The sequence below is a fragment of the Chroicocephalus ridibundus genome, chromosome 3, assembly GCF_963924245.1.
Source record: "Chroicocephalus ridibundus chromosome 3, bChrRid1.1, whole genome shotgun sequence".
Lineage (NCBI taxonomy): Eukaryota > Metazoa > Chordata > Aves > Charadriiformes > Laridae > Chroicocephalus > Chroicocephalus ridibundus.
The window spans coordinates 14,927,203-15,071,381 of NC_086286.1; the positions used below are offsets into that span (position 1 = coordinate 14,927,203).

The following is a 144,179-nucleotide window of genomic DNA, read 5'->3' on the forward strand; positions in this document are numbered from 1 at the left end:
GAAATGATGCCGCCTTCATGCAAGATGGATGTGCAGTATCAGCAGCGCGCACTCCCACACTGTTTAGGTGTCAAATGGTCTGTAGGCTTGTAAAACTAAACGGGTTGTTTGTGAAGAAATCTGTTTGTAAAGGTGCCACAACTGTGGTAAGTCAGCCTAGGAACGGCTCTGATGCCTTTCCTGGTGCCTCCAGGAAACTCTTCTGCAGCGAACAGTTGTAACACTCTCCTTACTGTGCTACGTCTTTTTTTTCTCCATAGAAAGCTTTGTAAATTTTGGGGGAGTTGTTCCCTGCCTTTTCTAATTGCTGGCGTGGAGATAACTAGTTCCTAGCCTGCAGTATAAACACAGCCTTTTTTGGCACACCACTGCAACCTATTATCTCTTAAGCCTGTATGGCAGTAGGCACTTCCATGCAGTAAGTGGGTAGGGACGCTGTCTAGTCCTTTGGCAGCATCTTGTTGGACCTCTAAGTTGTTCACATCCTTTTGTAGTAATTCCTATATCCAAGCTAAAGTTCTTCCATGTTTTCTTGCCACCGGTAACATTCGCTTAAATATTTAGCTAAGGGAGACTAGAGTCCTAAAGCCTCCGCTGCTGCCCAGAGTCTATAGCTGCCTCAGATAGACCAGTCCCATTGGGGTTTGCCATTGTTTCCAGCAGCTATTTGCACCAGACCCAACCCCTGTGCGCAGCGTCTGCTGGTCATTGACACCTCTGTAGCAAACTGCTTGCTTTACACGGTACTTCTGTAAGCTAATGTAAACTCTAAACAAGATCGTATTTTATTTTGTGCAGCTTTCGGCCACAGCCTGCTCCTGCCAGCTGGCCTCAGAAGACTTGTTTTCCATCACCTGCAGTTGGTCACACTTGCCCAGTCTAAGATTGCTGCTTATCACTGTTGTTCTAATGATATTGCATCTGGTGCCACAATCCAGCTGGAAGAAAAACAGTCGTTCATTTAATAGTATAGCTGCAAATATGGCAGCTGAATGATAGGTGACTGACTTTGGCTGTGCACAGGCTTTGAGAGTCCTTGCTTTTACTGAAACTGCACTGCCGACACCATCCTCTGAACTAAAGCCTTCTGCGTCCTTGGTCTGTGTGTGCACTGCTCGCTCCTTTCTTCCTGAAATAGCTGCGGCACTGGGGGTTGCACGTCTCTATTTCGCATCTATTTCACATCCTCCTTGCATCTCTCCCTCTCTCATTCTTCATGGCTGCCTTTAATCACAGAATCACAGAATCTTAGTGGTTGGAAGGGACCTCTGAGATCATCGAGTCCAACCACAAAAAAAAAAAAAAAAAAAAAGAGCACCCACCTACTAAACTCCACACCCACAACCCCACACACAACACCCCACCACAAACAATAATCTTGGTCACTAGAGCATGCCCTGGAGAGCCATGTCTACACGTTTCTTGAATACCTCCAGGGATGGTGACTCCACCACCTCCCTGGGCAGGCTGTTCCAGTGCCTGACCACTCTTTCAGTAAAGTAATTCTTCCTAATATCTAATCTAAATCTCCCTTGCCGCAGCTTCATACCATTTCCTCTGGTCCTGTCGTTATTCCCTTGGGAGAAGAGGCCAACCCCTGCCTCTCTACAGTTTCCTTTCAGGTAGTTGTAGAGGGCTTAAATCTATTTTTTTTTGTGGGTTTTTTTCCCCCCTAAACTATGCTTTTGCTGTATTCTCTAATCACTTGGGTCGCCCAAGTTGGGCGGCAGTATTTGGAGTTGCCTCTCTGGAGGGAAAGCATTGGTCTCTCAGCAAACTCTCCTGTAGCTGGGATCCTAGCTTCGTGTAGGGAGTCATCTCCAAAATGACAGATAAATCAGAAAGTTGTCACGTCTGAAGTTTAAAATTCTTGCTACTTATTTTCATGTAAGTACGCGGTAGGTCTCTTCTGGCTTAATTTTTTTGGGATCACATGCTTATTCAACGCTTCTATTGGACATCTGGTGTTTCAGTTATTGTTCTTGGCAATGGTGTTTATCTTACTTTTCCTTTTCTTCTTCCCAATGTGATGGCTATGCGCGCCCCCCCACCCCCCCACCCCTTTCAGTTCTTTATCTTTTAGCAGCATCGCTAGTTCTGTATGCAGACTTTGTTTTCGCCGAATTTATGTTTGTGACAGATTCTTTGTTAGAAATTCAGTATGGCCAATGGTCTGAGTCACTCTATGCTAATCACCTTCCCTGCCTTGCTGTGTATCTCACTAGACTGCCTCCACCACGTTTCACATACCACATGTTGGCTCATAAAACAAGAGGGTTTCATGCTGGTAAATCTAAGTTGCTCTTTATTTAGCAGCTTACTTCAGAGGTGCTGCAAATGCAGCATAGACTCCACCTACGGCATATGGGTTGATGTCATGGTTCTTCCCTCAGATTCTTCCTCCTTTTTTCAGTTTATGCACTTTAAGTCTTAACAGGGAGAATATCTCTAGGGCAGAGACAGTAGTTTAAGCTCTATTTGCCGTGATTATTTAGTACTTTTGCAAACAGCACGCTTAGTTTTTCTAGTAAAGGCTGTTCACTATGCACCCGGACAACAGTCTGGGTCTGTGCCAGACAGGGAGTCATCCTGATGAATATCACATCAGCGTAAGTGTGCTCCTAGAGTTGTATGACTGCCGTGTATCATTTTTCTGGTCTGGGAAAATGTTACCTCTCTTTTCTCACCCACTGAAGAAAAAAACCTACCCTTTTTAACAGGAATAGACTTTTAAAATCTGTTTGGGGAGAGAGGGAGTCCAGATGCTGGACTGGGACATAGGAAGCCTGGGTTTGGTCCCTAGAGCTGTTGCAGAACTTGAGCGACCTCGTCCAAGTCATGTACACTCACCGCTTGCTAGATCTCCTCTGTGAGGTGATTCCTAGATGTCATTGTCTGCCAAGTCTGTTGTAAGTGGTTTGGATTAGGTGGTGGTATTCTCCAGCCAGGAGAGCAGTGAAGTCTCAATACTGGCCTGTCCAGCTTTGTATCAAATGTGCCCAGACTGAAAAAAAGTTGACCCAGACTGAGGGGTTTTTGTTCTTCAGAAGTTTTTCAGAAGAGGTTGGAGCTTAATAGAACTCAGGGGAGTGAGCTTGCCCCATGGAGAAATTTTTCTGTACACATCGGTTGTGCAAAAAATGATGGCTGCTCGTTTGACTTTGTTTCTGTTGTGCACATCAGTACTCTCCTCAGCTTCAAAGGTGAACGCTGAAAGTCTAAAACAGTACTTGTAAAATGCACTTTTGCTATACCAGAGAACATAACAAAGCTTGTGAGATCCACAAGCCAAAAAATGTTTGAAGAACTTTGACGTATTGAACTTTTAAACCACAAGTTTCAAGGAAGCGGTTACTACACAACTATAATTTTTATGTTACGTACGCAATGCAACCGTTCACTGGTCTCAGGGCCACACAAACAAAAAATGTTTTTTGCGCTAATCCTGTAAATGAGAAGTACTTTTCTCCTCATTTTAAGGTATGGATATTAAGATGTACATGGGTATGGAGGATATGCAGAAGGTCTGCAACAGATTTACTATTCTGTGTCTTACTCAGAAACCTAAGCCAAACAGGAGGGAAAGGGAGAAACAAAAACACGGTATGATGGCTCGAGCACTGTTAATAGAAACCAAATATTTAAGAATTTCAAAGGCTTTTTTTTAAGCAATGGTGAATTTGGTTATACTCCATGTTCAATTTTTTTTTAGTTGTCATTGTAGAGACTATGTATATCTTAAAATGAGAACTTTAAAACAGGGTCAACAGAAATGGTGGAGCTCATGTTGACTTTTTGACTATATTTATACATATTTGGTGTTCAGTTAGGTTGCCTGTGTTTTAGTTATTTGCAACTTTTCTTTGATTGGAGAATTCTCATGGCTTATTCAACATTTTACTCTGTTCTTTTCAGGTTTGACTAATAAAAAAAATTTGATACTGCTATCACAGAAATAGAAGTAATATAGCAATCTATTAAAATGTAAGTTGTTGTGCCAAAGTAGCGCAAACGGTCAGACCTGAGAACGGGTCTGGCAAAAAACAGCAGGGGGGGGTGGGTGTAGCCATACATAGAGAACTGCTTGGGATTCATCATCTTCAACAATTCAAATCATTATTCCTCATTGTGGATAATCAACGGGGGGAAAAAATTAAATATGCAGTTTTATTTAACAGAAATATTTTGAAGATGTATGGAATTCTTTGTGAATAATTCATGCTCTTTAAGATCAGAAGCATTGAAACAAAAAAAAGGTGGGGAATTCTGCTGGGAGGTGCCAGTTTAGAAACAAAGCTGCGCTTTTGCTACATGTAAATGCAGCTGAAACAGGATGGCTGTAACATCAGGGGGAAAAAAAAAAATCTTTGCTAAAAAAGTCTGTAGCAATATGGATGATCTCTTCTTCAGAAAGTAAATTATTCATTTTGTCCTTGATCAATTCCAGTTAACATGTATTTGTGGCTCACAACTGTTTCTCTAAAACATAAAAGTGACTCACGGGGGAAAAGTCACGCTCGGGGAAAAGAGCATCAAGAAAACCCTGCCAAAATGTAGCCTTCTCCATCTTATGCCCCTACCAGGCATCTCTGATTAAATAACCCTTTCAATGACTTTGGCACTAACAAGTTATTTAAATTTTCTTTGCCTCTCTCAGTACCTTGCTCTACTTATTTTTCTACCAGATTAGACATAAAATTGAAATGAAAAAGGAAAAGAAATATTGGAACGAGCTTTCGATTTGGGTCAGTTGAACAGCAGTGGGTGTAGTGTGGACTGCAGGGTGAAGCCTGGGAGGGACGGGTGACAGCTCTGTCACCTCATGCAAACTTTTGTACGCTCTCTTCTGTGAGCCTACACCAGCAAAGTAAAGTAGGTATCGATTAATATTTTTTTGCTATATCTGCAGGTAGAGTCCCTAGTCTGGCAGTCCAGACTGAAGTCAATGGGAATCTGCTGGTGCTTAAAAATCAGTTCTTGTTTGAAGAAGTGTGACTTTGTGCCTAATGCAAATCTTCCTCCGGCTGCTTATTGTAGGGTATGGTGAGCAGCTTGTCGCTATTGGGGAGCCCCCAGTCAGTCGACAGCCTTACAGCTTTCTTCCACGTGTCGCGTTCTACCTGTACTTTCTGTTCTACGCATTACAGGGAATGCATGAAGGAAAGCATTCTCCAGAACTGATATTTCTCTCTCTCTTTTTCATGGTGACTTCTGGATCATCTGAAGATCCCTTTCATCTAACATTTTTAACTTCTCTGAAAACTGGACGCAAACTGTTTATGTTCCACATCCAGAAGCTGAAATACTTCTGTAAATGTTCCTGTACACAAGCAGAGTCCTTCTTCCCATATGTGAGATGGCTGCTAGCATATCTCCACTTGTTCTCAGGGATGAACACCTTTGAAAACCCAGGACAGGACACCTTTGGCTGCATAGGTGACTCGTAGACATGGAGTAGAAGCATGATGTGTCCAGTTACACCCTAATGCCAGGACATTTTTACTATCTAGGTTATAAAACGATACTTGGCAGAGAAGCTAAACGGAACAGAAATGTGTCAGTCTTTTAAAATACCGCTTTACCACCTGTTTGTTACTTTTTTTCCAAATGTATATAAATAAAACTAAGTTTGGTGCTGAAGTTCATCCAAATCAAACTGTCTGAACACTAAGCCAATTTTGGAACCGCCACAGTGTGCCCTGCACCACTTCTTTTCCATTTTACATGCATGCAGAGAAGGTCAAGCAGCGAATTAGCAGACAGCTTTGATGGTGCCAAAGACAACAACCTGCTTCAATACATTATCGAATAATAGACTATAAATTATGTAAGCACTGAAATGCCAAGCAGCAAACAGCATTTCCACTGCTAAATAGAACCACCGAATTCATTAGAAACTGCTAACCCTGATGATGTATTTTATTTTGAGGAGTCTGAACATTAACTCTTTGCCACCATCCTTCCTTTCCTTTCTGCCTCTCTATCAAATGTGTTCATTTTCTGATCATGTTCCCTCATTGCATGATTGTCCATCAAGCCCTGCCTCCAGCTTGCAGAAACTGTGTTTGAATTCACGTTCAGACCATCTCCGTATGCTGGCAGGTGTCTAAGGCAGCTCTGGAGGAGCAGCACATAAGGAGCAGAAAAGTCGAGTGTGCGAAGCTCAGGAGCAAAATGCCCCAAAACGGAGCTGGCAAAATAGAGCTTTGATCCTGTTTGTGCTGCTTAGCTCCAGATTTTACATAAGCAGATGACAGAGAGGTGACAAAGCCAGAGGCTGTGCACGCATCAGTGCACAGAGAACCCGCAGCCTCTGGAAGAAGGGAACCCCAGCTGGCCAGGGCTTTGAGCATCTGTGGTAGTGAGAAGGTCTCAAAGGAGATGGAAACGAAAAAAATTAAAGATGTAAGAGGCAAATTTCATTAGAAATTAAACTATGACTTGTTTTTTTTTAATAGAGAAACATCAAAGTAAATAGGATAGACAGAAAAGAAGTTTTAAAAGTTTTTTACACGTAGTTCTTCCATGCCCTATGCCCTTACAAATTGATATGTATTTCTAGGCTTGGTTTCTGCTACTTTATAAACAGCAGCAAACTCTCTCCAGCCTCTTCTGTTTCCTGAGGGTCTTTCTGTCCCCTCTGGAGCTGGACTGGTGGCTTCCCATCTCCTGCTGCAGCCCCTGCATGTGCTGCAGGTGTCCAGCCCTGGGCTGTGCTGCTTCTCTGCTGCTCCTGCCATACCTTGCGTGGTCACCAGCCTTCTCTCCTGGAGCATGCCCAGATCTTCCCCAGGCAAGACATCATCTCTCCTCCCTTCAGAGGTCTCTTCAAGTCCTGTCTCCTTAAAAGATCATAAAACATAATTGAAAACAACACCACAGATGCTCAACAACCAATGTACCTTGTGGCCTGCACCAGCTTTTTGCTCATATCTCCCACCAGCAGTGGCGTTGCTTGCAGTATCTGGCATGCTTTAATTTAAGCGATCCAGCTTGTGTCAGTGGGCATTTACAGTCCTAGGAAAAAAAAGTGTAATCCTATGCAAAATAATTTAATGTGGTACCCTGAGGAGGATGTACAGCTATACTCAACTGGAACATCTTATTCCCAATGGCAAGTTTTGGGCACCTTGGTTTTAGGGAGCAAAAGCACCTCATTAGTAAGAGCTTGGTGCACCCAAGTCAGAGATGGCTTCTTCTAGAAGCTGAAGCACCCTTAGCAACTGCAGGATTTGTTTTCTATAGAATTTGTAATTGCTCTAGAAAATAGTAATTGCAATTACTGAGATGTGGTGGGACAGCTCGCATGACTGGAATGCTGTCATGGATGGCTACGTCCTTTTCAGGAAAGACAGACCAGTGAGGCGTGGTGGTGGAATTGCACTCTATGTGAGAGAGCATTTGGAATGCATTGAACTCTTACTAGGGGCGAATGAAGAGAGGGTTGAGAGCTTATGGGTAAGGATTAAGGGACATGCAAATATGAGGGACAGTGTTGTGGGTGTTTATTACAGGCCACCTGATCAGGATGGGGAGACTGATGAGGCTTTCTACAGACAGCTGAAGGTAGCCTCACACTCGCAGGCCTTGGTTCTCATGGGGGACTTCAATCACCCCGATATCTGCTGGGAAGACCACACAGCCAGGCGTGCACAGTCCAGGAGGCTCCTCCAGTGCATTGATGACAACTTCTTGACACAGGTGGTACAGGAGCCAACAAGGAGAGGAGCACTCCTGGACCTGGTACTGACAAACACAGAGGGACTGGTGGAGGACATTAAGGTTGGGGGCACCCTAGGTTGTAGTGATCATGAAATGATAGAGTTCAGGATCATGGGTACCATGCACAAAACATCAAATTACAACCCTGGATCTCAGGAGGGCTAACTTCGACCTCTTCAAGAAGCTGCTTGGAGAGATCCCATGGGCTAGGGCTCTGGAAGGCAAAGGGGCTCAAGAAAGCTGGTTGATATTCAAAGACCACTTCCTCCAAGCTCAGGATCGGTGCATCCCTAAGAGAAAGAAATCGGCCAAGGGACACAGGAGACCTGCATGGTTGAGCAGGGAGCTTCTGAAGAAGCTCAAGTGGAAGAAGGAAGTTTACAGTAAGTGGAAGAATGGACTGACCCCTTGGGAGGATTACAAGAATGCTGCCAGAGCGTGCAGGGATGAAACAAGGAAAGCCAAGGCTGCCTTTGAATTAAACCTGGCTAGGAATGTCAAGCTCAACAGGAAGGGCTTCTACAAGTATATTGGAAGCAAAAGGAAGACCAGAGAAGTTGTGCGCCCACCGTTGAATGAGAGAGGAGCCATGGTGACGGAGGATGCGGAGAAAGCGGGGTTACTGAATGCCTTCTTTGCTTCGGTCTTTACTGCTCAGCCCAGCCCTCAGGAGTCCCAGGCATTGGGGGAGTTAATGGGGAAAGACGAAGACTTCGCTTGGGTTGAGGAAAATCAAGTGAGGGATCAATTAGATCAATTAGATATTCACAAGTCCATGGGCCCCGATGGGATGCACCCGAGAGTGCTGAGGGAGCTAGCGGAAGTCATTGCTGGGCTGCTCTCCATCATCTTTGAAAGGTTCTGGAGAACAGGCAAGGTGCCTGAGGACTGGAGGAAAGCCAATGTCACTCCAGTCTTCAAAAAAGGCAAGAAGGAGGAGCCGGGGAACTACAGGCCGGTCAGCCTCACCTCCATCCCTGGAAAGATGATGGAACAGCTTGTTCTGGGTGGCATCTCAAGGCATGTGGAGGAAAAGAAAGCTATCGGAAGTACTCAACGTGAATTCACCAAGGGGAAATCATGTCTGACTAATCTGATAGCCTTCTACGATGGCATGACTGGATGGATAGATGAGGGGAGGGCCGTAGGTGTGGTCTACCTTGACTTAAGCAAGGCGTTCGACACAGTCTCCCACAGCATCCTCATAGGGAAGCTTAAGAAAAGTGGGCTTGATGAATGGACAGTAAGGTGGACAGATAACTGGTTGAAAGACAGAGCTCAGAGGGTCGTGATTAGGGGTACAGAGTCTAGTTGGAGGTCAGTGACGAGTGGTGTTCCCCAGGGGTCAGTACTGGGTCCAGTCCTCTTCAGTGTATTCATCAATGACCTGGATGAAGGGATAGAGGGCACCCTCAGCAAGTTTGACGATGACACAAAGCTGGGGGTGTGGCTGACACACCGGAAGGCTATGCCACCATACAGAGAGACCTGGACAGGTTGGAGATCTGGGCAAAGAGGAACCTTATGAAATTCAACAAGGGCAAGTGTAGGGTGCTGCACCTGGGGAGGAATAACCCCATGCACCAGAACAGGTTGGGGGCTGACCTGCTGGAGAGCAGCTCAGTGGAAAGAGACCTGGGAGTCCTGGTGGGCAACAGGATGACCATGAGCCAGCAATGTGCCCTTGTGGCCAAGGCGGCCAATGGCATCCTGGGCTGCATCAAGAGGAGTGTGGCCAGCAGGTCAGGGGAGGTCATCCTCCCCCTCTACTCTGCCCTGGTGAGGCCACACCTGGAGTGCTGTGTCCAGTTCTGGGCTCCCCGGTTCAAGAGGGACAGGGAACTGCTGGAAAGGGTGCAGCAAAGGGCTACCAAGATGATGAGGGGACTGGGACACCTCTCTTATGAAGAAAGGCTGAGGGATTTGGGTCTCTTCAGTCTGGAAAAGAGACAACTGAGGAGGGATCTTGTCAACACTTATAAATACTTAAAGGGTGGGTGTCAGGAGGATGGGGCCAGGCTCTTTTCAGTGGTGCCCAGTGACAGGACAAGGGGTACCGGGCACAAACTTGAGCATAGGAAGTTCCACCTAAACATGAGGAGGAACTTCTTTACCCTGAGGGTGGCAGAGCACTGGCACAGGCTGCCCAGAGAGGTGGTGGAGTCTCCAACTCTGGAGACATTCCAAACCCGCCTGGACGTGTTCCTGTGCCACCTGCTCTAGGTGACCCTGCTCTGGCAGGGGGGTTGGACTAGGTGATCTCCAGAGGTCCCTTCCAACTCCGATTCTATGAATTTCCCAGAGACTGTGGCCAGATAATTCAGTTGCTAGACACACAAGGGCAAGGAGTGCCACATATGCAAAATACTGTCATCGTTTTTTGACAAAATGCCCCATAGACTCAATGGACTAAGTATCAATTAGGCTAAAACAAAATTAAAAAAAATCAGGGTAAACATTAACGACCAAAAATCCATAGTCTAGCACAGTAGTTGGTCCCTGTTTAGACTTGGCAAATGGCATGAACATTAGGTACATATCAGGACTCAGAGGCAACTGCAGAGCTCTATAGGGAAACGTAGTAGTTCATATACTGTTTCTATACAGACTGCTATCAGTGCGTTATTTTGTAGAACCACTAAAATTCCATGAATCATTATCAAAGGATAAAAAGCATAACGTTAAAATACATCAGAAGTATTGGATTGAGGTATTTGCCTCTGAACGTTTTACTTGCTAAGCCTGTTTCTTTCAGGGAACTCTGCAGTTTCTAAAAATATCTCTCTCCTTTTCATGACCGCATACAGTTTTTAGGAAAAAGTAGTTTTGAAAAAAACAAACAAACAAAAGCATCATTTTTGCATTTTATCTCACTATTTCACTGAACAGAGAAATTTTGTTAAAGCCTCCAAAAGCAAGGACAATTGGCAAATTAATTTCTCTACTAGCTTGAAAACATAAACCATCAAAAAAGCATGCCATGTCTTGCGTCATTGTGTTTCTGGAAGAGAACCTAGGGTAGGGGATACATAGAAGGATGTGTTTTATAGCTGAAGTTTGCACTGATGATTTCTATGCTTGCAATAATTTGCTAGTAATATCGCTTAAGGCAGGGCTGTCGTTGTTCCACATCTTAGTTCAGGTGGCCTTGCTTCCTTCTTTTGCAAGCACGCTTGGAGTGAATGATCAGAGAAACATCTTTCTTCCCTTGTTTTCTTCATGCAGCAAGACACCAGAGGTGGTCTTTTGGTTATAGGTTCTCAGAAGTAGGTTAGCTTAACAAAGGATAAGGAGAAAGGAAATACTTTGATGCATTTCTTCAAAATGAGGGAAGCCGTCCCTTGCCAGTGCAAGCCCCTAACTGAGGAACGTTCTCAAGCAAGTATACAAGTTTAAGCATGAGTTGTCATTTTGATATGCACGAAACAATTCAAATGCATAAAATTTGACATGTACTTGGCAAGTGATGACTTCAACTCTTAGTAATGAACCGCTGTCCTTACATGAATCTGGAGGCAGTAGGGATATATGACTCAAGAGCTAACTACTAGAAAGTTTCTCTCATTTCTAGAATTATCAGTATCGGCATATTTCAGTGCTACAGATTCTACACAAGGCAGTGGATATGTCAGGGAGAAAATTTAGGAGATTAATATAAATAAAGTATTCCAATTAACATAGTAGAAGGTCCTTGGCTATTGTAGAAAGCTAATTCCCTTTAAGCCAGGATTGACCATTGCAGGGTCTCACGTGCCTAAAACTGGTGACAGTGTTCACATTGAGGATCTGCGATTCTGTCTTCAGGAGTGATCATAAATGAACACCTAACGAAGAGGAAGAGAAGGCAAACTTATGTGATACTTTCCCCTAATATTCTCTCAGCTTCCAGCTTCATACGGCTCTGGGGATCTCCAAAGTCTCTTGTTGCTTGTCCATTTAGCAACCTTAAATCATCTCTCTTCCAAGTAGTCACCCAATCTTTCCGTGAATCAATGTTCGCTCTTGCACCCACAATATACTTTAAGAAGGAATTACACAGATCTGCTATCTGTTGTGCTAAAAACCAGCTCTTCTGGTTTAGCTCCTTCTGGCTTCATTTGATGTCCCTTAGTTCTTGGAATGAAAGAGATGGTAATAAAGTTGATTACCATCTATCAACTGCATGACGCTCCTTATTTTGTAGATTTGTCCCAAATTCTTCCAAATCAGCTTTTTTTCCCCCAAGCCTCTTCACTTTGATTCCTGTGTCCTAGCTAGTTTTTTTATCAGGTCAGAGTTGTCCCATTTTTCCCACAGCTATTTGGCTTCCTTAGATGCCTTTGATGAAGGACTTTATCAAGATCCTTTTGGAAATACAAATAGACTATGTCAACTAGATCTTTCTACAAGAATCTGTAAGGCAGGATTTCCCTTTGTAGTTCCTCACAAGTCTTGCATTTTCTCATGCTCTGCAGCTGCATCCTTTATTACAGTTTCTGTTAATTTACCCGGTGTTGCCACCATGATTACAGGCTGTGATTCCCCAGGTCTCCCTGGGATCTTTTCTTAAGGACTGACTTGACCCACATTCTTTAGATTGGGGGATGTTTTAAATGGTTAATATGCTTACATATTGCCATTAGTAACTCAGCTACTTGAACCTTGAGTTCTCTCAGGCCTCCTGGATGACAGCCATTTGGCTTTTGTAATAAGTTACCTCTCACCTGGAGCCGAGGTTAACCAGTGCAATTGTATTTTCTACCCTCACTGCCTCTCTGATTCCTCTCAGCAGAGGGCAGTCGCTGTTACCAGGCTCGTAGGACAGTCGGTAACAGAGATGCTTCCTAAGGGATGGCCTTATCGCTGCAGGGTCCGTGGATGTAGCCCAGTGTGATCATTTCACCCTCTGCCTTTTCCAATTATGTTTCTGGAGCTAATCGTCCTCTAAAAGCCTCTCCCCATTCGCTTCCTGGGAAAAAGCATTTAAAAATAAATGGAAGAAAAGCTGGATGATGGACCTTTCTCTGCATCTGGCCTGACCCTGCCCCATATTGTTATTGTCCTTTGTTATAGGTAACAAAGATGTTACCTTTGAAGGTAACATCTGGCTTCAGAATTAGGTTGAGCTGAGAAGCCAAACACAGTTGGGACTGTGGGATCTATTGTTTCAAGCTTTTTGCAGAATGGGGTGGATTCAGAGTTTTGTATCTTAGAAATGCTTGATTTTTATATTTTTTTTTTTTAATGAATCTGGCACTCTGATCTCATCATGGGATCTGAAGACTAAGCAGGAGCAAACCGTGTTTACTCTTCTGCCTTGTCTGACTGCCAGAAATGTGCCACATTGCCCTCTAACAGATCAGTTGGAGACAAAGGAGAAGAAAAGGGATGAAAGAGAAGCTATTTACAGATGCGAGGCTTAACTTCGCTGCTGTCACCTTCATACGTGGCAGAAATGTCACCTTCTCCTACACACATTGGAGAATGCTCCCTACAACAGCTGTGGTCTGTCAGCGATGAAACCCAGAGTTTGTAGTAGGATGTGAAAGTGTGAATATTGGCCACGATCAGCCTTGGGAACTTTTTCCTGCTGGAGCTGGCGTGCTTTCTGCCCAGAAGCTGGATGACTTTCTGGTGCTCTGTCAGCTGATGCTAGCTTCAGATTTGGCCAAGTGTCCTATCTGAAGGGTATATTTGGTCTGGGTTTCCGTTTCCCCCAAAACTTTATACACCTTTATAGCAGTTCATGTACTTTGATTGTTATTCATCTTTTTTCTTTAGGCATAGGTGTGCCTCCTGTTATGCCAGTATGGCAGCGTTGCATAACAACCGTGCAGAGGCTAAAGATTTTAATTTCTTAAAGTGTTCTTTCTCCCCAGAGAGTCTTTTTTAGTCATTTTCTTCCTCATTCAAAATTCAGTCCTCTTCCCACAGCTCAGTGTCACTGCTAGCATTTGGTAAAATCACTCCTATAATGAATTTGAATTGAGATATATTAGGGTGACCAGTGGCTTAATGGCTCAACGGTAACTACTCCTTGAATCAGCTCCTGGGTAATAAGCGAAGTAAGAATAGCTCCTCATCTTGTGTGCCGAGGTTCCTGCGGGCAGTCATTATTACGTGCTACTTCCATACACTGTTTGGCCAGATAATGCCTTGCAATTAGGCCTTCAGAGCAAGCAATGGAAAGCTGTCCATAAAAGCTGATTATATTAGAGCCCAGCAGCACATTTGTAGCACCGTTCTGTGAGATTTGCTGCCTTCTTGATATCTCATTATTGCTTCTCTGATCCCGAGGCAAGCTGTTTATCCAGACTGCTGCAGGCCAAATCTTCAGCAGTGGTGCTCTGGCGTAGCTGCACTGAAGTCAAGGGAAATATGGCCTGGCTCCTTCTCACTTACATCCCTTCGTATTCCGTAATGTTAGTTGTATCCTCTTGGTACTTTTCCATTTCTTTTATTTTCACATTCATCTTTGAGGCCCCACCTCGAGTACTGTGTTCAGTTTTGGGTCCCTCACAGCAAGAAAGACATCAAGGTGCTGGAGTGAGTCCGGAGAAGGGCAATGAAGCTGGTGAGGGGTCTGGAGAACGTGTCTTATGAGGAGCAGCTGAGGGAGCTGGGGTTGTTCAGCCTGGAGAAAAGAAGGCTGAGGGGAGACCTTATCACTCTCTACAACTCCCTGAAAGGTTTACCAGGTTATGCTGGGCTGGGGAATCTATAAGGAAACTTTCAGCCTTCCTGCATTCTGTAAGAGGGCATCCCTATGTGGCCAGGAGCCTTCTTTCCACTTCCCAAAGCTGCTGTGGTTTGCGGGGGTGCAAAGCAATGTTCTTTCGCTTTGGATTTAGACAAGCAACAGTAATCTCCCTGAGGCTGGCAGCGCGATGCTCTCTCTCCAAGGGCACACCACGCATTATTTTGCAAGCAGAGCCAAGGTCACTTTACCCACGTGCCAGGCCAATCAGGAGCTATGTGAGTAAGATTGGTTAGCAGTGAGCGTGAACTAATGAGTCCTAATGAGATTTCTGCTCAGCTTGGAGCACATGCAGAACAGGCTTGTAAAATACCATGAAGATACTTTTTAAGAGACACAGTACAAAACCTCACCTGTGAGCTCTTTGGTCTCCAGGCATTTTGAACTTGACCTGGGCTCGCAATAATTAGCCAAGGTGTGGTCTTCAGCATTTGGTTTGGCAGCGTTTAGCAGATTGTGCTTTGCCTTTGCGGTCCATCTTAAAAACAGCAAAGAAAGGTGATCGTGAAAGGTAAAATAATCTCGCAGCCTTCCACCGGCAGTTCGGGTTTGGGTCGTTGTGCCCAAACAGTTGTCGGCTTAGTCCAAAAGGTACTTGTTTTTTTTCATCTCGGACAGATGTAACACAATAGGATGTGTCATTTGGTGATAAATTATATCGTGCTAAACCATGTCACGTGAGTCAAAAGATAAGGAAAATCGTAGTAGAGGTAAGAAAACTGAAATATGTTGGTGGAGTGTGGCTTTTCTTTCTGCTTTCAGTTTACAGCATTCAATAGATGTAAATCTTTTTTGGATATGTGACACTTTTCTCCTCTAACCCATCAGTGAACCATATCCCAGCATCATGACAAGGGTGGCGCCAGCCAGAAGAGCCCTTCTGACTGGAAGGTATGTAATCTGTCAGGCTGTGCAGGTGGGCAGGCTAACACAAATCTGTTAGCGCTTTTTTTTCCTACACAGGTCAGGATCTTCTGGTACACCGGCTGGGTTTCAATGTGGGTAGCTATACATCTGTTGGGACTTCAACTGTGGCTTGTAAAGTTTGTTTGAATCCTTCGAATAGCAAGTAAGTCCTATGTAAATGTCAGGTGTGATGGAGTTTTAGAGACAAGGGGAAGTTGAGGTGTTGACTGGGATGTGAGGGGGAACCTCAGTGCGATTCTGTCCTTCCCCAGGCTTCTCCCGATGGATGCCAGTGAGTTCCCCAGGATGCAGGCAGCAGCGCTGCTTCTCCAGTGCCAGGTCAGAGCTGGATGTGCAGAGAAGCACAATGCAGATGCCAAAAGTGGCTGCAGGTAGCCCAGGGGGAGGTCAGGAGTCCTACGTGTGTGTTTGCATTGTGGGTCCCTGGCGCCCAGCTTCCAGGCTTGGGCACATCACTGTGGGGATACACCTGTGCACAGACCCAAGCCTCCCTGGGATCTGCCTCTGGAGATCTCTGCTCTGCACCCTGGTGGATCCACCAGGCTGTGGATGTGCCCTTAGTCTCCCTGACGCTTAACCAGCATCATCTGTAAAATGATGCTAGAGGTCTTTCTATGCCATAGAAGTGGGGACAAAAACGGGCATTAGAATTGCGAGGTGCTTTGATAACACGGTAATGAGGACTATAAGGTACCTAAGAGAGATGGAGAAGTTTCCTTTTCATCATCTGCAGAGTCTCATTAGTCTACCTGCCATTTCTTTCTTTGCCTTAGGAGCAATGGCAGGACCTTATTCTTCTCCTGCTTTTGCAGAGGGCTGTGACTGACCTGCTCCCTCTGCACTGCCAGCACTTGCAGGCAGATCAACAATCGGAGGCTCCTCTCTGTCACCTTCCATGCAACAACCTGCTTCCTGGCAGAAAAAGTGTCAAGTGAAAACTATTCCGAAGAGGAATATATCACTGGACAGCCTTATAGCACCAATTCAAGCTTGCTGAAACAACTGGGAGCTGCTCCTTTTTTATTTTGCCAGGGCTGCAGTTGCATAAAGACTTAGACATGCCCAGCTTTCCTTTCAATGCTCATTTGCTTACATTTAAGTGCACGTGTCATTTTTCATTATTTTATACGCTAAGGGGCAGATTCTGAATTTTTTAGTCATGTTTGGCAGAACCTTGTTCCATAAATAATCTTATTAACTTCACTGGATCTGTTTGTGGAAAACAGTACTGTTCGGCAGCAGCTGAGGAGTCCCAGCGGGAAGAGCAGGGAGGAGTGGAAGAAGAAAATGGCTGCCAGAGATCAGATCAATATTTAGGTTTTAATGTAGCTCCGCGTCAGTCACCGAATGCAGTAAAATTATTTTTTTAATTTTCTGTAAAAGCTTCAGCAAGAGTAGGAAAAACCTTGGATGCCCTTCTAGGGATGCTTTAGCACAAAGGTGCAATACTCGTTCTCACTCTATAGTGTTAAAAAAAGACTTGGTGGCTCTTTGGCTCCTAATTATCACCTCAGGCACCTTGTTTAGCCTACCTGTCATGAAGGTAAAAAGTATACAACACACTGTAACTCTTGCAAAGTAATTGAGCCACTTTTTTAGCCTTTCTCTATCAATATTAATAACCTACACTAATTGCACAATGCTTTCATTTTTTTTTTCTCCTTTTTCTTCAATCTGCTACAGGGATTAGTTAGTCATTTGCATCTTCTTTAGAGGCCTTAACAAATGTTAATTTGTCATTCTTACCTCTCCTTTTTTTTTTTTTTTTTAAAGTGTCAGAATGAAATGAATTTCCCGGAAGGATATTTAGTGTCTTTCATGTATCAATCAGGGCTGAGCTCTTCCTTTTCTCATGCAGAGGTGGTTTTTCCTAAGCTGTATGAGGTCAAGAAAAGAGAAGATATAGTTTTACGCATTGCAGAGTACCTTGAAAATAAAGACATAAGAAGTAGAAAGTTAAGTGACCTAAGGTATGCTGTAAAGATACTTCCATTTCAGACCTCTTTAATGTATTTCAATGCCTGAAATGCTCATCTAATCTGAATGAATTTCAGCAAACTTCGTTGCTCTGGCCAAACAACAGCTTGTTTGCACTGTCTGTGGGCAGGTTGTAAGTACTAGAACAGTTAAGCAAGTTTTCTCCTTACAGATATCTCCATACTTCAATCCTTGAAATTCCTCATGTATGCTCTGCCAGCCTTCTCTCTTTCTTTAACAGGAGATGCTAATTACATGACAGGTTGCGGAGGCATCATTAGGGTAAAGTTTCTTTAATTCATTTTATTTCATAATAAATTGTACTTGAAAGTATTAATGGCCTCTTGAATTTCAATGAGTAAGAAGTTTAGGTTTGCTGCTAAACTGCATATCTTCCTGGATGGCAGGCTCATGAACTTGCAAATGGCGGAGAGGAAGCATTGCCAGCCTATTTTTTCATGCTGATGAACATTTCTCCTTTATTTATGGATTAAAGACTAATAGCTGAGTAGTACAGTGTAACTGTGCTCAAGAGCAAGTGACAGTGTAGGTCTGAGGAAAGGCGTGAATAGTCAGTCTCTATTTTAAACATCCCAGGGAGATTTTTTTTCTGAGCCATAAGTAGAATCACAAAAGAATTCAGGTGAAAAAGGGACCTCAGGAGGCTCTGGTCCCACCTCCTGCTCCAGGTGAGGTCAGCTGTGAGGTCAGACTGGGTTGCTCAGGGGCTTACTCAGTCTGGTCTTTTACACCTCCATAGAAGGAAACCGCACAACCTCTCTAGCAACCTCTGCCACTGCTTGACTGTCCTCAAAGTGAAAAATTATCTCCTTGTAGCCAGGCTGAACATCTTTTATTTCTACTCATGCCCATTGTGTCTTGTTCTCCCACCCTGCACCTCTGCAATGAGCCTGGGTCCACCTCTTGATCACGTCCTCGCAGGCCCTGGGGACTGCTTTTAGGTCCCCACAGGCCATCCCTTCCCCAGGCTCAACAAGCCCTGGTCTTGCAGCTTCAGCTTGTGGGGCAAGAGCTCCTGCCCTGACCATCTTGCTGGCCCTCCCTGAACTTCCCCCCCGTTAGATGATGTCTTTCTTCTACTGGGCATCCCAGACTGGATGCAGTACTGTCCATGTGACCTAACAAGTGCTGAGTAAAGGGGAATAATCTCTTCTCTTAATCTACTGGCAGAGCTGCTCCCCAGCCAGGCAGTGCCCAGTCTATGTCACCTCAGGGCGTTCGTCCTCCCCCGGTTTGAGTCTTCGCATTTGTCCCTGTTGGATTTCATGAGGTTCTACTGGTGCTAACGTGAACAGCGAGTGTATGGTTATCGTTGTCCCTAGCAGGTCTACTTGACACTGCAGTTAGGTAAGTTTTCTCTTGCCTCGCATCTCTGGCCTTCAGATAGGCTTTGCTGGCTGGGAAAGGCATCGGGGGAGAATATATGATGCAAAGTGCGATTCTAGGCAGGCTTCGGTGTCTCTTGTGCATTATTTTGGTCTAGTCAAACCCACTCATGGACAGTGCAAAGAAAAAGTACTTCTATAATTGTGCTTCTACAGACATGTGACAGAAACCTAGCAGATGGGCTGTGTCTTTTATTAGCGACTGGGGATGAACAGACCCGAACCTGGGGAGCAGTACTAGATGGGGTAGCAAAGACCGTTCTCTGACTTCACTGTTGTCTCTTGCATATGTCTCCCATGGTCTGAAAATACACGAGGTGCTTATATCCTCAGATTGCCTCTGAAAAAACATATAGATAAAGGGCTGGGTGGGAGCTTGTCAGCCATCAAAGACACAGAAGTATCGGGGCGGAGTGAAAAAAAGAGCCACAATTCCCCTGCTCCCCTCCGTCGTAACGCAAGCACACGCTCACTGCTGAGAAGCGTCGCCTCAGGCGTCAGAAGTGTCCGAGGCCCTTCCACGCTGGGCAGTGTCCTTCCCCCGTCAAACAGAGAGACAGGGCCATTTCCATCAGATGCTAATTGGGTTTTAAGGAGCGGGGTGGGGGCTGGATAACAGGAGGGAAGCAAGAGACAGCGCGGTCGGTTATTGCTGCATTAGACACGATGACGAGCGGCGTGCTGCTCTGCGGTCTGCAGAGGTGCCGTTTAATAAGGGAACTAAACATGGCCAAGTTATGAAGTCAAAAGCCAGTCAGTCACAGGAAATCTGCGTGAGCATAATTCCATACAATTTCTAATTCTTTCCTTATACTAGCGCGTTTTCTCTTCTCGAGTGAATGCGCTCCCTCTGGTGGCTAATTTGCTATCTCCATTTCACTCTCTTTTTTCGAGTTAAGGTTGCATGCGAGCCGTTGGCTAAAAGAACTGCGAGAGCAATGAGCTACTGCTTTCTTTAGGCTAGTTTAATGTTTTACGTTCTCAATACTGAGGGTACAGATAAAGTCTGGCCATTCAGATGTATTTAAAAATAATCCCCATTCATGGGAAAAGATGAAGCTAAAAAAAAAAATCTGTTCAGAAAGACTATTTCTGGAAAGAAGCCTAAACCACTATATTTCTATCGGGTAAACGTTCTGTTGGCCTCAGTGCTATGCTTTTTTAAAACCCAAGTTGGTCATTCACAAAAGGTAAATCAATGATGTGTCAGAGTCCCTCTTACTAATTTCCTCATAGGTGTCTATCTGTTATGTCTCACATTGCAAGCTTTTCTGGACAGAAAAAAACTTTTTCTGATCATAGCATGCTAGTCGGGACAATAGATGCTATTGCTGCCTGTAAAGCCATAGGAAGAAACCTGTGTCCTGGAAATCACCAACGGAGTGAGAAATCTCCACTCTTTGAAGGATAAACTTCTTTTGGATGTGGTCTGTATGTCATCTGTGCATACAGTCAATTTCTTTGCCTATGCATTTTTATAGAATCCTTATGGTTAAGCAGTGTTACAGTGGCATTCAGTAATTAAACACTATTCTGAGGCTGAGAAACATTAGCAGAAAGAGTATTTACTTAATTAGCTGTCATGTTTTGCTTCAAAAGAGAGAAACACCTGCAAACTTGCTTGCCTGCAGGTTGATACACTCCAACACGTGGTAAGCTTCCTGCCTTACGAAAAAGAGCTGTTCCCACAGCTCCGACAGCTGGGTTTCGATGCTGAGCCAACCCCGTCTGCGTTGCGGTGGAAGGACCTAGAGTCGTTTCAGTATTCGGAGCGAGTTTAGTGAGGGCAAGAGGGAGAGAGCTGGGGGTGGTTCGTTTTACTTCCCGCTGTATCCCCAGCAATCCAAGCGGCGGTGTGGCCTGGGACAGGCAGCGCCGCTTGGTCAAAGAATGAGGTCTGCAAAACATCTCAGTGCTTCTAGCTCAGTGCTTGAAGAATTAGACCAATGCTAAATTTAGGGGCAGATGCTAACTTTAGAGGCCAACCAGACCCCTTTACTACTGTCTTAAAAAAAAATCCCTCGGTGACCATTTAACCTTGAATTAACTGCCTATGCCAGAAGCCATCTAATTACATAATCTGTAATATCATCTTTGAGTTGCTGTCATAATTCGCTTAATTGTATGTCTGTTGCTGCAGTGCTTCAATTTGGGGAAATTTCTGTTTCCTTACTCAGGAAAAACAGTTTGCGCTCTCAAGACTAATTTGCCAGCTGGAGCGTAGTTCTTTTGCAAAGGGGTGCAAAGATAAGGCTCATAAGCATGTGAAAGCACCGTCATCTCTGCATTTATACTTTCAACTGTATGTATGCCAATGACATCACAGTCAGCCATCTCCTCAAGACAGGCCCTTGCTCGTAGCACATGGTGCTCTGAAGGCGGCAGAGTGCGTAGCTGGGGCAGGTCTATGGAGCCACGGGTTTACCCCCTGTGTTGCCTGGAACAAGCTACTGAGGAAAGAGTATTAAACCCCGTTACGGCACAAAGATGTGGGGCATATTTATGATGAGCTTTAAGTAGCTCTCACGGATCCCCTGCGACAGATCCTCTGGGTTTTCAGGCACGGTGGTAGCTCCAACCTGGTGCTCAAGAAAGGCTTGTGAGTGCAACCTCCCAGAAAGCCACCAGGGAGGTATCTTGGTAATTTACATAGAATCCTCCTTTACATAGAATTTCTTCCTGAGACAAGACAGTTGTGTTCCTGAACTGGTAACGCAGCTGTTAAGAGAGGATCATCAGCTGATTAATCCATCCAGGGGACTGTAGTGATGTGGCTGTGTGTCTTTTGGCAGTCGTGAACAGAAATTGGGAGAGATTCCCAGTTCACAAAATCAATAGACACTAGAGTCTATTCTTCAAGACTGTAGATCGCATATATAAAACTACTTGGAAACCCTTTTGAATCTCAGATAGATAGTTTTAGCATGGTCTTGAATTAGTTCTTCCTCTAATATGAATGAAATGTCAATTGAATTTGGCATACTAGTCTGATTTTATTGAATTTAATGGATTTAACTGGGTATGTCCCTAAAAGTCTTATCTCTGTAGTATTTCAAGAGAATCTTGGGGTTTTTTTATGACTTACTGTTTTTTATTATTTAGTAATTCGCATCTCACTCTTAACTGTTTTAAGTGAAAGCAAAGCAGTGTATACTGTATGGATAAAATGGCCTCACCAAACAAAAACAAGGAGGAGTTAGCCTCCCTCCAATTTTTCTTCATTGTCCTAATGGTTTGCTGCTGGTCCTCATCTGATATTTTTAAAATATCCATGTTTTATCAGTTGTGTTAAAATAAAGCACATTTGGTATAGTTTCGAAAGTCACTAATAATTGGAAAGATCTCTTGTAGCCCTAGTGATATTTTTTGATCTCCTGACTTTTGCATACAGAAGAATTGTTATTATCATCTGAAACAAATTTTGTAGTTTGATATATGCAACTCAGAGTTAATCAAATTGCAGTGTCTTCATATCAATGCAAATTATTTTGACATTCAGAAAATGTTATCACTTTTTAAATTGTCGTAAATATTACTATCCATTTCATCAGTATAACACGACCATTTATATTGATGTATTTCAGGATGAAGAGATATGGCTTTTACATTCATTTGTACCCAAATGTTCTTGTGCCCTGCATATTCCTCAGGCTTCACCTTTTGGTTTGGCGTTTTTTTCAGTCTACAGCTGTAGAAAGTAGAGACTTGCTATTGAAAAGAAAAAAAAAAAACAGAAAAACCTCAAGTTAGTTGTCTTCCTGGCATTTGTTTAATCCTGAAGTGTATAGTTAGTCCAACTTGCAGTGGACTTCAGCAACTTCTTACTATACGGGAATTTCTTCGACCATAGGACATAGTTCTGCAGTTTTCATCCCATTGAGTACGAAGGAGAGTAAAGGTGACACTCATTTCAGAAGATCTTGTAGGTCTAATACCTTTCAAAGCAAGGAATATATACACATAGGAGGAAAAAGTCACTAATATTTTAGAAAATCTTTTTTCTGGCAGTCAGTATCATTCTCATGAAACTTATTTAACACCTCAGCAAAATAGACTCTGTTTTACACATGAGCACTCCTACAATTTATTCCAAGCCTACTATTGTTAGAAAGAAGAGATGGTCGTGATTTTTTTTAACCTTTTTTATCTAAGTAATCACTTTTTTCATCTTGAGTGGGTTTAAACGAGTGGGGGGAAAGTAACAAATATTTGGTGAGATTTGGTAAAATCAGGGTAACCTAAAGAATCAGTTGAATTGGTTTTGAAAATCATAATTAGCTCCTTTCAGAAACACCTGCATTTTGGTGCTTATTTTAAAGGTGAGAATGGTGGAGTCTTTCGGTCAGCACACTTCAGAGAAAAGACGCCGTCTTGTGCCTCCTAACATTTGCGTTTGCTTTTCTATTATGGCAGAACAAATAAAAAAAACAATTTACCCCGCCCAAAAAAACCAACATCTGCTTTTAACAAGATTTAAATCCTTCTGAGCAATGTGAAGGACTGAATGTGGGTCAAGTTCAGTAGAATTACCCCTGGCAATCCAGCTCCAGCGCTCATTTAAAACGCACGTGACTTAAAAGCTCTGTGGAACTGAAACACCTATTTATGGTTTAAAAGAAGAAATGAACAAAGAAACAACCCAAACAATAAAATACACACAAAAAAAAAAAACCCAACACTAACAAAAAAACCCACCTTTGTATCTCAAAATTCTCATTTCAGGTGTCTTGTAGACAAATCCTGGTTCCAGATGCTAGCCTGGTACAGTGTGACTGAGTGGCAGCAAAGAGTTGGCAAGGTCCCTTCCCCAAGGATTAGTATTTGTAAGAAGAAAGATATTTTAGCTCAGTCAAAAAGTGAACAAAACAAATAAGGACTCCAAGATGGGGATTCAACGTCCAGGCCTTCTGATGATATAATTGAAGCGGTTTTCCTCCTGTTGTGTCACAAATAGCCGTTCTGTGTATTTCTGGGTGTTTTTCCAGATGATGAAATCAGTTTACCAACCCCCAGGGACCATTGGGATTGTGGCATTTTCTCCTGTTTAGGTTCCTATAGAGGTGCCAGGGAAAAGAGGAGTAGAATCAGTAAGTGCATGAAGAATAATTACAGTTGAAAATAAAGGCGTGTTATTTAGCTCTGGCTTTAGGACTGTATAGCTTTTAACCTATCAGATAGTTTATATACCCAATAAAAAAAATAACACATTTCTTTTGCCTGTGAGCAATACAAAAGCAGGGGCTCTTGGATCCATGAAAGGGAGCATAAATAGTGTCTCTCCTTTAGGGACAAAAGCGCCTGGGCTGTAGAAAGTAAAAATGCTTTGCTGTCCCTTGGTCTTACCAAGCAAAGCATGCAAAATAGCGTAGCTGAGAAGGAAGGAACTTTTCCCAGCGCAGAAACCCAGTGTTGTCAAAAGCACCCTGGTTAGTTTGGCTGGGGCCCGTGATTTCAACACCACTTTAAATATGAAATATTTTTGTCATGGAAAATCAGGATTGCTCATCTCCATCCCTGCTCTAAGGTCATAAAGGATCTGGGGCCATGAACCGAAACTTGATGAGAAGTCATCCCCCAAGAGCCACGTGGTTCATCCCAGCTTTTGGGGCGGATCTTCCATTCAGGGAGTTGGGCTGGGAGGTCTCTGCGTTCCTCCCTTTGAGATGAAGGAGACAGGCACAGATGTGAAGACAGAGATGTCTCGGGTCCTCGCCTGTTTGCTGGTTTTCCTGGCAGGCTGCTGGGGATGCCAGCACCACGCCTGCCGCTGCGCCGGCAGGGTCTTCATTTGTCAGGAGAGCAAGGTGGTCCAGGTTCCCCGGGACATCCCCGCCAACACCACCGAACTGTAAGTAGGGAGATGGGAACAGTTGCAAGCTGCAGCCTTGCTGCTAGCTCTCAAAACAAACTGCTGCTTGGCAAGCCAAGGGTCGGGCTCGCAGGGAGTCGCTCGGGAGACTTACGCCAGCTGTTTGGAGAGCACAGCCCTTCCTCTGACACTTGCTTAATTACATCTCAAAGCTCCTCTCCATTACTCTGATCGTGCTCATTTTAAGATCTCTGTTAAGAAAAGATGTGGTACGTTATAATGCAAAACGCAGACTAAATTTTAAACAAGCTTCCTTGGTGCTGTGACAGTAAATTGAAGCATAAAGCCTAAGCGTTCTTTACAGCTTGCTTTAGCATTGTCGAAACGTGTCGTGCAACTTGTCTGCCCCAAACAAGTTGATGATGAGTGTTTGTTTGTACTGCGGGTGCTTTCCAAAGGCTTGTGCTTGTTTGCCAAGAAGCAACTTTACGTTTTCTTTTTGAAATCACGAAGGCATTACAGAAAGGACGCTGATAAACATTCAGAGAGCGATCCTCCTCTATCTGAGAAGCAGCACGACTGCAGTTGGGGAGAGTGAATAACAGAAAGATACCATACTGCGTTACTCAAGGAAGGGTTTTATCTATCTTAAAGCTTCTCTTTGTTTTCCATAAAGTAACGTGAGCAATCCTGTATGACAGCTGTTTTCTGTTCAGTAGCACAGGCGAGCAAAAGAGCTTACGCAATGGCGAGTACGTAACTGTGCAAAGCGATTGTTTTCATTTTAACTTTTTTTAAAGCAAGTTATATCACCCTTTGCCTACACCCACAGCCGTCTGACATCGTTACAACCTAAAGCAAAAAAAGAAAGGAGTAGTCCCGGATAAACCCTTTGATTAATAAGTGGAGTGGCAAGTTTGGAGGGAGGATACAAGGAAGAGTGGTATGTCTCCAATTGGAAAAATATACCCCGTCCCGATTTTACACACCACAACATATCTGTGGTTACTACCTCCCAGTTTTCTTAGGGTAGACGTTTTGTTTCGTTCAGAAAGAGGAGTTATGCTCACTGAATAAGTAGACTGAGGTAAGAACCTTATAAAAATGTTTGAATTAACCACAAAAGGTCAGTAAAAGTTTAAATCATTCTCGCAACTACAGGGAAAAATAATCCATCTGTGATTTAGGTCATCGAAATCCTGAGTGAACTGTGTTCCAGGCATACACTGCTAATTTTGTTTCATTTTGCTTTGATTGTTGCTTTAGATTACACAGTTAAGGTCTGCCTTCTAGGGATTAAGAAAAAGCAGTTTATAATTATTTCTGCAAAGAAGTAGAGTTTTATACTGCCCAAAAGCACCTGTTAGTAAAATGGGATTTGTTTGCAGCAGAACCTTGTTAACTTCTCGAGGGTTTGTTGAGGCTGCTGATCTGGGGGCTCCTCAGCACGAGCGTGCCTTCTGTGAAACAGGCAGACTACCACCTTAGTGCCACTGAGAACAGCGATCGAATCCTTTCTTCTGGCAGCGCTGTGCAAATATCGGAGTTGGAATCTCTAAACTTGACTCTCTTCTCACTTAACACCAACTTTTGGTTCCTCAGGAGGTAATTCTGGTCCTGTTCAACCAGGGTAGCCCTGGGACTGCTTTCAGCATGGCTTAAGAATTTGTCCATGAAAACTACGTAGAGTTGCTTTGAACATACCGAATGTTAGTGTTGCTAAATCCAGATCCATTAGCTGAAGAGCTATTACGCGACAGATAAACGTAGGTTTTTCCTTCAAGGTCAAAGGGATCTAGAAAGGTGTCTTCCTACGCATGTCTCCGCTGAGTGCCCAGAGGGGTGATTTGGGTGACTAAAATAGACTTTACTGGTCCAGGCGCTGTTGCAAATGCACTCTTGGTAACAGGAAAAGTTTGCTTTATGTTTTTTCAAAAAGCCTCAATGAATCAGAAGTGTTTTAAAATCCATGTAGCAACTTGAGCGTAGATGGCCACCATGTCTAAGGACCCTGTATAGGACACAAGCACAGACTTCTTGCTAAGTACATCTCCTGCAAGGTACATTTTTCACGTAAGAGCTCATTCTGGGAGTGCCGGATGCAGCTGATGTTCATTGGAAGCAAAGGAGGGGGTTTTCTTCAGTACACTTAGAGCTCTTCACCTTCTCTTATGTGGTCTTGATAGCTTTCCTAGTGCCTTCTTGATGTTGAATAACATGCCGGTGAAAGCGTTGGAGAGAGAATAGGAGCCTGATAAGCCTCAAGCACTTCTCCTGTTGCTGTGTGTTTCTGTTCCGCTACAGCTGTTTCTTAAGTTGGGACGCTGGCATGTGGCAGCCAGCTCTGTCACTTGGTAAGAAAACTCAGGATAAATGTAAAAATATTGCCCTCAACAACCATTATCTCTGCTGTTTGCCATGGCTGATTTTTTTTTTTTTAACTTTATTTTTTGAGGGTTGGCCACTGACACACGCTGCCGTGATGGGTTTCTTTGTGTCTGGTTTGCCAACAGCGCGAGCTTGTGCTCCACAGTGAACGTGAGCTCTGTGGCACGATAGAGGAGCCGGGGTGTTGCTCCTGGTTGGATGAGCGTCTGCTTTAGCCGAGGGTCTTGCAGAGGGGAGGGCCGGCAGCCTCTTACAGGGAGGGATTTCAGTTTGTACTTACCATGTGGAAACAGAGCAAAGATCAGAAACCATGGGTTTTCATTACTCTTCTTGCTGCCACGTCTACTTTTTCACTTACAGGCCAAAATCTCATGAGACGATAGTCACAGCTTGGTTTGTACCTTGCTTCTTTCAGACTTGCGAGCGCTCTGCAGCTGGCGTGCTGCGAATGTTTGCAGGGGAGACTGTGGTTATTAGCTGTTTTGCTTCATAATCTTTGACTGGAAGAGGAGTTGGATGGAAGAATTTTTGGCTTTTATAAATAACAGGGTTTAACGGTTTTAAGCAGTTTTAAAATCCGGTGTCAAGCTTTGTAATCCATCCTTAGTATTCACTAAGATTTCTTTTAGTCATTAGAGGTCTTGCTTTGAGGAAGTAACGCAAACAAAAATAACTTGTTCTCGGAATAGAAGGGATTCTTCTTAAGATTTAGCAAACTACTTTAAACAGAAGCATATGAATATCAGCTGGGAACACAACTCAAAATGCCAGGAAAAGCTTAGTCATTCTCTTACAGCAGCCTTCCTTGCTTCTGGGTTGCTCGTCTCAGCAGTGCTTGAAATCGCTTCTGTGGTACCCAGGGAACCAGAAAGCTCTACCCCAGCAGCCAGGTGCAACCATTTGGGCAATAGACTATATCTCTGATTTGGCAAAGCAAAGCCACAGTACAAGACAGCTTAAGAAAAGAGGTGGAAAAGGCTGCTTGGTCCAATTCTGCTTGCAATCCTGGAGTTACGCGAGAGAAATGTTAATATCAGCATTTAACTGCATCCTGCGACTAGTGCTGGGATAACAAGGTATCAGGAAATAAAATTTGATGGTGTTGTATTTGTTACAAAGAGAAACTGTCTCCAAGTCAGTTACTTTCCTAATTTCCTCCTCCTCCTAAACTTTACTCCCTTGATGTTTACCCCTCTTTTGCTGGCCTACAAGCGCAGCAGCTGACAGCTGCATGTAGATGTTGACCAGTTGGTTCCCTCTGCCTGTTTCCACACCGTGGAGACGATATACGAAACATCTCTTGAGAATGGGAGCTCCTCAAAGAAAGCTTGCAAACTTGGAAATGTGACTCAGCTAATTAAAAGGAATTGTTTAACGTGTTAGCTTGCCAGAGGCTTCAGCAGGAGAGTGGTGCCAGTTTTAGAAAGGAGCAGCTGAGACGACTGAGATAATCGACAACAGATACGGTCCATCATTTGGCACCCATCTGTCAAAGTGCTAAGAGGAAACCGCAGGTAAAATAAATAAGACCTAGGCTTGATCACGTGGTGTTTTGTATTTTAAAACCCATTCTCTGGCTTCACTAGCCAGTTTAGCCATCATCAGAGTGGTTTAGAGGTATGTTATAAAGAGTGGTTTCTCCCAAGCATCTGGAAACTATAAGCAGTGGGGTTTCTTACTTGCCCTCTGCATAGGTGTTTTTCTACAGTTGCTCAAGGATATTTATTTTAGACTATCAAGTCAAGGCTGAGTAGATGTCTGACCACTAAAACAGTGGCTGCCTTGAAATAGCAAGTTCTGCATTAGGTACTGAGTCAGACGGGCTTCCTTGCGGCAGAAGCTGTATATGATGTGAACAGTAGCTGCAACACTTATTGAGAGCTGAAATTAGGAAATTTTTTTATGCTTTCACACTTCAAGTTGAAACTACATTGAAACCTGCAAACAATTGCAGTTTCTTGCTCAGGTGTTTATACCGGTGGAGTGACCTTAATCTAAGGCAGGCAGGTTGTGGGGAGGCTAAAGTAAGCTAACAAAATGAAGACCCATGAAGCTTTCAAGTCCTTGTGTTATGCTGGCTAATCAATCACATATTTAATCAACAAACCCACACCAGAAGGGGATGAGAATATTTGCACATCAGAGCATATTCAGAACATATTACATGCTCTCTAAAGATTTTTCTCTTTTTTTTTTTTAATTTAAACCAGCTTTTTTTCTGCTAGAGTAGAAAAAAATCTGCAGATAGTGCTACATTCTTCTCTTCCTGAATTTATGATCAGTTCACACTTTGATGCAGAAAGCTATAGAGGTTGCTGTACAATCACTGGCTGTATATTGGTGGAGTGGTCCAACGCTTATGCTGGATTCTGTATTTGACATTTTCATTGCAAGGATAAAAAGAAATAGGCAGAGCATAAGAGAGAAAAAAGAAAAGGAAGAAAGTGACACTAAAGAAGGATAAAAAACTCTGCAGGGCAGATCCTCAGCTAGTATAAATTACAAAGTGCATATCTCTATAGAAACGTCCAGTTTCCAAAGCTTCAGGAGGTTTTCAACGCAAGGAGGTGTGCTGCACGCGATAGGAGTTGCTCTGCAGTGCAGTACTCTCTGCTGGCTTCCTCGTGATGCTATGGCAATAAATACATAGGCATGACTTTCGCCTGACTTATAATGGCTGCAGCTTGATGCGTCTATGAGAGATGTACGATCGAGTCTGAAGATGTATAGATGTGTGCATATATATCTGATATATCTTTGAAATCAAAGCGCAGTCACTTAAAATTTAATGGCAAGTATATGACTTGTTAAATCACTAAGCTTTTTGCAGGGACGCATGGTGAAAGCCAAGAATTGATTTCGTGTGCGTGCAGCATTGAGGGGGTACCAGGGTCTTTGCCAGCTGATGCCTTTCTTTGGGGTCAGCTACAGAGAGACTCTCCCGATGTACAACTTCTGGCTTTTCTGGCCGCCTCTGTCTCGTGCACGCACACAGAAACCAGAGGACCCGTGTCACATCCCCACATGTCTCCTACCAGGCAAAATGGGTTCCTGGGGCTGGTCACCTCCATGTCCCACGATATAGCCTCTCCGTGAGACATTTTAGATGTATTCTGCTTCACTTTGTGCAAAGAATGAAAACTTGCCTATTGAATGAGATTGTCATTAATGTTTTTCTAAAGTGTTTGGAAGATTAGACTAGTCGTTTGTAGGTGTTACATTTTCTTGCCTTGAATTAGGGTGTCTTCATCTTGGGTGCCTCCCCATTCAAATCTTGTTTCATGTAATTATAACCGTGGAGAGTTTGACAGTAATGTTATTCACAAGATGCAAGCTGGTAAATACCAAGATTTAGTCTAGAGGCACAGCAAGAGAGAAAAGTCCTGGTAAGATCAGAAATAAGTAGCTTTTAAACTAAAATGTGGTTAAAATGGGGAAGTTGGTAAGCTAGGGGACATTTCAAAGTAGGATGGAGGCCTTTTACATCTCGGACAAGAACAAGAATCACAAAACAGACTTGAGGAATCATGAATTCACCGGTGTTATGCAGCAGTTAATTTCCCTTTGCTCTGAATGATATGCCACGCAAAACTCTTCAACTGTATGGATGATTTCCTAGCTTCATTTACTCCCCTTACTACAGCTTCTCACAACTCATCAGTTTTCACTGCACAGAATTAAAACGTTGTATTTTAGACTTTGTTGCCTTCGCTTTTTCTGATATTAAAATGTATTGACTTCATATCTCATCCCACCCAGGGAGACCAAGACACTTTGGCTCGGGGAATCCTGTCGATACTCAAATGTGACTGTTGCTAGCTGGGAGAGCAGAGCAGAGTTAGAGCTATAGGGGAAAGTTCTGAAGAGTGTTTTTAGGAGTTTGAAAGACATTAAAGGGCTTATGTGTTTCTGTTGTGGTTGTTCAGCTTCGACGGGTTGCCCTCCCATCCCTTGCATAGGGAGCTTGGGGTATTTCTGCAGAGGCAGATGCAGGAAGGGCAGTGTGTGTGCCCCTCGTGCTCTGACCCAGCGGGGTACAAGCTGCTGTGCTCTAAGAGCCTCAAAGCCAGGACAACTCATTCGTTATCCCTGTATCTGCATTTGTCCATGCAATATGCTTTCAGCTCCTCACTCGGGCTTATAAGTGACAGCTTGAGAATTTGAGTTAATCGTTTTCTGGATCTGGCTCTTAGCAAAGTCATATCAGCATTGCAGTCCTGAAGCATAAAGCTTATTATCTCCCTCAAAGCCCAGGCCATGCCTCTTAAATTAAAAAAAAAAAAAATTAAAAAAAGACTTCTCAACTCCTCGATCTTCTCAGCAGCATTTCTGAGGTGTAACAGAGATCTCCAATGGAAGATGTCTTTAAAAGCTCCAAATGGAATTCCTCTAGAAGAGCATCACACACAAAATGTGTTGTCTGATAAGCCACCAGGAAAGTCTGCTGTGCAGCTCAAGGGCTTCCTTTGTAGATGCCAAGGGGGTCTCATGGGGCTGGCATGTCACTGAAAATAGTGGGTATGTGGAGAGCTTAACAAGGGTGAGAGAAGAGAGTGGATGAGGGAACGCCACGAGAACGGAGAGAACAGTTGCCCAGAAGAGAGATGCCAAGTGAGTACACATCCCGCAGGGCATAGCTGCTCCGAGTGCCAGCGGTTGGTGTGCAGGAGGGCATCCCGCAAAGCCAAACCAAATTATCTGGCATAGCAAAGAAAAATAAACAAACCTGTTAAAGGCCCAGCTGAGGACCGCAAGAAATCCATGCAAAGTTCAACATGCCTCAATCTCTTCTAACCTGATGGCTTTTTAGTTAGTTCTGCTTAACTTTCCTGAGTGTCCTTGTGCCGGCAAGCTAGAAGATAATTGAGGTAGGTTCACAGCTAATTTAAATTATCATAGCTTCGTTAACTTCAGTGGAAAGAACTAAGTTCATTTTCACTGTCTGGCGATGAGGACCTCTGTCAGGCACGTGTTGTTCATTTTGGCAGCAGCCGATTGGTAATTAATATGTGTGTGTGTTTGGTAAACAAGATACTTTGGGCACAAAAGACAGGTATTATTTTTCATCTCAGTCTATTAGTTTTACACAGTGAGGGGCAAGCACTTTGGTAGGAAAAGTCACTTTTCTTTGTTTAAGACCTTGACCTTTTCAGACAAAACCTGTAAATTATTTCACACACTTTGCCTGTAGTTTGATTGGACTGCTCTTATTAGCAGTGAAATTTAACTCATTAAAATGAAGCTTATTTCAAATTATAGGTCAGAGTCAAGCCTGGATTTCATACAAGAGTATAGAAAGTTATTTCTTCTAATTGTCTTGCATACACTGTAATAAGGAGCCCATTTTCTGCTTTTACTCGGGTGCAGCTTCCTTGATTTTGGGTGTCTAGAGTCAGGAAAGCTTGTGATTCGTTTGCTTTTTCTTAATGTTTTCCTCCAAACATCCTTAGGTGTTTCAGGAGCTTAGCCTGGAAAGTATGGATGCTTCTTATCTCCCATTACCTTATCAAGCCACGCAAATGTATTTGCTCCTGGTTAGCTAAAGGAGAATTTACAGCCTGTTATTATAAGCAGAGGGAGATATGTTTCTTAGTGAAATGCCTTCAACCCAACTCAGTATGAGCAAGTCTTTTTTTTCCCCACAACTATATTTCCATAACTTTGGAGCTTTCTGAGCCCCTCTCTCCGCCTGGACTATCTAAATAATGCTATATCCTTGACTGTAACATATTCAGACCTTGCTATAGACAGGGCAGCCTCAATTTTTGACATATGCCCGCTGGGTGAGCTGCGGGCTGAAGCTTTCACCTCTCTCTGCTCTCTTATCTACCTAAGAATGCAGTCACTAGTCAGCATTTTAGCATATTTGCCTGGAAATCCCGTTTTGTGAACACCTATGGAACATTGCTCTGGTAACGGTCCTACTGACATAAAGTTTCCCCATAGCACATGTGAAGATGTACTTTCTGATACGAATCCTTGTCTAAATACAGTCAGTTAATTGGAATTAATTTGTAAATATTTATTTGTAAGAAATCTGTGAATGTTCAGTGGTTTTCCAAAAACACCATGGGCGTAAACATTGTAGTGTGGAAAACTTCCAAGTTTTCATTGTTTGATTCCTCTTTTGTATGAGAGTGGAGCAAGGAGGGAATATACTTTCAAGTTATGGTCAGCAGATTTATTTTATTTGAAACAGTAGTGTGCAATGAAGAACTGGATTGACTGCGTAAAAACTGGAAAAGGAAGTGGTGCTTGTTTTGTCAGGAGAGTTTCTGGTGTCCTGCATTTATGAACTGAACATAAAACTGTGGAATGCAGTGGGATACTCATAAAGCCTCCCCTCACCCTTACCCCAAAGCCAGATCCTACCCAAAGGAGTGAAGGGAATGGTGTGCATGCACACCCCTGCGCGTGTGCACAGCGTGCCTGTGTGTTGAACCTCTTCCTCCACCGGTTTGGCTTCGGGCAAAGAAGATGAGAATGGAAAACAGCAGCACGTATATGTAGCTGGAACTGATAAAACCACCAAGGTTCAGGTGGGAGAGAGTAGCAAAGGAAGCAGGGACCGTCTGCCTGTCCCTTTGTCCCAAAACCAGGAGCACGGGATGGGAAGAAGTGATACGTAGTTATTTGGGGTTGGTTTTCTTCACTGAAAAGGGTTGTCACGTGGGCAGGCTAAGCATTGTAATGGTTTTCTTTACACACCTTCTGAAAGCCTTTTGATGGTTTTATACCCTGTGCTGTGCCTTGTGCTTAGAAATGATCCTCGGTGTAACACTCTTCCCTACTCTTGGCTTTGGGAGGGCTAACTTCAGGGTAAGCTTTGATTTCTTTTTTCACTCGTACTGTCACATGACACAAATATATTCGGTTCCTGCCTTTACTAGCCTAATAAGAATTTTTGAGGAAAGAGCCTTTGTCAAAGGGCACCCTATTCAACGAGAAGCGCTCATGGCCGTGAGAGCCACAGACCCTCACCGAGGCAAGAAAGCAAATCTGGCTCCAGCAGTGGAAAGCACTGCCCATGCTGCTTTCTCTGGCAGCTCCAGTCTCTCCACTGCTGAAAAAAAGGACCACAGGTCAGCCGAATCCCGTTTTTCCTTCCTGTTAACTACCAGAAAGCAATCAATTCTGCAGAGTCTTTCCTCGGAGTCCAGTCTCCCGGCAGGAATATTTATAGACATACAGAATATTCTGAACAAGCAAGGTGTAAGGAGAGGGGCTATAAACGCCCCTGCTATGGGAAGACAGTGGGTTGATGCTAAAAAAACCTGCCTTGTCCCTGAAGTTTTCTTTGGCCAACAGAGCTGCTATGGAAATTTTTACTTTTCTTTTTTTGTCAAGTGGAGAGTCATAAAAGAAGTACAGACTGTGTCAGAAAATGACAGCAAAACAAGAAATGCCCCGGCAGAACAACAACTCTCTCTAGGTGGAATTACCGGTTTGGGGAAATTCTCGCTGTATCTGAATCCCAGGAGCTGTAATTTTCTGTCTGCAGTATATTGTTGCCATGGCAGATGAAGCCCAGCCCTCATTCCTCAGTGCTTTGAAATCGGTGTTAGTGGCCCCTGTGAGGGAATACCCTACAAGAAAATCTAGGGTTTGATTCCACCGGCGTTTGTACACATCCTAATTGCTTGCCCAAGCAGCTCCGCTGCCTTCCAGTGGGACGAAGCGCAGGTGTGAAACTACCCATCTGTACCTATTTGCAGATTCAGGACTTTGTGCTATTGCCGTAGACAGGAAACCACTCTAGGGGAAAATAAAACGGATGTGGAAAGAACAAATGAAATAGGTAGCCAACTGTTTAAATTTATTTTAAATTATTAGGGGAGATTTTAATTGTTTTAATGAGCCATATAGAGATGATAAGATTTTCTTAGGGCTCACAAAATTTTCTATAAATATTAAGAGATTTCACAACATTTCTGGTGAGTACGTAAACATAATTTTATCCATTAGAGAAGCAGCAAAGCTATAGGATGTAAAGGACGAGTAATCTCCCAAGAGTACAGGGTAACAAATCAGTGGTTTAGCTGGGACTATAGCCCCTTCAAGACCTTATTCACCAGACCGTGCTCCTGTGGCAATATATTTCCCTATACAAAAGAAAAAAAAAATTACCTCTTGCACCTTCATATTCCTTTCTAATAACTATTTTTCATCATGGGAAGGCTTTATGCTCAGCAGCACGAAACACAGTCCTGCTGCTGTGAATCTCCGAAATACGGCAGTACAAAGTCATAGCTCTACTACTTTTTAATGTTTAAGTGATGCGTATACAGTTTCAGGGGTTTTTTTCTCAAATATATTTTTACTGACGTGGTACCTCTGCATCATCACCTTTTCCACTTTCTTTATGTCTCTATTTTTCTTGTATCATTTTCTGTCACTGTATTAGAAGAGCGGCATTTCACAGTAGTGTTACGGTCAGTAATTTAAAGACAGCTGAGGTGGAGATTTTTGTGGGCATTTCAATTACGGATAACTGTTGGCTCTGTTATGGTCAGTAGGGCTGCCTGTGGAGCACTAATTGGAAGGTTTTCACCCGTTTGTGAGTTTAGCTACTATCTGTGTATGTCTCCTTAGCTAGAACCCTTCACAAATGCATGAATGACATATCTACAGGATTATTTTTTTTATATATATTATTCATGTAGCAAACAATATTACTTTGGGTTCCTTCTATTTCCGTACATGTTATTGCTGTCTTATATTGGTGCGGCTGAGCATATTGCATGGGCCCACCGGGTCCCATGAGATCGGGTTGGGTTTTGATCACTTTAGCCTAGAAGTCAGAGCACGTCCATCCCGGGCTTTACAGGAGCACTGCAGGGGCTGGACACTCAGGCCCAAGTCCCCACGAAGCGCCCATCAAGGAGCGCTTGCCCTTGGACCTATTGATGCCCTGATCTGGTGGGGACAGCCTCGTAGCTTCGGGGCTGTGGACCAGCAGCAGCTAGGGCTTTGCCATTTTGTCTGTCAGAGGTATGAACGCTGTCTAGAAGAAATGTTCCAGCGGCGCTAGAAAACAGGGAGACTGGCTCTTTGTTCAAGGCTTTGAAAGACTTTATTTATTATTTTTTTTTCCCCCTCCACGTCAGGCTGCCAAGAGGCGGCCTTGGTTCTAGGTATAGATTCATCTGTTTAGCGTCCTCCAGGCTTGAACGCACGTAGTGGTGGTTATCAGCGAAAATAGGGAATGAGGCAGGGGGTGCTTCAGAAGTTCCTGCTGGCGCCTCCTTGAAGATTTTCTGCATTCCACAGAAAGCTTGTTAACCTCTGCTTTAGAGGGGTGGCAGGCTGCTATTTTTATTAGCAGTGCCTTACTTGGAGCTAGAGTACATCTTTACAATGTTCGTCGTATAAAGGAGTTTATACATTTCTGTAAAGTGCCCTATGCTAGTATCCTACTTATATGAACAACAGCTTTGGGCTTCAGCCTATGTTGCGTAGAAAGAACACTCAGGGTTTTGTTAGCCTGAAGTCAACTGATTCAGGTTGGCTCTTGATCCTAGAAGCCCACAGTCCCAGAGGCCTTAATCTTCAATAAGATGTCAACTGCTTTCCTTAAAACACTCCAAAGAAGGAAAAAAGAGCACCTAGACTATATGGAGGTCTACATTTCACCTTGACCATCAGTTATAGCAACAGTGTAGGAGTTTCCATGGTGTTGAGTTCCCCCAGTTGGAAAGTCCTTTTCCAATGTCAGTGTTTGTATTTCAGCAGCTGCTGTGACAGAAACCCATGACCGTGCTTCCTCTGTTAGCCTGCCTAACAGCATCCTTCCAAGTTATACTTAGGCTTGCATGGTCATCTGTATGTTCTTCACTCTTGTTGATCTTATTGAAGAGGTGATGATGGCAAATCCTTTCTGGAAAAACAAAGGTGTCAAACGGATCACTAACTATTCCATGCTATCTCAATTCTGAAATAGCAGTACTCATTATGTCAGAGGCTACTTCTGCCAGATAAAGGGATAATCAGCTGAAACATCTGCGTGTTTCAGAGGATTACCCTTGAGTGAAGGAGGAAGGAAAATCAAAAAGCACACACAAAGGCAGACAATATGTTTGTTGTGGCTTTCTATACTTTCACCGCATGTTATTTGTTCTTTTGTAACTCAATATATGGGCCCTAAATATTGGTTTGTTGAATTATAACAACAGTAGCACTTAGGCAAACGGCAACTTTTGCCAAAAGCGGCATAAAACACCCTTTTAAACACTGCAGTCTTATAAACAAAGCCCTAGGAAATAAACATCCTTTACAACTGTCAAACTCAGAGCAAACTTTCATTTTCTCATTGCCGAAAGTGTGCTTCAGTCTGAGAAAGTGAGAGAGAATGACCACTATCATGCCTACTCTTTGAACAATCTATTTGCGAGAATAGATATGGATGTTACATTAAAAAAAAAAAGTGGTGGACTAGTGAGATGAAATAATCAAAAGGGCTGAAATAACAAGCACTACATCTAACCCAACAGGTCAAGGGGTATAAATTAGTGGCACATTTTCCCGACAAAGTAATCAACTACAAAATTTATACATTCTCTCCTTTTTTTTGCAAGACCAACTCATCTTTAAAACTTGAGACTTTTTACCATGTAAAAACAGAGAAAAAAAAAAAAAAAAAAGGAGATCCTGCAAGGAAGCTGCAATTAGTATATAGTAAAGTAGTGATGCAGACCTTTGAAATTAACCTGAGGGAAAACGTAACAATTCTGGAAGGGTATGTGTGAAACTTTGCAATGACATTTCGGGTTCGGTGGTGTTGCTGACTGTCATTTTTGCTGGCCTTAAAGCAAAAGCAAACATGGTTAACCAAGCCTCTTGCCGCGAATTCCATCAGCCAGATAAGATGTTCAGCACTTAATGTACAGTACATTGGCTGATTGTGGATGTCGCCAGAGAAGAATGTGAGGCCAACTCATTTTTTTTGTTACAAACTCTGATCGGGACGATTCCATCTCCGCATAAAGAGATTATCATTACGTCGCTGATTGGTTAACCTCTGTTCCCATTTTTCAGGCTTATGCATGCGATAAAAGGTCCATCCAATACGTGATGAAATATCAGTGGAAGAGTTCCTGTTGATTTCCATTAGATTGTGCCATAATATTGGGCCCAGTCTTTCACTGCATCGCTTTAGCACATGGTCATCAGTACTGAAGTGTCAGCTAACAAAAGCCGCGGAGCTGTGGACGTTTTTCTCACGTGACGCGTGGATAGCTGTGTATATAAAAGGAGAGCACTAGACAAAGCCAAGTTCTTATACAATTTACACCCCCTTAATTATCTTCTGTGACAGCGAGTTATCATTGTTTTTAATTAAGCAAACGTCCTTAAGACGGGCAAGATGTGCTGCTTCATGCTTTATCCCTGCTGGAAATGTTTATTTCTGTTTTGAAATTTTAATATGCACTATCAGGGAGGTGGAAGGGAGAGGAGAGGTTTCAAGCACCCTGACATCCGGTACTGTATATTACGTTTCCCTAACTCTGTCCTCAAGGTGAACAGTCAAGATAAGGCAATGATCTGCAGCCCATCTAATTTGTTTTTCCATCATTTTCTTAAGTTGTCGTATGTGCAATAATCATTACGGTGTAAGTGACACTGCTGGGAAAATCAATTCTTCCTCACTGAATAGAAAATAACTTACACTACACTTGAATCATAATTGATATTTTGTTTATTTTGTCGGCCTCGCAGCTAACTGCTGACTACTTTGGCCAAGAAAGGTCTGCGTGTTCTGGCAAAGGCACCGCTTGCTATAAAACGTAACGAAATCTACTTCCAGTTGAAACGTAATAAAAGCCGCTTATGGATCTACACTGAATTTTCTGTCAGATGTTCGATATTATGTCCTTGAAGATTAAAAAGTCTCTGAATATTTATTAGCAAGATGGAAGGCTATTCCAGATAGGCTTTGAACCATGCTCATCACTGGGGCATGTGAATGACTTTCAGTAGTACATCTGTCATATCTTCTATTATTGTAAGATTATTATTCCCCTTTTGCTGTTTATCTATGATTCAACCACAACAATGCAAAAGACTCTTACGTGGTCTATGTGGGCACAAAGCCCACGTAACTGATGCCAGCTTTTCAACCTGAGGATGAATGGGAGTTAGCAGAGGTTATCAGCACCGTGCATTGTTCTCACACCTCTAGGGTGTCATGTGGTGCGCCAAAAACCTCTTCAGTTATATGGTATATGACAAAATAAATTCAGGGCTGGTAGTTTGTACTTGGCTAAATTTTAATAAGAAAGTGATATTGGGGGGGGAAGGGTTTTTTTAAGTGCTTTACTTTCCTGTGCAGTACTCATGCTGCAGAGCTGATGTTCAGAGTGTTGAGGATGAAAGCCCTGCGATGAAAGGGGAGCTCATGGTGATCTCCTGGTGATGAACAGTAGAAGCCCTGCACGTGCAGGCCCAGGCTGGTGACCTGGAGTCCATCTGAGACTTGAATACCTGTTTGGAGCCGCAATATGCTTTTCCTGGGTTTCATTATTGGGGAAGGAGGCCCCATGCGGAGCGGGGAACCACGCTGCTGGCACACTGCTGCTTGGCTCCTTGGTGACCCGGCCCCGCGTCAGCAGACCTGGCCCTGGAGCGAGACACTGCAGCTTCCCAGGAGCAAAGTCACTCTGGGAAAAACAAAACAAACCAACCAACCAAACACCAAGAGGAAAACAGGGTGCCTGCATGCAAATGCCCCCTCCCATTGCCAAAAAACCCGATTGCAGTTAATGACGTGCCCCTCACTCCCCTCCAGTGGATAATTCTTGGCTGACTGTCTGGGGGGAAGAGAACTCCTGAACGCTCTCCAACACCCTTTCCTAACTTAATTTCTGGAGAGATACTTTTCCAGTGATTTGAACAAGAATCTCTTCATCTGAGCATTGAATCTCATATATAATGAAGGATACTTTGTGCTTGTTTGCCTATTTGGTTCTATCCTCCCTGTAAATTCAAGCATTTATCCTCAGGACAAAGGATTCATTTCCTGATTTATTTCTTAATTTTATTTTTTTTTTCCTGTTGGGGAAAGGAAAAAGAAAGGGAGGTTGTGTTTATGTTTGGATAACCAGGAGCATTTTCAGGCTCGGTATCCAACTCCGCGTACAGCTGTTCTGGGAGAGATACTGAAAAGCTGCAAGTGGATTCTTGTGCCACCTTATCTCGTTTAGACAAGAGAAGACACCCCTTGGCTTATAACGATAAGGTACAGCCTTGATCGATTTGATCTGTGCTTTTGTCCTTCTTCATAATTTGAGCTATTGATTCTATTTATTAAAACTAATTTAAAAAACACAAGCCCTGAGTGCTCGGCTGTTCCAGATCTGGCTGCTCTGGGCAGTCTGATCTGAAGCTAATCCATTCATTGCTGATTTATTTTCCCTCTGTTTTCAAGCAGAGTTCTGTTCGGTGTTTCATTTTTTTGTCCTCTGTTTCTCTCTGAGAAGAAAGACATTTAATTTCACACCTCCAGTTACAGCAGGGGGGGTCTAGATTCCTTTTTCTGATATATGAAGTGAGCTCAGGAAAGTTTACCTGGCTCATATTCAGGCAGTTTTTGTTCGGATGGTGGCCCGCTGTGTATTGTTCTCTATTGTCTTTAATCAAAGCTCTGCCTTTATGCTAGAAAAGAAACCTGTGCACTTGTTTAAATGCGGTCGTCTTGCCATATTGGAGTTAACGGGACTTACCATGTTCCTGAATGAAGGTCCAGCAGAGGAAATCCTTTCCCTGCTTCTTCCAGGGAAGCACGGGTTTGTCAAAGAGCTTGGGGGATAGTTCTCTAAAAATAAATACCTTTATTCAGACTTAGAGAAATCAAATAAAGCCCTTACTATTAAAAACAGATAAAAAATAAAGCCTTAAGCAGCTAGGCACGTTTTAGCACCAAGCTGGATTTGAGTCTCTGGCCAAGGATCAGTATTTAGTAGCATTTATTTACTGTCAGTGCATTTTGCTCGTGATGTTTTTGAAACCTTCTTTCGCTTGGTTTAACGCAATTGTTTCAATCTTCAACCTCCAAATTCTTCAGGTGGTTAAAAGCTCTCTAGGAGTCCTGCTTGAGCAGGGACCGCGTGCTGTGCCTGCTGCGTCTCTCAGTGTTTGCTGCCGTACCATGTTCCTTCCCCAGTAAAAACACTCACAGTCTGTTCCTAATTTGTCCCGAGGCCCGCTTGGTCATCCTCTCACTCTACAGCCTGTGGTTTCTTGCGCAATATGTCATAACTATCAGCTGGAATCAATCAGACAAAACATAAGCCTAGATATCGTCATAAAGAAAACAGGCATAGGGTAATAGCCTCCGAAGCCTTCGTCTGCTTTTAAAAACGCTACGCTGTACTTCAGAATCAATATGGACACAGAGAGATGGAGTCAGTATTGCTGAATATTTCTTTGTAGGTTAGAAATGCCTTATGTAGTGCTGTGGGAAGATACCTTTCTTTTGACTTGAGAGCCACAGGTAGGGTATTGATTGAATACTCGCTGCAACCAACATTTAAGCAAAACCCCAGCTGTTCCGATACGGTGAGAAAGCGAAGCCTCTCTGCTTGTTTATGACGCAATCTTGCCCCAACACTTCACAGAGATGTTCTATAGCCCAGCAGGGATCTCCTGCCAAGTGGTCAGCAGCTCAAATTTGGCCCATCAGCACCAACCGAGTGCATGCTAGATCCTCTTTCCACGCTCCCCTGCCTTGCTCCCTGTCCCCCGGGCAGGACTATAGATAGCCCAGCAGAGGCAGATGAGCGATCACTTTTTCCACTGTAGGAAGGGAGCCCCTCCTTTGCCTCCTCTCTCCCTGCAATATGAGCCATGGCTATGGTAAAGCAGATCAAGTATCCTGCGTACAACAGGGATTCTGAAGAGCTGCCAAGGGTAGAGTAAGACTAGGGCAAGTGTTTAAGATGTATTACTACAATACTCCACTAGCCTCCAAGTAATTCCAGCCCAGGGGATTTCCTGAAATTCTTGGTGTTTGCTTAGTAACCCTAAATTATCTCTTCTCAAATTATTTGTACGTTCTACCCATGAGCCCACATCAGCTTCTTGCATCTAGGCAAGCTGCATGAAGGAGTTCTGGCAGCCCGCGTACGCTGCCTGAAGAGCAAGGTGTTCTTTTTTGCTTTGACTCTAGCTGCCTGTGGCCTCACCTCTGAGCTTTATTAATGGAAGAGCTGATAAAGTATCAGTCCTTGCCCACCCTCTCCAAGACATTTTGTAGACCTTTAGCATCCCTTTAAGCTTTCCAGGCTGGAAAGTCCCAGACAAATTGGTTATTCCTCTTATGGAAGCCAGTTCATGTCTTTGATCAGTCTTATTGCCCTTCTCTTTACCTTTCCTAACACCAGCGTACTCTTTTTGAGATTAAAGGGATCAGAACTGCACCCTCTATTCAAAGGCTAAGTGAACCACTGTTTTTTTTACTGTAGAGAAGGGGGAGGAAGGTTTTAGAAAAAGAGTGCGGCTAACAGGTCACACAAAGCCCTTAAGCATTTTGAGTACTATGAGCCTGAGTCTGGCATATAGCCCACCTCCCAAAGTGGGGGAGGACAGTAAGGCAAAACTTGAGATTTCACAGTGGCGGTGCATTTCCTCTTTTTTCACAAAGATTATCAAAATGACCTAGCAAAAGAATTTGTGGAGACCTGAAGCATTCTTTTAAAATTTTTATTATTAAAGAATGATATAGTGTTCTTGTCGCATTTATTTTGGAAATGTCTTGTAGAGCCAATTCTGTGCAATGAAACAGGAGTCTGAATGCAGCACTGAAAACATGACACCTGATTCAGTTCTGCCCTTTGATCTTCTGGCAAAAGGAGGGCTCTAATCCTTTAATTGTTTTAACCTAAGGAGCAACCCCTTCTTCTGTGATGTACAAAAACTTGTATTGGCTGTAAATATTGAAGAATACTTCAATGCGTCGCTCTAGACAGAGGTGGCCTGCTTCTGAGGGTGCCGGGATAGGTGATGTTTGCTTGTGCTGAACTGGGTATGTCAAGTGGCGATCCCCATTTTGGCAGAGCTGTCCCAGGCTGGCTGTAGTTCAGGTTCTTTGCTGCTCTGATGCATATCTCATCAGAGAGGTGTGTGTCTCTGCAGCTCTGCCTGGCTCAGGGACATCTTGAGTAGAGTGATATCTTGCTTTCATGTATTTATTAATTTTTTTCTTGATTGTCTGCCATCCTCAATGTCCCATAACAAAGAGTTGTGTAGCTTAACTACATGCTGTGTGAAGACAGAGCACCTCCTGCTTTGTAGATCTTCTCACCCAGCTCTTGTTTTACTACCCTCGTTATCATACGTGTTTGGGACCTTGCTCCTCACTCCCCTTCCAGATCGCTTATGGCTATGGTATGCAGGCCCCGTGCGGTTCTCCGTGGGATGCCATTCATGACCTTCCCTCACTCAGGTACATCTGTTATATCTATCCTTGTTTCTTCCAGTCAGGTGTTATCCAATTTTACACAAGACGTTGCCTATCACAGTCATTTAGAGGCCTAATGGAAGGATGTGTACGAAGGGAGCAGAAAGTCTAGGTTTCATCCACTGAGGATAGATGTTGGAAGGAATATATTTTCCCAGGGAAGCTCTTTCTTAGAGGTCTTTCATAATCTGCAGCTGTGCCATAAGCAGGTCAAGTTTCTCCTGTCTCTATTTCACTTTTCTCTCACCCTTTTCAGCAGGACCATGTATGTTCATTATTTTTAAGTGGTCCGTAGAGGGTTCACGTTCGAGAAGCACTCTGAAGGTGAAAGCACTAAGCACGTCTTTATTCTGACTGTAAGCCAGTCTTTCAGTTGCCAGTGTGGTCAAGCTGGCATCTTTCTGAAACAATAATACTCACTTTCAAATGCATTAAAGATCCATGCTTGACACCAGCGCAATCTTTGCACTGTGTGTTACTGGGAAGAGACCTGTCAATCTTAAAGGAAATAGCTCAGTTAGTATTTTTAAGGCTAGTGGTACACTAGCTGCTATGCTGTATTTATTCAGGATCATCATTGTAACATCTGAAAGTAAATCTATGGCTAGTGGAAGGTAGATAGAAAAAATCAGCATTTGCAGTGGCAAGCTAATCCTTGCTAAAATAATGGAAAACGTAATGTTTGTGGGGATTTTTTTAGTACAAGGAGAAGTAATAAGGATTCCTGGCCTTGTCATTCCCTTTATATCAAATCAGTGAAGTCTATGGGGAAGAGATCTCAATAACCGAGAAAGACTGTGAGGGAGAAGAGATGCTCTCAGGAGAGTGCAGGATGAAATTGAAAGAGTCTATCCAGCTGCAATTCATATCCCTGTGAATGTTTCCCTCAGCCATCTCTAATAGATGAGCTGAGAAAAGTTCTTGACGTGGAAACCGCGCAGCTAGGAGCAGCACCAGTGACATGGGGAATGCGTGGTGAGCAATGGCGGTAAGCGGAAACGTTTGCAGGACTTGAATAAAAAGTGCAAAGTGTTGCAGGTTGTACTGGATAAACCTGCTCTTGGCAGTTGTCATTACAGTGCGAGGACTCTCCAATGCTCGCCGGAGCCCGTTGCTCGTGTTAACCTCATGGGTGCTCCCCTTCTCAGTGTGCTGGGTGGTTCATCCTCGTGCACAGGCAGCAGCACTTCCAGGAGCCACCTTCTGCCTCCCTGGCAGCAGTCAGCTGAGACATCCAGACTAGAGGAAGGTACGATGAGAGGGGATGGATTAGTAGGAGGTTTTGCTTCTTTGCATGGTGCTAGAGTAGCAAAAGGCGGGGATTTTTCACCTTTGTCACTTTTAGTCTTATTTCAAACCGTAATTATCTGAAATGTAAATGCATGCTTCAGTGAGTGAAAAGAAGGAAATGCTCCACTCACCACAGTGGGAGAGAAGTGGGAGCATATGGTATAGGCCCAGCATATTTCTGGGTTTCAGTATGGTTATGTCAGCACAAGCCTAGCTGGTGCCCTGAGAACAGCGGAGTACGTGCCGTTCGCATCCAGGACCCCTCCTTCGGGAGATGCTGTTTTCCCAAGGCTGCCAGTGGAGTTAGCTGTGTTTGGCACACGCGCTGCTCTTTGGAAAATACAGCACGTATTAGATAGCAGAGACAGTATTTACTTTTACAAAGCTCATACTCAGATCCAGAGGAAAAAAAAGAGTACAATCAAGTCTCCAGCTGCTATTCCTTAAATTGTTTCTGTCTGCTGTGTCTTCAAGGAGTATCAGATATCTCATTACATCCTTCAAACAAGCCTTTGGATGCATCCAAATTAATCCAAATGTTTGGTGGGGACCCTGTTACTTATTAGGCTTTGTCTGCTAGTTAGGGAATGTAACAGCGAGTGTCTGTCTTTCTTTTCATTTTATTAATATTCTGTGATATTTCAGCTGTGTCCCATTAAGCAAGGTAGGTATAGTGCCTATGAGGGTATGGATGAGAAAGGAGGTAAAAAGCTCACTAACTCTTTCTTATGAATTTGTCAAGAAAGATGCAGTGACAGAGGTAAGTTATTTGGTGTTTTGCTGAACAACGATGGTTCAGCAAGACATTTTGCAGAAAAGCTTTCTCTTTCTCTTTTACCTTCACTAAGGCATCCAACCCAGAACTTAAGGAATTCGGTCTCTGTACAATTTGTCACAGTCAATAAAAATAGCATCATGTGTGGAGGGCCTGCCAACATAGAAAGTCTTGAGGTCTTAGAGGCAGAAACACTACACACAAAGAACGCATGTCACCTTTCTGCCGCGACCTCAACCGGTGAACAAACCACTCTTCTCTCCCTGCTGCGGAATAAGATCTTTTTTGACACGTTCTTGGGACAGGAAAAGAGTTGAAGTGGCCAGCTGTGTGTGAGCAGGATGGCTATTCTTGCTCTGAATCAAAAGAGGGGAAGAAAGTTTTGAGGACAATACCTAAAAAGCCCCCCATCCGGCTGGACTGTGGACGCTTTCCATAACCTTATTTGCCTTGAGAAGTTACAGACAAGAAAGAACACAAAGTAAAACGCTCTGTGCAAGAACAAAATACCCAGGTCTTGTACAATACTCCTTTTGTTAGGAAAGTACGCAGACATATTGATATAAATAGATGCAACACGGAGGGTGTGCTCAGTGTGAATAAATTTTTAATGGCTCCTCACCATAAAGATGGTTGCAGACATCAAGGTCAGATTTTAAGGAAGTTGCACGTTTATCACAGACTGTACATTTCTCAAAGGCCCATGTGAGTAAGCTGTGGAGAACGAGGATGTGCTCTTCTAGAAGTAGTGTAGTGTCTTACAGGATAATCGATACTAATAAAGTATAGCTATTTGTAAAAATAAAGCAATCACTATTTTCTGGCTCTCTGTAACCAGGAAGGGATAACTTCATTCACTCGTGTTATTTATCTTACACAAAACACTTTTCACAGCATGCCTTTGACATTAATAGAAGCAATTTCAACTGGGCTTTCAAGCTTACTGCTGGCCTTTTTTGTGGGTAACTCATTCCAGGCAGTTAAACTCTTCCCGGATGCGAACATGATAACTGTGATTCTGCTCGTAGGCCTAAAGAGGACCTGTTTGTTGTTGCAATTTGTGCTCAGTGGCGAACCTTTTTTTTTTTTTTTTTGCCATGTGTACGTCCTGTAGAGGAGTCCAGAGCTCCAGCTTTGCTTTGCTTGAGCTCTGGGCAAGCTTAAAGAAAGGAGGAGATCCTTCCTGCGGAGGCGGCATTGCTTTGCGGTCTGCTTTATCTGCTGCTGGGGGGCAGGACGTAAACTTTGCCCTTTGACTTGCAGCCCCCCGGATCCACTGAAGGGACCAACGTCCCCGTGTCAGAGGGTGCCCGGCTGTGGGTCTGCTCCAGGCAGGTGTCGCTTGTGTTTGTTACCTGTCTTGTGCGTTACTGCTACTTGCGCCTAAAGCTTCAACAAAATTGTTGGACTGACACTTTTCCAAATCAGTTGACGTAAGGTCTTGAATAGTCACAGCTCTGTTCCACGGCGTAAAGCAACCCAGCCTAAGTGCAGTGAAGTAATTGCATTAAGTGTAGACCATTAAACATCTCAGATCAAGTAAAAGTCCTGATGTAGCATCTGTTTTTCTGATTGTGAATTTTGCAGTCTTACCTTTTTTCTTTTTTTCCCTCCACCTTCTGGGTGTTTTTTTAACCCCCCGTCTCCAGCTTCATCCCACCCTATTCAAGCAGAGGTATTTAAAAGCATCGTGGAGCTTTATTTTTAACTGCCTGCATGTGTGACCTCGGAAAGAAGCTATCTGCAGCGTCGTGGGGGGATGTACAGCGTTACTGAGGACAGTGTAGTCTTTGTCCAGAAATGAAAAGGGTATCAGTGCTAAGACTAAACATTCCGTGGTTTTGGAAAACTAAGACGGGGGGGCGGAGGGGGGGTGGCTTGGGTAGGGGGCAGTAAGCTTTACAAGTATGTTGCTTAACCACTTTTGCAGTCTTTTAGATGTTGGTGGTTTTTTTTTCTCACAACAATTTTCTGTCCTTCCTTATCTCTCCTTATCAGCTGTTAGCTGCTGAGGGGCCACTCTGTGCAACTTATTAGCTGACCTAAGCAAGGTCTTGGGGGAAAAAACAAATCCCACAGCAACTTTGCTGTGTGCCTGTGTGAGCAGCATCGCTGCTCTCCTGGGGAAACCGGCATTCTCTTATCCCTGTTACGGTATCGTGGGCACTCTGCAAGTGAGATGCCAACAGGACATCAGCTGTGGCAACTTAAAATGCTTCCCTTCAGCTTTTTTGTGGCTGGCTGGCATTACTACGCCGAGCAAGTCCTCACTAAATTTAGAACAGGAATGCCATCAGTACTATTCATTATCCTTTTAATCTAATTCAAAAAAGAAAAGGAAATTGATTTTTAAGGGAGGCCACTGGTAAAGATTAGGGAGTCATTTTTCACAAGCTGCTGCACATACTGCCTTTTAGATTCAGACCTGCAAAGCAGACAGGCATGGCTAATAACTTTATCATTTCAGTTCTAATTGTGTTTACTTTGGCTGTACATTTCTTTGTTTAACAGCACACAAACCACAGTAGTTTCTTTCTCAGAGATGCCCCTTACATCGCTCCCTGACCTGAAGAGATTCCCGAGTGGCATACCTGAAAGGAGGACGTGTGCCCTCACAGGGCTATCCTGCATTTTTTCAGTCGGGTAAAAGAATGGTTTTCCCTGAGCATGATGTTATACGGTATGGAATATCTCCCTGGTTAGTTGAGGTCACCTGCCCGGTTGTGTGTCGGCCCCCCCCCGCCACAAGCCTACTGCCCACCCCCCAGTCTATTCACTGCGGGGGCAAAGAGAGAAACAGAGGCAGCCTTGATGCTGTGCAAGTGCTGGTCAGCAAAAGCTGGAAGATTAGTGCGTTATCAGTACGGTTTTGGTCAAAGTTCTAAACCACAGCACCGTATGAGCTGCCATGAAGAAAATTAACTCTCTCCTGGCCAGGCCCTGTACAGCCTGAAACTCAGGAGGGGATCTTTGGTTTCTCTCTTCTCCATAAAACGTATATTGCCTCATTTTTCCTTGGAATACTCACCTTTACCTGCTTTTACTATCCCTCAAAAGGAATAAACCAGCTGTACAGTCAAGATAACTTGGCCTTTCACAAGCATTCGAAGGAGATGAGCAGCCGATTTAAGCACATTAGGTGGATGCAGTGATTAGATGCTTCAAACCAGACTGTGCATATTGGCGCGGGATTACCATCTCTCTCTTGTAAATCCATTTACAGGTGTGTAAAGTAGGGGCTCTCAGACTCTCAAATGCGTGGATCATTGTCTCGGTTGAAAAAACGAATTGCAAAGCTCTTCCTCCATTATTCAAGCATGCCTGTGCCGTCAGGGTCCCCTTTTTGAAATGAATCTGTAGTTACATGAATAGTCATTATTGGAAAAATATTCTGCTTGGCTTTGGTTTTCCCTTAAGATGATGAAGTAGCTTTCTGAAAAGACAAGCCAGTAGGATGGTGGGTGTGATCCTGTCAGCCTTATGAAGTCCCAACCTCTGCACCTCCTGGAATTGAGGCAACTAATATAAATCTTCCTCTGTTTTTAAATTAAAGCCTCATGAGTGTTGAAAACAGCTTTCCAGCGTGATATGAATGCACTTTAAAGGCTTTAAAACCAGAAAGCAAATAAAACCAATCTTTTTGCGTTTAGCTTGATGGTTTTTGAAGTCTGATGTTTTAGCATCTGATTTGTGAGTTTTGGACTCCTCTCCGCCTGCTGACAGGAAGGGCAAACCATAGCTGTGTCTGAAAGCAGCAACAAACTGCTTAATAGATTACAGAGATCTTCCACCTAGACAGCCGACTAGGAAAAATACTTCCGTGTTCATGTATATCTGCATATGCCCCTTCCTAGTGAGGCGTTTACTCGAGCCAGACCCTAGTCATAGTCAAGTCGTATGGCAATGTGAACGCATTTCAATGGGCTAGGGGCTTACAAATGTTCTTCATAAATTTAAGTTAAATCGCATTTAGCTCAAAGGAATCTCATGATGCATTCCAGTGAGAATTAGGACAAAAGTTTAGGGCCAAAATGACACAGCTGGATTGATTTACACCAGCTGGGACACAGTCTTCAGTATCTATTTGTCTCCTGTTACGGCATGAAAAGCAAAATAGTCCTTCACTGTTGCATTGGCTAATCAAGCAACACTAGAAAAAAACAGGGGGCAGGATTTTGTTGGGTTTTGTATTTAATCAAGACTACACTAAATAGGTCATGGCATCGTTTTATTTTCTCCTGATATGAAGCAAAGACTCATCTGTTGCTTGAGCTGGAATCTCCAGCACATCTCCAAACCAAGAAACAAAACCAAAGAAACAACCAAAAAAAAGTACAGAGAGTAAATTAGATTTCACTGTAAATCTTTGTTTGACAAAATACACGTTGCTGCAGAGGATTAGAAGGTGATAACATTAGTGATAACATTAGCTCAGAGATAAAAGTAAAATGTTCTTCAAAATCCTATCACATTTATTTCTTTGGAACCGAATTTAGTGATTTAGCATTATGGTCACCAAATCTTTTTGGCTTTTTTTTTTATTTTCCTTTGGTCCTTAAGTTATAAAGTTTATAGTATCTGCTTGATACAGTTCATTTTAACATCACGAATTTGCAATTTACATGAGCCAGGGAAGATAATTCTACAATGCACGCACTTTCTGATTAACTGTGTGTGACTTAAGTAGATCTGAGAAATGAGTTTTAAAGAGTGTTTTGAAAGACCTAAATACAGCCATGCTTTATGAAGCAGAAATTAATTTTTTTTTTTAACTAGTCTAATTTCTGATAATCAGTGCAGTCCTTTGTTGTGCAAGGTTATTGCCGGTGGTGGTGGGCGTTTGCCAAGGAAGGGGGCTGGGAGGAGAGGGCACCAGCGCAGTGCGGGAGTAAGTTCTGGTGGAGAATTTACGCAAAAGACCATCTTCATAATTGTTCAAGAAAAAATCTGTGGGACCAGGGTCTGAGAACTCATTTGATGAATATGCAAAATACATCATTTTGCACATAAACGGCTAACCTCACAAACACAGCGTATTTACATTGATTTGCTTAATGTGCACACTTCACATGTCTCTTATGCCCTTATTTTTAGAGACGTCTAGCAGAAATGACCCATATGCATCCACTTTTCTTATCTTGTAATTCGCCCAGTCTTTTTAATCGCCCATACCTTTGGCACCAGATACTCGAATAATGACATCCAGTCCTCCATCCCTTCATGATGAGGTCAGACTGATCTCTGTCACTGGATTCGTGTGGGGCTGGATGGAAGAATATTAATTTTTCTGGAGGTTTTTTTTTGTTTGTTTGTTTTTTCCCCTTCGTATCTTATATATTCTATCAGTCTGAACTACGTCAGCTGCAGAAGACTCTATTTTAGGAAAAGTTCCACAAGTCTCTTCATAACTGGGAATGTTAGAGGGTTATTCAGGAACGTTTTACCAGTAGCTGCTAATTTCTGTTGTTTGCATCGTGTCCTATGTAGGCTTTGAGATTAAGTCGACTGTATGATGTTTCTCTCAAACTAGACGCAGCCATACAAAAACAAAGATGTATTTGGGTTGTTTGCTCTTCATGGTGATATAAACTGGTGTAAGTCACCTGTGTCAGTGGCTTCATATTAACTGAGACCCCACTGTTTTAAATAACCAGGTTTAGATGTCGCTGTAGAAATACATATATCAGTAGGAGATAGTTTTGCCCTAGTTGGGCATCTGGCTCTGGGTTTTCAATTCCGTGCCGTGCACTTAGAGTTTAGGCTTTTCAGTGCTTTTCTTGATGGTGCTTAAGTGCTAACATAATTTTTTAGGACCAAATACTGCATATGTCTCTTAAGCACATGTTTTTGTTTACTTGTTTGTCTTGACATGAAACGTGCTTGAACAAAGGTCAACCATATTCATTTATTTGACCTTAAAACAATGCCAGCAACAAAACCAAGGAAATGCTTTTCAATTATTTTCTCCACGTACCTCATAAAGAATTGGTACTGAACAGCCAGTATCTCAAGTTAAGTAAGGATTGATTCTTGGAGCCTAATTGGTGAGATTTATTGACAATACAGCATTTGGCTAGTTATAATAGACTCCTATTTGTTATACAGTTGATAATTCAACAAGTAACAGATTCTAATTTTCAGTGTTCGTAATACCATTAAAGCTGACTTTATTAGCCTACTCAGGGATGTTTAAAAACAATTAACCTTAATTTTTTAAAGTGGAATGTGAGACTTCAGCTATTAAACTTCAATTCTGCCTTAACTGCTCTGGAGCATTAGACATGTGGCTCCTGGATTCTGGCACCTTATTTGTGCAGGACAGCAAGGTATTCAACAAAGAAACACGAGGTTTGATTTTCACTTGTGTGCGCTTGTGGCTTTACTCATGTAGAAAACCTCCTCTATGAATGAGGTTCCCTTCTTTTAATTAGGTTCAGGATCAGGATGTAAATTCTTGTTGTGGTGAAGCATGGCCTAGGCCAGTGTTTAATTAAAGAATGGCAAACCTCCTGATGATCCGCTCCTGCAGAGAGAGGATTCATTTTAGAATATTGCCGTAAAATAACTGTAGGTGGCTTTTCAGACAGAGCCCGCTTTCTAGGGCTCCAAAATTAGGCGTGCGTTTCTACAAAGGAGAGTTTAGGAGAGGTTTCAAAGCAGATCAAAGTTAAAGAGTTTCCTGACGGATCAGCTTTGTAGCACTAAGCCCGCTGGGTGTTCTGCAAGGATCCATTGTCCCTATCTGCACTCTGAAAGCACAGCCGCAGCTTTGCATGCATTACACCGGCCGTGTTTTCAGTGGGGCTTTACAAATTGCCTAATCCAGGGTAGCACTTTTCTGGAAGCTCTTTAATCCTTCTAACGTTTGCACAATGATCTCGGTACTGTAATTCTTGTGTGACAGCATGTTGAAGCTCTTTCTGACTTACATTAATGATAGTACAAGAGTAATGGAATACCAAATTGACTTCATCATCTTTCAGGACTGAGAACACCATAAATTTAAATGTTTAAAAAAAAGTGGGGGGGCAAGTTCACTCCTGGTGTAATCACAGTGACATCTCTAGAGCTAGGTGAGGCGTGCATTGACTTTGTCCCGTTTAAGTAAATATTAACTCATATTTGGGAAGTTAAATGAGGGGGTAGATTCTGCTGAAGACTTACAATTAAAAAATAGGAACCTTTCACAGTGGTATTCTATCAGAATAATACTTTTTTTCCTCCTAAGACTTTGATTAAAACATGATAATCTCCCATGAAAATTCTAAACTAATCAGCTGAAATAAAAAATAGATGAGGATTGCATGAATACTTTATGCGAACGGTACGAAAGTAAGTCTCTAATTTTGAGGTATTGTGTTAAAACTTGCAGGACTACCCAGCAGGTAATAGCAGGCTGAGTTCCCATTTCTGCCCTCCTGCAGGCGATACAATAAGGCAGCACAGACAGGAGCCGAACGGCAATCCCAAGCAGCCATGCAAAACCAGTTCCGAGATGATAAAAATGAGGGACGGTCTGGCAGGCATGCTCACTGCAAAAAAAAACCTTCCATAGCGATTCAGAAAACAATTCATTTCCATTTCCCTGGGAAAAGAGACAAGGAAATCGAATCACAGGGTGATATTCATGTATGTAACACAGCTGATGTTTTGGTTTTTTTTTAAAAAGAAAATTCTATTTTCTAACAACGATTGCTCAATGCAACCAATATTATCTGATGTCCTGCTTATTTATCTGCTTGGTTTTTAGTACCTGGGAGTTTGAATATGACTTTTATTCTCAACAGAAAATACAAAAATACAATATTTCTCCCTACAAAATCCCTGTGGGCTTTATCACACCTCAGCGGTGCTTTGTTGACCCGGCATCTAGTCATCAGCGTACCATGGGAAGCACGTACCTTGATGAGCAGGTTGTGTTAATATATGCAATTGTTTGTGCTCACTACCTATGAATGATTAAATGCGTGAAAGAAAACAATTACCCAGATAACATCTAATTTCTCCGAGGAGTAATAGAAACCCTACCTTTCATTTGCTGAGTGCCATCACAAGTTGTGTAGTCCTCTTTGTTGTGATAAAAGGAGATGAGTCCAGGTTAAGAAAATCCTTTATATGATATTTTAAATGGGTTTTTGTCTTCCTAAAGCATATTCTGTAACCTTTAAAAAATTTTTAAAGCGTTGTCTTGGTGCATGTGTGACCATGTTGCGTATTCCAAAGTCCCAATTTTGTGGCACATTATGAACTAATTAGAAGAGAGACTGTGAGAAGCCACAAAGGGTATTAAAGCTGCACTGGTGGGAGATAGTAGCTGACTCCTTAAATTATCTGTGCGGCCGGTTAAGGCTTGTCTTGCGTGAGCGTGAATGTGCCACCTTACAACCTTGCGTAAGCAACTCACCGCAGCCTGGCTCCGCAGGGCTGCTTCACCCTGTGCTTGAGCATCTCTCAGAAGAGAGGTCGGGATGAGAAAGACACTGTCCCCTCCCAGCGCGCAGCAAAGCTGCCGTGACTGGGTCTGGATTTCTTACTGAAGCAAACAGGGGAATGGCACATACTGATGCTTTTTTCCCCGAGGAGCTCCAGAGGTAGCCCAACGCTGTAATTTTGGTCTGGGCAGGCAGTTGGAGTCCCACGAAGCCTTTGAACATTACAGCTGCGTTTAGCCGAAGCCTTCAGCCTGGAGACTGTCCTTGATACCTGTGATAAAGGACTCTCCTGTGCTGACAAGGCTACCACGCAGTCCTGTGTTGTGAATAGTGAATAATCACCCCATTTTCTCTATTTGCAGGAGATTTGTCCTCACCAAGATGAGAGTCGTTCCAAAAGGAGCTTTCGCAGGACTGGGTGACCTAGAGAAAATGTAGGTATTATGTCAATATTTACTGGGAAACAACTATTTTACTCCAAACAGCGGCTTCTGATTGCTATTTCTTTTATGTCCTGAGAGCAAATCCGTTTCTCTGAGCTTCATCTAGTTTCATCTTTCTGTTTAAGAAAAAAAAAGAAACTTTTTTTTAACACCATGTTCCAAAACATTGTTGTCATAAATACATTTTTATGTCAGCAAGCAGGCAGTCCTTGGTCAAAGGATTGGTTCAGCATGGAGCATCATTGCAAATAATAAATACAGTGCCATAGCAGAAGATCATAGGAAACTGGTTATTTTGAGAATTTTGGAGTGAAATAGCGGAAAGATTAGGGAGGAAAGCGCTCCTGTTCATAACAGGACAGCCAGTTGTTTTTTCGCTGATGAATAACTAGGATTGGTTTGTGCATGTTCAGAGTCAGCTGGCAGGATGGGTGAGAGAAGTTCCTTATAAGTGATAGATCTGAAAATCTTAGCACATTAAGGGTGTAAGCACCTAATTTCTGTGAATTTTAGTGATAAGCCTGGAAGTACAATTATGAGCACCTTTGATGAGCAGATGTATCATGCATTCGTTAGTACACTACTGTGGATGTATTGCAGCCCTCCACCGCTAGAAGTTAGTAATGTGCTTCCGACTATTCTTTAGCAGCAGAAAATCCGTGGGTTAACTGGTGCCGTCACTGTCCAACCTGAGCTATTATGGGCCATGTGTGATTTTTCTGAATTATTTCACAAGTGGGCAAATCACAGCAGTTTGTTCAGAAACACATCCAATGCTTGCACCCTGGCAGGAGAGGGTCACAAACAGGCTGTTTAGCCAAGAGGAGTCTGAGTGGGGAAATGCACTTAAAGGCATTGCCATTTTCAGTACTGTGTGTTTAACGGCAAAACCAAAAAGGAAATGACTACCATAATTTCTCTGCATCATTTCTACCCTTTTTCCATTGTATTCTTCCATAAGTAAGGGATTTAGCAAGAAGGTGAACACACCAGAAGGTATGGCAAGGAAGGGGAAAGGATTTTGAACTTAGAGATGGATGGATGGACGGTCAGACAGACGGACGGATGGATGGAGAACAAGCAGGGAACATGCAAGAAGGATTGAAGAGCTGCTGGTCAGCAGGCAGCGGTAAAGCTCACGCGGCACCTGTCCTTTTCTGAACCATGAGATCCATTTCAGGGCACCACTGTAGGTACAGGAGTCTTCTAGTGGCACATGGTACACACTAAAAAGCCTCCATCTCCTGGAGCCCACACGTGGATTCGGACCCTCATAACCCCATCAAGCGCTGATGTTAAGAGTATTTTCTTGAGAAAAGAAAAAGAAAGTCTTGGTTTTTGTGGCCAAGAGATACCAGTTAGGAATAAGATCAGCTCTGCGTCACTAGTTTTGTTGGCACGTGCTTCTCCCTGGTCCTGCAGGGTTCCTTTTAGCCTAGTCCTTGTGGAAAATCATTGGGCTCTCTGGACTATCAAGTGGGTTGCAAAGCGTATTGTAAACTGCTCCCGTTATCTTTAATTACTCAGCAACCATATGTCAGATATGTATGAAGGTAGCGATTGCATTGAATAGGATGTCTCTAAGTGGTGATTTATTGTTAGCCAAAAAAATTATATATGGAAATGAGCTCAATTTGAAAATATATCCATGTACTGTTAGTACATGGAGGAGAAATGGGGACAGACAGTTTATAGCAAAACATCCTTGAAAATAAAAGTCTGATAAATATGTAAATGAGACCAATCAACATCAACAAAGATATGGTATTTGCAGATGATATGGCAAACAGACAAAATTTGAAATAGCCCACAAATCCTAAACCTAACCCATAAAGCATTCATCAGAAATATTCATGATAATGTAGGGACAGGAAAGTGTGTAATCAAATGATAGATTTGCATATAAAAACACAGCCTTTGTACGAAAGCCTTTTTACTCTTGCAAGTTCATGCACAGAAAGCAAGATTAAAGCAAACTGTAGTCTATTTAAGGAAAACAGCTATTAATAATGTGATGCCTCCATATGGTAAAATATGGATAGCCTGATGTATACAAATGAGATACTTCAATGCAGTATATGTATGTGCTCACCTAGAAGTAAGTAGACTAAAAACTGAGTGACAAAATTTCTTGAGCGTGTTGCTGAAGCAAAACAGTATCTTATACAGTCCAGCATATCCATACACATGATTTTTCTCTTTGCTAGATCATTTCCAAATGTATTTCTGAGAACAGGGTAGGTTTTAAAGCCCAGAAGTTGCAGGCAGGTGGTGGGCTTTGGAATCATCCATTGGGGATGAGCTGATTGAGTACAAGTTAAATCAGAGATGAGTCCTCCATGAGAAGCTTAACTCTGTTGTATTTATGGTCAAAGTGAATGAAGGCTTTCAAATGCAGTGATCAAAAATTTCTGGTTTTCAAAAAAAAAATAATCATTCAGTAACATTTTTCAGTGTTCCTGCTTTCTCTATGCAGTTTAGTATCTTCCTAACCTCCTGAACAGCTTAGAGCTTTGATTGAACACATGTATTTTGCCACAAAATGTCAAATACTTCCAGATACCTCCAGTCAGGCTCCAGTCATAGTAGCCAGGAAAGGTCTTGTTTGTTTTCCATTTGGAGTGTCCAAGGACTCTGCAGAATGGACACTAGCGACCGTGACTCATAATGGAAAAAAGTAGAATGATTTGGAAACATTGGCATGGAGCATCTGATCCATCGTCCTTTGTGAAGCTCCAGTCCAAAAGACAAAATCTTTTGGTTTTTATCTGATTTTTTTTATTGTTATTTGTTTTTATTTGGCAAAATACAGACTGGAGCTTTATTTGGCAAAATTGTCAGTGGAAGACTTTAGCCGTTTTGAAGTTCTTTGAAAGAATGAGAGCCCATTTGAACCACCTCTAGCTTGCCATTTTCTTTGCACCCTTCTAAATTCCTTCAGTTACTGAAAAACCATGAAATGTCCATTCTGTAGATTGTCATATAGAGAAACAAATTCCACAAGAATGTTCTAGGAGAAAGATCTTCTTTTCTTCTTGGATAAAATGTTTGAGGTTATGAAATAAACTGACAGGCTCTAATTATCTTAGGTGCAACTTGAATTTTCTTATAGAAAACTACTTCAGAAACCCAGAGATCTGAGGAACAGCTTCACCAGCTTGTTGCTATCAGCTCTCCAACTTCCGCACAGCTCTGGCTTTGTGTTAATTTAGCAAATAGGTGTTCAGGGAAGCAGATCAGTTACTCTCACTACATGTTTAGCCTACTCCTAAGTCTTAGCCAACTGGAACGTGGCAGCTCGTCTGGACTCCTGCTTAACCAACCTGTTTACACTCCCAGAACTAATTAACCCTCCAGTTACTAAATTAAAAATCAGCACCATGCAGGCACATGCCTGGCAAAATCAATTCAACATGCTCTGCAGCTGCTACGTCATCTTCAGCCTGCACTGAAAGTGCTTAATTTGGCGGAGAGACAGTCTGAAGCAATATTAACTCTCCCTTTTTCTCTTGTTGAGTTTCCTCCTGTTACGACAACGTAGCAAAGTAGACTTGTGAAAGTTGGTCTAACAGGGACTGCTTCCGGCATCGTATTTATAGGAAGTTTGCTCTGATTGCCTTACCCTATGCAAGCCAAAGAGGTTTCACATTTGTATCCTGAGGTACAATCCCCTTGAAAATTAATCAACAGTTATTTATTCTTTTGAAGGGTTTAGGCTAAAAAATAATGCTTTGTTTCATCATTCACTCTCAAATCTATCCTGTGTGTGCTCCAATGACATTCAGCTGTGTGGATAAAGTACTTCTTGAACTAGAAGATGTCACAGAGAAAAAACTTCTTTATTGGCCCTGCTTTGTAGTTTGGAGTAAGGGGACAAGGGGATTTCCTTAGCAGATTTTGGCAAAGGGACATTTTAAGAACATGAACTGTGCTACGGTTAACAGCGTTTGGACAGCTAAGTCCTCGATGAGCTCTGAAAACCCTGCAAAGTGTTAAAACTTTTAGAGCTGATGGAATCTACCAGAGTTGATGCTCCTGGAAACTGATGTCTTCTGTCTATGGAAGACAGCAGGAATATAGGCACCAGCTACCTACATCTTCCTCATGGATTTGTAGAGAAAATAGCTCTGAATCATGTATTTATTTAATCACTCAGTGCATTCAAGCTTTTATGTTTCTTTTTGCTGGGACTGTTGATCCAGTGATGGTTCATAAGAACAAATACTGCTGGCCTGTGACCTAGATACATGAGCGCCAGCTCATTTCATATACAACAGCCAACCTGATGTATGATGCTGCAATCTCGCCTGTTTGCCCCTGTAGGCTAGAAGGCAGTCACACTTCCCTTTGACTTAATTAATCAGCCTGAGTTACCTTTTATGTTTTATCTAAACTGAGGTGAAGTGCTTGAGGACAGTGGAGACCACTCAATAGAGTATTTTGAGGCACGTCTAAAGTACATTGCTGAATCAAGGCATATCTCTCTTCCTGTGAGTGGACAAGGGGCAAAGTTCTTGGCTTGACTGTAAAAGTCTCAACAGGAGAACTTGCCATAGTGGGAAGTCTTCACTTTATTTAGCAACTTTTAACAACCTGGTAAAGTGGTGGATTCACCATCCAGACCTTCTTCAGCAGTAGCCGTCAAAGCTGCCTGGTCTAGCAAGTGGCTAAGGGATGTCCATCATCCCATGTGCTCCCGAAATCGGTTCTGAAATCAGAATTCAGCCCCGGCATGTGATTCTACAACACTTGGTCAAAAAGGCCAAAAGATTCTGTAACAGGCCAAAAAAAATAGGAAGGAAGGGAGGGAGGGAGGCGGAAATCACACGATCACCTAAGGACGCGCAGTCTGTGCTTTCTGCTACCAAGAAAGGTGGTCAGTATTTTGCAGGTTCTTCAGTTTTTCTTGGACAGTGTATCATGTGCTGCCTCATTTGGTATGCGAAAGGCTGTGATTAAATAAGATCATTAAAGCTATTTTGAGAAAATGGTTAGGATTCAGTTGTAGCCAAGACGTTTGGAAATTGAATCTAAGCAGGAGTTCCTTTCTATCTTTTGTTGCATCATTTGAATAAATCTGCTATTTATTTTTTTTTTTGCGAGAAGCAAAATATAGATTTGCAGGGTCTGCTGTGATAGATAAGTTAAATAGCGCCTGTTTACAAAAATATTTATTTACATCCCTAAGGTGAAAGGGGGACATGGTGCATTAGGTGTACCAAAATATGTACTGAATCAGGTAGCAATCACACTTTGGTAATAAATACTCCAGGGTATATTCTCAAGGTGCAGCTCCATGGATATTAAATTCTAATTTACATTATAGGAAGTTATGTGTAACATTCTGCATCTTAAGGGCAGGGCATGAAAATAAGTATGCTACTTAATGCATTTAAATTAGTCTAAATATATATTTTCTCTCAGGGAACAGAGGCCTACAGTTCAAAAACATTAAGGCGAGTAACCAGCATAAGCAAAGAAATTCAAAGTTCAGGCTGACATCCCAAAGAATAAATGTTTTGATGGGGCCACTGTTGTGATACGGACGGGTCTTTCCTCTCTGCCTGCCTGGTCTAATCCTGCGCGAGTCAGCAGGCGCTGAAGGCTGCCCAGCCACCGCAGGCTGGTGGTTGGGCAGTGGGCAATCACAGGAGGCTTCCTGGTTCCTGCAGGTGGACTCGCAGGTCCCAGATGCCCCCATCCCAGCTGATTGTCCGCGTCTGATGGTGATCAGTGGTTTTGAACTGGCTCTTTTCTGTACTGGAGGGGTTGCTTGCACTTCAGGCCTCCGGATCAGCAGCAAAATCATGTAAGAAAGCTTATCCTCTGCTGTACGCGCTGAACGCCTTCCCCGGCCCAACAGCGTCCAGGGTGTCAGTCTTCATTTGCCCATTGCTACACTCTGCCCTTTGAAACGGGTTCCTACAAATGGGATTTGAAAGGCGAACAGCTATGCCACCTTCTCCCAGAGGTCCTGGTGGTGGATGAGCCGGGCAAAGCTGCGCCTGGTGCCACTGTCTCTCAGTGCGGCCATGAGCAGCTTGGGTACATTTTCCTCTCGAAGGAGAGCAATTACTTCAGATGACCCTTCTGCAGCCTTTGCAAATACCGTTCCTTGGGTAGCAAACTTAAGTGTTTGGTATGAATACGTAGGAAGCCTGGTGTGTTCTTAATTCAGTTCATTTCCTGAAAGCAGAAGCTACGCCTTGTGTTCTAAACATAACAAGTAACGAAAGAAGACGCGGGTAGTTTTATTATAACCTATAAATGTTTTGCTGCATCATCACCTGGCATTCTGCTTTTCCCTGCCAAAGCTTGTCTGTGGAAGAGATCTTACACTTGCAGTTACGGTTGTCATCCCTTGCACAATTACAAAAATGTGAAGTAGACATTTATTATCCATGTCAGCAGCTCACTGCTGATGCCGAAGAGCAGAGATTTTAATTACAGCTTTGTGATATTTCAGTAAATGCATAACCTGATCTCAATCTTTTGCTAATGCTTGGGCGGAACAAAATCACAAATAAAGTAAAAACCCTTAGAAGAAGCTAGGAAATCAGTTTATAGTGTCCATATCAATATTTTCTAACTCTCCTCTTTAAAAAGTCCCAGAAAATCATGCTAATATTTGCATATTTTAATTGAAACATGTTAGAGTACAAAAAAGGAAGTATTCCATAATTCTTTCTGTGTGGTTTGGTATCTTGTTGCTTGCTTTCTTTGATAAAATATATTTAGAAGAAGAAAAAAGAAGATGCATTTTGTCATTAACTTCCTTTTGTTGAGCAAGAATGAGTTTTGTGGTAATGAAATGTTAGCAGAATCTTTATTTGTTAACTGTATTGATATGAAGGCAGCATTAGAGTCTGAAGCATTTAATGGAAGAATCGTCTTGGACATAATTTCTGGTCCCTGCTTTACAGCTGTCTAGACACATAGACAGGTAAAGCAAAAAAAAGGGAAATCCGCTTGCCTGAACGTATGCCAAATACTTTAATGCTTCTCCCCAGTGACATACTGTTCAGATTACCTGAATTCATAAAAGATGAAACGTGGGCAAATGTTTGTGTGAGTTCCCACTCTTCTTTAGGAGGAAACTTTGATCCAATGTTCTCCTGCCTTCCTCTACACAACCAAATCAGATAAAATTAACTGCAGGCTAAATGAGGGTCGCTCTTTTGCGTATCCAAATGCGGGCTGCAAATAAGCCGCGTTCATTCAAAATGAGATTTGAGGGTCAAATGAACATTTCTAAAAAGAAGGTCTCAGCCCCCTGGTCAAAAAAAGGCTCCAAACGGAGATGTTAGGAATTATTAAGAAAAGGATAGGGAACAAACCGGGAAATACTCAGTGAGATGGAGACATTCATGGATGCTTTTCACCTGAGGAGTAATGGAACAGGACAAAACTACTCCGTCTGGAAGTAAGACCTTTGACGGGGGATATTGGAGTGGTCTGTACGGCAGGTTTAGTATGGGGAAGGGGGACAGGAATGATTATTCCTGCCCTTTCTCATACTATAATTGGAGGACAGGATTTCAAATAAAACCAGTGAGAAATCAAAAAAAAACCCCTGAAGGCTGTACTTCTTCACACAATGCATGGTCCAGCTGGGCAACTCTGCTTTGGGACTTTGCTGATACAAAGAGTCTCTGGTAAAATTTGGGGGAGAAAATGTATCTCACCTCCTTAGATACCAAACACAAAGACTTGAGCTGCAAATTACGCCCCAAAAAGTTGATTGAGTATTCAGAGGAACTTTCTCAAGAGGCTTGCCCTGCTCTTGCACTGTTTTCTGGGCTTCCCTTACCACCGCTAGAGCAAGACACTGGGCTGGATGGACTTCAGGTTTGGCATGCTGTGGTTGTTCGGGTGGAGATATTTGCTTTCTCTGAATCATTCAGTTTTGGAAGGCAGCCTCACTCTAGGTCCTTGCATCAGAGCCATGAAGATGATTATTGCAACTGATAAACGTAGCAAGGAGCCTCAGAATTGACAGTCATCCTGTGGTGCAGAATTAATACGATAATCTTTCTTCTCTTGTCCTGTGGGATATGCTTTATGCATACTGAAGAGGCTGATATGTTCACTTACTGGCCAGCTTTCTGAGATTCATCTCAGGGGCTTTTGGGTGGATTTTTTGTTTCAAGAGGGGCCAGAACTGGTGTTGTAAAATGTAAGATGGTTGCTGGTATGGTCGAAAATTTTTCCCCCAAAAGTGTCACACCTTCAGGTTCCATCTCTTCCTTCCAAGAGCTTCACTCTGATTTGAAGTAAAGGAAGTTTCAAGTTGTGGTTTATTGTGAGATTCTTGTACTTTCAGAGTAGAATCAGTGACCTTCTAAGTGGCTTTGTAAACATAACATTACATATTTGCTAAGAAACATAAAATAATTCTTATGCTGGCTGAGCAATACATTTATTAAACTTACTTATGTATATCAGAAAATGAAATGTGAACTCAGAATTGCTGGTTCTAATTACATTTTGTATTTTCAAATGTAATTCATAGCTCCTACAGGGCAAAAGATGGGTCTTGTCATGTGATCTTTCAGAATATTGCTCTGATGTAAATAATTCCCTTTTTCTTGTTAAAATAAGTAGATTCAGTTCTAATATCCCTAAATCATTTGTAAAAAATAATACCAATTGTATTTTGTGCATTAATTGCATATTAACTCTGAAATTTCTGGAAAGAATTCAGAGTAAAAGGTATTGACCTGAAAAAGAAGAGAATTGTAAACACAAGGTTAAATCAAAATTAATACATGTAAGAAGCATTAAAGTCAACAAATATTTTTTTTAAAGAGTTGTAAGAGGATTATTATAAAAGAGCTTCTTTCTACCACAAAAAAAAAAAAAATAATCTGCATTCTTGTGTGAAATTGAATAACAAAGCAATTCTGACAGGAAACACGTGTATTCAGAATTTCAGCGGTTGCACCTTGCTTGGTTGTTCAGCTCAAAAAGGTAGGACCTCCACCTCCTCCGCCTGACAGACAAGGGGCTGGGAGTCTGTGGGACTTCAGGTGATGTCGTATCTGCCCCGCAGCCCCCCCCCTACAAAAATCCTATAAAAACAAGTTCTTGTAGGATTTTTTTCCATTAAACTTGTGTACGTATCCTAACCATGCCAGTGAGCTGAGTGCAAAAGGCGAGACCTACTCGAAATCGTGCCCGATTTGCTCTAAATAGGATTTTCTTCAATATTTATTGTTGCTGCTACTAAATATTGTTTGTTAGAAGGAGGAAGGCTGGCACCAGATTGGAAGTGGTAATTCAATTTCGGGAGGATTCCAGAAACACCTTCTCATATTAATTTTATCTAGCTTTTCTGTTTGTTTTAGAAATAATGTTAGTGGAATTGGCATGTTGCAATGAAAGATTGTTTCCCGTTACTATACAAATGCTACTACAAACCTCAGCGTTTATGGAAAACAAATGTTGAGATGAAGTCAAGACATTTATTTTCTAAGCGGGAGCTGTTGATTCTCTGACAACATTATACTGCGTGGCCTTTATTTCTATTATGCCAAATGATTGATGTGGATTTAATCATTAGTTTGATGGCTGCTTTGCTCAGTGGAGAGGCAGCTGAGCATTTTATCATTATTAGTGAGCTGCATTTTGATTTTTTCTATCAAAGACACTGCTGGCCCCTATTCATCCCAGGTGTAAAACCAGAGATTCTTTGTGTCCGTTGTTTGTTTTGTGACCAAGCCAAGAACAATTTGCTCACAAAATACTGTGAATATTTGGTTTGATTTCTCAGGCAGGAACATGTGTTTGATGAAGAGTTCCAGATGCTTTAAAAATAAGTAAGAATGGTGTACCTTTTGTGAGTAAACTCCATACTGCATGGTAGAATAGATATGTATATATATCCTTGCATGCATGTGTATGTGTATATATACACATAGAGTAGTCTGGGAAAGATTTAAATTGCTAGGATTTAGAACAGAAGACAGATACTGAGCCATAAAATATTTTGAGTGCTTGGGGAGCCAACACCGCAGATGGAAATTACAGATGATTGTGAGAGAAATGAAGAATGCTGAAAAACTGTTGGTGTGTGTGCATTTTCCAATGCAGTCAGCAGAGGATTTAGGGACTGGGAACAGGGAGAGGCTGGTGGCTTTCCTGGTTCAGAACCTCGTCCCTGAGAGCTGCTGATGGCAATTGCTGAAGGAGGACGTTAAAGAGAATGTTTCTGTAACAATTATGGAATAGCTCATCCATATGGAGAATTTGTTTTGTCCATCTCATAGGGTGCTTCCTTCTGAGGAGGAGAAATGCACCTCACAAATAACGAGCTGTTAAACACAAACTCGTGGAATAGTCTCTCCATGTTGCCTTCGTGCTGTGAATTTTCTCCACTAAAACAAGGAATAATGCAGAATTTCACTTGTGGACTGAATGGAACTAGTCTTTGTTGTTTGGAAGCATCATTTACTTCTGTCTTGCTTGTCTGCTCAAGAGCACAAAGATTTACATCTTTATCTGGAAATGTTTATCCTTTCTACTGTAATTATGAAATGAAGGTGCTTATTAGACACGTCTAATCCTTTTGTGAATCTTACCTTTTATTTCAAATGAGATTTTATGATGATGTGTTTTTCAGCTTTATTTTCCGTATTTTAAAGACTTCTTGTGCTGGATGTTTAGGATTTTGGCTTTTCCTATCTGTGCTGTGAGAAGGGGTGAGCACAACACATGGAAAAGGATTTGTTTATTTATTACCTCTGTTTCCAATTAGATAACACTCCTTATGAAAACTGGCGGCGGCAGAGCTCCCTGGAGGAAGGGGGATTGGGTGTTCCCTTTGCAGGCCCATGGGCGTGTTGGGAGGGGAGCAGCTTTGAGGTACTACAAGTGGCGGGAGGTTTACATCCCAGAGATGGATGTGTGTCACTCCAAGACTGTGTTGGGGAGCAAGGAGCAGCCCCAGGGGTGATGAACAGGGTTTTGCAGGAGGGATGGGTAAAGATTACTGAATACATCACTGAGGAACTCCAAACCTCCAAAGGCACTGGACGTCGGGGGAGAGGGGGTATAAACTCTTCTCTATTCTCTTCTATCTAGCCAATTCCCTTTGTGCTTGTTTTGCTTTTAAGGTAATTATCCTAGTTTCTATTCTAATAAAAAAACTGCCTTTTTTGAGCTTAAAAATCATTTTGTTGTTCTTTGGGGCATTCTGTACAGAGGAAGGTCACAGACATGCTGCCTCAAAGCTCGTGGCTTGCAATGCCATCGTACGGCACTATCCAGGCTGTCTTGGCATTACACTTTCCCTGTGTGGCACACCTTGATTCCTCCATTCCCCAGGACCGACCCTCTGTTTGGGGACCCGGAGCTGTGAACCGGGATTTGCTGAGGCTGAAGGCACAGCCACAGCAGAGAGGTAACCTCCGGCAGGGCACAGAGGAAAGAGCCAAGCGGCAGCACTTTTTTAGAGGCAAGTAAATAGATCATAGTTCATCTGCAACACCCGTGTCCCCGGGCGTAATTGACAACACACTATTTAAAAATAAGCTTCTTGCCTGTGTTTCGTGGTAGCAGACTTAACCATGCTAACAAGTAAAGCGGCTTTTCATGAGCCTTCATCTGTCAGTACCGAGGAGCCTGTTTTTTATTTCCAGGACCCAGAGTACCTCTGAATAGCACATGATATTTTCATCCTACTGTGCTTTCAGGGTAAGGGAGAACATGTTAAGGACTGAAACAGGCTGTAAAAATGAGGTGGAGGTTGTGTCACTGATGGGCAATTGCTCAGGTCACTAGAAGGAGGACTTCCTAATGGGATCTCAGCTAAGCACTGCACAGGTTTAAATCCCAGGGAGCATCTTCCTGTGAACTGGCCAGGATCACCTTATTCCAGGTTTCAGGCATCCTTCCAACACAGGGAGATTGATTTCAGGTGCAGCTGCATTGATAAAAACCTATGACATTTATTCTTGATTTTGATGGTATGCAGTCAACATCAGTCCAAGCAATGTGAGAGTAAGGTGTTTTTTAATCTGTAGAGCTAAGGATGCTCCTGTTTTCCATATTTTGTGAATTTGTTGGCAGGTTAAAAGCTTTCTGCATGGGTAAGTAGTAAAGCTCTCCTTTGCCACGACTCCTTTTGTTCATAGGAGAGTGAGTAATAGCAGAACAGTGACCATCCTTTGGGGAAGATTGTTTAGGAACCTGCTCCTCCTCTTCTTGCCGTTATTGACTCTCAGTAGCCTTTTTAAAAATCTATAGAGCTTACTCCAGTGCTGACCTTGTCTAATTGTATTGATGGTTAGTAACTGAAGGCTAATTAGGAAGCAAGTTGCTATGGTAATTCTTGAGTCATACATATAAAGAGAAAATGCCGCTAAAACCACTAGTGCGTGGTGACTATTAGCATAGTTAAACAAATTAAAAAATATAATTCATTCAGATTTATTCTGGAGTTCAAATGAAGACACAATGTGCAACAAGGAAGTTTTTCCCTTGCTACCACATTTTTCTCTTTCGTAGTCATTTTGTTCTTTTCTTTGTTGTTGAGTGAGTTACGTGTAATTTTAGGACTAAATGACAAAGTAGACTTTGGGTTGTTCTTCCCCCCACACCCCGCAGCCCACACAAAATATGTGACAACAAGCTTCATGTGACAGGAGAATGACTCAGGCGAAGGCTAATAGGACTTGGAACCCCCCAGATTTCTAGGTCACTTGTTCATATCCAGCCCGCGTGTGTGTGATGAATGGTTTATTTTCGCATGGGTAGGTTGATGGCTTACGTGCCATGAGATGGTGATCTCAGCCTGTGCCCTCAGGACATGGTGATTCAATGCAAGCTAGGGCTGCTGCAGCTGGCTTTCAGCTTCAGCCTCTTTTGGCCAGACTTGGAAATGGCTCTGCAGCAGAGCCGGCGTCTCAGTGGGTGACCACGCTCCGTTGTGGGGCACTGTGGGAAGGTTGGATTGCTTTGGCTGCGCTGTGCCTTATCTGCAGATACATGGAAGGTTTTGCCAGTCACATCTAATTGAGTCTTTTCGCCTTATTTTTAACTAAACGTGACCCAAAGGAAAATCAAGGGCGTTCTTCCCTGTTTAAAGGGGGTCTTCTTTCTCCTCTTTTGGCACCTTACTAACTAGTCGTGTCACGCACAAATCTTAGCTCTCCTAACGAGTCTCCATCTGCATGTCTTTAAGGAGGAGGAGGATATAAGAGCGTGCATCCTGTTGCTACCCTTCTGGACAGTTTGAATGATGAGGCAAAATGTGTCTAGCGGAGTCACAGGACTGGATGGCAGACAGGGGTGTACTGAGTTCAGGTCATATCCAAGTGAACAGGAGTTTCTCTGCCCCTCTCAGTCGTCAGTGGACGAATGTCCTCAAACTGACTTTAGCAACACATAGAGAAAAAAGTGAGCAGAAATGCAGCCACTGTGTAGCACGAATCTCTTTTAACAGGTCTCGTAAATAAATGGAGTATTCTCTCTACGGCTTCTTGAGACTTGGATGCTCGCAGAGTTGCATTCATTTAACCGAAAATAAGATATAAAATTGATTACTGAGAAGCGTGCGCCACTTAAAAGCAAAAAAAAACCAAAAAAACCCACCACACAAAAAAGAACCCAAACAAACAAACCAAAACAAACCCCCCAGAAGACAGAAGCATGTTTAAATTTGATTAGGATCAACTCAATCGGAGTAAAATTACTCCAACAATGAAACCGAAACATCTGGTTTGGGGAGGCTTTGCACGCTCCTCAAGTTGAATAGGTGCCACTGTAGAGAAAAGTCCTGAGCTTGCCATTTTGAATAACCCACTCCATGTTACTAGTAATGTAGCCCCCAGGGAAAACATAAATTAAAAGCCCTTGTACTTAACCGCTGCCTGATCTGTCCTCACCAAAAGCTCCTGGCCTGACATAGGGCACAAAGGATTCACCTGCGGAGTCTCTTAACCAGAGCCGTCCTGCAGAGCCATCTTCAAACTAATAGAGAGAATACAATGAAAGTCTGTTACCTTTGTGTAGGAGAACGAGGTGTGTGCTGGTACTGCTGGTTGCTTTCTGTTTGCTGTACCTTTCTGCATGTAAGAAAAATGCACTCCTGCCCAGGGATGCGGTACAAATCCTTAGGGATCTGGGTATCTTCAAGACAGAACATCTTTCAGAGGGAGCTCTGATTGTGTTCCGTGATATCTGTTATATTTGTTTATTAATTTTTGTCTTAAAATAATCCAAAACTACATATTTTGTTTTCGGTCTGATGGATGAAACGAAATAGCAGTTGCCTTTTTGTTTTTAATTCGGTATTTAACATACTCAAAACATTCCTTTAAATCTGAAAACTAAATTGCTCTCGCAGGATTGCCTTTGAGCGTGTGTCCTTTTGTGTGTTGAGCTGTGTGCTTTCTAGAGACAATACTTATTTAAAATTACGGGAAAATATGCACTCCTCTAAAATGGAGAATTTTAATGTAAATACAGATCCAATATATTAAAACCAATTGATTTCCATGCCTTCTGCTGCAGAGTCTGAAATCTCCTTGAGTCTCAACTAAAGCAATGGTGGTAATCAGAAATGATGGATTTCATTTTCTTTTTTTTTTTTTTTTTAAGTGTATTCCATCAACATGACTTTTCCAAATGGTAATTTTTGTGGTTTGGGGTCTCTTCAAGATTTTTTTTTTCCCCCCTCCCTCATCAGTAGTATTTTTTCTAAATGTTTTACTGGAAACAAAAGAGGCTTCGCCAGGCTTGTGTGCTGTGAAAACACTGTAAGTTCCAGTTTGTTTACATCAATATAGCAGGACAGACAGAAAAATCTTGTAAGTATATGCAATGCAGTACAGCAAAGGAATAGGCACAGCAGCTTCTAAGGAAAACATCCTTCTTTTTTATTCAAACCACGTTTCTTGTTCAGCCTCCTTGTTTAAGTGCTGTGGCTGGGGAGGATGATTCCACTTACTTTTCCCTTGATGAAGAAGGAAGTACTATTTCAGATAAGGTTTTTTTGCAACCTCTCTAGCTCCAACTTCTTTCTGCGTCCCCAGTTTGACATGACCCAGGATAGTGTGGAGGAGAAAGGCTCCCAGGGAGATCAAAGTGCTCTTACGTAGGAGAAACTGGTCATTCCCAAGTGGCCAGGAATTGCCTTTGGGTTCTCAACAGTTTTGCCTCATTCCTACGGAGACTCCTCTGGGGGAGCTGGAACTGAGGACTCCCCTTCAAAGGGCTGAGTCCAGTCTCAGGGCTTTCTTATTTAAGCACTACGACAGCAGATGATAGCAGGAAGCCTTTTTTTGCCTGGTGTTTCCACAAGCCTGAGTGCACAGCGTAGTTCCGGCAGAAGCCCTTTGCAGCATACGTGAGCAGCTTCCTCGGAAATGGGGTTAGATGTGCAGAAAGGCTCCTGCTCACTGATATAACTGAGTAAGCACCATTGCGTAGAAATGGGTCTATTATTTCCATTTCTTTTATTAGAATATTGTGTGCATACAGTCACAAACATAGAAACACATTAATAGATTGGATTTTGGCCAAAGTTTTATGATGTGTTCCCTTCGCCCTATTAAGACTTTCTTGTCTATGCGTAGTCTTGCAGTGTTTGCAGGTGAAAAGGGTTATTTGTCTCAGGGAAACCTCAGGTGGAAGCATCTGATTTTCCAGGGTTTCATAATGGAGATCTGTTCAGTTATTTGTCAAATAAGACTCTAGATGTATTGAAACAGGCTCCTCTCTGCTGTCATTAGCCACTTGGCAAAAGGATTAGGGATTGGATGTGACTCCCATGTTTGTATAGAATGTCATCTCGGCATCCTCCAATACAGAACCTGAAAATTTGGGCTTAATGGTATTTTTTTCTGCTTATGATAGCACAGTATCACAATCAGATAAATAACCCTCATTGCACATTTGTTCTGTAAAGCTTTTGACTCGTAGCTTCTTGCTGGTGCTCGAGTTTTCTCTGGCAGTCTGCTACAAGGCAGAGGTTTGGTTTTATCTTTGGAAGCATAAAAGAAGATCCCTTTCCCAGGTAGGTTATATCTGAGGGCCCCAATCATGCGAATATTTATGCAGTAAGGTCTTGGCTGAGCCTGGAGCCAAAGCTCAGGGATAAGAGTTTGTAGGGTCAAGGCCTCAGTTAGACACAACCCACGAGAACAGCAAGTATTTTTTATGGAAGGGAAGAAGAATGCAAATAGAAAAGAAGACAGAAGGAAATCTCTGTGCTGGAAAAAGGTATTTCACAGGGGGGAGACTGTAACATTGAATAAGAGAAACCTAAATCCCTTCAGGAGGACATTTGAAAGATGTAGGGAATGGTGTTAGCAGCAGGAAGATAATGTCTGTATTCGTAATTGCATTTAACATTAGGCAATACTAGTATTTTTCTCCTGATGGGTCAAGTCGTGGAGATTTATTTTCACTGAAGTGGGTGTAACATCCTGCATGATTTGCTCTGGTGAATATTCAGAGTCCTCTCATAAGCCTGGGAAGGTTTTTAATGACAGAACTGAAGAGTAAGATGGATTTTTTTACAATTTTCCCTCTTAGCTAAAAAGTTTAATTGTGCATATGTGAGGCACTTGCTATTCTGGATCTTCCCGTTTCTGTAATGCATTGGAGTTAGTAATGAACTGTCCTCCAGAGGCACCTCTTGTGCATGTGTGCTTCCTTAAAGCATTTCAGAACTGTCTGTTGAAGTGTCTGGGAACATCTGCTTCAATATGGTCTGTTTGGAAAGGCTGTTGTAGACTTTGGGTCCTGGAAGCCACTCGTTCTCCCAATCCAAGACACTCTCCCTATTGATTTTCCCCAGAAATTATTTTCCCGTTTTCCTTGTTCAGCTGCTCTCCTGAGTGATTATCCCAAAGGTAATCTCCTCATCTGGCCAGGACATCCGAATAAAACTCTTTATCATTAGCTGGGTATCAAAGCCAAGAGAGAAGTAATAAAAGATAAGTGGCAATAAGTGCTGCTAGCCCATTTCCGTGGAAGAAGTTATGATGTGGGCATGAAGCTTGTGTCAGCCTCTCTGAACGAGGAGGTCCCTTCCTCAGCCGAACAACCAGCTTTGTCTGCCAGTGTGGCCTCAAGATCCTCTGGAGCCCATCACGTCTGAGAAAAAAGTGCCATTGCTAGGGTGGGTGTTTCTGTTTTGGGGACATTCTTCTGCCTTCCCTACAAGCTTTCACAGTCCAAGGTAAAACTTAGTGGTGCCCAAATGCAGGGGGCAGCAGGTTCATCTGCCTCAGCGGCTGGAGGGCACCGAGCTACAAACCCCACATCTCTGTCCCACCTATGCGGAGACAGCATTTCTGCAGAAAGCTGACGTTTCCTTCAAAGACCCAGCCTTTCCTTGTTTGACTTTACGAAGCTTCACCTATTTTCAGCTTTGCTGGCAATAAACTAAGACTAGTATAATACATCCCTTTCGTGCTAGAGTATGAGGAGGTGTCTACCTTCCCAAACTGTACTGATTATAAAATCAATTCTTATAACGATGTGGCTTCTGCTCTTGGATCCGGTCGTTATCAGTTCCAATTCTGCAGGCTAATCGCGTGCTTTTTCAGATTAGAGAGACCAATTTAAAACCGTTACATGGACAATTAATTTGATGCAACCAAACTCTCGACAGGCTTTCATCTGGATTGCTGGCATGGTGCTAAAGCACCGATAGAAATAAAATCCCCTTTGCTTCTGTCTGCTGTGCAGAAATTTGCATTTTATTTTTCCCGTGCCTGCATTGATTTATTTGAGAATATGGTGTCGTGCCCTTTGGAGAAGGCAGGAAGATGCAGCATTGGTGCCTCCTGATAATCTCCTTCAGAGACTTACGTATACACTGTTTCACTTTGAGTGTGAAATCACTGTTAGTACTCAGTTGGTTAAATGGGTATTCCACTTATATAGTCAGGTCAGTACAACGTGTGTGTATATCTTGAGCAAAGTAAAGAGATGATGAGAAGAGTCAGTGCTTGAATCCCTTTTTTGAAATGTCAATAACTGCTAAGATATATTAGCCTGTAACTCCCTCGTGTTCGATAAATCATGGTAAGGAGACAAGTTTTTCATGTTCACAAGGAAAGTGGCAGGAGAAAGTGTCAACTATCTATTTTTAAAAGGTCAAAAGTCTCTAATACTTTTAAGAAAAATAGTTTTTCTTTTGTAGCCTGTTTAAATCAATGTAGTGGCATTTTGCTGTCACTTTAGAGGGAAGTTTTCAAAAGGAGATTTCAGACTGGCTTGTTTCTGATGAGACTGAAAGAAATAAGAGCACCTTCATCTACGACATGGAGACCGAGGTAGCCAGGCGTTTAATTTTTCAGTTCAGACACATGGCTGGCTCTTTCTGGGGGTGCTCGCCCAGTGAATGCTGGGCAGGATTGCCTGTGTGACCCCACACTACTGCTAGTTCCTTCTTCAGCTTGACATAAATTGTGGCATCAGTCAAACCTGGCAAATTTCTCTAAAGACTATTTATATTTAAAGAAAAGGGGGAAAAGATAACAAGTTTTGGCCTTTTTTTTTTTTCTTCCCTTCCCTTTTCCCTTAAATCAACGTGAAACTATTGATTTATTGCAGTGCAGAGAGCCCAGTGAGGCCACCTGCTCTGGGAACCAGTACCTGATACCTCCAGCATCGCTGCTAATTGCAGGTGCCCGTAGAGTGAAAAAGTTGTTCACAGGAATCCACAGCCTCAAAGGCTGAGGCTAAAAGGCCAAAAGGCCCAATTATGATGCACCGCAGGAAATATGAGGCGAACAGATTAAGCGTAGAGCCCATGTACGTACCTGCTCTAGAAGGGAATTTAAGGAAAACTGGAGGCGTTTGCAGGGAGTGGGTCACTCCCAGCACTACAGAGGAAAGCAGTGTGGCTGGAGGGGGAGGAATGCCCCCTTCGCACCATGTGCCATGTCTGCAGGCCACCAAACAAGTGCCTGAGAAACCTCAACACACAGGGCAGCCCCCTCTGCTCGTCTGCCACCAGGAGACGGAATGCAGAAGTCCATAAATCCCACGTTTACTGTGGCCGTCATGCAGCCAAGCTCACCAAGTGGGCACCAGTTACTCTATGTCATTCCTGCTGCTGGTGTTACAAGGTCTTCATGCTCGACAGCGTACGTCCCTGGGCAGCGTTTGAGAGACTGATGCGATGTCCTGCCTCTAAACTGGTCTTCTGCCCCGCGTATGCTTTGCTCTTCTTTTGACACAAGTTTCCACTTACTCATCTGTGTTAAACTTCTTTATCTCTATATAGGCGCACACACACATACACACGTATTTGTTTTAAATAGGCACATTTCCTAGCAGGGGAAAAATGATCCTATCCTTGTCTGTGTGCCCCGCTCTGATCCTGAAAGGAATTCTTATCATAAAAGACATAAATGTCCAGTCTTTTATTCTTTCATTATTTTGAAATGTGAGACCGCTTGGCTGCAAGGCCATTAGTTTGTGAGTTTAATACAGTCTTGCTTTTGCTGTAAGACTTTGATTAGTCTAAGAGATTTTTTTGTTTAGAGGACTACAAAGAAACCGCCATGAACTATAAATCCCTTGTAATAGAATTGTTTAAAAGGCCATTTCAATGTGTCTTGAGGTTTATGGGTCGCGCTTTGAGCGCAGCTGGTTTGAAGAGGAGCACTTCCTATGCTTCCCGCTGGGCTCCGTCGCAGATGTCACGAAGATGTACCCCCAGCCCTGCCTCAGGGCAGCTTTGCTGGGATAAACCCAGCCAAGACTGCACTGCCACGAGGCAGCACCTTCCTCCTCCTCTTCGTTTTCCATCTCTCTCCCGACTGTCACTGGCTCTGGCACATGGAAATGGAAATGCTACGCTGCAGCCAGTTGCTTGTCAATAGGGAATAATGATTACAGTTGGCTACGTTAGTGGCAAATTAGAGGAAATTTCTTAGTCGTGTGATGTTGTCACACCTTAAAAATCTTACATTCTCTTTGAAGAAAAATTAAAAACAATTATCCTTTGTGCCTGTGTAAAACTTTTTTAGGCTGTGTTTGAGTAAACAATTTATGCTTTTGAGGATTGCTGTTGATTTCAAGAGAGCTGTGCATTCAGTGGAAACTAAGCTTAGCGGACGCCCAAGCACTTTGCAACCACTGGGTGGTTTGGGGTTTTGGAGGTTTAGCGTTTTTTTTAAGAAATTGCCCCTGATTGTTTTGCGTACCGTCTATTCAAAGGCTTGCGTGTATCAGAAATGATGCTCAAATTGCTGTCTGGATTTGCTGTGATAGCTAGCAGTAGAGCTAATAGTATCATTCATTACAAACAAACAACGTAATAACAGTCCCATCTTCTCTGGTGATGACATATAATAAGATATGCATTATGAGCAATCATCTGTTTGTGTGTATTTATTCTGTGAGACAAATCGCTTGCACAAATACTAGCCAGCAATCCCCTTTTTCTGGTTGTAGCTCCTGCTGCAGGTATTATTTTCTCTCCTCTACAGAGGATCTGAGTCTGCCGAGTTGGTTGTTTGATTGAGCAGCGGTGGTTTGTACTTTTAGTGCCAGAGATACCTGTATCCAAGATAGTGTTCTTGCGGTTATCCATGAGCAGCCTGTGCATTTTTTGCCAGGAACGAATAACTTGGTCACACAAATTACACAACCAAAACCCAGACTAGTGCTGCCCGTTCTTCGTAGTGTGTGATCTCCTAAACTGAATGGGGTTTTTTTGTTAATTTATGCTTCTTACCTGAATGACAGCCTGTAACAGTTATATGGATACCCCAAAGGCCAAGAATAGCAACGGCCTTGTGTCAGAAAACAGCACTTTAGTGCTGTAAACTGTGATTCATCTGGGAAGAACGATGATGATGAGTGAGGTCATCACCACCAGGGTTTCCCAGAGAGCGTGCAGCAGAGGATGTGCAATTCATTGCAAGGGACAGAGGGTCTTGTCCTTTTCCCTCAGCCCCCACGGTCCCCTGAACACAGAGGACAAGGCCCGACACCAGAAGAGTTACTGCCTTCTGCCATTGACGAGTTTCCCTTTTGTTGCCTTCACTTGTTTTGAGAGGCTCATAACTACAACGGCTGCAGTAGTTGTTTGCTTGAGCTATAAGACAGCAAAAATAATTTTAAATGGACATATTTTCATTACCTGTTATGAAAAAATGACTGTTGTCTTTGAACATGTGAATGGTAATAGTAGAACTAAAGCCAAGTCATTCCCCAAATCTCTGAAACACTCTCCTCATACGAGTGCTATTTAATTATTTTAAAAACTTAATCTTTCAAAAACTTAATCTTTAAAAACTTAATCTTGTAAAAAACAGTTCAGAGATTCCTATCTTCCTACCTTTCTTTCATTCCTTCCTTAACCATGCATTCTCCAAGCCTTCCAAAGTGTTGTGACCCGCTTGTGCCCTACTTTAATCAGATCTGTATCTCCCATTTCTCAAACTGAAACAAAGCCCAGAACCCATCCCACTCTTAGGAAGCCAAAACACTCTCCTGATGCCGAAACATTCGGTTTTAAGCATTCCATTAAAAGAGGTATACCATCCAAGTTGTTCCAAAGTTAGATAGCAGATTGGATCATAAAAAATGATTACCCTCGACAGCCCTATCTGTCGGGTGAGGTCAGTACTATATTGTGGTTTGTTAATAAACTTTTTTTGCCTGTATAAGGCCAACAAATCTGCAACATTTTTCCCTGAGCTCTTTAGTGGCATGAAATCTTTTCTGGCTAAATGGATTTTTTGGTATTAAATGTTCTGCTTTTTCTGTGAATTTTTTTTTTCTAGACAACTGATTTTTAGATTGTGGGGAACAGCAAATATACTGCTGACCGCCCAAAAAGAGCACAAGCAAATCCAAACTGAATTTTAAAAGTCTGAGACACCTCCCATGTTGTTAAATCTTCTAGACTGTGGTTAAGCAAGTGAGTTGTACTGTCATATAAATACAGCATAAGGAGTGATTGTTTCTACCATGTATCTTATACTGCATTATTTTTGAAGAAAACAGGAAGATAATAGAAATTCTTTGAAACATCCCTTGCAATGGCTCTGTACCTTGCATGGCATGAAGGAATAAGAGTCTGAGCCGAAGCATTTTGTTGCTGCTGAAACCCAAATAATAGAGGAACACGTTCACATGTGAGCTGGTGGGTCAGCACTGCTGAACAAACCCAGTTCTCATCGCACCCTACCAAGCACCTATTGTCAGTACTTTTATTTTCTTGTTCTCCGGTCAGTTTAGAGCTCCCAGAGCAGAGGAGAGATGGATTTCTTCTGTAAAGATCTTTGAGGAAACAAGAGGGAGAGCTTTGTATTAAACTAAAAAATATCAAACCACTGAGGCGTTTTTTAAAGCGGAAAAGGTCAGATGAACAACTTACCTTCTTTTGCAAGGCTTTTGTTTGTCTTAAATAGACAGGTAATTTGTCAGGTATGGGTCAGTCGTTACTCAGAAGGAAGGGGAATACTTTTTATGTTACTTGTAATAATTTTTGTGATTCTTTTTTTGACTGTGCATTTATTGTTCCAATCTGTTGTTTTACCTCAGGCCTGTTTGAATCTATTTGCAATCATCGTAACTTCAAAAGAACATGATATCCAGGAATAAGTGCTGGCCAGTTTACAATCCGACGATTTATTGAAGCTTTCATTCCAAGGATGTGCACAGTTACCTTGCCATTAAAATCCAATAGACCATCATACTATCCCAGAATTATATCTGTGTTACAAGTTTTACTTTCTACAGCTGACTTCAGCCTGGGAAAATAGCATTTTTGCACCATTTCCAAAAATGGCAGTGGGGAATCTTTCGGCATAGCTGTCATTACTTTGGCTTTCCTGGTCACCGGCACCATAAGGGGCATAACTGGGACAGGTTGCACTGCAGTAATTCCCCCTGGATTTATCAGGAGAACTCCTGAGCGCTAAACTACACCAGAGCCTGAGCCATCTCTTTGCCACCCCACAGATTAAGGAAGCAAAGAAATACGTACTCAGGACGAGCAGGAGATGCATTTTGGTGTGTTGATAACAGAAAACCGGCCATTTTTATTCTGCAGTTCTGTGCCTGTAAGTGGGCATTAATTGTGTACAGTAGAGATCAAAGAGGGCGTTCTCCACAGTATGGAAGACTTCTTCGCATCTGCGGTCTCCAGCTCCTGTTAATAAGGATGTGTCTGCTGGTGGCTTAATCTTAATCTCTGTAATTTACATCAGGTCAAGACAGCAGTGTGTCCTGCTGCTGAAGTCGTGTCCTATTTGTTGGGAACATTTTAGCTGTCTTCCCTATTTCGGTGGTCTTTCGCCCCTTCTTTTCTTCACCGAGTTAAAAGCTTTCATTATCAGTAATTAGTGATGTCAGAGACCCAGTTGCCAATGATGGTTGGGCGCTGCCTTCTAATACACAGGGAATGGTGACAGCAGGAGGTGCAGGACTGCCATTACAGGCACAAACTTCAGCCTCAGAAGGTGTCTGTTCCTGACCGTTGCTGTTTGCCTTGGTGGCAGCTCAGCGGTGTTCCTGGGGTCTGTTTTCTTATCTGATAACCACCTTGTTTTTAAAACTGATCAGTAACCTTGGAAGAAGTTCCGTGTGAATTTTTCACTTGTCCATTCTCTGCTTCACCTTTTTATTGATAGCATGGCTTGAAATATCTTGACTTTTAAATTATTTTTCAGAGAGATCTCACAGAATGATGCCTTGGAGGTCATAGAAGCAAATGTGTTTTCCAACCTTCCCAAACTACATGAAATGTAAGTAATGAGCAATCTAAATTCAAAGGAGACAATTATAAAGATTCATTATAGGCAAGTATCAAAGGTTTTGCAGTTTGGCTCAGGTAAGCCCTGAAGAATTCATAGTGATACAGGAACATTTGAAATCTCCCTTTGTGTTTTCCATCTTCTTATCTAACTGTCTCTTTCTTTCCCTGGTCAGCCTGAAACTTATTCTCAAACCTCTGCCAATATCAAAAGGTGGTGGGGTCTGCCAGTGTGTTGTAGGCTGCTTTTTGAAATTGTGCGGCTCTTCTGCTGTCAAAAAAAAATAATCTCAGTGTATAGTACCACTACATCCTGGGGCAGAGATATTTTAAGATCAGTATATCGATATATTTCCTCTGATGTTTCACTTTCTTTTTGCAGAAGAATCGAAAAGGCCAACAACCTTGTGTACATTGATCAAGATGCCTTCCAACACCTTCCGAGCCTCAGATATTTGTAAGATCTTTTGTTCTTTGCAAGTACTATAGTCATTTTGAATGATAAAGTTGGTTTTTGTCCAATTTATGCTGAACATTTTCAGTGATAAGGCAGGATAATGTCCCCTCTTCCCCCAGTAGTTGCACATCGTCAATCCACAGTTTCGTCCCCAGGGCTGCACGCAGTCCTCAGAAAAGCTGAACGTAATGCCGTCCATGGAGAAATCCCACACACAAGATCCTTGAGCCTTTCTAAGCAACAGGTTGAAACTGAGTGACGAGGAAAGGAGCTGGGCCATTTTTATGTCTATACAAACAGGTTTGGATTGAAAGTCCTCCGGAGAGCTTTGGGACAAAATCTCTCTCGTCTGTCTTTGCTATGGCTCTGTCTCTGGTATGCTTTGTACACATGGTCTTAAGCGTTCACATTCTCTTTTCTTTAGCAATGGCAGCGCTATAGCAATGGTTTTCATTAACACTTAATGTGAGATGGTTAAAACTTTAGAATACAAATGTATTGATGTATGGTATAGCTTTATTTCATTAGCCAGCCTCATCAAGAATGTCACTTGCACAACTGCGGTTGTCACATCTGGTCCCATGGGGTTGCCATCATAATTCAGTGATAATTGAATCCATCCTTAAAATAAACTGTTACCTAAAAATATTTTCACAGCTTGTAGCACGTGATCTTAACATGACTAGTAATCTCTCCTCTGCATTAAAACCCCAATGAAATGCAATGAACTTTGTTTAACAGTGATTGTTTATAATGGCTGCAGGTTAAATAGGCTCCCACTGTGCTCTTTACTGAACAACGGCATATAGATCCAGCAGGACGTTAGCTTAATTTTTATATGTCCATCCGCCTGAGCACGTAGACCTAACCATGTTTTCCTCCCTTACACAAGAAGCCTTAATCATCCAAAAAGCCTGATCAGGATTTCTACATTTGAATACAAAAGAGTAAGCGCTAAATTATCTGGTTAGAAATTTCTTAAAGATGGGATGAAATCAGGTCAGTGGTCTAACAAGTATAGCTCCCCAAAAGCTAATGGGTGCTTAAAGTCTCTGAAAATCACTAGCACCTGGCAGGTTCTGGGCTCAAAAATGCCAGGAGGCATTGGTTTGAATGTGAACTTTGAGTTTTGAGATTTAAGGTTTGGACTTTAAGAGATAAGGTGTATTTAGCGGTACGCAAACCATTATAATTCAAACCCTCATTGAACAGGAACCTGTGGTAGAGTTGTGGTAGGATTGTCGTTCTCCCCGGTGTTTTTATCGACATCTGCTTTATCAAATTCACCAGGCACCTTGATAAACTTTAACTTTCGTATGTGCATAACTGAACCACAGATTTTCTGTTGGCAGCAGGCAAATAAATCTTTAAATTTGTATTGTTGTGAGGGGAAATCATATGCCTTTTTCCTTTGGTTTCAAGCCTGAGTCATTCAACAGTTACTGCTGTCTTTAAGTAATTCTGTCTAACTGTGAGCAAAACCACAGCATTTGTTTATCCCATGTAGAGTCCCCAGAACAAGCTGCTATGGGTAGTACAGTAGTCAGGTGTATGGATGGATAGAAAGAATGAGAGCACATTTATGTCATATAAAATTGAAGAAATGTGAACACACTAATGAACACACTCATTTCAGTGATTTTTTTAAACGTGGGACACACAAATTATAAGTCATGAGGAGAAGGTAAAACCCCATTCTGAATATCTGAAGTAGCAGAAGTCTTTCTCTTAACATTAGTTGATGCTCCCTCTTTTGAACATTTGTCATTGCACACTCCCGTATACGTTGATGCTATCTGTATAAAAATCCAGCTGCAGCAGCTCTACTATGACCTATAGAAGCAACAGATTAAAAATACAGAGTATTGCTGGTCTAGCTGTTCCCTGCTCCTCTTTAGCAAGTTCTACTGACCCACTGAAATCAGAGGAAAACATATTTTTGGTACTTTTTATGTTTTTCTCTCTTGTGGGCATACAGGACTGGAAGAGACTCTCCAGACTACTGTGTCCTATTTCTTACTGGCTCCACTCCATGCATCCCATTAATTAAGTGCTTTATTGACATTCTTGATGTTCTCCACTATTCCCTGCTTTCTCTCTTTTTTCCAGGGGAGGTTTTTCCAGGAATTCAATGATTTGGTGACTAGAAAATTTCCTCTGATTTTATTCATGGCCGCTTAATTTGCATTCATTCTTGTGCCAAAGATTTTCTCTAATTTAAGTTGATAAAATCCATCTTTGGTGTTTTTTTCTACTAATGGATTTATGCTGCATCCCCTCTGTGCCTTCATTTCAGGAGGCAAAAAAAAAACCCTCTCCGGTATAACTATAAATAGTGCAAAAGGTCCAGGCTTCATGGCTCCGAGCATCTGAACAGATGAATGTGTCTTTTCGTGCTAATGACAAGGTTTGAGGCAGCTGTGCTGGGGGTGTAAGTCAGCGCAACACCTTTGGCTTCAGTGGAGCTACATCAGTTCACACCACAGGGGTCAGGAACAGGACCCGAAGTCCATGCAGGAGCCTTTCATGTAGCAGGGAGCTGAGTGTGATGGTGAGTTACGCCATGCTCAGGTCACTCTCTCAACGTACAGTCACACCTTCGTGCTCTCTCTTGGCACATTGCTATAGGAAAGACTGGCATTTTCTCCATCCCTGTGTTTGAGTCACTGGTGCTTGCCCTTTTGAAACCCCCTCCTTAAAAAGGCAGAGGGTTTTCCTGTTGGAAGGAACAGGACTGTTAGTGAGAGAGCAGAAGCCTTGATGGAAGGCTGCAAGATGGCAGTTGGCAAAGGTAACCCAGTCCCGGTATTCACCTTCCTGTGACGTACAAGGAAGGGACGATTAGTAAAATATAAGATGCTGAGGGGAGTTAATGTATTGATGGTTTTTGCGTACAGTTTTGGGGGGCTTTGGTTGTGGTTTTGCCTGGGTTTTTTTTACACAATCCAGAAGTAAAAGGTTGTAAACATGTGGGACTAGAGTTTAAAATCATTCAGAAAAGGGTTAAGCATCAGTGTGGATAGAAACCTATCAACGGCTATTTGAGAAATGATAAAAATTTTAAGGCCGTGAAGGGAAACTAACAAACCTTTGTACATCACAGCCTAATTCTCCCATTAACTGCTGGAAGTTAGGAAGGAATAGCAAGTGGCTTCATAAATATCTTGACACAAAACAGATCAGAAGACTCTGTCCAACCATACACGGGGTTGTGTGTGAGTGGAAAAGCAAACCTGATGCTGGTCCCGCTGGGATGCACTCCTGTTGCTCACGTGGTGTATTTTCTGCCCAGCTGGGGTCCATGCCAGCTTCCCAAACAGTCCACGCTGAGACAGCAGAGATGGAGATGGAGACCTGTACTCAGAGAGGTCCTTGGCCCAGACTTCTGCTGCGGACCCTGCTGTAGCCCCTCCTGGTCTGACCCACCAATCAGAACAGCTGGCACAGGCACCTCCATATCTCAGAGGTCTAGCGAGACCCAGCTGCAACCATCACGCCAAAGCAGGGGGACTCGGGTACCTGCCCATTGCTGGGCTTGCTGTGGTTCTTCTGAAGTTTCCAGCTGTGGTAGCAGTCTGGCAGGCTACGAGATGTGTGGTCTGATTCCTCGCAACAGCCCTGTGGCTGTGACAAAACTGTTAAAACACAGTTCAGGAAATCTTGCAGCAAAATATATGTTTACTGGCAATTTTCATTTAAAAAAAAAAAAAAAAAAAGAGAGAAAACTTAATCAGTTGTTAATGCCTGAGACTGAGCCTAGGCGCCATAGCCCATCAGTTTCATGACCTTTGCAACATGTTGGTTGCAAGGCTTTCTCTGTGCTCCTTCAAAAATAGTTGTACAGGCACTAGGTCTTATTAATGGGCAGGCAAGAATCTCTGGCTAGCCTTGTCAGTCCTCTCATTAGCTTCATGGGCTCATTACAGCCACTAGCTGTTGAACATTAATATGCTTTTATCGCTGTCAGCTTGGGTACAAATACATTTCCCGCTCACCCCACTCCCTTTGTCTCCTGCACCATCATTACTAGTACGGCAAAAACAAAACACTAAGGAGAGAAAAAAAAAAAGCTAAAAAAAAAATGCAATGCTGAAATGGTCTAAACCTTCTAGAAAAATGCAACCTTAACCTTCTCACCAGTCTTTTAGAAGCAGTGAAGAGAATTGTTAATTGGTCGCCTTGGATATATGCCAAAGAGACAGACTGCTTCAAATTGGTAACTTATTGGCCTTTTCATGGGTACAAGATTATTTATCTGGCTCTCATTAGGGAGAGCTGTGGCGTTGTCTGTTTAATAATGTAGTGATGGCTTTTCAAAGCTATTTTCTTTCCAAAATTAGTTCTAATGTGTAATCTGTGTCCTTTAGTTCTTTTTTACAGTGGATGTGTCGTCATCCTGTATTAAGCAACCTCAGCCTAAAATAGAAAGGTTGGAATGTAACGCCCCTTTCAGATCAATTTTGAGGACATAGGGCTGGATTGTTGGAGGGGAGGGGAAATTTAGGTCGCAAAAGCACGCATTTTATCTGCAAGATTGTTTGCATTGTGGAGAGCAGAGCCCGACTCCGAAGTCTTGCAGCTGCCTGTACCTGCCTGGTGTTCTTTCGTGGAGGACCTGACAGAGGTGTCCCTGTGGCATGCTGCCTAAACCCAAACCTGCTGTTTGCTGCAGGTGCAGCGAAGCCCACAGAATCGCCCACGACTTTGTGTGGAGTTGGCTCTTCAGTAAAAAGAAGTGGTGCTCCCCTCCTTCCGTTTGCACGGCAGCCTCACGGTTAAAGGCTTTGCCCCCGGAGCGGGCGCTGTGGCGCGTAGGCTCAGCGTGGCCTGCAAGGCTGGGACACGGGAGTCAGAGGAATTTCTTGCTGGAGTCAGGCTCCCGTGCAGTATAACGTAACCAGCATGGTTAAGGGACACAAAAATAACGCTTCCTGAGTGATGCTGTGTTTATCTCTGCCTACCTTGGGTTTGCAATTTAGCAAAATACCCACAATAAGGCGATGTGCCAAACTGCGTTCCCGGTTTTGTCAGACCAGCTCCTACCAATTTGGCGTAAAAAAGGGCAGGCGTGTTGCTATACCTGGAGATAAGCAGCCAGAATCTTCCAGGAATTGGTTTCTGAAAGATTTTTTTTGTTCTCTGCTGATCATAGCGCTGTGTTTTCTTAAGTGCTGACTCCAGTAAGCCTTTTTAGAAAGACAATTAACACTTTGGAAAGCAGCCACCAGCCAGCTGAAAAACAGGTTCTTACCGAGCTGTTTATGCATGGCAAGGGGGAGACTCAGTTGTAACACGGATTAAAGAGGACACTTGTTTAAAGTGAGGCTACTAAGGATGTATACGTTATATGGTAAATATATTGACGAAACTGTCCTGCAGGAAAGATATTCAGTAAACTGGATTATCTACATTCTAACAAGATCATCCACTTAAAGGCCTCTGGAGATTTGCTGGTTGAATAAAAAGAGAGGGAAGATCTCGGCTGCAGTCTAGCTAAATATTTTTTTAGCTCTTTTTCTGCAATTAATTAAAAGAACACCCTCTCCTGCTCCTAATCACTGTTCTGTGCCCCTGTGCCATCAGCCCTTTGTGCCACCTGTAGATTTACTTTGGTGTGTAGTGATTTGTCAAAGATGCTTTCCTCTTCACCTCATGCCGCTCAGTTGACACCAGTACAAACAGAGCCCTGAACGCTTTGGGATTACTGGAAAGACCAGGACTATGGCATCACCCAGGGCCTTGGATGTGTTTGTTCACACATATAAGGTGAAAGCCCTGCCAACCAGTGCGGCGTTTTGAGATGTTGGGAGTAAGTTGCCATTGGGAGCAGCGTTTGAATAGCGTAAGTTAGAGTGCCGTCACCTTTCCTTACTGCAACACGAGACTTCCTTGGGAAAGTACAGTAGAAAGGAAGGCTCCTCATCTCCTCTCCTCTGTCCTGCAAGAGCCACACACTACTTGGCAGCAGTTTGCTTCTTCATTTACCTACTAAAGGAAATGCACGCCATAATTTGTATTTAACAAGGGGCTCGTAAAAAGAATTGCATCCATTTTTAGCATATGACTCATTTAAAATTAAAGGCAGCTTTCAACTGAAACCCTGTACATCTCCAGTAATTTAGAGAGTGTACTTTAAATACTGTAAAGGGGGAGTTACAGGTTCTTCTTCTATTGCTTCTAATTTTTTCAGCCAACTCCTTTTACAAAGTGTAAGTGCAGAAGTACTTTAAATAATAAGGGCCTTGTGAAATCCACCTGCTTCATTAATCATGCTTTCTATTTAACTATATGTAATTGTTTTTCAAAGGTATTTTTGCAGAGCTTTCTTGGTCACGTGTGACAGCTGTTATTTTTAAGCTAATGCGATATCAGACCACTCTGACTCCTGAGACAAAACAGTCATGATATTTCAGCAACTTTCACAAATTGGCTTCTTGAATATTCACTGTACTTCTTTAACTTTTTTTCCTGCACATAATGCATTGCGTTTTGTTATGAGATGAGACAGATAACAAGTTGGCTTTTCAACATCTGAGGATATCCAGTTACCACCTCGGAGGGCTCAGAGCAGTGCTTATGCGAGTGAATGACTGTTTTATGGACCCATGTGTCACCCTGAGTGCCCAAAATGCAGGATTTAGTTGTCACGCGGAGACGTTCAGTTTCAGTTCAGATTATGAAACCTGAAAGGTTGCGACTCTCCAGAAATAATCTGGGTTCATAACAAACATCGAATGAATGCTGTTACTTTTTCCCAGTCTCAACCGGTCCTTCTCATCACCACTCAACTGTTCAGGAATCAATCTGCCAAAAAAAAATTTGCATCCAGTAATGAAAGAATATTGTTCTGTTTAAGTGCCAGGATAAAAAATACCTTCCGTATACTACTAATACATTCCTTAAGGAACCAGTATTCTCAATGAAAAGTTGCCTTCTCTGCCATCTCGCATATTAAAAATACAAAGATAAAACTGAACTTTCAAGAGCTCAAATTTTCTCTTCGTTTGGTAGAGTCCAAATGAGACATTTTGGTGGCTGGGAAAAACTCCCAGCTGGTTGGAGCCCAGCCCAGTTCAGCTCCTCCTCCCTCCTGCGCGCAGCCCTCCTTCCAGCCATCAGCAGCCGCCAGCCGTCGCCTGCTGCATGGCAATATCGTGTTTGGCCTGCACTTGCTACTGCTCTGGATAACAAAATTTGCTTAAATTAGACGCGGTACAGCTCTGTGGATACCTGTGACCGTGTTTCCTCGCTGGCTGTGGGCACAGGGTTGTCCTTGAGGGTCAGCGTTTCTGGGATGGTGTTTCATGGACAGGAACTGCAGCGCAGAGGCCAGTGATGCTCAATGTGGTGGGAGGGTGCAGGTACTTAAATACGGAGGCTCAGGCCCATTTCCAGTCACACAAACTGCTGAAACTTTCCCATGTGTTTGGTTCCTCACTATTGGAGGTGCTGAGGAATAAAGCGCCCTAATTCTCTCTTACTTTCAGGAAATAATGTGAATTCCAGTGGAATTAATGTCTCCTCTACTGGAGTAGAAGGTGAAAATTGTGTTAAATGAGTTGATACTTTTGTCTTAAAAGAGCTACTATGAAAATAATTATCCTGTTGTCAGTGCAGTTGATTTCTTAGAATATGGTTGGGAAATTAACACCCACAGTTTCCTGAGATTATCAGAAGGAACTATGTCATTATCCAAGGTAGGATTTCTCCCTTGACTTCAGTGGGGCAGAATTCAGCTTGTGCTTTGAAGAAAAATCTTTTTACGTTACAATGTCAAGTTTCCTACCGGCAAACAGCCCATTTGTGGCTAAACTCCGCCTTTTGTGGCTGCCATTTTAAGTCCAATGTTCTTTCTTCTTTGTTAACTATTGCTTCGCTCCTGGGGCAGAGCAAATAATCTTCATCTGTTCTCTCCCTCTTAGGTTAATATCAAACACTGGCCTTCGGTTTTTACCTGCTGTCCATAAGGTGCACTCTTTCCAGAAAGTTTTACTGTAAGTTTTAATGTCTGCTTTTCACTTTTTAAAAGCTCCCTTTGAATGTTCTCCTGCTCCAACAAAACCTTTCAAGATGCGATTCCCCTTGTGTTCGCTCATGGTACAGTTTTGGGTTGTAATTTTGTAGGCATTGATGATAACGTGGCCCAAAAGGTCTCAATTCTCCCTTGGTCTCCCCTCTACAAAGCATTATAATTCGCACTTTACAGACTGCTCTTCCTTTAACTGTGCTACGAGTGTGTGCCTGGATGGCCCAGGGGAGGGATAACAGCCTTTTATTCCTCTTTCGCCAGTTGAAATCCAAACCAGGCTGGTGGCAGCGGAAATTTGTTGCCACCTGGTGACAGTTCTCTGGCCTGCATGGGAAGAGTTGCTGATCTCGGAGTTGTTTTCTGGAGAGAGGTGATCACATCACAGGGAAAAAAAATAAAAAATCTCTACCATGCTCATTTTTTTCACTGGCAGTAAAACTGTCCAGAAAATGAAATATTTTTCTATGGAAAATTCCAGTGCCAACAGGGAAAAAAATACATTTGTATGAAATTTTGTGTGGAAGCAGGCGGGGGTTTTTTTCTGTAAAAGCACCCTTTTTTCCTGTAAAAAATTCGTATCAGAAAAAGCTTGATTTTTTTTCACTGAAGAAGATCTTGACATAGATTTTTCTATCAGTTCTTAGTTAGATTTTTCTTATCAGTTCTTGAAAGCAGAAAACTCAGGAAATAAGCAACTATTTCTTCGCTTCTTTTGGACACGATATATTTTTAATTCACAGGCAAAGTTCTGCATGTTCAAATCTTTGATTCGAAGATTTCAAGATGCAGAAACATTAATCCTGCATTTGTCTTTGTAATGACCATTAATATAAATAAAAATGCATGGAAAACATAGACATGGGTGACTGAATATAGTATACACACACATAAAATAAGAAATAAATTTCTGTAATACACTTGACATAAATAATTCTATGAACTGCAGTTCAGGGCTCCCTGAAACTATCAAGCAAATGCAACAGATATGGAACTATAGAACCTTCCTCCTGTATACCTTTATGTTTATCATCAGTCTGAAATAGACTTGAATTATCGTGTCCTGGTGAGCAAGAGTTGGGTTTTTTGGGGGGTGAAACTCCCCACTTTCCTGTTAGAATAAGTAGGCTTTGATACTGTTTGAGTCCCAAACCAGACTTCGGCTCAAACCCTGGCCCCTCTAAGGTCAATAAGAAAATTCCCATTGGCTTCAGTTGTGCCAATATTTAAATCCCAAAGACAGGTCTCGATGGGTCACTGATGTTTATAAAGGGCTCACGCAGATCCTTAGCAGAGGGATACACTGCTCCTGTGTGGGTGTTGTGGTTTAACGCCCACACAGCCCAGTAGGGTAGGGAGAACAGAAAGAAAGGGGGGAAGGACACCACCCAAAAAAAAACCCCAACAGAACCCCCCAAAAAAGCTTGTGGGTTGGGGAGGGACTCTTTATCAGGGCGTGAAGTGATAGGACGAGGGGTAATGGATTTAAACTGAAAGAGGGGAGATTTAGATTAGGTATTAGGAAGAAATTCTTCGCTATGAGGATGGTGAGACACTGGCACAGGTTGCCCAGAGAAGCTGTAGCTGCCCCATCCCTGGAGGTGTTCAAGGCCAGGCTGGATGGGGCTTTGAGCAGCCTGGTCTAGTGGGAGGTGTCCCTGCCCAGGGCAGGGGGTTGGAACTAGATGGTCTTTAAGGTCCCTTCTAACCCGAACCATTCTGTGATTCATTCTATGATCCTATAAAGACAGTTTAAATAGAACAGTAATGGAAGAGGGGAAAAAAAAAAGGTAAAATAATATACAAAATAAAGTGATACACCACCCAGTGATCAACTGCCCATCCCATCCCAAGCAGTGATCGTGGATTCCCACTCCCTGGCCAACCCCCGTTTTTATACTGCGCATGACATCTATGGTATACAATATTCTTTTGGCCAGCTTGTCCTGTCTATGCTCCCTCTCAGCTTCTAGGGGAAGCTAGAAGACTCCTTGACTAATGTAACCATCACTTAGCAACAACTAAAACAATATGTCTTATCGACATTGTTCTCATACTAAACCCAAAACAAGCAGCTACTAGAAAGAAAATTAAGTCTGTCCCAGCTGAAACCAGGACAATGAGTGCCACGCTCCCTCCTTATTCCTACCTCTGCTGACCTCAGTTTGCAGAGTGAAGCCTCTGTGTAAGTGTCACTTAATGCGGAGTTGTGGCCGTATTCAACTGTCAGCATGAGATAATTGTGGAATCGTGCTTAATTTCAAGCTTTTTAGGTAATTCATTTTGTTCCATGCTTTCCAACAGAAACAGCATGAAAACAACTGCATCCCCAGTCTAAATTATGAGTAATACTGTTTAACTTCTTTGAGGTCTATTTTGAGCAAGCAACAGAACGTATATCTGCCGTTCCTTTTTTCCTCTCAGTCAAAAATGCTGAAAGAACTGCAATGCCTACTTGTCAGTTCAACAAACTGCATTGACAGGGGTCCCGCGCCTTAAGTTCTTAAGCACATATAAAGCTTATAAGCAACCCCATTGACATCGGCAGGGGAATTATTCGTGGGCTGGTAGGTACCCTGCTGGATCGGGCCAAAAAGGCTAATGGCTTTTCCTTCTTCTGGTTGGGAGGCTGTGAGAAGGGGTGGCCTCGCAGCCCCTCAGCTTGCATTTTCTGGGCAATACATTTGCTGGAGGAACTATTTCATCTGTCTCAGGATTATAAGACCTGGCTGGGCTTTTATGCATTTTAATCATTTTAGCCTATTTGGGAGGAAAGGATGGGGGCGTTGGAAATGTTTTGCTCCGGCCTTTTTTATCAGGAAGGTTTGTGCTCTGCAGACAAAATGTCTTAAAAACTTACGTCGCTGCCTATAAAAGTTCCTCAGATTGAATATAAGGAAAAATACTGTGTTTGAAATAGAGTATCATTTTGATAGGTTCACAGAGGTACAAAAAGGTGTAGTTTCTATTGTATTTTATTTTTCAGAGATATTCAAGACAATATCCATATACGTACAATCGAAAGAAATTCGTTCACGGGACTGAGTTCTGAAAGCGTGATTCTGTGAGTAAGCAAAATCCATTCTTTTCTTTGTTAGCTTATTCCTTCTCCAGAACCAAGGTCAAGGAAACCAGGGGATGGGCACTATTTCATACACTTCCAAATTCACATGAAGGTTTTAGACTTCTCCCCTACCCCTGAAATCTCTGTATTCTGTTTCCCTGCTGTGAAAAACGAATGCTTTTGTGGATTTCTGTTGTACTCTAGTTCTGCTCTTTATTTTGGAAGCACAGCATAGAGCAAATTTAGTAATTACTGATGCTAAGGTTAAACATATTCCACCTACAACAACAGTTCCATGTGATACAAATTGTGTTCAGAAGGATGGCGTGACTCATAAATATTTACAGTCAGACACATCATTCAAAGACATTTATTACTTGGGCAAAATATATGTAGATGTTGTGGGAATACAGTATATTTGTACACAATGTTAATGCATTGATACGGGCCGGTCCACAATGCAGTTTCAAGCTGTGTGGTTAGACAACTCCACATTTGACTTGAACAGTCATGTATTTTAATGAACTATCTGGCTTCTTTGATCCTTTCGGTTGGTATATCAAAAATGTACTGTTTGCTTGCTAACAAGCTGCCTTCATTTCACCTAGCCAGTGGCCAGACTGGAAAAAATTCCCACTGGGTGTGTGCAGTTTACCTCGCATACCGAAGCAGACAAGCAAGATCTGATTGACTGATTGGGCTCACGTTGGTTTTGGTGGGAGCAAGGTCAGACCATCAATATTTGAAGAGAGGCCAGTAACAAGTCACTTAGCTGCTATCTCTCCTTTTTCTCCGTCGGTTATGCACAACCTCTGTCTACATCAAGTTCCCTGAAGTTTTAAACATGCACACAGTTTTCTCAAATACATATTCAAGTCATGACACCCCAAATGCACTGGTTTATCTTTTCTCATGTGATAATATTTACTATTCAGGTGGGACTTTATATTTTTTAGAGCACTATGCAACAAGTACTGTATTTGTTTCCATAATGTTGCTAAGGGGTGAGGTAAATATCCCAGATTTTTACTGTGATTTCGCCTCCCTGTGCCACTTGAGCAGCATGAAATTGGCTTCCCCTCTCTCACCCGGACATCCCATTGTTTATTACTGCCTGAGTGTTGAAGGATAGTCCTCCCTGAGGACTTAGGGCTGCTGGTTTGCTAGGAAAATTGGCCTTGGGGTGGGGCAGGGGGGGGATCATGCCTTTTTCCAGCTGCTTTGCCCTGCCTCCTGTAACAGCCCCATTGCCATGGGCTCCCCTCGCCCACCAGTGTCTGCGGGAGCAGCAAGATCTGTGCAAGCAGACCTGGCCACCACCCGCCTGGTCAGACGATGTCCTGACTCTGCAGTAGTTCTCCCCTGGGGCAGAGGCCCCACGTGCTCTTTGAGAGTCCCTGATTAGTTTTTTTTCCTCGTGCTGTGATGCACTTGCCTCATTTTAGACCTAAATTTGCTGGTTTTCTGTACAAAACCGAAGTCGCTATGCAACGCAATAGAAAGGTACGGTTGCAGCAACATCGGTTTGTGAAACCAGACATGTCAAGATGGCGTTAAAAACACCCAGGACCCACGGAGCCGCCACGTTCTGGAGAGGCACGCTTTTAGCAGCTGTAGCTGTGGCAGGCTCCAAGCGTACTTAAGCCAGAAATGTGGATTGCAGCTGATCTTACGCTGTGCCTGGGATCGGCACTGACTGGAACTGTGGATACATGTAGTAAAAAAGTGCTAGAAATTTATGGAAGAACTTCACCTTGCTTCCAGGTCTGTATGCCACTTAGAGCTTTCCTGCCCTAAAATAGGCTATAAGTGGTACCTCAGGGGGCAGTGGCCTCCTGCACCGGGTGAACTCTAAAGCGCGTTTTAGAAATACCACTGTAGTGGTATGGTGACTCACTATGGTGAGTAAAAGTCCCTTTGTCCAAGCTTTGAACTTCTGTCTCCACTGTCACTTGTTGCTAACATGAGAGCTAGTGGAATCGGTAAGAAGGCTGGCTGAAGTCAGGGGAGAGTTCGTCTCAAGAGAAACTTGTCTATATGTAGTATAATGAGGTCCTGGGATTTAGGTAATTTTTATTTTTGCTCTTTTTGCTACTCGAATGCAGTGAGACAGGTGACAGGAGTGTCTAATCCACGCTGTGTGGCAACAAGGACTCTGATTTTATGACCTCGGTATCTCATTGCGTTAAGCATCATGTTCGGTCAGAGAATGCAGTAAGTGCTAATACTGTGATTAAAAGCATATCTATCAGCCTGGCAGCTCCGAACGGATAAGATCGATGTAATATAATAAATGCTTTAAATGCTACGAGCAGGGACATGTCTCTCCTCTGTGCCTGCTCGCTCATGTCGAAGAGTGCTTGCAAGCGAAGGGGACGGTGACAGTTCTGCTGATCTGACCTGACAGACATTACGGACACGGAGCTGCGTACATCTGCCTGTCATGGTCAAAAGGGTAATCCTTTCGGCCAGGCCCATAACTGATTTCCATGCTGACCTTAGCTCACCGCCTCGGACCTGAGATAAGTGGGCCACTTGCATGCTCAGCTTTCAGTGTGAATTAGAAACAAAATGTCCAGGTTTGCTGACAGTTTAATTAAATCGGGCCATTTTTGGCATCAGTCAGACCTGTCAGTGCCTGCTGGAGAGGGCGTGAGCTGCAAAGTGACGCTCTAAAGCAAGATGAAAGATTGCACCGTAAAGATGATAAATATAACTGACCCAAATGTAAATTTTTAGGACCGTGAAGGGAAGAGAGGGAAGGGCGTTAAACATTAATTCGTTAATGCACTACAGTAAAAACTTGGCAGAGAGCCCCAGGAGCTTCGACTCCCAGGTTCGCTGCCCGTGCCTCCCCTCGGGGGAAGGAGCCCGGGGAGGTGGGACGGGGCAGCAGAGCAGGCAGGGAGCCTGGTTTGTGGAGGGGCAGGGGTAGGAGGAATCAGCCACTTCCCAGGCAGTTTGGCACCACCACCACCCCCCTGCTACCCTCCTGCCCGGCTCGGGGATGGTCACCCTCCCTCCTCCATCTGCCTTGTTGAGGACGCGAGACCACCACAGGCGGTGGAATTTTTTTCTAATAGCTGGCAAAGGTTAAGCTGTGGCCCAGTGCTTCACAAGCATCTTGAAAAACGTAAAAGTAAGTGGCACCGATGACACCAGCAGGAAAGATCCAGGTCTCACCCCCCTGGGATTAACCTGGAACAGCCTCACTGCCTCCGCTGCAGCCTTCCCAGGGCAGCTGGGAGCATCTCCATCAGCTCTGCCCTTGCTTCAGAAACTTACTCCAGCTACCACCTCCGATGGTAGCACTCATCTGCCCTATTCATGTCCGTACTCTCCAAAGCCTTCCTCAAACTATTGGCATCTCACCGGCTAGTATTCATAGAAATTTCACCATTTGCATATGCATATACAAATAATGTTGTTTGAGATCCCTTTCACTGTTTTGAATTACGTGCATTTTAGTTATGAAGCACGAATAAGAACACAACCCTTTGGGTTTTTTTTTCTCTATTGCAGATGGTTGAATAAAAATGGGATTCGGGAAATTGAGAATCACGCATTTAATGGAACCTACCTGGATGAGCTGTAACTATTTCTGTTGTTCACTATTCTGAAAAGTGATCGTTAGAAGGTAGTAACTGCTGCAAGCTATTTTTTTAATCTCAGATTGTTTTAGCATCAACATTGTTGTGTTTTTCAGGAATCTAAGTGATAATCACAACCTAGAAAAATTACCAAATGAGGTCTTCCAAGGAGCCAATGGGCCCGTTGTTTTGTAAGTAATATTCAGATGTTATTTTTCTCATTATTAACTCCCTAGAAAAGAACAGAGAAGAACATATGAATGTCAATCTGGATTTCAACATCTCACAAATCTTGGAGTTCAAAACTGGAGGTGTAGTTCTGAATACAGAAAAAAACTGGAAGCCATAACTGAATTTTCAGTCTCAATCCATGTTTTCACTTTGTCCTCAAGTTTTTGGGAGTATTTGGATCCAGGAATTTAGATCCAGATTCCTCTCCAGAGTTGATTAAGGTCTGGAAGAGAGTAGTTCTGCTTTGTTTTTTTCCAGAGAAAAATGCTGTTAGTTTTTTGCTTGAGCAAAAATAGGTGAGTGGTGCTTAAATCTGAATTGTTTACCACTGAAGATCTGCCTGGGCATCTCTGAAGCTTAATTCTGAATCCCCTACAGGTATAGGGATTGGGACGTCCCATCCCCTGTAGAAATAGGTATGAGATCTATCTCACGCAGGTACAGCAGGATGTCTTTGGTGGGTGATAAGCTGGAAAACGAGATCTCACCAGTAGAGAATTCAGCAGTAGGATGGTCATGGATCTTGGTCACCATTAACTCAAGCCACGGTTTGCCATGGGGTCTGAAAATGCCTGTGAGTGTGCACAACTGCTTGTGTTTCTGAGCACAAGTCAGAACATGTAAAAGTGGCAACAGAGGCAGGGGAGTCTTTTCTTGTCTCACTGATTCATCAGAGCTTTTCTCTCTTTCCATCTACCTTGGATGTCCAACAGAGGGCTAGGAGTCACCGAGAAAGGGTGAAAAGGGGTCATTGGAGCCGTTGGAAGATTTTACACAAAGGTTAGAGTGGTTAGAAATCTAAATAAGAGGGAGAAAAAATGACTGGTTAGCCTTGAGTTCAGATCAGAGCTCTTCTGAAGGCCTTTTTTCCACCTTGTGATGGTCAGCGCACCTATGATATAAAAACCTATGGTATGGGTTACTGCATTCTGCTCTACTTCCATCACTCCCTCAAAGTGGTGTCTTCCTTCTTTGGAAAAGACTGCCATTAGAGCATCTTTTCAGCCATAATATCATTGATGTTTCTTTGGAAAAGCAGTGTGTCCTGTAGCAAAAAGTAAATGTGTTTTCTTTGCAAGCTGTAGCTGATACAGTCGTATTCTGGAGGTTTATAAATCTGATTTGGCTGTAGTTCAGAGTCATTTGATAGTTCAATTTCTAACACTGGGTTATTGGTGTATGAGGTTTTCTGTTCCGTTACCAATACATACACTATTCTATGGATGGGAAATTACCTTTTTATCCTGACTGAGATCATGAAAGAAGAGCCTGCTTACTCATCCGTCACTGTAGTGTACACCAGGAAGGCACGTTCACTTGTGGAAATGATTGACCCATAATCATATCTTTGCTGGGAAAAACAGTGTTGTGGCACTCAAATCTGTGTTGCAGACTGCAACGTTTTATTAAAATGAACGTCAGGATGTTTTAACTCTTGGTCTTCCCGAACCAGTGTTGTACAGTCAATTAACACCAACTTCTATTTTACATTTCAGCATATTAAAATAATGTGAAAGAAGCACAAATAGTACAAATAGTAATGTCAGAAAGCACCAATCTTAGCCCTTGTACAGGCTACACAGTTTCACGAATCAGTTCCCCTCTTCAGGCTTACAGCTCTTGGCTGAATTAGAATATCTCTTTTGGAAAGACATCAAGTTTTCAGTTAAAGGCTTTCAGCACTGACAGTAGGCAAGTAAATCAAATGGCTAATTACTCCCACACCTATACACATTCCTTCTACACAGAAACACACTGTGTTTCCAACTCGGAGTTTCATAGCCTCAATTTTCAGACAGATTGTTTCATTTAATCATCTTCTGGTGCTCGCAGAGCTGCAGTGGCTTACACCAGTTTTTACTGAAGTCCTTAAGAGCCCTCTGGTTGCGTCCTGACTTGGATGCAGGGCAAGATATGGCTGTGGTCCATCCCGTTCTTGCACTTTGTCTTCAAGAGTAAACCCACATATGGGGGCCACAGGAGAGCTCCAGTAGATCCCTAACTTGACAGCTGAGTCCCCGAAGCAGAGCCAGAAATCAGTTCAGACACAAGTACAGAGAAGATTTTCTCGCCAGCCAGTCTACCCCTCTCTCATTTCTGCTCCACCAGCCGTTTCTTGCTATTTCTGTATGTGCTTTTCAAACCTCATCAGTTGGTCAGTATTTTTGCTAATCCAAGAGAGACTCCCAGTGGGAAAGGGAAGTGATTGGAAGAGAAGTCAGGTTTATTTTGCCGTTCCTGCGCCGGCTGCTGTCAAGGCTGATGACTAGCAGCCAAGCAATAATATCACAAGAATATGTATTCCAGTCACTGATGCTTTCTGGTTTGATTTTCTACCACTTTATCGTCTTGTTCATCATGCTTATTTAATTTATCAAGCCTCTAACTAGAGAGCAGCGCCCCAGAGAACCTCTGCACTAAGGTCTGCGCGTGGTGACACGGTGGAGTAAGTTACTAAACCACCTGCACAATGTCTGTGTTTGCTGTTCAGGGGCTTGTCAGTGGTGTATCGGTACCTATCCCTAACAGACGTACCAACAAGCCCCACAGGAGTATGCAGAGCACTTTTCCTAACTGGCTTCTGTTCGTGTGCAATAATGAGCATAAAAAGAAAATTTTTTAAATGAGGAAGAAAATGTTTTCGTGCAAAAATATTTAATAATTATGAAATCATTTGGTATGCCCAGAGATCCAGTAACATTTTGGTCCAGGTGATATTCCTATTCATGTTTCCTTTTTATTTCCACCCAGTGTAATAACAGTTTAGACTCGGTAAAGATTTTTAGCTAGCAAGCCAAAGAAAACATTTTCCATGCTCCTGTTCAGAATTATGAGCCCTTGTGAGGCTTCATAGGCTCTTAACGATGCCACGAGTGATGCTGGCTGTGGATTTAGGCAGAAAACTGCTGTTTAGTTGTTGAGTCATGAGCATATACTCTAGGTGACAGTTTTCATTAGGTGGCGTACTAAGGGCAATAGTCAGTGCATGAAACCATCGAGGTTACTCATTGCAACCTAATTACCTCTTCAGGTGTCTAAGTCAGAAATCGATAGCCTAAAAATTCTCGTTGGCTGCTGCTTTTGGCTCCTGCGAGAAACAGGTCGGGCCCCAAACAACCTCAGGACCACAGCATGGCTTCTCTGAGTCTGACCTGCAGAAGCTCAAAGCATTTCTGGCTCCAGAAATGGTGGTCTGCCTCGCCCTTCCAGTAGAAGCCAGAAGCCATGGCCCCAGGTCAGGGTAGCAGAGTGGGGTCTGTGTTTGCTCCTCCGCTGCCACAGCTCGTGGTCCAGTTGTTGAAGGTGGTACGTTCCTTCAGAGCCCGGATGCAAAGCTGCGGGCACAGCGTGGACACAAAGATCATCTTTACCCACCGCCAGTTTTACTAACTGCTTTATTAGCTGCCTGTGAGTTTGTTGGACTTGGCCACCCCAAGCTGAAGACCGTGAGTTCAAACAGACATTTCCTGGTAATAATGTTGTTTCTTAGAATGGAGACCAGAGGTGCAAATGTGCATGTGGTACATAGCAACTGTCTAAATTTTATTACATGCTGCTAAAGGCTGGTCTCCCCCTCACGCGGCATTAATACAATAATAAAAACAATTTGCGCATGTTGCGTAATAGAGATCAAATAACACGTTGTTCTGATATCGTACTGTTACGGATGAATTGGAAGCTGTAACTTGGAGGGGGCATGGAGAAAATTACAAATATTGTCAGTCCAATTCCGTGATTAGGGAAAATTCCTTTCTTTTGTTGGAGAATAAAGAGCAGGGCAGCCTCAGCAAGCGCTGCGTCCTGGATCAGTCTCAGGCAATAAAAGCACAGGAGCTAAGGGCGGACAGGGTGATTTTGTGCAGTTCACTTTTACTGTTGCTCTTAAAAGATAGCACTTTGCTCTTCTGCTGTCACAGGCTGAGGGGACACAGTTTGTGTCCTAGGGAAATGTGGGGACGTTTTGCCCCAGCTGTTAAACCCTGGAGCCAAGGGGATGGGCTCCCAAGTATCTCTTAGCCTGGAGATGGAGCACCCTTGGTCCTTCTTCCCCTTCCCCACCTGCATGGCACAAGTCAAGATTTAGTGTTTGCACAATGTGTATCCTTTTAAAAGCCCCATTAATGCTCTCCTTAATGCATTCATAGCTGCTGCTTCCGTTGCTGCCCTTGATAGCCTGTCCCACACAGTAATTGCCTTCCACATAAATACATCTCTCCTAACCTCCTGTAATCTTGCCCCTTTCTTCACTTCAGTCTGTGCTCCTTTTATTTTTTAAACCTCTGGAAATGTTTTGTTATTTTTGTTCCTCACAGTTTGAACCATGTCACCTCGGTCTCTGATTAATCTCTTTTTCTTCCTAATGAGTACAAAACTTCATATCCCCAACCTCTCCTCACACCTGTACCCCCTGTGAGCTGCTCTCTTTGTGTTTATTGCCTTTTCCACAGCAGCCTTCCCATGACGTGATGTTCAGGTAGCAAACCTCTGTTGTGATTTCATCAGCCTTTTTTATCCGGTGACAGTATTCTGGGATGATTGTTGCATTTACTGGGTATTTACTAAACCCAGAATCATATGGCACTAATGGTTTATATCTCTGTTAATTCTTACCTAGAGGGTTATCGGATTCTCTTCTTTTTTCTCAGACCAGACTAACATCACTTGATTGTTGTTTGCAATGGATATCAGTTCAGGTTTCCTGGCGGAACACCTAATTTATCCCTGAGTCCTCTTTTAGTGTAGATTTCCAGTTGATCTCTTTCCAATCACTACCCTGAAAAATAGCAGGAGAGTCTAAAACACATATCCACCATCAAGCAGAAGGAAGTTTGCATTTTACCAAGATTTTAATATGTTTTCTTACAGGGATATTTCAAGGACAAGAATCAGTTTCCTGCCAAGTCACGGATTAGAACTCATTAAGAAGCTAAGAGCAAGGTCTACGTACAATTTAAAAAAGCTTCCTGATTTAAGCAAATTTAGATCTTTGATTGAAGCAAACTTCACCTATCCTAGCCATTGCTGTGCATTTACAAACTGGAAAAGACAAAAGTAAGTGATTTCATTTTTTTTTTTTCATTTTGATGCTTCTCAGCAGTTGATAGTGAATTAAATAAACTTCCTCAAAATCTGGGTAGAAATGGTCTCTTCAGTGCAAGTAAGTAAATGGATAGAAATAAATTAATATACAATACATACAGGTTTATGCATGCTCTACAGTGCACTGCCTCTCCATTACAGCAGAGTAATAAATTTTGATAGCTGTGTTACCATCAGCATTTTTCCCAGCTGTGGCCGTAGCCCCCACCTGTCTTAGGCCCATCTTTTATTGGGACCTGCCGTCCTGGATCAGCATGGAGCCACGCTGAAGACATTCAACAGGAAAAGCTTGCTAATTTTTCAGGAGGGAAAAGTAGTAGCTGGAGGGAAAGCTGTGTTTGCAGAGAAGGTGGTCAATAGGCCTCAGTTCGGGAGGATAGCAGGACCACTGAGCCATCTTCTCTCAGAAAGCCACGCTGATGTTGGAAAACTGTCCAACCAAGCGCCACAGATGTGTTGTCTGTCAAGTCTTCATACACAATGTCTTTGTACATGATTTCTGAAATGGTTAACCTAGAGCAGGCGCCTTTTACCCAAATCAGCAGAGTGGGGTGGGAGGGTGAAGTGTCTTTTTAGACTCCCAAAGTAATTCTCCATGCTTGTTTTAATTTTACGGAAACACTTATTAGTGTTTGTCCTTATTACTGGATGTCCTCAAAGACTTGGAATTTGCCATGGCAGAAAAAGAATTGTGGATCATTGTTATAATTCAGAAGTTGCCTAAAACTTCAACGAAAAGTAAAACCATGCAGAGAAAGCACAAACTATTAGTAGCTTCTATTTTAATACTTATAATAGCCATTTATTTTACTTTTAGCATTCTAGCGTCACCAGGCAATGAAATATAACTGATCTTTCTTGTGCTGATAACTAATAACCATCACCTACATGTGTTTGCAAAACTATCTGTGTAAGGGTGCAAGCCTGGTGGTGGAGACTGCGGTGATAAGGGAAGTATCTGACCGAATACATCCCTCGTTGCCCATTTTTGATCCAAAATACTAAACTTTTCACTAGGGCAGTTTATCAGTCGGAGATATTTTCACGTACTTCTGCAGGCTTATGCAGGTACAGTGCTCAGTAACTCGCTAAATAGAAATGGGTCTGGTCCTTCCAGCACTGGTGGCAAAGTGGTATTTGCCAAAGAGTCCAATGGAAGCATGTTTAGTCCTGAACCTGCAAAGGGACCTCAATATCACTATGATTCATATTTTCGGGGGTACTTGGCTTCTGGGCTGCTTGGGAAAAATCAAGACCCAAATCCCAGCATCCACCCCTTAAATTAGGCAACTGGACTTTTCGAAAACAGAGTAAGAGTTACTATTCTAGGAAAGCTACAAGAGGAAATGTCCCAGACCTTTTGGTAAGCTCTCAGCCCCTCACTTGAGCTTTAAATAACTTCCATGTCACACCTGGCCCAGGGAACTGAAGCCCACAGCACTCACTTCCCCCTTAGAGCAGCCCCACTTTCAGGAGCCTCTGCCCCAGGAGGTAAGAATCCAAGGAGGACACTGACAGCCCTTCCCACAGCCCGGCCAAGGGGAATTTTGCAAAGAAATGCCCATGAACTGTGCAGAGCTCACATAAGCCAAGTGCGGATGGCCAGTGAGTCGGGCTGGAGCACCACACGGAGGTGGGTGCTGCTTCTGGAGCAAGTCTGGTCGCAATTTCATGCTCCCCTATATTATCAGGTGTGATGCAACGGTAAGAAATAGTATGCAAGTTGGAGATGTTCTTTATGATATATGATATATATGATTACTTGAATAAATGTGCATGTGAACTGTATCACCCTGGTCAACAGAACGAAGTTGAATGCATTTATATATGTCTTTAATAGTTACTAGATATTACAAAAATATTGAGCATAAATGCAAAAATTATTATAACCAGTTATTTAGATCAACTCTTCCTCTTAACTGCTTTAAGACGTAATTAAAAATGGTAATTTCTTTCATACAGTCATGTGTCTTGTACTGAAATTGGTGGGAGAGTGACATCGTGTGTGTCTCCAGCTTAAAGAGAGAAAATGGATGCGTTTTAGTTCAGTTTGAATACTGAAGGTATTATCATACACTTCAGCAGAGATGAGTCACACGTACAGTAGCTGCACCCGCTTTCATTTCAAAGCAGTTTTCTTGACAGCTGGCACAAGCTGCGTGTGCATTGAAGACTGCTCAGTTTGTTAAGAGTTATTAATAGTTGGCAGTGCTTGATCATACCACGTGTATGATTTCTTTGGTGAGAGCTGTGCTTGGTTCAGTGCAGCGGGCATTATGGTGGTGGTGAGAAGGTCTGCTCTCTCTCGTGAGATGCCACCTGGAGTACTGTGTTCATCTCTGGAGCCCTCAGCACAAGGACATGGACCTGTTGGAGCGGGTCCAGCAGAGGGCCACGAAGATCATGCTGGGGCTGGAGCACCTCTGCTATGAAGACAGGCTGAGAGAGTTGGGGTTGTTCAGGCTGGAGAAGAGAAGGCGCCGGGGAGACCTTATAGCAGCCTTCCCGTACCTGAAAAGGGCCTACAGGAGAGATAGGGAGGGGCTGTTTGCAAGGGCATGGAGCGATAGGACGAGGGGCAATGGTTATAAACTAGAGCAGCGTAGGTTTAGGTTAGACATTAGGAAGAAGTTCTTTTCAATGAGGGTGGTGAGACACTGGAACGGGTTGCCCAGAGAGGTGGTGGAGGCCCCATCCATGGAGACATTCAAGGCCAGGCTGGATGAGGCTCTGAGCAGCCTGATCTAGTTGAAGATGTCCCTGCTCACTGCAGGGGGGTTGGAATAGATGGCCTTTAAAGGTCACTTCGAACCCAACACATTCTATCATTCTATGATTCTAAGGTCATTCTTCCTTGTCCGTTTGGGTCTCAGAATATCTCCAGGTATTCCAGGGAGGATAAGCAAGATGTCTCGTCACCCCCAGAAGTGCGTTTCTAAGGATCACAGCAGCAGTTGGTGTTCATGCAGGAAATCTAGGAAGGAATTAAGACAGGGATGTGTGGCTCCTTTCTGGCTGCCCCATTCATGTTAAATTTCCCCCCTTTGAGACTTTTGCAGCACTCAAGAACCTTAGATAAAAGAAGTTGCTGTAGTGGATCATGCTTGATCACCTCTCCCAAATCCATCTGCACCAGTGAACAGGGGCTGTTGTGCTAACGGAAAGCTTAAAACAGTTATAGCAGCAGTGATTTCTAAACTTTGGAGGATGTTGAATCAAGCAGAGCTGTACCAGACTGAACATAGGCAGTTTTGATGCTTTTTTTTTTCCTTCATTCCAGTAAGGATTATATGTTAAGTATGGATCTGTAGATTTATCACACTGGAATATTGTGATGCTGGCCTAACAGAAGGTAAACTACTTTCTTAGGACAAGCCCAGTGCAGCATGGGGCTCCCCTCACATTTTCCTGTGACTGGAAAATAATATCCTTGAAGTGCGGATGGGGCAGAGGCTGGATGTTAAACCCCTCAACCTGACATAGACCATTATGAACTTCAGCAGGCTTTTGGCTTTCTTTGACATAAAGATCACCTTCTGCCTAAAAGAATGACATTGATATGACTCTGTCCTTACACTTGATCATTATTCTTTGGAGGAGCTGTCACTTGAAATCCTACTTTTTTTAAAAAATGTGGCAGCATCAGGAGTCGTGTTTGGGCCTCGTCTCATGAGAACATAATACCGGTTGCTCACAACTCCCTTGGTGTCACTTTGCAGTGAGGATGATTGGTTTGAGATAGGCTTTAATACAGAACCCAGGTCAGGACTATTTATTCTGCCGAGCGTGTTTCTCAGCACACAAGATCCTGCTGTCACCGGATCCAGACGAAGCACATAAAATAACCACTTGTACAAAGGTAGTCATTTTTGTTTATTTTTGTCAGAGCACTCTGCCAATGTTAGTGTTATTCTTTAAGTTGTTTTTTCTCTAGTTTATTTTTCAGAGGGTTTACTTGAGCAAAGCAATGTTAAACACTAACAGAAGGTTACAAAAAGACTGAATAAATGGTTACAATGCCTACAATACTAATTCTCCAAAGGAAGCAAGGACCCATCCCTTGCCAAAAAAATGTTTTAATGTGTGGCTCTGACTGTACCGCACAGCCCAAAGGGCAAACATCCCAGGGCAAAGAACCGGTAAGCAGTCAGTACCAGAGGATGCCTCTTCTTTTCCTCTGGAACTCGCAGCTGCCCATCTCATCTGCTCACGGTACAGGTAACCAGCTAGGAGACACCTCACCACCCATCCTCAGAGCAAACAGAGCAGCTAACTCCATGGGACCCTGGTTTTATTTTGGACTATTGGCTGTAAATCTGGAGTACTGTGTCCAGTTCTGGACTCCCCAGTCCAAGAAGGACAGGGAACGGCTGGAGAGGGTACAGCAAAGGGCTACCAAGATGATTAGGGGACTGGAACACCTCTCTTATGAAGAAAGGCTGAAGGATTTGGGTCTCTTCAGTCTGGAAAAGAGACGACTGAAGGGTGATCTTATCAACACTTATAAATGCTGATATGTTGATAAATATTGAAATTGATAAATATGTTGATAAACGTTGAAATGTTGATAAATGAGGCCTCACCTCAAGTACTGTGTTCAGTTTTGGGCCCCTCACTACAGGAAAGACATTGAAGTGCTCGAGCATGTCCAGAGGAGAGCCACCAAGCTGGTGAGGGGTCTGGAGACCAGGTCATATGAGGAGAGGCTGAGGGAGCTGGGCATGTTTAGTTTGGAGAAGAGGAGGCTGAGGGGAGGCCTCATTGCCCTCTACAACTCCCTGAAAGGAAACTGTAGAGAGGCAGGGGTTGGCCTCTTCTCCCAAGGGAATAACGACAGGACCAGAGGAAATGGTATGAAGCTGCGGCAAGGGAGATTTAGATTAGATATTAGGAAGAATTACTTTACTGAAAGAGTGGTCAGGCACTGGAACAGCCTGCCCAGGGAGGTGGTGGAGTCACCATCCCTGGAGGTATTCAAGAAACATGTAGACATGGCTCTCCAGGGCATGCTCTAGTGCCCAAGATTATTGGTTTGTGGTGGGGTGTTGTGTGTGGGGTTGTGGGTGTGGAGTTTAGTAGGTGGGTGCTTTTGTTTGTTTGTTTGTGTGTGTGGGTTTTTTTGGTTTTTTGTGGGGTTTTTTTATGTGGTTGGACTCGATGATCTCAGAGGTCCCTTCCAACCGCTAAGATTCTGTGATTCTGTGATTCTGTGAAATACTTAAAGGGTGGGTGTCAGGAGGATGGGGCCAGGCTCTTTTCAGTAGTGCCTGGGGACAGGACAAGAGGTACCGGACAGAAACTTGAGCATAGGAAGTTCCACCTAAACATGAGGAGGAACTTCTTTACCCTGAGGGTGGCAGAGCCCTGGAACAGGCTGCCCAGAGAGGTGGTGGAGTCTCCGTCTCTGGAGACATTCCAAACCCGCCTGGACGCGTTCCTGTGTAACCTGCTCTGGGTGACCCTGCTCTGGCAGGGGGTTGGACTAGATGATCTTCAGAGGTCCCCTCCAACGCCTACCATTCTGTGACTCTGTGTGTAAAAGAATTCAAGACTTAATAAATTGTAATAATCCAAAATATTTAATTGGCCTTACATAGCAGTTTTATCAGGGCATAGATTTAGCTACAAGCAGTGCCTCCATAATTTGGGAAAAGGTTTATTTTTAACTCATAGCTGAGAAATGATTGGATAAAAACATTTCCCTCAGTTCATTTATGAAGAACCACCAATTGCAGCGGCTTTCAGTGCCCTTGAGTGCCTGTTGCACTCAAAACTGGGGACTTTCTCTCCCGTTATTGCTCCTTGGAAGCATGTATTCCCTTTCAGCTAGAGAACTGTTGATATATTGATCAATACACTGGACCCCTCACTCCTCCTTATGCGAGCAGAACACAGGGGATCAAAATGTAATGCCTTGTTATTGCTGTGGTGACCTTTGTAGTGCATATTTGACCTCACAGAAAATCAGTTTTCTGCCTCAGTTGACAGGCAAGATAAAAAATATTGATAATAGTAGAGGATGTTCAGAACCTCATAGGAAATGTCCCTCACCTTCTGGTGCTGGGCCTTCATTAGTTTTCCTTTCTTGCAGACCTTTTAAACTCAATTTTTTGAAGATGCGGTGGGAGCACAAAGTCAAAGGGTAAAATTAGGTTACAAAAAAGAATTCTCCCTTTTAAGCTGCTACCAATTGTTTAAAAATTTCAACCTAACTTGCCCAGAAAGCTCTTCTCTCAACCGTACTGCAAGTCAGGGTGGAACACCTGGGTCAGGGTAGGGTCCTGTCCTAGAATTTATACACCTGAATTGCTGTCTGGACTGTAGACAAAAGTAGGCAGAGCTGAACTGTGTTGGGTTTGCAACACATTGCCAGCTGTTTTATTTCCTAACTCACATTAGGTCTGGATCCACTTTATGCAAAGCTATGGATGCAGGTTTCTGGGACAGCAAACTTCAAAGGTGGCCTAGGAGAATCAGTTGTTAAAGTTTAACCTTTTCTCTCCTGTGGATACGCCTTGATATTTCTTAGCTTGTTGGATCTGGTCATCTTTCTATCATCTCGGCCAAAACATTTGTTTCTTCCGTTGGTCTAGGCATGGAGAAGGGCATATAAAGTTAATACTCTAGGAAATAAAGCGAAACGCAAAGCTATTAAAAAATACTAGTTTTACCTTAAAAGGCATTTTTTTCTTGAAACTCTTTTCCTTTATTTACCTTTGCTACTGAAAATTCTCAAAACATCTTAAAAAAAAAAGACTTTTTAACAGAAGCAAAAGCAACTCCTGTATCTATAGAAATGTTGGTTTGTTTTGGTGTGGTTTGGTTTAGTTTAATTTGGTTTGGTATGGTGTGGTGTGGTTTGGTTTGGTTCAAGCATGGCTTGGCTTGGTTTGGCTTTGCTTCATTTTGCTTGGTTTTTAATCCATTTTCTTTGAAAAGCAACTTTTAAGCAAAGTGTTCTGCCATGTCTTGTGTTTGTATCTGTGTTGGCATCTGGTTTCTAGAGGTTATCTGGGAGCCTGCATGAACTTACTTATGCTATTTATTTGCCTTACTGGCCAGTTACCAATATGATATACTTAAAATGAATGGAACAAACTGGAGTTCTTCTGTGCCTGAAAGAATTACAAGATTGAATATGGCACGGTAACTGTCAAAAACTTTAGGAAAAAGGGAATTCAAAAGTAATACTAGGGCATAGTAGCATTATTGTGATTATACAGACCCCTTACACAGCTGAATTGACTCATTCTTCAAAGTTCTGATTCTAACATCAGAATTCACCATCATGTATCGTCCCCATACAAGAATCAGCTTATCAATGACAGGTTATGTGAGAAATTCAGTGAAATAAGGGAGGATTCTTACAGAATGTGTTATCCAGCTGGATAACACATCCAGCTGGATGAGTGTTAGCAAGGCAGACATCAGGCTTTCCTTTCCCTTACATTTTGTGATGTTTCCAAATCATTTACACTTTCATGTAATATTTTATAAGTAGGGACCAGACAGACTATTAATTTCAGGCTCCAGGGTGGTCTACATAATCAACTAACGAGAAAAACTGAGCTGTTAATGGAAACTGGATGACTTCATGTATGTTGTATGGCTCGTGCTGTGTCTCTTGGTTGCCAACTCTACTCTTTTTACAATTTCAGCACCGAATTGCATCCGATATGTAGCATATCTCTGGCCAAGCAAGACCTTGATGAGCAGCCTGGCGATAAGATACATAAACGATCTGCAGCTGAAGATTCTATTTCCAACTACGGCATAGGATTTGACCCAGCAGAGAATGATTTTGACTATGGTTTATGCAATGAAGTAGTTAATGTAGCTTGCTCACCTAAACCTGATGCTTTCAATCCGTGTGAAGATATCATGGGATACACCATTCTGAGGGTCTTGATATGGTTTATCAACATTTTAGCTATCACTGGGAACATTGTTGTCCTCATTATTTTAATAAGCAGTCAATACAAACTCACCGTACCTCGCTTTCTAATGTGCAATCTTGCATTTGCAGACCTCTGCATAGGTATCTATCTGTTGTTTATTGCATCTGTAGATATCCAGACCAAAAGCCAGTATTACAACTACGCCATAGACTGGCAAACTGGGGCAGGCTGCAATGCTGCAGGATTTTTTACGGTGTTTGCAAGTGAACTCTCAGTCTACACACTGACAGTGATAACTCTGGAAAGGTGGCACACCATCACCTACGCCATGCAACTGGACCGCAAGGTTCGATTTCGTCATGCTGTGATTATAATGGTTTTTGGCTGGATGTTTGCTTTCACGGTGGCACTTCTTCCCATATTTGGAGTCAGCAGCTACATGAAGGTCAGCATCTGTTTGCCCATGGATATAGAAACACCATTTTCTCAGGCCTACGTTATATTTCTTTTAGTGTTGAACGTACTTGCATTTGTGATTATATGTGCCTGCTACGTCTGCATCTACTTTACTGTGAGAAACCCTAATGTCATCTCTTCAAATAGTGACACCAAGATTGCTAAGCGCATGGCCATACTGATCTTCACGGACTTCCTCTGCATGGCACCAATATCTTTTTTTGCAATATCAGCCTCACTCAGGGTTCCTCTCATCACAGTGTCCAAATCTAAGATCCTTCTGGTTTTGTTTTACCCCATCAATTCCTGTGCTAACCCTTTCCTCTATGCCATTTTCACCAAGACTTTCCGCAGGGATTTCTTCATTCTGTTGAGCAAGTTTGGTTGCTGCGAAATGCAAGCCCAGATTTACAGAACAGAGACCTCCTCATCTGCTCATAATTTCCACACGAGAAATGGCCATTGCCCTCCTGCATCAAAAAACAGTGATGGGACTGTTTATTCATCGGTTCCTCTGAATCACTTGAACTGAAATGCTTGCATGAATTTGTGTCTGAGGCAGTGTGATAATCACTTTCAACTGTGAATTTGAATAATGACTTCAGCATAGCATGTAAACTTATTTTTTATGAGAAAAAAAATGGTTTCCACTTTGCTATTTTTGTTCAATGAACAGCCATCAGAGATGACACATCATCTTCATCAGTTCTTGAAGGACAAAGAGCAAAACTTTAGTACGTGCCAAAGTGTTCTTGTAGAATTGTCTCAAGAAATAAATGAGATTATAAACTGGTATCTCCCACCATGCAGGCAGAGATTCCCTTCCTTCTAGGAAGATGTTAACTGCTTATTGAGAATTAAATACTGTTTATATACGGTAGAAAGAAAAAAATAGGTAGAATTAATTTTTTTTGCCTGTGAAATATGTTATAACAATGACAGGTAATTAGCTGTTTTCATTAATCATATCTCCTAGGGTTACAGGAGACAGAAGGCCAACTTAACGCCCTCCTTCAGCACAGACTTACTGGGATTGACAATATCTTGTGTTGTTTCTATTTCTGTTGACCACAGCAGAGGGGCAGGAGGCATCTCCAGCTTTGCTGATGTTTGCTGTTCCACACTGCACGGACCTGCCTTACCCTGCACAAAAGTGTCACTTTGGGTAGGACTTGTGTTGATCTAGATTAGCAGTCTCAGAGAACCAGAGTTCATCGGAGTTTGGATCAAGGAGTTTGGTTTGGGGTTTGTTTTCAAGGTGAGAAAGAGCAAGAACGAGAGCGGGGATAAGGGGGATGTTTCTCAAGTTGGTCTCACAAAGTCGGGTTGAAATCATGTTAGTGGGGCTGGGCCAACGGGCTGCTCTAACATGATGCCTGAGGCAGGTTTGCCATACAGCAGTATTAGTGCATTACTCTGTCTGGGCTATGTAAAGGACGACGGATCCAGATACGGCTTTTGAAAACCTGTACAAAAGTTTTTCTGAAATCCTAAAAGTTCTCTTTCCCTTTCCCTTCTAAAAAAAAAAAAAAAGCCTCACGAGCACATTATCAGACAATGGTCCAGATTGAAAAACCTGAAAGAAACCATGCACTGCATATGTTGAAATAACAAAAAAGAAAAAAAAACCCTCTTAATCAAGATTTCCTAATTTTATGGGGGTTTTGAATAACATCTCAATGAACATACTGCCTTTTTACATGATTTGAATATCAAACTTTTTTGAGGGTTAATTGTTCCAAATCACACCAAAGATATTTAGGGTTGTGGAGGGTTTTCTCATGCTGATTGTGTGTCTGCGTGTGGGCATGTGGGCATAAAGAAAACACCAGGACAGGAGTCTGGGTTTCATTCCCATCTCACAAACAATTCATGGTTTTGACCCATGAGATTATAAATCTTTGGAGTCTTCATGGTTAAATATGATGAGCTTTGAATATTTCCTGCCTACAACTCCTAAAATTTCAGTAGAAATTCTTGATGCTTCTATCCGTAATTTCCCCTGTCATCAGCATCACATTTCAGCATCCGAACCTGATGTGAATAACTCCAGGAGACGATTATTCATTCAGTCCTATCCAGGGAAGGAAGTATCAGCTCCCTAGTGCATAAAACAGGGGAGATCAAAGATAGTGCATTGCGGGGGGGTGGGAATTTCGTTACTCAAAACAAGTAACACTCCTTCCAAGATCCAGGAGAAGGAAGAATGAAAGAGCAAAATAAGAAAGACAGCTCATCTCTGGGAAGCTCTTCTGGCTATTCAGAGGAATCATTTCTTCACAAATGCTTTATGTCATATACAGTGTACTGGTGTGGAGCCATTAAAACCTGTCCCAATGGAAATGTCTTAACAATGATGTTCCAAAACGACAAATGTTCAGTTGCATTAAAGAGAGAATCCCGGATCTATTCTTGGGCCAAAAATGAGGGGTATTCTTTGGCAAATAGTAGCCCATTTTTGTTGATAAATAGGGCAAATTCTTGTAGCACGTCTCACTTTTTTGCCTGCACCCTGACCATTTGCAAAGGCAAAAGGGGGGGACCTGGCAGTTCAGGAAAGCACAGGCATTGTCTAGAAGCCAGCCTTGTAAACCCTCTCACAGCTACGTCAGGCACATGAGCTTGGTGCAACTTACCGAATTCCTGTGAAACTACTGCCCAGACGTTTGCAGAATCAGGTCCTGCTTAAATGCGCTTTACAAATAAACCCCCAGAACAGCCTTGCAGGGTTGTGCCTTGTAGCCAATTAGACCAGGGACCAAGGGAAGAGGCTGTCTAGCCCATGGCTCTTCCTCCAGAGCAGGCAAGGGATGGATGATACTCAAAGCGCAAATAGAACCTGCATAACCGAACACCTTGCCTCGTCCCTAGCAGGAGGACAGCACAGAAATGCTGGAGGCACATGTCATCCTGCCCACGCCTGCTGCGCAGGAGCTGCGGTGGCAGCTCAGGCTCTGGCAGCAGCTCCAAAGCTAGGAGGCTGACCATGTCATTGCCAAGACAATAACCTCCTTCTTGTAGTCCTCAGATCTCCTTGGCTTTCACTGTTCTTTGGATTTTAATTTTAAGCATCTTCCAAATTGTGGAGGGCATTGTAGGACCTGTATATTTCCCTTTGTGGGACATTGGTCCATTTATAGCAATTTTTAAAGCAGTTTTTCTTTGAAGAAAGCAATATAAGAAAAAAAAAAAAAAAGGCAAGAGATTTTATTCATGCTTGTAATATAAAAAAAGCCTGCTGGTGTCTGGTGTGGATTTTGTCAGCACTGAACATGTTTATGTGTGTAATCTTTAAACCATTTTACATTTCTCTTTCTGAAGTCCATTTTAATAAAACCAATATCAAAACAAAGTGCCTTGAGAACAAGTGTATGGCCAGAGATACGCTGACAAAGTATGCAATAAATGTTACTGCTTATCTGGAGAGCTCCGTTTATGCGGCACAGCCTCCACAGTCGGGTCACTGTGACCTATGAAGGAAATTCAGCTGATGAGAGACTCTGCAAAGAAAACCGTCCTGGAGCCTCCCGAAGAGTTAACAAAACACAGAAAGGTATGCTTGAAACCTCTTAAACAGATAACTTAGCATCACTGACCTGTCTTTATTTTAACCAATCTCTTCTATTAATTCACATTTCTTATGAAATAAGATATAAACTATTGACAGAACTTTGATAGGAATTTTTCTCCTTTTTAATACATATAAATGGCTCGTCTCATATGACACACTCTAATTTTCTTTCCCTCTTTTATATATCGAAGGCTTGGAAGCTCTGTTTTGTTGAGTCTTCTGTTCAGACAAATAAGTGTGTATTTGTGTGTGCACTTGTGCGCACGTGTGCGTAGGTGAGACAGGCCACAGGTAACGAGGAAACCAAGTCAAAGCCTAGCTCTAACTCACAGGAAAAGCCTTAGAGGTGTCCTAACGTGGAGCCTATTCCTAGCTCACTCCAAAGACCATCTAACTGTTGACAATATTGTAATACCTTCTGGTTTTCCTCCCTGCCCTTATGCGGTCATTGCGTTTCAGCCTCCACCAAGAGCCAGAAAATGCCCAGTTAAAGAGTTACGGCTGTCTTTGCCCTTATGGTGCCATTATCAGAGTGACGTAAAGAGATTGTGCTGGCAGTGAAGTTGTTGCCTTTGAAGACACAATAAACAACGTCTTCATCTGCCTGACAGAAGCATCACTCCTCCAGGCACGTACCTTGTAGGGAGCCCATACCTGACCTCCCTGAGAAACACATATCTGGTGTTGTGATGGGAAGTGAGAAATGGGGCCGCTTCGGCTCGGCGGACCAATGGCCACATCATGAAAATTGCCACCACATCTAAAGGTAATGGGAGCAGCTGGTCAAAAGCATCGATAAAAGCAAAAACCTGACTCAGTAGAGAAAATGAACCACGAGCTGTTTTCTTTACAGCGGTGCTCTGGGGGTTGCACAGATATGCCAAGCAGGGTTTGCTCATTAGAAGGCAGGTCTACATTTGAGCTCGTTAAGAATGCAAGATGAGGCTTTGCATCCCATTTAGCAAGTCTTCAAATCATTTGACCACATTTCTTTCCTGTAGATTCCCTCCTAATCATTCCTCTGAGGACACAGCAGATAATCTTACATTTAATTTATGCAGCTTTGTTGTTAAGAAGAGTTAATAATGCGAAATGATTTATCCTCGAGGAATAATTTAACCATCCCTCCCCCTCCCTGAATGAAAAGAACAGAAAAGAAAGGTGGGGCTGGTTCAAACGGTCAAGTAAGCACATACAAACCCCCTCGCAGATTTGCATCTTTAATGTGGGCACGTGTAATCTCCCATTGTGTATGCAAATGTGAAGTGCATATACACACTTTTCTTCAGAGTGAGTTCTCGGTCTAAGTACTTGGTTGCAAGCACATATTTGAAAATCTGGGCCTTATTGCTTTAAAATATTCAAGCACAGGAGAAGGATTTTATAGCTGTCATCTGGATAATTAAACTCTTCATTAACAGTTGTTCTCGAACCAGTAGGTGACCTTTAATTAGGCATGAAAGTACTCAGGAATGGATTTCAAGCATTAAGAAACTGCAGAGGACCTTTTGCTCCCCACCCCCACCCAAGTCCATTGAAAATCTTTTATAAAACATTGGTTTTCCAAGAGAAATGATGCTGGGTGAGGGAAAAATTTGTTTCCTGGTCCAACACATCAGATGAATGCTTCACTTAACCTTGTTGTAACTACAACATTGGTTTTTCTTTTTTCTGTCTCGTGCAGATTTTGCCATGTGTTACAAGGATCTTTGTCACCCCCAACCTGGACACCTGCAGCAAGTTGTACCCACACCAAAAAAGAACAGAAAAAATTAGCAGGGTCTCAATAAGAGCAGTGCACAGGTAGGATAAATACATGTGCTGTATTTACGAGCGGGTGGAAGATTTCAGGGCAGGATGGAGCAATACGGGCTTTTCTGTTGAGTCATCCAAATATCCAGTGCTAAAATTCTGCATTAAAGGGGCCATTTTGGCTGAAGTATAGTTCCCAGGGAACAAGCGATAGAAATTTGCATGGGAAAATCCTATCAAGAGATAAACTTAAAAGGAAGTTCAAGTCAAGTTTTTTTTATTTTATTATTAAAGGAAAAAAAGCAAAACATATACACATAGTGTGTATATGCTGCCTCTGGAAAAAGGGATAGCATCCTCTTTAAGGGCCATCCAGCTCCACACTGCATCATCATCACCATTGCAATTCTTTGTATTGTTTGTGGGCTACAAATGCCTAATTAGCTTTAAATGCTCCCAGTTTCTTCTTCTTCTCTTGCCTATGCTGTAGGGACAGGCATGTGCCCCTGGGACGTCTGTACTCTTGCCTCTTCATTGCCTCGGCTTTACCCCATCTTGGTCCTTTCCATGATGATGGTTCGTGCTGCCTGTGCTTAGAAATGTTCAGCTTTGACCTGTAGCCACGTATGAACAGCTTCCCTGTCCCTTAGAAATATTTCTTCATGAAGCAGCAGTTAGAATATCTGAAGTCTGATCGTTGCTCTCTGTGTACTGGGGTGGACACATCTTCTGACGCTGCTTTCCAGTTTCTATATCTCCGATTTTGGCTATTTGTTTGAGTGACTGTTGCGAGGATAACTGGCCCTTTCCCAAGCTTAAAAGGTTCTGCTTTGAAACAGTCACTGTTCAAGCCAGATGACTTGAATAAATCACAGAAAAGGGTGAAAAGCACAGATCCTTCTCCCTGCCTTCTGCACATTCCCTGGACTTTGTTGGGAAAAAAATAATCGTATTTTTACACGGGCAATTCAGAATTTTCCTTCCCCTCATTGCCAGCTGCAGCTTTGCCTTGTCCCACAGATGTCTGGGTGGCATGAGGCAACCACAAGTGCCTTGGGGGAAGGCTGAGGAAGGAGGAGAGAGGAAACAGTCTGGAGAAAGTGGGGCCATCAAAAACTGGAAAAGTAGAGTCCAATCGGGCAGCTTTTAAACAATCCCCACACGCTCCAAGGACTCCCTGAACCTACATCAAGGAAAAGCCCAAAGCCTTTTTTTTTTTTTTTATGTTTTTATTCCTGCGCCAAGGGCTGCATTAAGACAGGATTCAGTCTACTGTGGTGTCTCTGCGTATGTCGAACGGTAGGAGGCCATGCCAAAATACCGAGTTAGCAAGGGCACCAGAAACAGTGGTTTTGTGCAAAGCTGTGCCTGTGCTAATATACTCTCTCAGTGGAGCTAACTTGCCTGGACTAGGCAAAAATTGAGTCAAACTAGACTTATTTTCCTAGAGGTGGCATACCCATGTCACTGTGTTTTCACCATGTTGATTTAACTGAGTTTTGAGGGTTTTTTTTCCAGTGACTTCAGCTTCTTCTGCTACCCAACAGTACCTTTCTCCTGGACTACTTGTTCTCTCTTCCTTCAATGACTGCTGCTGCCCACACCACTGCTTTTAATATTAGTTTTCCTTCCTCTCATGGATGGTGGCATTTTTTTGCGTGATTCCGCCAGTGTCACAACTGAAGCACTCATTAGTCACCAAAAAAGCTTTCAAGGCGTCAGTATTCTATTTTTTCACATAAAGGTGTTGTTTACCTCATGTTAACACTCTGCCTACAGAATTTTTCCATGCATTTAACACCATCCTAACCAGCGTTCAGCTTCAGCACCCGTCCTGCAGCGTGCCGTTAATGATGGCACCAGCTCAGTAGCGTCTCTGGTCTCGGTTTCGCTGTCCCGTGGTCACCTGCGTTAACTAGGCAAGCATTGTCATTCTCAGCTCCTCAAAAGTGACCTCCCATTTTGACTGCCCTGATTGTAGGTGCTAGTTCTCTTTTGATGCTCATCAGTGCCAGCAGAAGACATCTGCTTTTGTCCATGAGGAGAGCCATCTGCGAAATCATGTGAAACTGGGAAGGAAACAGGCCACCTGCATCCAGGACAACCTTATCGTTGCTCAAGACCTTGAAGCGCTCTTGAAAGGCAGCCAAACCACAATATATGTAATTACAGTTTGGCCTCTCTCCTTGTTCCTTCAGGTAAACCTCCGCGTATCACGTAGCATCATGGGGCAGCGTCACCATTGCTGAGGTGTGTCCCAGAACTCGCCATGTCGGAGCTGCAGTCTGTGAAGCACTGTGGGACCTCTCGTGTGAAATATGCATGCATGCACGCATTTGTCACCACAAGTTAAAAAAGGTCACTAACAGTTAAGTAGTTAGGTAACTAGGCAACTAATTAGGCAACTAATTATGCAACTAATTAGGTCTGACCTAATTTCTGGAAAATAGCTATCCAGGAATCCTTTAGTTTGTTTCCTCTTCAGGAATAATTCATTAACAAGTAAATTTATTTTCTTTCTATGAAAGGTCCCACGCGAAGCCCACGAGCATGAGAAGCCCAAGTGGCTTCTCGTTACTTCTTTCATAATTAAAGCTCCTGTGTCGCTTTTTCAATAAGTGAGAGACAACGCCGGTGCTCTGTCTGGCGTCCCCTCGCCTGGCAGGCACAGATGGCGACGCCAAAGGCTGTGAGCGAGCTGAGGCTGTGTGCATAATACACGCTTCCGTCGCTCATCGAGTTACTGCAATCTCCACACTTCCCTCACGCTTGCAAAGCTCAGGTTAATGGTGGCATGTACATAATGGTGGAGAATGTAGGCCGAGATCTTCAGAGGGACCTAAGGAATTAGGTAGCCAGCATTCATGGACATTCACAGGAGACCTCCTTTGAAGACTGGAGTTTTTAGCATCCCTTTAGTCTCAAAAAACTGTTTTGGGGGAGGGGGTTATGGTTTTGCATGAGACAAGATGATCATCTGCCCTATTTTAATTAACACTTACTTATGCAAAGGCTAGTCCGCAGCGGTGCCCTTCTTTCTTACCCTCACGGTTTTCTCCCCCTCCCAAAAGACCACAAGAATAAAAAGGCTTTTGAGGGGTAAGCCTGGAGAAGCACTTGATGCTAGCAGAGTGAGGAGAATCACAAATGAGAGAGGGAGGAAGGGGGAGATAACATCCAGGAAAACAAGAGGCGATAAAACACTTAACAGGAGCTTTTGCCATATGTCATAAGTAGAATGATTTTCTTAAGGCTGCACCCAGAAACCAGATGGTATTGGGGAAAATTTTTCTATGTCCTGTGCTCTTCAGCCAGCAAAGACAATATGGCTGTCTGAGGAGAGAGTCCTGGTCCGGCTTTCAAAGGCTTTATCCCTTTTTTAATGTTGGCAAACTCTGAAGAAACAGTGTTGAGGACGGAGGGAGAGGGAAGACAGGGAGAATGAAATTTCTCTTACTTAAAATAAGTCTATATAAATAATTCTTATGAGGGGAGTGAAAAGAATTGCGCTGAGGAGGCTCATAAAAAAACAATGTTTAATTTTTCTAAGGTGGGCCTCCTGCGAGCAATGCTCTGCGCTGAGACTAATATTAATCCCTGTTCAGAGAAACCAGCACCGGGACCATTTCCACAATAAATGACCTTTAAAGCCTGGCCTGACATGATGTGTAAGTTTTGTGCTGGCCCTCTGCACTGCAGCGAATTGCATGTTGAGGAGGGACTGCTTGCCTTTCACCCGTGAGAAATTGCCCACGCCTGCCCCATCGCCCCCAGCCACTCCTAACACGTATTTGTTTATGTGCCCTTTTGGCTCCGAGGCTCTGCATCATGAAATAGCACCAGAACAACATACTATTTAAAAAAAAAAAAAAAAAAAAGGCATGGCAAATCATAGAATAGTTTGGGCTGGAAGGGACCTTTAAAGGTCATCTAGTCCAACCCCCCTGCAATGAGCAGGGACATCTTCAACTAGATCAAGGTGCCCAGTTGACCTTGAATGTTTCCAACGATGGGGCATCTACCACCTCTGCATGGGCAACTCCTGTCTTCTGGGATCGGGATGGTCTTTTTTGAGTTGAAAGTCCCAGAAAGGATGCAAAACAGGCTACAGGATCACCTGAGCTCCTGTCTGCTCTAACTGCATGGAAAAAAAAAAAAAAAAAAAAAAAACAGAGAGGAGAAAGCCTGGGCGAAAGGAAGATGTGTTGGAGCTGGGTGTCCTGGCTCCCAGCCTCTCCAAGCAAGCACTCTCCCCTCTGCAGAAGGTCGTTGGAAGGTGGTGAGAAGGCAGGAGAGCCCACGAAAATCTTCTGTCCTCTCAACAGCCAAGCACCTGTGCTGGCCACTGATTCTGGCAGGGATTTGTATGTATTCTCACCTAGAAACAAACGAAATGAGCTCCTCTGCTGAATGACAGATGATTTTACACACATACACAAAAAAAACCCTGTTTCATCACCAAGCACCACTTTTACCACCGCTGAATGCAAGTCTCTCACTGCCTCATCACCTCCAGGCCTTATCTCCATCTTTTCCTTCCGTTTTCATGAAACTGATCCATTTCTAACCGAGTCCTTCCTCCCGCCAGAAAGCCCGTCTGCAGTGAGCATCCCATTTGTCACTCTCGCAGCGTTCCTGTGCCTGCGCAGGGTACTAATGTCTCCACTAGCGATGAAGTAAACTCTCTTCCCGCCTGGCGTCTGCACAGCGACAGGCATGCCGGGACCCTGTCCCTCACTACTCCCGGGACGATAATTCCGACATCAACAATCGCGGCGGTGTCTGCGGGCTGACTCGAGCCCCTTCTTGGCTCCTCAGAGGTCGCTGGAGCTGCACAGCCTGACAAACCTACACGTGTACATGCAAGGTGCTGCAAAATGAGAGCAAGCCCTTGGTGCTTTTGCAGAATCGCTTTTCATCACACGCCGCGAGAGAGTAACTTGCAGGGAAAAGCATGTGAAACAACTGAGCGTATGTCGTCCCTGCCCGCTCTGCGGGCATTAAGGCAAAACAGATCGTGGGGGGCTGCGTGGAGGAAAGCAGGCAGCGGGCTGCGGGGACCCTGCCCTCCTCCTCTCCGTCTCACACACCTCCTTCGTCCTACTGCAGTATTTTCTTTGATGCAAAGGTGTACGATGAGCAAGGGAGCAAGAAGGGGGCTGGGGAAATAAACATGTTGTGCTTTGCTTCTGCATTGCTCTTGCTACTCGTTAAGAGCCAGGACACAAAAATTAGATGGTGCTCAAACGCCGTTAACCACTCAGCGGCGTGGTCTGGGGGTTCTGCGGGAGCAAGTCGAGCCTGACAGCTACTTGAGGGCTGGCCCCGGCTTTTTTGTGGGGAGGGGGACTAGCCCTTCTGCTTCCACCCCAAGCCTACGTATTCACTACGTGCAGCATTTTAAAAGCTAGAGCATCCACTTGTTCAGAGCAGGAGAAAGCACCCAGTCCAGCTAGTTATGAGGATCGGGTGGCATTTGTAGTGCCTACGGCTCTGCCATCGTGACAGCGCCTTCTTGTCGTGCCTCCTTCCTTATTCACCAAGCTGCACCACATTTGTCTTCTGTAATCCATTTCCCACTTTTCCCCCGCCACCTCTCAAGGCGTACATATTCCCTTATCTGCCCTTTCCCTCCTTGTTACCGTTCCTTGAACCAATGCTTTTGCATCTCCCTCCTGCCTCAGCGCTTGCCCCACCTGTAAGGGACACCAGTTATAGAGTTACAAAGTAATGTCTGAAACAGAAAAATACATTTTTCCTTTGGGTTTTTTTTTTTTTTGGCGTGTCTTTTTCCCTTTGAAACATCCTTAGTAAACACGAAAGGCACTGTGATAGTTTTCATTTGCTTCAGCGATGACTTTTCATCAAAGGAGATGTTTCAATACTCTCTTCCTCCCCTCTGCACGTGCGTTTCCCCCTTCCCCTGCACACACAAACACAGTCTGTCTTTTCTTTCCCTTTCTGTTTTCCATTCTCTGCCTACAAGAGCAGACCAGGCGCCCGGCTCTGGGGCAGACGGTTCACTTCTGGTGGGAATAACCTGCGCTCCTCAAGCACACAAGAAACTTAGAGGGGAGACTTGAGGCGGGGGGGGGCTCAAGGCAGGAATCTGGAGCTTGGTCAGCGTGCCCCAGGGTGCACAAGAGGCTGACAGGTGGGACAATTTGAGAGATTTAGAAGAAAAAATGGAAGGAGAAGTTTTGGCCAAGCCCAAAGGATTCCTGAAAGCCTTTGTGTCCAGATTTGGGGTGGACTTTTGGAACGAAAGACTAAACCCTTCAGAAGACCCTAGGGTTGGATACGTTGTGATGGAGAGGTAGAGGTGCTAGCAATTACAAAAACTGATCATCGCATTATTTGCATGCCATCAGCTGGCATTTGCCAGCCCAAAAGAGCAATAGCAGCGTAAAGAAAGCCACTGTATTTTAAAATCCCTACCAGAAAAGAACGCCCCCGCGCAAAAAAAAAAACAAACAAAAAAAACAACCCCCCAAAAAAACACTGCTGGGCAGCCTCTGGCCACAAAAATCAGGTAGCCTGGCCAAGCTCCTAGCACCAAGCAGCCGCTCCAGAAAGCAGAAGTGCCAATTGCTGGGCAATTGCTGCGACCATGCTTTTTTTTTTTTTTTTTTTTTTTTTTTTATTTTCCCCCGCACCACATTCCCCAGCTCTTTGCACATTTTTCTCTCTGCCTGGTCAGCCCTACAGGCAGAGAGGAAGGGCCACAGCATCTGCAGATGGCGACCTGGCGACGGGCTGTCCTCTCTGCTCGCTGGCTCTTGCCAGCTGGGCTTGCGGCAGGGGGTGTCAGAGGACAGGGAGGGCTTCTGCAGGGCGCCCACACTCAGCCAGCACCAGGGGTTTGTGGCCACTTGCTATTTTAGTGCTTGTGGTGCTTCATCACGGTTTCCTAGCCATTCCCTTCAATGGGATTTACCCGCAGTTGCATAGAATATCCAGTCTCGACCCATCCATATTAATAATTCGGAAGCTTCCCTTTCCTCTTAAAGTAGAAAGCAGCTGTCCTGGGTTTCTACAGCATCCAGTGCTTAGCATATGAATGGGATGGCATTAGCTACCACTGCTGCTCAATAGCTGGGTTTGTCCTATCCTTCAGCATTATTTATAACCTGATTGCTCTGCTTTCTAGACTCAACCCATGCGTCTGCCAGGAATGGACTTCAGGCTTCCTTCTCCGAGCAGTGTGTATTGCTTTCTCCTTTCTCACACCATTTTTTTCTGGACAACTCAGTTAACCCTTTCTCTTGCCATGATGAAGGGTGAAGAAACTGTTGCCCTCTTCCTTCAAACCTCTTCCCTTAGGGGAATTAGACCAAAATTATTCCACCCATAGCTTTTTCTGATTTAGTCTAGTAGAAGGATGTGCGATTTTAGTGCAGCATGATGAACATGTGCACATGGTACTGAAAAACAGGACTGACTTGTTGCTTTCAGTTTAGAGAGCAGTAGTCTCCACATTGCAGCATACACTCCGCAAGTTCAGTCAAGCTTCTCTTGACCTCTGAGCCAACAACAAATGGTATAAATTTTTCTGCAGAGGCTTAAGGTCCTGACACGCTAGAGATTGTTGTGAAGTAAAACTTACTGTGTTATGCAGTTGCTCAGGCCAGAGATCCTTTTTGACCTCTGATTTATTTTTCCTTCTTGGAAAGTAAGGTACCGTTGACCTGCAGGGAAGTTTCTGTTTACTATCCAGTTCAATTGGAAAAAAATACTATGGGTTAGCAAATCCCATACTTTCACACCTCGGGAAAATGCGCTCACTATGCTGGAGAACTCCTGACCTTGCAAAGCTTTTAGGTATGACATTTAAAAAAAAAAAAACCCCACACAACACAACAAAACACAATCCCTTTCCCATAGTAGCGCCCACGTGCTGGCTGCTGTCAGGAGGCTGCTGGGGACCTCTTGTTCTCCTGCACACCAGTCCTGAGGGATGCTGGCACTCCCGGCACACGTGCATCAGCTGGAAGCGCTCACTCACTGCTCTGCTTCCCTAACGCCTTTGATCAGGTTCAGGCCATCGCGTCCCGGAGGAATTTATCGTCAGGGGCTTTCACAGCAGTCACTTTGTGCTAGCAAAAAAAAAAAAAAAAATACTAATAAATTTTGCTCTTGCTTTATGGCAATACGATAGGCTTTTATGCTGGAGGCTGAGGCTCGGAGAAGGACATGAAAACCAGGGCTGAGCAGCAGGAGCTGACAGAAGTTTCTGAGCGACGCAAAACTTTTGACCGGTCTCAAAAAATCAGACATTTTTGCCTGTGGGAATACAGCAGAGCTTGCGGACAGGAAGGCTAGCGTACAAATGATGGGTATGCCCCATGGCGACATCAAGCTCTTGGGGCTATCTGTGCGTAAATGGCAGAGGTGCGCGGTCCCAGAGAGGTGGGTGAGCAGCACCCCAAAGGGCATGTCCAACGTGCTGGGACACATCAGCGTGCACGGGCAGCTCACCCATGCTCTGGGCTATGGAAAATGTGCTGCTGATGCCAATAAGAAGAGTGTTTCAAGCTGATGAACACAAGGGAAATTTTGCCTTATATCAGTGATGCCCATGGCCCAGAAAGATGCTGGTGTTTCCAGCTCGTGTCTCGTGCACATCAGCCTTGCGAGGTGGTGGAAAAGAGCACCCTCCACCGTGATGCAATCCCCTTCGTCCTTGGGAAATATCCGCAATGCCCCCACAAAGGGCACAAACTGCAGGGGACAGCAGCTCCCTCCTGCTGCAGCTGCTGGCTCAGAGGACAGCTGTGGAGCCAAAGGCGAGAGGACCAAGCGGCGTGACACAGGCCCATCGCAGGGAGCCACGGCCACGATGCTCATCTCTGCCTCAGTTCACAGTACACTTTGGGGGGGCGGGGGGGGGGGTGGGCAGATTTTTGCCTGGATTGGCCGTTGCTCCCAGATGGGAAACAGCGGGCAAAGCAGCCTCCGGCACGGCGCTGTCTCCCCCGTCCAAGGTCAGCCCTGTGCCAAGGAGTCTCCTCCTCAGCGCTGCTGCGCCTGAAAAATGAGTTACTCCGCGCCTGACATTGCAGCCTGCTCCCACACACAGCTGCAGAGTGAGCTGTTTAACTGCATAGATGTTATTGAAGTACAGACTGTAATGCCTGTTTTCTCTCCCAAGTGAAAAAAAAAGGAGCATTACATCATGCCTATACTGAGAAATACTCCTTCCTTAAGGACAACAGCAGAAAGCTTGTCTGAAAAAGCGTGATTAAAAAAAATGCAAGGGCGCTGGCAGGCAGGGGCGGGAGAGGCTGGCTCCTTCCACCCCAGTGCCTGTGACCTTGTCCGTGTTGTTCCTCCGCTCCCTGCCCGTGGGACATAACTCGTCAGAGAGAGGATGGGGCGTGCGAGGGAAGTTTTGTGGTGCCTCGGCCTCCTCCGCCGCCAGTGCAGCAATCGCACCTCGTACCACAGACGTTTCCAGAATTGCTAGCAGGAATTCAGCGCAATGGCAACGTTGTGACCCACCTGCACAAAAGCACACAGGTGCCCAGCATCTCCGGGGGGTGGTCCTGGGGAGAGCAAAGCACCATGAAGCACCAAGTTTGACATGGGAGGGTGAAAGGGCACCTCAGGGGATGCTCACGTGGCTGGCCCTGCCTCACGGCCAGCCCTGCTAGCCCGTCAGAGGGCCCTCAGCACCAGCAGGTAATACCGAATTTATCCCGTCTGCAAGCACAATGCTCAGCATTTGCCGCTCTCTGCGTGTCAACAGCATCTGAAAGGTGCGTAGGAAAAAAAACAAACCACTAGAACTGGGCTGAGTCAGATCAGTGACCGTGACTGGGGTGGCAGTTTCTCCTGTGCTACGTAAAAGATCCCCAGATTTCATTTCTCCTGTCCATGCTGTTGAAGGCGACAGGAGTTAGGATGCATTTAATACCAGGTGAGCAGTTGGAGACAGTGCTGCACACGAGTGAACCCTTACAGGAGTCTGACAGAAGAGATTTGTTCACAGCAAAGAGGCAGACATTTGTCTTGGTATATCTTCTGTCACCTACCGCTGCAAATATGTCATTTTGTTGCTCTTTCTCCTCCCTCTCAAATAAGCGTTTCACCTAGAAGGAAATTCAGAAAAATAGATTAGTTTATTTCCAGCCTTATAACAGATGCACATTTACTTCTCTCTCTGTGCGTTGGTAAAGATTTAGAGTACGCTTTCAAAGGGGGCTTTTATGCATTTCCAGAAATTTCCATTTATGGCACAAAAGATTAATTATATCAATAAAAAGACCATTACGTGCTCTGGGTGTAAAAAGTCTTCTATACTGGGACACCAAGTCCTGTGTAGGGGGGCTGGCTCTCTGAGGTTCTCGGTGTCTCCTACAAAATGCTCCACGGCTTAACTTATGCCTCAAGAGGAAGATCTTCAGAGTTGCCTTGGAAATAAATATTTTCCATATCACCTTGGACAAAAGTGGATGCCCGCGTTCCGAGTTTTGCCTACGGACAGTTTCAAACGGCTGCAGTGGTGATGCTCGCTGAGCATTGGCATCAGATACAGTATGGCCATTACACTGAGAAATTGGTGTTAAATCTTCTCTAATAAGAAAACAAGTTTATATTTTGGAAAACTAATAATCAAAGGAACAACATTTCTGAATTGCCAGCTGTACCCCTCTTATCTAGTGAAATACCAAGAATTTAAGTGTCATATATTGGCCTAGTATGGTCACACATTAGTTATGAATGATAATGCTTTCTTTGCAAAATTTGATAAAAGTCTGAAGATTAAACCAGCAGCGGCAAAACCCCCACAAAATGAAACATAAAACACCACCATGTTCCCAGAGCTATTCTTGGAAAGGTTGTCATATTTGTGTGAAATCTCTGGGAGGGAATGTGTGCAAGCATTCTGCTCAGCATGAACCCCAAACACCCACCACGCTGCCAGATTAAACGTAATAATATGTTCCAAAAGGGAGATACACTGCAAAGCAAATTACCCAACCCTTCAGCGTATTTTGACACCCAGAGGGGAAAGGTGCCAGGGGGACGGGTTGGGGTTTTTTTCCACCAAACACACCAGATCCACAACAATGAACCACGAGGCTCCGAGAAAAACGTGCAGCCGGGTTGCCAGTGGCAGAAAAATATGACCACAGAAGGGAGGCGTCAGTCTCGGAGGAAGAAGGGGCTCTCTGTGGGCTGGTTGCTCCCATCAGAGCTGTAGCTGTTGGCTCCAGGACTGTGAGCAGAGGCTCTGTCCTGCAAAGTATTTGTTTCTTCTTAAAAGCAGTGTTATTGAGCAAACATGTTTATTGACGAATTAATTATTTTCTTTTTTTGTGTAGTAAGAAAATACTGAATTACTGAAGTTTGCTGCTTTTCCTGTGGTAGACTGGAGACTCATTCCAATGGGAGTGCCTGAATTTTGTAAAATAATGAGAAAAGGAATATCTGCAACATCAAGAGTGCTTTGTTCATGTGCTCTTAGCATATGCGGTTTTATTCCTTAAAATTTCCTTCCTGTCACTGATTTTGAAAGAGTAATGAAGTCTTCAAGATAGAGGCCATCCTACCTTACATCCTCCATCATTGAAGCTTTCATGATATATTTGATTTATCATATGAACATACAGAGTATCACTCTGGCAACACGATCAGAGTAGGGTGTTAATCACACCCTAGGTGTGACTACCTAACACCCTAGAGTAGGGTGTTAACCCCACAAAGGAACGAAACTATGCAACTCGTTGCCTAAATCACGGTGTAAATCAGGACAAAACAATCCACTTCGCTGTTAGGCATGCACGTAGCTCTTCCCAGGTTGCTAGAAGACTATATTCTTCTCAGGGCTAGCTCGAGGCTCCTGAGTTGTTCCGTTGCTTCAAGGAGGAGGACAAAAATAACCAACGCAGCGGTACTGCGGGGAGAGTCATGCAGGTCCACCCAGCACCGTTCCCCATGGCTAAACCGAGCCCGACCAATTTTGAAAAAAACTCCTTTAACATCTGCTTGATTGGAGGGTCACAGGAGGAATTAGTCGTCTTTGACAATACTGCTACGCATTACATTATCACTTTTCTTCTAGAGCCTGAAGTGACTGGCCTGTCTTTATTGGAACAGATGCTCTATGGCATCAAATCTCGTGTTAATTAATTGCCTCCCTACAAAATTAATCAGTGTGACCATTCCTGTAGGCAGGTTGGGGAATTGTGGTTTACAGACCTGGGCAGTTTACAGCCTTTTACATCCAGCTCACTGGGGGGGTCTGAAAAACCGCAAGAAAACAAAGATTCTGGTGCATAAAAAAAAATACCTAACAGGGACTGGCATCGAAACTATTTCTACCAACTCTTGCGTGTGAGCTCAGACAAATGCAAGCCCAGAATACTTGCCATGTGACTTTTATTAATGATCTTGAAACAAATCAATGGGATTCTGACACCAGAAATTTGTGCTGCTCTGGAGGCAGCTAAATTATTCCATTTGCAATTTCTGCTGAAGATTTGCAGTCTCTAATAGATCACAACGAAAGTCCCTACCGGAGCTAGTCAGGAACCGAGAAACCAGTTGAGTTTCACAGGACTTTTGAGTTTGGTGGAAAGTCTTTCTCACTGCTGGGTAGAAGGGAGTTACTGAATTTCATTATTTCAAGCTGCAGTCGCAAGAAGAAAACATTTCAGATATATTTGTCTTAGCTTCACAACACAGGGAGAGAGGAAGAAAAAAAAAGAAAGAAACCCGGCTTAATTTGGAACTATCGTCAAACTGTGCTAAAAGGGTTCATTAACGTTGTTAACTGAGCCTAAGTCGGTGCAAAGAGGGATGCTGTAAGTGTGTGAATATATTCAGCACATCTGCCTATGAGACCCGGTTGTTTACGGTGACAGCCCTGGAAGGACAGGTACTCGCCCAAGCCGGGGCTGCATCGAGCTGCAAACCCTTCTTCCCAGACCCTGCACGTCTCGTAGTCTCAAGCAGAGATGCTCTGCCGAGACACTCTGCCAGCTCCGCGGCAAAGGCAGACACATTCATGATGTATCAGTGCACCAAAGACCCTTGTTCTAGGATTCAAAGCCGCACTCAGGTGATGTAGCGCAACCTCCGGAGGCTTGCGCTGAATATTGAGGTTACGGGAGGATTTTTTTCTTTTTTTCTTTTACAAGCAATCTCACTCCCAGTTTATTTTGCTTGTTTTCAGTGTTCTGTTGGGTAGCTTGGGAAATAATGGAATTTTTATTTTTTTTTCTTCTCGATTTCATGATCGATCTGAAAACTTATAAGATGTTTTCTCCGGGTCAGATCAGAATATTTACACTTTTACCTGAAAAGTTACAAAGAAAAATTCTAGAAAATATATATTCTAGATTTTCATGGTTTGGGCCAGACTGGCCACTGAGACAAATGACAGATGCTCTCCCCCACCTCTGTCTCCAAGGAGACAGACACGGACATGGATGAAGTAAGAAAAATATCATATATGACCTAAAAATCAAATGGTTTGGATATAGTTTTCTGTTATATAATCAGGTCTTATATTTTAAAGCAAAAATTACATTCATTTTAAATGAAACATAACATGTCTTGTGGAAATCTTAAAAAGTAACGTAAAATGTCAAAACAAACCCTTTCGCTTCAAAAATAATTAATAGATTCAAACCAAACATTTAATTGATTTTAGTTCTGCAAAAACAGGGCTTTTTTCACTAAATTCATTGTCAGCTTTTTTTTTTTCTTTCTTCCTTTGCTCAGTTGGTTACTAATTAACAGCAATGGGAAATTTCTGGTGCCACATAAAGGAAGAGGTTATAAAAACTGCTGTGATCCCTGTTGTGAGCAAGCAGCACAAGTCCCCGATAATTCTAACAAACTCAAGAAAAGCCACAAGTTAGCCCTGTCTTCCAGGTGGCAAACATGGGGCACAGATACTTGAAATCACGTGCTCATGTGGTCGTGCTCGTGGACGTGCAGGACATCTAAGGCTTATCAGGTAGCACAGCCCAGGAAGAGTGGAGCTGTAGGGAGGAATATCTGAAGACCAGAGGTCCACAATATTTGTGTGCGGTTCACAACACCCACGTGGATAGTCCTCGCTGTTTATTTATTTCTAGTCTGGTCGCATAGTGCTGAGTCCACGTTCTCAGACAGAATTCCTTAGGTGCATGTCCCTAGTTTGCTCCGAAAAGGCCATGTGGTCCAAGACTACTTCACAGTGGGAACCAAATGTAGAGTGAGGAGGGATGGTCAGGAAATTAATTTCAAAACGCACTCTGAATCTGGTCAAAAATGCTAATGCGGATACTACATAGCGTGTACGATGAGACCTCAGGTTCTCTGAAATGCTAATTCTGGCCACATTTATGTCATCTTCTCACTTCTAACTTGCAAGAGGTTTATTGTGAGATGGTTTGAGTGTTTCAACAGTACTAGCCAAAAAATGTAAGTTTGAGAAGTAGTCGCAGTCAGTCAACAGTTACTGCTCATTGCCAGAAGATGTGGGCTGTCCCAGTTCCGGTTTTCAAACGTACAGTTTCCTTGGTGACATCACCATTATCATGACTATTTATAAACGGATTTGAAAGTGCATACCAAGGAAAGATCAATTAAGGTAAGAATAATCCTGGAACAAAATCAAATACATATGAGTGGATCAAGAACAAATTTAGACTGGAAATTCGAAAACTGTTTCTGATTAACCAAAAAAAGAAACTGTGAAGCAGTCCTCACACAAGATAGTGGGAACTTGGATCTCCCATTGTTTTAAAATGAGGATGATAAATTTGTGGAAGCGATTGTATAAAGAAGGGATTGAAACATAGGATTGCTGTGTCAGTCCTGAGACCTCCACTTTCTCCATAACTGCAGGGCAGGGAGTTGATCAGAACTTGCCTCTTAATAGTGCTTCTTCACATTTTATTTATTTATTTATTTATTACTTACACACACCTCAAATCTCTGAGAGTGCAAGGACAGGGGATGTGGGGGATTCTTTTGCTTTTTTCTTGCTCCTTATACATACATAATGTGGCTTCCGAAGGGCTGGGCTTTTTCCATCTCCTTCTGAAGCACAAGAGCTTGTCCACAGGAGACTATAGATGTGGCGCTTAGGGACAGTAACTTGGCACTGCTACGTTAACTGTTGGATCTGATGGTCTTAAAGGTCTTTTCCAACCAAAACGATTCTATGACTTTACGATTCCATGACAGTATAGCATGTGCTCAGTGATATTAACACACACCCCCACTCCCAGGTGTCCAGCTGGCCTGTGGGTTTTCCTCATTTGTTTAGGATTAAACTCCTCACCTGTTTGGAGTTGAAAAATGTTTTTCTCCAGATCAGTTTGTGATGATCAGTGTTTCCCGGCTGACTGCTTTTAGTTTCTTTCCTTTCCATCTTTTTCTGTTGCTTGGTATGGCCTACTTCATGACAGTCTGGGAGTTTTCTCCAACTAAAACCTCACTTTTGCAAGACTTTGAACACTGGAAACCTCCTCAGCTGTCCTGTGGCACACTGTATGTGGAGGTTTTGGTCTTTTACCACATTTCTTCAGTTTGCTTTATAGCCGGTGAGGAAAGGAATGGTACCTGCAAGAGGTGTTCAGTGCTTCTTTATAACAAAGTGCCTAAAACATGGCTGTATGTGATGGGGAAGGAGTGGCCGTGAAGACACAGCTGGTTCCTTGCAGTCCCACCTTCCTCTATGGCAGCGTTGACTCACAATGTGCTATTTCAGGCTAAGTAAGCAATAAATGTGAGCCGAAGGAGATGCTGAGACAACCCCTCATAGTTTTGACCTTGACTCTACGTGGCGAGTTGAGATAACACCCAAGATCCAAACAGTCTGCCAAATCCAGAGTCTGACAGCAGATTTGTGATAAAGTACAGCTTTTTAATTTCCAGTTACACCTATAGTTTATTCTTCGTGTACCACTGCATGACATGCTTCTCCTGAAAGATACTTGTACGATTTGAAGGCAAAGCCAATGAGGAGTACTGTCCATGGCTAACGTTACAGGGTTATGCTACCCAAGCAAGAGAGACCTTCTCTTCTTTACATTTCTCGCAGATTCTGCCACTGGTGGATAATGTCAAAGTATCACTGGGCGCTTGGCGCACATGCATTATTCAAGACATGCACTTTTTTGTGATAACTTTTACACAGAGGAAGCAGGGGCTGGTAAGATGTACTATGTAAACAATATGCGGAAAAATTATCAGGATGTACACAGAGATAATATTAGGCAATAAAGGTGCTACCAAAATTGATTGATATGCCTTAATAATGCCTTTCCACTTTCCTAAGGGAGGAAGAACAAAATGGAACTGAGACTTCCCTGTGTTGAAGATGATATTTTGTAAGTTCGTATTTCTTTTCAATCACTTTCTAGGAAAGGATTTTGCACCGAGAGTGTAATCTTCTCTTAAAGAACTCTCCTAGTGTGCTTCCCTTTATGAACTGGCATTAACTGTTATTAAAATACATATTTATTTACATGGAATTGAAAACACACTTGTTTCATTTGGCTTCTACAAGTATATGGTAATAGTAAATGTATCAGGTCACTGTGGTTTTTGCATGATATTATCTCCTTTTAGATTCTTCTTGCAAATATAGGAATAGATTAGAGCAAAATATATTTTAATACATAGCAAAACGCAAGGCACTTCAAAATAAAATCATTCTTTTCCAGCAGCTTTTTTTTTTATGAGTTCTGCCTAAGGGTTTGATTTCATAAAAGCTAGACGGGTGTTCTGCAGTTTTTTCCATCCAGAGACTTTTATTGCGGGGGTGGAGATTGTAAAGGTGGTTTGAGATTTCCAAGCTGAGCACTTGTGTTCATAAGAAAGAACCACTTTCCATAATGGCAAAGTTAAATCTGTACAGGATCATTAAAATTCTGAAGGAAGAAAAAAACAATTAATGTGATGCTGGCAGTGTAAACAGCGGTACAAATGAACTGCTTTGTCAGAAGAGCCAAATCCTTCACTGTATGGACACCCTCAACTGCCCTTCAAACCAGGCCTTCCACTATTTTGCCAACCGAGCTTACTCGGCAGTCCAGGCTGAAGATCCTGCTCATCGAAACACATGCAACATTCCTTACTTCTAAGATTTTAAGGCTAGGAAGGCAATTCTGAAAGTAGTGTCTGCATGGCACGAGCCAAACTCACCGCACCATCTGCAGCTTTGGTGCACTTGGGCCAAGTCCCCAGGAAAGGTGGTTAGAAATCTAAGAGCGTGGTTAGAAATCTAAGCAGCATAGTGACCCCAACATAAGATGCCTACTTGGGTGATTATGTCTCTGCTTAAAAAAAAAAAAAAAAAAAGGAAATCATGTATTTCTATATTTATGTGCATCCTGAATACCTCTCCCATCTCTGTTCTTGCTCTTTTTTTCCTGCTGTATTACAGAGCTGGCTTTTACCAGCATCTTCTTCTCCTCTAGGTAGACATATACAACGAACAGCTCGCCTCTTTATCTTGGATAAACTAGACACACCCCAGTAAAAAAAACTTCAATCTCTCTTTAAAAAAAATATCTAATGGCAGTTGAAGCTGTCTGTGCAGTGAATGATTGGGCTCTCCTGATTAGAAGCTCACTTGCAGTGCTACCTTCAGGGCATGTTTTCAGATTTGCCCATAATCTAGTCGCTCTTTTCTGAACCCTCTCCAGTTTCTCAGTGCTTTGCCGTCAGGACGTCAAGGCGGGGTGCAGTGCAGCGTTAACCACATCGGTGCTGCTCCACAGAGAGCTCCTGCCGCATCCCTATCTGCTCTTGACGGCCTCCCACCCGTACACCCAACCACTGCGCCCACCCCCTCTGCCTCAACAGCCTGGCTGGCACACACGTTCAATGCACCTTCCACTACCAGCCCTGAGCAGATCTCAGCATTATTGCGTTGAAAGATACAATGCTGTTAATGAGATGCCCATCACGTTTCCTCCCTAGGCACGTCACCTTGCACGCCTGCTGGTCTTCCTTCCAACGTTACTGGCCACCTCACCAGTTCCACCACCGCTGCAAGCTCTTCAGAAGATTATTCCAAATCATTCATAAAATTGCTAAATAATAAATAATAATTGCTGAATAGTACTGGGTTGGTAGTTGCTAAAGTGTTAAACCCATACTGGAATGAGTTCTTGTGGAGAGTCGACACACATACCCTCCTCTGGGTAACAGTTTTCCATTCACAGTTGCATTTTGCAGTTAGCGGATTAATTGGCGTATGTCCCACCTAGCAAGGGCCCGCCATGATATTTGCAGACTGCCAATATTTTCCTCAAGATGGCAGGTTTCAATTGTTTTGCAGAAATCAAAACACACTGCATTGACATCATTAAGCTGAGCAAACTGATGTTTCATAAACCTACAGCAACACTTCTGCTATTATTTTTAATTCATCACTTATGGTTCCTCTTCTATTTTTACATGATGGCTTCTCCAGAGAGGTGCTAGATTAATTGTTCTGTAATTTGCTGGGTCATTCAATTTACCCTTTTAAATTGTGGCATAATATTAGCTCTGGCATCCCTCAGCCCTCATGCTCCAAGACTTGCTAGAAATCAGTGCAAGCAGTTCATAAAGCTCCTCAGGCGATCCTTTCAATGCTTCTGGATACAAGCACTATAGTCCTGAGATTTTAAATTGTTTAACTTCAATAGCTGCTGTTTAACATCCTCCCTAATTAAGAACAGAAGAGAAAGTGTTTGTGAGACACAAAACCATTGTTCTGCTTGTTTCTGACCACTGGGCAAACAATTATTGAACAATCCTGAGGCAAAGCTTTTGGGAAGGGATAATATCTTTTTTAAACTAACAGGTAGTTTTGATCATACTGATAGCAAGTCTAATAAAAGATTTTATCACTCCCTACAAAATTTGCTTTACCTGAATCTTTAAACTATCATGGCTCCAACGGCACCATTATGAGAAAAATTCTAGTTTTTTAATATCAAGACTGATAATTTTGTCATCCTTGTCTACGACTTTCCATGTACCAACGCTAAGGTTTCATCTGTTCCTCGTACATTTAAGGAACCCTTTTAAAACAAAGAGGTTTAAGCTGTTCAGCACTGTCTTTAGTCTCTTTTATCAATTTTCTGAATTGTCTGTTAAATTTTAGAGCCTCATATTGCAATTTGCTATATGGGAACGTGCATGAACATATATACATGTATTTGGTTTCACATAGAATCGCAGCTCTCGTTTCTAACCTGCAGCAGGCTGTAGCTTGGTTTTCCCAGATTGCTGAATTGCAGGGGATTGAAATTTAATAAACCTTTCTTGAAGAGTTTTCTATTATCATTTGTACTGCGGTGTTTCAATTTTTCTCATTATGATTTTGTCTTTTGAGAATTATCCCTTTTTAGAGCAGAGAGGAAGCGAGGGAGTGAGATTGCTGGATATATCTGCCTTCCAGTTAGGATCAGCAAATGCAATTGGGTTTGATCACTCACATTTCAACAACGCTTTTTAATTCCTTCTGCAGTAACCAAGTCGCCTTATCCAAAAGAATGTTATCTAATACAGGGTTTTCTTCATGATATGTAAAACGGGTATTTCTTTTGTTCTTGGAAAACTACCTACCATTTTTAGAAACTCTAAGGCTATGGTGTGAGTGGAAGAATGCACATGTTCTCCAAAACATGACCTTCTTTGCTTATTCCGTCTGCTTACCTCACTTACCTCTTGGTGGCCTACAAAGGTCTTTCTCCTTCACTCTTTCTCCTCCACTCAACCACCGCCTCCCAGCCCTTCTGTGTGTAGCCCTGTGACCATCAGCACAGAAGAGCCCTTAGCCTTTTGGAAATAAATCACTCTGGGGTACAAATGGCATCTTTGATGCAGAGAGCTCCTCCCGCCTTACCACAGGCACCCAAAATACACACATCCCCGCTGCTGCCCAATTTAAATTGCTGCAGAGGCTACGGCCAGTGATTTGGGCTTTCCAGCTATCTTGGTCTTCCAACTAGCTCTCACTCTTCCTGATGGGATCCAATTTCTTTTCACAAATGGGAATGTGTAATTCCTCTTGTTTATTGCTCGAGCTTCTCGTGTTGATAGAAAGGCTGTTAAAGAATTGCTTTTCTTTAAATGCCTTGGTACTTCGGTTCTTTACATTGCTGTAACCTTGAGCTTAAGTAATATGACTTGAGCAAATGTACAATGTTAGTGTCCCTTAGTTCGCTCTCATTTGAACGCTGGTTTAAAATCTTTGGGGTCACTTTAGGCAGGTAACTCCCCAAAAGATGGGCGTCCGTCTTAGACCCAAGGCAATTCACACGCCTTCCAGCCCTCCAGCTGCGTGCACTCCCTTGCCACCCCCTCAGGTGTGCTGTCACCCACAGCTCTGCAGTGCCAACACACAGACGAATAAAACACTCCCTCTCTCACTTAAGGCACGCTTAATGGTGTGAAAAATCACACTGAAAACCCTTGTTAAATGTAATTCCTCCTGTATCTTCATGTCTCCAGTCTACATCCTATGATGCTTAAGCCCAGAGGTGCTCTCCTCCTCCCAAGCACATTCACGACAGAAAGCTCTTCTGTATGTCCGTATGTCACGATGGCATGTATCTATGCCACTGAAATTATTAACCACACTGGTTTTGCTGTCTACTATTCATGCAATTCATCGCTGCAGCACATATGAGTTGCCTCCAGCCCCACTAATCACACCGTTCCCCTAGGACGTTAGGCGTTACCCCTTCCAGGGTACGACCTCCTACTCCTCTAATATCTGCAGCTTATGGGCAAGTCACCTTATCACCGTGCAAACTTGCAGCAACAACAGAGGCCTGGGAGACTAAATATTCATTCTCTAATATGCAAAACCACGTGGAGGTCTCCACCCTCCCCCAGGCACCGTTCCTCTGGGTCTCACTGTTGTTATAAATAAACCGCACGCTGGCTAGTTTGCTTTCACAAGCTGGTGTTCCTCGGGCGGTTCTGCACAGCCTTGGGATGAGCTGTAGAGATTAGCTCTGGGCGCGCAGCCCTCAGGGATGTATTGTTGTCAACTTTTCTCATTTTTTTCTGCAAGGAAGAGGAAATTTGACAAGTGCATCTAGTCCTGATAACAAAGCCATAGTGGGAAATCAAGTGAGAGTGGAGCGGTGCCAGTTGCTGTGTTGTGTCTCCCTCCATTCCCTTGGCAGTTATGAGTCTATTTAAACTCTTTCTCATGTCCCTAGACCAAGTGTGGGATGCGTCATGCGTGCAAAAAACAGCCTCCTGGTCTTCACATGGTAAAACACTGCAAAACATTAGTTGAGCTAGAGATCCTGGCTCTCTGACTGAGGGGAATGGCATCGTGCATGTTTTAGCACAGCCATCTAGAAAAAGTGTTTGCATTTTAAGGCAGCTGCGGGATAAATCCTCCCCTGGCTCTCTACAGTAAACAAACATTATCTTCAGCAGGACAGATTTGCAGATAATCAGTTCAGTGTGAGTTCTTAGTACAGCACTGTGGCCCTGGACAAATGTAGTCATTAGGTGCATAATTAAAGAGTATTGATAGAAGTAGGGAGCTTAGATTTTCTCTGCATACGAGACTCACCCATCTGTGATGGAAATGCTGCATCTATCACTCAAAAAAACTCTGAAAACTTAGAAAAGATTTAAAGAAATTTCCTGAGAATGACTGGGGGATTTGAAAGCACATTTAAGAACAACCAATTCCAAGGGCTCAAGTTATTTATCCCATCAGGTCTGAGGGGTTACTCAGACAGGACCTAAAAATTCCTACCCGGGGAAAAAGAATTTGGGCAGATCTCAGTCTGTTACCCAGTAGTCAAATGCATCAAAGATCAAATGGCTAGAACCTGAAGCTAGAAAAAACGAGATTCGAAACCCAGTGTAGTTTTTAAACAATGCCTGCACTTAATCACTGGACCAATTTACCATGGGTAAATTGGATTCTCCATCACAGGAAACGGTTGCGTTAAAAGGGGAGGGTTTGGTTTGGTTTGACTAATAATTCAAAGAAGAATTAACTCGGCGCCGTCTTGTGACCTTGATGGTTGCTTTTAACTTCTCAGTCTGTTGCTTTGCAGTTCCTGCCCTCCGCACAGAAAGGGACCGCAGCCACAGCACCCCCTTCCCCAGCCACTGCAGGCAGGGGAGCCGCTCCACATCATCAAATACGAGTCTGTTCATGCCCTCATTCCCTTCTATTTCGTTTCCTTCAGTACAGTGTTCAGGCACTTCTGAACTTACATCCCTGTGGGGTTCAGCTCCTTCTACACCTACTCACGCTGGCATATTTTTTCTTGAAGTGGGTCGTACAGACCTTTTGTCACTCGGCATCCCTGGCTACAGCAACAGCCTGGAGCTTACGTCTTCAGTGAGAGAGCCAGGCAACACAACGAGGCAAACAGCAAAAGTGCCTTTTAATTCTCACGTGACTGGTCCTGGGGTAACTATTCCCTGGGTGGCAGGAACACTCCGCCATCCTCCCTGGTAGGGCAGAAGCCCCTTTTTATGGGCCTGTTGACACGCAGACATACTCAGGAAGGTCAAGGCAAACTTGGCTGCAGGCAGGCGGCGACGCAGCACATAATTCAAAGCACACTCAGTCTGCAAGAAGATGCTAAGATGGCTTCAGGGTCCTAGCACATAGGCTCTGCAAGATTTAGCTGGTGTGACAGAGGACACGGCCGTTTCCACCTGCCTGTCCTCCCCGCTTATTCCTATCACCAAAGCAAGCGTGCAGGAGACAGGGAAGGTCTATTTCCCAGTGCCACAGTTCATCGACTCCAGAGTTAATCCAAACTGCAATTGATTGTGCAAGCAATTAATAAGACAGAGTGATAACTGCAGCACTGCGGAGAGGCTGAAGGCAGGCCAAGTTATGACCCTGCTGGAAGAAGTCTCCAGCTAGAGGAGGGAACAGACTGCTAATCGGTTACATCTGCCCAACATGAATCACCTGAGTTTGTGCAGCAGAGTCTTTAATTCACTGTAATTTAATTCTCCAAGGCATAAACTACAGAGATCTAAAGCCACTTAACACTCCTGAGTGAGAGCGTCCAGGCATGCTATGAATTTTCCTCAGTGTCTTCACAACTTCAGTTCAATTTCTACCTCTCATGCAGACGTGGGCCAAAAGCCATATAACTGCTTTTCAGGCTCAGCCTCGTGCAAACTCCCAGGAAGAGATCTGGACGCACGGTGTCTCAACGCTTGGACAGAAAAGGGGTTTTTGAAAAGCTATATGTGCAAATCCTGCCCTGCTTTGCTGATTACATCTTTTACCACTCCTGCTGAGAGAGGGGCATTTTCCACCAAACGCTGTTTTTGTGATTAGGTGTGAAGCACTTACCGGTCTCATTTGGATCTGATATTGTCTTCTGCAGAGATCTTTTTACCCGGTGTATATATAGCAGAGTTCCAGCTGACATAAAAACTCCAGCTCCTTGTATCTGAGAAGTGTATAAATTTTCAATGCATAAGGTCTTAAAAATTGAGTGTCCTTAATGAGGTATGGGTCATAAGCACTTCTGCTATTTCTCCATGTCACAAAAAACTACTTTGAAGATTAAGGCAGCGAGGTTCAGAAATGTATTTTAATCGTTATGTGCAGTTTATGTAAAAATTGTTATTTCAGATCCATGCTGCAGAATACATACCTAACACCTAGCTGGATTTTAAGAGTAGCATGTCTTTTGATTTGTCTTTTATTCAAAGCCAATTAATATTTATATTTTTATAGAAAGCTAAAACTAGACTTTCAGATCAATGAAATCTTTTATATTTAAAACTATAACTGCTAAAATTATGCTTATCTTGTCCCAGAATGTTGCTTCTTTTAAATTGTAAGGACGGCACTTCCCTATACACTCATTTATAGAGAGATGCTGAGGAAATGTTTAACTCCAGTAGAACTTCATCAAGCTTATGAACGTTACTATGCTTTTATATTTACTTCAGAGATTTGGGTTGGGTATCGGGCTCTTTATTTTTAAGAAAATAATTCTTTTTTCGTACATCAGCAGTATACCACTCTGAGTTTGTGGAAATTACCTCAGCTCAGAAGTGGCCGATCTGTACCAGTCAGGAATTTACACTCATGTGTAATCAGCTCCTGCATTAATGTAACGAGCAGTTCTGCTTGTTCCTATTTGACCCTTTATATAAGAGGAAATGTTGGAAGTGAAACAGGAATACCACATTAAAAATGTCAGATGCAATTGGAAGGCAATCAGCAGGACAGGTTCAGCAGCTATTTCCAAATTCCCTTAACTGACACTTTTTCCGTAAAAATCTAGTGGTGGCCTCCAAGAAGAGGGAAAACAATTTGACCCATGCTCCCCACAACAGCCGCTAAGCCTAGATGCACCAACACTTTGTAGTCGCTTTGTTGGCCCATCAGCTTCCACTTCTTCCATAGCAAACCTGTGACACAGCTGTCCAAGCCTCTCTTAGACACCCAGAGGGAGGATCCGAGAGAGGATTCTGCAGCATCCACCCCTGCCCACGCTTTTGCCACTTGCCTCTCTAGGGCTGAGGACCCACAACCTCACGTTTTCTATGGGGTGGGAGCGCAGGTGCAGCGGTTACCAAGCACAAGCTATTGCGGCGTACGCTCACCTTTCCTCTCCTTGCGTTCATCTAGTCCCGCTGTTAAAAAGCCTGCGTAGCTCGAGAAACAAACATCTTTGGAAACAAAGACTTAGACTCTGTCCTGATTTCACTCCAGCTCCCCGCTGACAGATACTGCGAACAAGCTCTTACAACTTGTCTCACTTTTCTGATTAAAAGCATTATCTTCATGTGAGGCTAGAATTTAAGGCATCGGATTGGGCTCCAGCCGTAGCTAAGTGACAGTGTTTGCTAGATAAGTATCCTGAAAGCTTTGCAGAGGGTTTGCTCTTCTGAAACAAACTGTAATGATACCATAAATAAAGAGTGGCACACAGGAGGGCTCAAATTGGATTTCAGCCCTAGTCGAGTGAGAAAAGGACAGCACCTTTTAACTAGGATACAAAAAACCTTTCTGTAAGGGGTCCTCCAGAAATGAAATCCAATAAACACACGCAATTAAAAGAGAGAGAAAAGCAAAGGGCCAGGCAAGGACAGTCGGTTTTCGTAGGCAAAGTGGAGACAGTAAGAGAATATGCAAAGTACCCAGTCATAAGAAAACACATATGAGCACATAGATCATTTTAAACCATAATCCTCAAGGAAATACTAGTCTTTTCCTCACCTCTAAAAATAGAACTGGATCTGTAACCATGTCAGAGGAGTAGATAATAACCATCAGGAACCCACAGAGACTTGACTACCAGCATGAAGATTTTCCTCTGTATGAGAAACAGCACAATTTTAGCTTTCCAAACATAAATGGGAAATGGCATAGGGGAAATCATAGTCTGCTGAGGCAAATATTTTTTCTGGGCGGGATAATAACAGTTTTTTCAAGCTATGTCACACATGTAATTGGTTCTCTTCTTTCATTAATGAATTTCTATCTCTGGCTTTACACTGAACTAGACCTCATGAACAATGGTGATCTAACAAAAAAGAATATAATTTACATCAGTAAAATCATGCATTTGAACAGATGCGTGGGAGAGGAAAAGCAGACCTGTGGAAGAAAGAGCTCCTCTCCCATATATCCATATAAATGAATGATTTTACTAATGTAAAGAGAGGTCTACCACTGCTAAGCCTTGTCAATGAGATCACAGACCGGGCCCTGCTGTCTGCTCTTTAAAGTATATTATTTTTTGTTAGATCACCTTTGTTCATAACGGCCATTGAAAATTTAATGTCCTTACATATATCACTGTCAGACTTTATTGCACGTTCATGAAGGAAAGTAATTTCATCAAGTGATAGACTATGAAAGATACTAAATATAGATTTATTGGAAATTCCTGTTGAAGGTAAGTGAATCCTTTTTGCCAGCTGGAATAGAGAGCTACAGCCGAGGTATTTTCTTACCTGTCTGTCATTCTCGGTGTAGAGAAAACGATGACTGCTGAGTTCTAAAATCAGATTATCACTGCAGTGCCTATAAGCTTATTTTTAAGTACCCAGTGTTTGTCTTACCTCTGGCAGGAAAGCAGTTTTAGTCTCTAGGCTAAACTTTTGGCCAGAACCTACTGATTGAAAAAAAATCATTACAAGAAACCCCATAAATCCCATTTTCAACGAAAGTCCAGTTCCTACCTCCTATATTCAGCACATCATTCCCAAGCCTGAACTCAAATGCCGGTAGTCAGCAAGGTGACGGAGGGCATGTGAAGATGACCATAGCTCTGCACCATTAGAGGCCAGGCAAGCAAACCCCCTGCTAGCAGGGACACCTCAAAATGCAGTCTGGGCAGCTGGGGGAGCTCCGGGGTGGCACGCGGGCACGCGGTGCCGTTCCTTGAGACGAAGACGTGCACCGACTGACCAGAATAAGACTATCAATAAGCCAACGGGGGCGTCACAAATTGCTTTTGCCTTCATTTCTCACTGCGAACCAGAAAGACCGGAGGGGGGCAGGAGGAGGCTGCAGCAGACAGTGGCCAGCCAAAGCAGACCTGTTGGCGGGAGACGGTGGTCAGAAGAAAGGTTGCTGTTGCAGTCTGATCACCGAGTTCATCCTGGTGCCCAGTTTTTTACCAAAAAGTTCTGGGTCTGTAGGGATATCCTTGTGGGGAATCAAGGTGCCTGCTGCTGGCTGCATAGCTGGTGGTTGTCTCTTTTGCAGACAGTTCAGCACTCAATAAAGGTTGCTTTGGTCAGCATTTAAAATGGAGCCAGGATGGATGTTAGTAGGTTAGAACCAATATGTATTAAATTTAATATTTTCCTTGTGTTATACCATGAGTTTCCTTTAAAATAGTCACCAGCATATTTTATTTCCTATTTTTTCTGCTGCTGCTTTCTTGTTGCATGAACTGGCTCATCATCTGATGCCAGACAGTCTCCCATCCTTGCATCCATGACCTGCAGGTTTACTCTCCATGGGCTACTGCTGCAACAAGACACAGTCACGTATGCTGCGCCATAACCAGTGGCACATCCGTGACTCCCAGGTCGAGGTGAAGAAGGCATGAATAAAGAAGGTGAGTGATTCATAGGTCTCTGACAAAGAGCTAATTAGCCCAAAAGCACAGCACCACGTGCATCCTCCTCTCTATCTGACCACAGCATTGCTGCCACCTGCCCATTCCTGCTGATGAGGTGCAGCAAAGGGCTACCAAGATGATTAGGGGATTAGAACACCTCTCTTATGAAGAAAGGCTGAAGGATTTGGGTCTCTTCACTCTGGAAGAAGGATGACTGGGGGGGGATCTTATCAATGCTTATAAATACTTAAAGGGTGGGGTGTCAGGAGGATGGGGCCAGGCTCTTTTCAGTGGTGCCCAGGGACAGGACAAGAGGTGATGGGCACAAACTTGAGCATAGGAAGTTCCACCTAAACATGAGGAGGAACTTCTTTACCCTGAGGGTGGCAGAGCCCTGGCACAGGCTGCCCAGAGAGGTGATGGAGTCTCCGTCTCTGGAGACGTTCCAAACCCGCCTGGACACGTTCCTGTGCCACCTGCTCTGGGTGACCCTGCTCTGGCAGGGGGTTGGACTAGATGATCTCCAGAGGTCCCTTCCAACCCCTACCATTCTGTGATTGTGTGATTCTATGATGAGCCCTGAGCACAGGGGCTGAGCACATCCCAAACCAGGACTAGGGTTGCTGGTGGGGAAAGTCTGTCTTACAGACGATCAGCAAGCGCAAGCAGAGGGAGATCAAGTTCAGATGTTTGGAATCTGATTAGATGATTGTGCTATTCATTTTGCTTTTCCTTTTCTGCTATTTCTTTGAGGGCAGGCAGAGTTGTCCCTCTAGCCTGAAAAGAGCTTCAAGACTCAGCCACCCATGTGAAACTTTGCTTGTATGTTTTTGGCTGAAAACGCTTGTGCAAATCCCCAGGAGGTCAGGATTTGACCCTTTCCGCCACAGAGGAAGAAGTGACGTGATTCACTGAAAGCTCGAGACCCCTCCAGTGGAGAGGGTGCCTTTGCCTGAGCGCTCCCCACAGCCCAGCTCTACTGCCCACTCGCAGACAGCCCCGAGGCTGGCCTCACCAGGGACAACGAAATGGACATCCAGCTCATTACCTCTGACAGTGGCCAAGAGCAGATGCCTACAGAAGAATACAGAAACAGAGAGAAGCAGACTGCTTCCCAGTCTCCAGGGACACCCTGAGGAGAGCTTTATGAGCTGGCTTCCTCCTAGTCATTCTGCCTGCCCATCTCCATCCCACCAGAGTAGCTGGTCTACTGACCAGCAAGCAAAGGAGGATCCCGTGCTCCTGTTATGCCTTTGTTCCTTCTAATTCTGCTTCCCTGAGACCCTCATGCAGTGGAGGAGAGGGAGGTGGTGGCTGATGTCCGTTACTGTCCTGTGGAGGAGAAGGTAGATTATCGTGGGGGAACAGATCAACAGTAGAAAGGAGTAGGCAATTTGGAAATAAGCTACAGGGGACAAAGGTAGTGAAATCATATGTGGCACAACCAAAGAAAAACCGTAACTTTAAAAAAAAAAAAAAAAGAGAAGAGAGAAAAAAAATAATGAAGAACAAGAAATGAGGCATGAGAGGGGAGAGCGGGATAAAGAGAAGAAAAATGGTATGGATGCAAAAGAACAGGATAAAATAATAAAAACTTGAGCCACAAGTGGAGAGTGAAGGCAATGAAAGAGGAACAATGGGGAACAGCTTTATTTTAACTAGCAAAATTGCTATCCTTAAACCACCTGCTAAAGTAATACTTCCAAGCAATTCCACTCGGTGCATGCTGATTGGGTGCTGGCTTTAATGTCAGTGTTTTTTGGTCTGTATAGCGAACACACAAAATAATGAAGAGCAGCAGACATCCAGCCCTTTCCTGTGCTCACGCACATCCAGCCTTGAATGTTGCTCTCTGCCCTGAAACAGCCCACAGGTACCAAATTTCCTCCCACTGAGTTTGGAGGGGTCCAAAGATGCTTCTCTCCCTCAGGATGTGGCGTCCTGGTGACATTGCTTAATCCAGAGCTGGATGCTCCAGCCAGCTGTAGAAGAAAGAGTACCTCACTGTCAGCAGTATCACACTCACAGATTTTGGTCTCAAAGTTACGTTCAATAATCCACTCTTTTTATTGATAATTACTCAGATCAAGATCGTGAAACTGAGGTCATAAACTGGTACGTATAAATAGTGAATTAATTTTAGAGCATTTTAAGTTTGTTCGGGAATACGATTCTTCGTCGCCCCTATCTTGCACCTCAGATATGCACGGCCCTTGCACACTAATAGGTTTGATAAAGAAACTTGCTACTTTTGACATGCAGAGGAGGAGGTTTTGGCCCACTATTTTGGGTTTTATGGGTGACATTCATTATCAAGTCCACTGTCCCATAGCTCTTATTATCTGCCATTATCAAGTTTGAAAAAGCTATAAAGTAGGATTTATTTTTTTTAACCTCTAAGAGCTAAAATAATTAAGCTTTTTATTTCATTCCATTTTCATCAACAGTCAGGAATATTGTCTGAGTGCGTCTACCTCAGATTTTATCGCTTGAGTAAATTGGCTTAATTTGAAATAATGTAACACATTGGTAAAGGGCTGGGTGCAGCCTCTAAATATTCTTTCCAGACCTGTAAAGACTGCGGTTTATCCTGAGGCTCCACCTTGTGCAAGAGACGTCCCCACCCAACCACACCATTTAAAGAACAATCTCTATTGCCATTGCAGTTGGCTCCAGATACCCTTTGGTGGGCCAGTGTTACTTGCCCATTTCACTCCACCAATTTTAGCTTTATCATGAGCTGCTCTCTTCCCATGGGTGTGGTAAATCCATCCCGAAGTCAGTACCTTTATTTGAATGACAGCTACTACAGTGAAAGGATCTCCAGGTGATCACAAGTCCTAACACAGGTCACCAACTAAGCTTAACTGGTAAAACACTACAGCAAAACACCAGTTAAAAGAGAGAGGCAAGATGCATTAACCACGTTAAGGGGGACAACCCATTCTGTTCACAAGTCAGTATTCAGAGTGCTCAGGTGTTCATTTAGTTTACGTGGGGGCTGTACAAGGAAGGGTTTGAGCTCCATCTGGAGACATTAGAGCACAGCTGAAAGGAGCGACAGGTTGACAGACCACCACACTGTCCTGCTAGTACCAACCCGAGCCTCAAAACAGGTGGTGACAACGGCCAAAGTGGTCTGGTTGCCCAGCGGTATAGAGCCATCCTTTAATCGCAGGCTGAAAAGTAATATTTAGCGTGCAAGAACAGATAGATCCAGGTATAGATGCAGCTGGTTTAGATATCATACAGCTGTCATATATCACTTTAGCATACAGTAACACAGCAGTCAGACTGTGTCAGCGCAGCATTAGACAGGCTAATTGGAGTTTGGATGCCCAGGAAATGCTAGAAAATCCAAGCAGAAATGAGCTAAGGGTCTCAGACTAGCAAATGAGAAAAAGACTAACTATCTTTTGGACAGTAGCCAACAGAAATAATTTTTGCCTTATTTAGAATTATTTAAAACAGTAAGACCATATCTGTTTAAGATTAAGATACCTTTACAGCAGTAATCAAGAAACTTAAGAGAGGGCCAGGGAAGGGCATTCACCTCCCCTTGGGCCAATACTTATCCAGACGTTTCGATGTGAAGATACCCAAATTCTTCTCAAGAGGTAATTACTACTTATGTTAAGATTTCCACCCTACCGGGTGAATATGTTCTTCAGGATAATCTTTCCGTTGGATTTTAAAGTACCTATCCCCCCATTTACATGTATTTTCCTTCTCATTTAGTATCCCTGGCATCACTCGCTGCAGATGCTCCTCGTCACAGCAGCACGGGACGGTGCCGTGTTGTGCAGTACGGCACCACTCATGACTTACCCCACGTGCTGCATGATTAGGCGGTTGGACACCATCCTTTCCATCTGTTACCATGACAACCCAGTCATCTTGGGTGGTGGGGTGTCTTCCTTGAACTCTCGCATTTCCCACACAATGGGGTCAAACAACAATTACTTCAGTTAATGGCATCTACGGTACACCTGGAGACAGCGCCATTTCCAACAACATCCAGTGAAGAGTTAAGCTCCGCGGAGAGATAAAGATAGAGCCGAATGCTCACAGACCAAACAAATTGCACAGTGCATGTGTAGGCCAAGTAGCGGAAAGGCTGTCTAGCCTGCCAGATTTCATGTCCACTGGGTAGCTTGGGGGGACATGCAGTAGCCACCAAATCTGACCTACACCCAGACAGTGTCAGCTCGGATCGGAGAGCTGGCAGGAGCCTGGAAAAGAAAAACGAATGTGGCTGCTGCCCGACTCTGTCAAAAGGGGTTTCATTATGGTATTTTTATCTTGGGTACATGTGATCTAAGAAGAACAGAAGATGCTCGGAAGTATTTTCAAAGAGAAAGTGACAGACACGTGCAAATGCTTACAGGGAGGGATTAGGGAAGGGGAAGAGGAAGGGGATATGGGACGGGGACAAGGAGGAAATGGGACGTGCGAGAAGTAAAAAAGATCAGAGGACTCACATAAAGGATGGAGATGCAGCTAAGGATAATAAGAGGTTACAAACAATATGAGGGTAGGTAGCCAAACAAGGTAGGAAGAATAACAGCACAGCTAGTTTCATGGTCTATTTTCCTCCGGCAGATGAGCTAAAGGATGGGGTTTTCCTGTATGACCTGGGACCTCACTGTCCCTGAGTCCCAGGAGGTTTCTGTTCCCTTTTGTGAGCTGGACTTGGAAAAGCACAGCCACGTGGCATCGCCTTTTCCTATGTCCTGTATGTGTGCTGGACGTGGTGAGTCCCCACTCTTGGAAGGTCCCTGAGCCCCGTCCTTGCAGCCCCACAGACTTTGATCTGGAAAAGCCTTTCCTACGTGTGCAGGAGCTGAGAGTTGCACAACTGAAGCCTCCAACCCCAGCAGCCTGAAATGATGGAA

The 144,179-nt window shown here is 43.3% G+C and overlaps 1 protein-coding gene across 3 annotated transcripts; it reads left to right on the plus strand.

Moving 5' to 3' along the window:
* Positions 1-24,360: 24,360 nt before the first annotated feature.
* On the plus strand, positions 24,361-112,465 carry FSHR (follicle stimulating hormone receptor). 3 transcript variants are annotated; one of them, XR_010070173.1, is made up of 11 exons: positions 24,361-24,616; positions 54,278-54,349; positions 78,010-78,084; positions 78,475-78,549; positions 86,472-86,543; positions 89,562-89,639; positions 93,162-93,230; positions 93,346-93,420; positions 98,327-98,512; positions 106,219-110,467; positions 112,170-112,465. XR_010070173.1 is itself a non-coding variant. In XM_063328097.1 (10 exons), the coding sequence occupies exons 1-10, from the start codon at positions 24,432-24,434 to the stop codon at positions 107,444-107,446; spliced, it is 2,115 nt and encodes a 704-aa protein (XP_063184167.1). In that variant the 5' UTR covers positions 24,381-24,431; the 3' UTR covers positions 107,447-110,516. The 3 variants fall into 3 exon arrangements, 1 of the variants encoding a protein (XP_063184167.1); XM_063328097.1 differs by lacking the exon at positions 112,170-112,465 and having other exon boundaries at positions 24,381-24,616; positions 106,219-110,516; XR_010070172.1 differs by lacking the exons at positions 78,010-78,084; positions 78,475-78,549 and having other exon boundaries at positions 24,381-24,616.
* Positions 112,466-144,179: the final 31,714 nt, after the last annotated feature.

Excerpts from the sequence above, each read along its gene's own strand:
- FSHR (XM_063328097.1), top strand. The coding sequence starts at position 24,432 with ATGAAGGAGACAGGCACAGATGTGAAGACAGAGATGTCTCGGGTCCTC. Across the intron at positions 78,550-86,471 it reads CTTCCGAGCCTCAGATATTT|GTTAATATCAAACACTGGCC; the intron begins GTAAGATCTTTT and ends TCTCCCTCTTAG. Across the intron at positions 86,544-89,561 it reads TCTTTCCAGAAAGTTTTACT|AGATATTCAAGACAATATCC; the intron begins GTAAGTTTTAAT and ends TTTATTTTTCAG.